This window comes from Sciurus carolinensis, chromosome 15, assembly GCF_902686445.1.
Source record: "Sciurus carolinensis chromosome 15, mSciCar1.2, whole genome shotgun sequence".
In the NCBI taxonomy this organism is placed as follows: domain Eukaryota; kingdom Metazoa; phylum Chordata; class Mammalia; order Rodentia; family Sciuridae; genus Sciurus; species Sciurus carolinensis.
The window spans coordinates 34,814,644-34,958,822 of NC_062227.1; the positions used below are offsets into that span (position 1 = coordinate 34,814,644).

Below are 144,179 nucleotides of genomic sequence, written 5' to 3' on the forward strand. Positions count from 1 at the left end.
GTTTTGAAATATAGGATATATTATTAACTATGGTCACTGTGCTGGGCAACAGATCACTAAAACTCATTCCTCTTGTCTAACTGAAACTTTATGTTTTTTGACCAACTTCTTACTCATTCCCCTATCCCACTGCCAAATCCCCACCCCGGGTCCTGGTAACACCATTCTGCTCTATTATGAGTTCAGTATTATTAGTTTCAGCATATAAATTAGTTCACATGGTATTTGTCTTTCTGTGCCTGTCTTACGTGGCTCCCTCAGTAATCCTGCACCAGTGATAGGGTTCCTACTCTATTCCATAAAAGAAAATTGGGAAGTCTTATCTTTGCAATGACTATGGGGATGTCATTCATAGTTTGAGACTGCTATTTATAGTGATTATAACTTCCACTGTTTAAACACAGCTGAAATCTTTTTCCTAAATATTTATTGTAGAGAGCTGGAAAACATGAAAGAATATGTAACAATGTGCATCCTGCAAAAAAATCAGTCACTATATATATATATATATATATATATATATATATATATATATATTTACTTTATAAAATATGAATTAAATCATAATTTTGCAGTCAGTCTGTTTTTTCAACCAATCCTCTAATATAAAGTACACATTTCTCTTTTTCCATAACATTTTTCCACTACATAATTACAGGTTTTTTTTTTTTTTTTTTTGTACCAGGGTTTGAATTCAGGGTGCTTAACCACTGAGCCACATCCCTAGTCCTTTTTTTTTTTTTTTTTTAAATATTTTATTTAGAGACAGGGTCTCTCTAAGTTGCTGAGGCTGGCTTTGACCTTGCGATCCTGATCCTCCTGCTTCAGTCTCCCGCACTGCTGGGATTACAGGCATGTGCCACTGTGCTTGGTTTACAAATAGATCTTTAAAGCATTTTTTATGAAAAACAAAAGTAGGTTCCTTTTTATTTGTATCTTTTTAGTATACTGGACAATTTGATCATAAAAATATTAAACAAATATATACTAATTAAAAAAATCCAAAACCCTAAGTCTATTTTAAAAAGGAGAAGGAAAAGGAAAAAAAAGCACCCTGAAATCTTCCTCCTCCCAGGGGTAATCATTGTCATTTCAATGTCTATCTTCAGTTTTCTGTGCATTGATGTACATGCTCATGCATGTATTCCTAGCAAGGTCATGCATCTCTTTATACACTTTCTGGTCATTTGTAATTTGTATTTCTGAAATGCTTATGTAATTTGCATTTTTTTCTGGTTGGGTTTCAAGTTTTCATATGGACTTAAAAGATCACTTTAGCATATTATGGCCATTAAACATTTTGTTTTAAATTTTAGTAATATCTCCTTCAGAATTTAATTGCTTTTAGCCTTTTTTTCTCTTAAAAACTTTAAATTTTAATGGAGTCTAATATACCAATATTATCTTTTTAGTTTCTGCCTTTAGTTTAATGTAAGAAAGGCCTTGGCCACCCCTAAACTATATTAAAAAAATATATGGCTAAGTATGGATTCCCTTCTTTGTATTTTAATTTTTAATCCATCTGGATTTCATCTGGCATGAGGAATTATGCAGTAAGGATCCAAATTTACTTTTTTTTCCCCAGAAGGCTAGCTAATTGTTCCAACATCTTTTCCCCTCTAATTAGAAATGCCAGCTTTAAGTATATATATGTAGTGATTCCATTATTTTTATTCTCTAAAATATTCTACAATTGCAGTTTTGATTTTTTCCTTTAACAGTGAAATTTGGAAAGGTCCAATCTCTCTGGAGTGGCTTCATTCCTTGTTTCTTTCTATGACATTAATTTATTTGTATCTTTTAAAAATTTTTTGTTTTGTTTTTTAACTACTGTGACCAGTGGATATTGGTCTAAACAATACTTATTAAATGGAATTTAGTGAGGTTTTTTCTGTAGTATAAGATGGTTCAGTTTTTGTAAATGCTGTATATTTGACAAGAATCAGCAATCTCTATGTAGAGTACATCTCTGGCTGTTCCTTCTCAAACCTCATTTCTATTACTGTTAAGTGTGGGTTTGAATTTTTTAAAGAGGGGTTTGAAGTTTGTAACTTGGCTTGTTGGGGAAGGAAATTTCTTTGACTTTTAGATAAAATAATAATCTGCTGGAGAATTTTGTGCAGTATTTTGGGGTCATTTTCATATAATTACAGCAAGTTCCTTTGCTCTTTTTATGATTGTTCTTTCAAGCAACCGAGTTATTTTATTTTAGGTGTACCTCTATATTCAGAACATAGGTTTTTTTTTTAATTCTTTTTATTCAGTGTGAGAGCCTTTTTGTTTTTCTTTCCATTGAAATTAATCCTTTATGTATGGTGGTTGAACTTGTTGCTGTATTGAATTTGCATTGGTGGTAGCTGGCGTTACTTGTTCTTGTTCTTTACTTCCCAACCTACCTGTACTTTACCGTGAGCAGAGTATACTTTCCATATCTGTCCTCTTGATTTTGGCCTTTGCTATGGAATTACTTTGCCAAGTGGAGTGTGGGTGAAAGGGACAATGGCCAGTTTTGAGCAGAGGCTTTAAGAGGCACCATTAGTTTGGCTTGTCTCTTGAGTATTTTGTTGCCTGGCATAGAAAGTTCCCTTCTATAGCTGCCCCTTTAGCTTGGGACACAGAATGAGAAGATGCAGGGAGGTCTACACAGCCCAGAAGAACCCAGCAGAGCTGGAACTCACCTGGAGACCTGTGAGCAAGAGATGACGTAAGCCATTGAGATTTGGGATAGTTTGTTACTGTGGTAACTGTATTTCCTTCCCTACCCATGCATTCTTTAAAACTATTTTCTTCCTTCTTTCCCTCTATCCATTCAGCATCCAAAGGCATCAGCAGGTCAGAATGAAGTAGGTAAGCTAAGCAGGAATCAGGGTTTGCATGCACGGTGAGGAGGGGCTGTGCAGATCTGAGATGGGCTCTCTCCTGGAGGAACTGAGGACCTGTAAGGAATCTCACTATGGGAAAGATGGAAATAGGGACAGCTAGAGTTGAGATTGCCAAATAAAAACTTGGGACATATTTATATGAAAAAAAATAAATAGTTGTTTATCTGAAATTCTAATCTAACTGGGCATTCTGTATTTTATCTGGTACCCTGAACTCATAGATTTGTGCTTGATGTGTGTGTGTGTGTGTGTGTGTGTGTGTGTGTTGTATGTGTGTGTTTGTGTGTGTGTTTGTGTGTGTGTGCGTGAGAGAGAGAGAGAAAGAGAGAGAGAGAAAGCTCTGTTAATTCAAAGGACTTGGGGGACAATCATACCCTAATAACTTATAAGCATGTTTAGTGACCAGATATTGTTTTCCAAATACTTTCAGGAGCCCTGTAGGTCAGCTGGTGCCTGAACTAGGACTAGGGATTAATGACAAGAAAAGAATTTATATGTTCAGTATGAACGTAATATTTAAAAAAATTCCTTCTGTATTTGGTTAAATGCAAGTGTGTGAATTCATGGATATAGAAGGCTGATTGTATTTAATTAACTGGTGCAGCTGATTAATTGATCATGCTCATTTTCTGATTGCTATAACCTTAGAGCGCCTCCTAAAATAATGCTGGAAGGTGCTGCCACTAGTGTGTAAAAAGATATTCTATTTTCCATCCTGGACTTTGTAGCAAAGTGTAAACAAGATCAAGCATTAGCAGGCAGTGGTTTGTTATAAAGTAGTGAATCCAAGGAATTCCTTCCAGTGTGAGATATTGACTGATTCTACTTTTGCCACTTTTTCCCTTCAGAGGAAATCTTACCAGGAAGCATTAAAAACAGTAACAACATTGATACGAAGCAATAAAGAGAAAAAAGCAGATAAAGATAGAAAGAGATTTGGAACTCCATCGAATGCTGATTTAGATCCGGTTCCTTAGAAACTGACTCTGAGATGGAGAGCTGGGTGCAGAGGGTTTGTTGGAGCATGCTTCTGAGGCACACCCAGAAAGAAGAGAGGAAGGCAGAGCGGGTGGAGGAGGAGGCTGACTCAGGTCATTTGCAACTGAGACCTCAGCTGGTTCTCCATGGAGTTCTGCAGGGGACCTTCTGGGTTGGAGGTGGAATGTCTTCAGAACAGTTTCAAATTGAAACAAGAGATAGCTTCTATGTTGCTACATCAGCTAGTCCTTTATTGGCTTTCGGCTGTCCCTGGCCAGGTGGGAGGGTGACCTTGGATGAGGTAGTTCTCAAGTTCTCAGTGGGATGTTGTATTGAAAACTTTGCACAGTATATTGTTTATTTCCCTCCCTTTTCTTTCTTTCTTTCTTTCTTTCTTTCTTTCTTTCTTTCTTTCTTTCTTTCTTTCTTTCTTTCTTTCTTTCTTTCTTTCCTCCCTCCCTCCCTCCCTCCCTCCCTCCCTCCCTCCTTTCTTTCTTTCTTTCTTTCTTTCTTTCTTTCTTTCTTTCTTTCTTTCTTTCTTTCTTTCTTTCTTTCTTTTTCTTTCTTTCATTCTCTTACAGTAATCTGCCCATGTATCAGTGCTGATTGCACCTGCATAGTGATGCTTTTGAAAATGTATATGATACAATAATTTTGGTTTTTATTTTGAAAGGGATGTCCTATCATGTGCCATATGACTTAACTTCTTGAAGTGCTTCATTGGCATAAGAGTTCCTGAATCTTTTTATGGTTTATCTTCCACATTTGGAGCTTATATCTCTTAAGAACTCCAAAGCAGTTGCAACTTTCTACAAATGCTGTCTGATTATCATGATGTCATTGACATTGTGGGCTAATGTGATGTTCTGTGAAATGTTTAGCATGTCTAAGTCCCATTGGACCATATTAAGACAGAGACCTGGGAGGAGTTAACAGAGAATCAACAAGCTCCTGGGGGAAGCCAGTCCTGAGAAGGAGAAACTGCTTCCTAACCTTTCTGAGACAGATGGATAGATGGAAATGAAAAGTTAGTTAGCTTAATAGTTATGGCTATGTTGAAGGTTGCTGTTTTGGTCTGTTTTGTGCTGCTAGATCAAAATACCACAGATAGGCAATTTATAAATAATAAAAATGTATTCTCTTACAGTTCTGGAGGCTGGAAAGTTTACCATCAAGGTGCCAACAGAGTCAGTTGTCTGATGAGGCTGTTCCCTCATTCCACATTGGCTACCCTATTGCTGCATCCTTTAGAAGGAAGGATACTCGCAGGCAGAAGACCAAGGACATGTCAGTCTAATGAAGCAAGAAACATTTTTTGGCCTTAAACCCATTTATGAAACAGGATCCCTCATGGCCTAATGACCTGTTAAAGGCCCCACTTCATAATTTTATCACTTTGGCAATCCCTGAAGTTTGGAGGGGACACATTCAGATCACTCTTCCTAGTAGAGATACCACATCTGAAGCTGCAATAAAGATTTCTATTTAGTTAAGTCTCTGTCTTTTGGTGTACAGAAGCAGTCCAATATTGGTCTGTGGGAGTTGATGGCCACGTTTTCAGGAGCCTTGTAAGCTGGTTGTGGAACCTATAGCAGGAGCATTATACTACAGAAATTGGCAAATGCTATAAAGCAAGTCTCCCCATCTCCTGGAGAGCCTCTTGTTAATGTTTACTAGCACACCACTGGTGGTAGTACACCGTCATTCACCATGATCAATATTTCTGTTAGGTCAGGATGGTGAATTAAATGGGGATAATACGATTGTCACCATTTGCTGCATTTGTTACAATTTTGATGATGGCACTAACTATTGACATTTCCCCTGGGCTATAGTATTGTTTTGCATTTACTATCTTGGGCTAGGGGGCAGGGGAAACATTTTAGAGGCATTCACTTGGCTTTTCTTACTACAGCTCTTATACCACAGATCAAGAATCTGATATAAGAGTTCTGCTGTTTATCATGTATGTCCATCCTGATGACAATAGGATAAATTAGGGCTCAAGGAAATGATCACTGGATGGATCCATGAACCCAGTAGACACAAAGTAAACTGAATGCTGGTCATTATTGGCCTCTGTATTCCCTTATTATGGGGGATGTGATGGTGCTTTGAGTCCCGAGGGGGTCAAAGTCAATTCTGGGTCTGACAATCTTTGCATATTTTGAGTATAGGGAAAGGATCACTGGATGGGGTCATGGACCCAGTGGAGCCATTGTGAGCTGGGTGTGGGCCACTAATGGCCCTGTAGTTCCCTATGCTAAGGGAGAGACACGACAGTGTTTTGGGAACCAAAATCAACTTAGCCCCTGGGTTCAACAATCTATGTAAGTTTTTAGTGTTCCCTTTTTTCCACAGGAAAGTTATCTGGGTACATATCTGTAGATCACTTGGGGGAAGAACTGGGAGAATTGACCCTGAATACCCTTTGCTATGGTATTGTAAGATCTTTTGTCTTAGGGACTTGACTTTTACTTTTGTCATTCTGAAATTGAAAACTGGCTTAGAAGCCTATCATGAGTTTTTATTAGTGCTGCTAATCCATACATGATTTCTTTCCATTGAATAATTGTGAAATACCTTTGATGGTTGTCCACTGATCTTGCCCCTAGGAAGCTCATATTCTGTTTCCTATCTCTATACCTCTCTGAGGGTTTCTGGTTGCCATTCTGACCTTGCCTTAAAGTGTGATAAGTACATCTACCTTTCTTTTAATGAAGTGCTGCCACAAGGTGTCTGTTATTTCAAGATTTCCATTGATTTCAGAGTTCAGTTCTGGTACAGTTTCCTGCTCTTAGTCTTGACCCACAAAGCTTGTCAACAATGCCAGTGTCCCTTTCATGAGTGTATTCTTTTCCTGCTTTATGAAATGTGTCCTTGGGGCCCTACTGTGGCACAATACTGGCTGGCAGGGTATTTCCAGACTTACCTAGTATATCCCCTTTGGTGTTCCTGCGTGTGAATCTTGAATTCCCTTTCTAGACCATTGGTTATGTCAGCATTTCTAACTCATTAGACCATTAACATGAGCCATTATATTTCCCAAGATTCTAAGAGCCATCCTTGCAGTGTATTGGTACCATCTTGGGGCTCTTGCCTAGGCTTCTATATCATGGGACAATGCTCCCATACTGATTAACAATCCTTTGCTTTGATGTCCCATGGCTCCACCTCAGTATTCATTCCCATGCTCACTTTTCCATCTCCTGCTGGAACATATCAACCAGATCTTGCTGCTGCTTTGGTGTATTGTCTCTGTCCTCTTAGCCTACCAGTAAGTTAGGGTGTGTCTGTTTCTAAGAAGGGGCATTTGGGAGAGCATTGTTTTTTAGGGAATGACATCAATCATAGTTCAAATAGGAGACAGAAATTATGCTGGTAATTTGAACAGAGAAAGTTCAATCCAAAGAAATATTAAGTACGGAAATACATTCACTATAAAAAGGGCTAAGAGAAGACACTAATGAATATAGAAATGGCACACGTTGAAAGTAGCTCCTACTACTAGGGTTGAGGGAATGTGATAGAGGAAAGGACTAAGATCTTAGGCTCTGAGACCTCCATCCCCTTCCCTTGAGGTTGAGGTCCAGGCCACCTTGGAGAAGTTGCAGTTGCCATAGGAACACACGGTGTTCTGGTGGTGAAGAAACTTACTAGAAGGCCCAGAAGGAACTGGATATAGGAATTAGCCCATTGGATGGTGGAGAACATTTCTGGAGGGTACAGGGAGGCTGGAACTTGTCCACGAGAGCTGGGGAGGTATTTCCAGCCTCCTGCATACAGATCTGTTGGCAGTCAGGTCAAAGAAAATGGCACAATGGAAATGCTAAGTGAAGTCCCTTTCTCTGACTGTGGGCTCGTAGTGTTGCTCCAGTCCCCTTTATTGATAAAGATATTGTACTATCTGAAAAGAAAGGAGTCCTTACAAGGTCTGGCATCAGGATGATAAAGCAGAGCAAAGGAAGGGTAGCTCAGACGAAGCGGCAATAGATGGATGACTGACACAAGCACCGTGGTAGTTGGCAAAATATGATACCAAATTCCTCCTGCACCTCTTTGCCATTCCTTCCATTAAGAGATAGAGTTCTTTTCTCTACCTTGTTGAACCTGGGCTGATCACTCGCTTTGACTAATAGGGGAGCATTAGAAATGTTATTGAATGACTTATGAATTGAGACCTCAAAAAGCCATGCAACTTATTTTTCTCCCTCTTGGAACCCAATGGCCATGTTATGAATTTGACCCTGTGGAGAGCCACATGAAGGAAAACTGAGGTGTCTTGGGTAATTGCTGCAGCCAACTGGTGGATACTCGAGAGAGGCTTGTGGGGACAGGCCAAGCCCAGCCAGACTTCCAACTGACTACAAGCTCAGGAAAGAACCAGTCAAATCACAGGAATACAGACAAACCATCCCAACTTAATTCAGCCCTAAATGCTAACTCACAGAATTATAAGCAAATAAATATTAGTTATGCTAAGACACTGTTGGGCAGGCCCAAAATGACTATAGTTAGGTTCCCTTATTGAGATTTCCGTCAGGCTAGGTTATGTTTTTAGTGTGTTTTAGCCAGGAGCTGTGAATTGGCTATGTTATGGTTAGTCAAGGTCAGAAACACTCTGATTCAGTGTACAGACTCAAGGTCATCAACATTAACTTGTGAGCGTGCCCCCCTTATGCAACCTGTTGGCAGTGTGCCTTCTTTGTTTGACCTGCATATAAAAAGAGCCCAAGGAAAAGACAATGGTGATATGGGCTAATAAGGACAGAATGGGGGCATAATGATGGCCAAAATGGAGTGGGCAGGGGGCTGAAACTGAAGTTGGAGCCTGGAGGCTGTGGCCACCTACTATCCTAACTGCAGCTGGCATCTTCTTCCACCTACTGAAACCTAAATCTGCTTCCTGGGTCAGAGCCTCTGCACCATAGACACTAAGTCTTTGGGTGGTTTGTTAAAAAAAAAAAAAAAAAAAAAAAAAAAAATCACTGCTGATTGTGCAGATAGGAGTTAACATGGAAGCCTGATTGCTGTCCTTTGACAGGTCTGCTTATAAGGTTGCTCTTGTGTAGCATTTGGGAACTTGGATTGGGGATTCATGGAATGGACAAGAGAGGCTCACTGTGCCAAAATTGTTTGTACAAACAATATGGCTTATGCTGAATACCCTCTTTCCTTCTGGGTTCTGAAATTTTGGCACATAACAGGCAGAGGTTTTCTACATGACCAGTCCCCAGTAATAACTCTGGTACTGTGTCTCTGGGGGACTCCCCAGGTTAGCAACATTTCACATGTTTGTCAACTTGTTGCTGGAAGAATTAGGTATGTCCTGGGTGACTCCTCTGGAAAGGACCCTGGGAAGCTTATGCTTGGTCTTCCCAGGGCTTTGCCCCCTATGCCTTTTTCCTTTGCTGATTTTGCTTTGTATCCTTGGCTGTAATAAATCACAGCCAGGAGTAGGACCATATGTTGAGTCCTGTGAGTCTTCCTAGTGAATCATCAAACTTGGGGGTGGCCTTGGGGACATCCGACACGTTAATGCAGATACCTGCTTCATCTGAGGCCTCTGAATGATCTTCAGGCAAGTTGTGGGGGGTCATTACTTCTAACAAAGGGAAGTAGTCCTTTTCTTTAGGTCCCAGGGAATCTGGAAGTAGAAATTCCTGAATTGATTGCTCAGATATCTCCATTCCAAATCTCAGGGTCCTACACTTTCTGTTAGGACCTTGATCTCAGCATAAGAACCTTTCTAGAATTTCTCTGAAGCACTGCTACTGTAGCAATTATATTGTGACCCTGCTTTTCTTCTCTGCCTGTCCACTGGCTACCAGAAAAATCAGCTTTTTCCTTAAATGTGACCTAGACTATCCTCTGACATCCATAAATTTACTTTAATTGTTGAATACTCATCCTGAGGTGGTTATAATCTTGTATCGACGAAGCAGCAGCTTTCAACATAGCTACCCAGTTCCTAGTATTCAACATACTTCTTGTTCTTCTCAAGGGACAGAGAAAGTGCACCAGCTGGTGCATCTAATTCCACCAGCAAAAATGTTAACAATTGCCCCACTACATCACACCAGGGTTGCCTTCCTCCATACCTACCACCAGTATGTGGTCCTCCTTCTCATTCAGTTGGTGAGATCCAGCCCCAGCATCCCTATCACTTATTGCTAAGATTTAATTATACATGTACAACGCTTTTTGGAGCATTCTGTGTGATTACATGTAAGATCTCCTTTATTTCTGGAACTTTCCTGAAGATAGGCATTGGAGTTGCTCTTATCTCCTTTCTTAAATAATGAAATTAAGCCGTAGAGCAACGAGCTCAAAGTCAGAATTTTTCCTAAACTGCAGTCAGAAAGTTTACCCAGATTTTTCTGACTCTGTTAATTCTGTCTTTTCTACCTCATTGTGCTGCCTGCTCAATGAAGTGGTGAGAAAACAGACTAGTTTGTGTTTCTTTTTCCAATTCTTATGATCACTTTAGTCTTGATATGGCTGGTGACAATCTTAATCAGATGCTTTTGAAGTAAAAGAATCAGAGACACAGCTGTGAGCTGTGGTACACCTGTAATCCCAATGACCAGGGAAGCTGAGGCAGGAGGATCAAGGTCAGCCTCAGAAATTTTGCAAAACTTTGTAACAAAATTAAAAAAAAAAATAAGAAGGATGGGGGATGTAGCTTGGTAGGTAGAGTGCCTCTGGGTTCACTCCCTAGTAAACTGCCCTCCTGTCCAAATATGGATTTTGTTTCTGGGAATCTGCTCTTTCTTACCAGTCTTCAGGTTGTGCTGATGCTACTTGTCTTTTGCCACATAGAGAAGCTAGGTTATTATTAGCAAAAGTCTTGAAGAATTAAAGCAAGGAAAATGTAGGAATATATATATATATATGTGTGTGTGTGTGTGTGCGTGTGTGTGTGTATGTGTATGTGTGTGTGTGTGTGTATATATATATATATATATATACATACTCATATACTCATATATACATATATATATTCTCATTTTCTAAATTTTCAATTTGGTAAAATGTAAAACATATTTCTATGTTAATTCACAAAGTAGCAAAGATAAATGCTGTGAAAATTATTAGGATTTCAGTCGTAAGACAAAAATAATTATTTCTAAGAGATTCACTCAGGCATTTAATTAATGAAGCTCATAAACAGAGAGGTAGGTATCTGAGTGTTCTGTGGAGAACAGAGTAAGTCTTTTCAGGAGATGACAAAGACTCTCTAGTTGACCAAATGCTAGGCAGGCTCTTCTGAATCCTGAATTTTGAATTTCCATATTCATACATTCATGCATTTTCCAATTTTAGTGAGAACATAGCTGCCATGGTTTAGATGTTGGTCCCCAAATAGTATTTGGATCTTGGTTCCAGGGTAGAGTTATTGGGGATGGTGTAGGCCTTTAAGAGGTGGGACCTGATGGGAGCTCCTTAGGTTATTGGGGACAATGTCCTCAGAAGGGAATGCTGGTTTCCTGCAGTGAGTTCTTGCTAGTGCAAGTTGTGATAACAGCCTGAACCTAAACTTACCCAGCTCTCTCTGGCTTCCTATTGGAGATGTGATCATTTGTTCTTGCATATACCCCTGCCCTGATATGATGGAGCTGAGAGGGTCCTCACCAGTACTGAGCCAGTGCAGCACTATGTCCTTGAACCTTTCAAACCATGAGTTAAATAAACCTCTTTTCTTCATGATTATCCTGCCTCAGGTATTTTGCTATAGTGGTGAAAAGCTGACCAATACACCTGCTAGATCAGTTTATTTTAATAGAGTCTCTCACCTTTGATAACTGATCCCCTTCATATCTGATCACATCAATACCTGATTGGGTTCTTTGTCCTTATCCTTTCCTCCATATGTAATGTCTGTTCATTCTGGCTTCCCTTTTGGGAGAATGCTGTTAGTTCAGTTTAGGAAGGATTTTCTTGTAACCTGATGTTTCCTCTGTAATTTTCCATCCATTGCTCCTTGATTATAAATTCCTACTTTTCCTTGTTGTAGTTGAAGTTGAGCCTGCTCTATCTCTATCTTACTAGAAATCTCATTTTAGTAGTCTCCCTTGAGTTGACTCTGCCTTGGTGCTCTTTAACAAATATCATGAATGATTTATTTTCTTTAATGGGGACATAATTGTACTGGGTGGTGTTTAGGAGAACCAGCTCCAAATTATAAGAAGTTTCCAAGTAGACCTCAGGGAATCTCAGGTTGTGATCAACTTCAAAAGTTTCTCAAAATGACACCCTGCTGAGTGCCTGTCCCCCACACCCTCAATTGCCTTTTAGTCAAGTTCTGCTACAACAGACTGGGGCAGGCATGGCCACCCAGAAGGTCATTCTCAAGGTCAATAATTAGGATAAAAGTCACAATTAAACTAAAGTGGTATCAACCTTGGAAACGGGGATTGGCTTCTTAATCCTGGGACATCTGGTGGCCTTAGCTCAAGTTCCACAAAGCCTCCCTATGGAGTTTTCAGGGGGGGATAAAAAAAGAGTCCAGCAGGCAATTAAATCCATCCCCACTCCTTTCACATTCTGTACCAAACCACACTGCCAGCCTGTCCTTGAGCTTTTTAAAATTTTTAACTGCCTTGTTACTTAAATGACAAAATATTAGCACTTAAAGTTTTGAGAATTTCATCTCCCTCCCCTCTTCTCATTTCAATGGAACCACAAAGGTTTGGTTAAGACATGTCTTTTGCCTTTTTAAAAATGAGGTTTTCCCTTCAAGAAGCAGCAATGATTCTGGGCTGACAATTCAATTTATTTATTTATTTGTCTACCCATCCATCCATTTATTTATTTATTTGGTGGATAAGGTAATAGCTTATGGTACTTACCCGGAGCCAGCTGTTTGCAGGATGCCGAGAGCAGGTGGTCTGGGAGGCCTCTGATGAATTGCAAAAGACACTCACCAGCTGCCGACACTGTGTGTAATGAGCAAACCTGCAAAAATCTTTATTTTCAATTGGATTGTACCTTTAAGTAAGCAAGGGAGACAGCCAGTATAACTACAAACCATGACCAACAACCCACATAAACAGTGTGCAAACACAAGTGATTAATGTACCAGTATTTCAAAACATCCAAAGCTAATGAGTCAGATTTACTAGGGTACACAGGAGAGGGGGCGAGGGATGTGGAGGAGGAGAGAACAACTTAATGGGCCTTAATGGCCTTTAGTTGAAGCCTAAGAATTCTCCTGCCTTTGGTCCACAGCGCCATCGGAGCTGGTAAACAAACCCCCTGCTGGCCCGTGAAGGCCATTTTCTTTCTGGCCATTCAAGGGGGGCGTTCCAGCTTTAGGATAGAATTAGGGGAGAAGCTGGTGACCACTGCACCCTCCAGTGATCTCTGATGATATGCGGGGATAATGGGTTACAAAGACAGACATTAATAAGGTAAGATAAGAGGGGGGAGGTTTATTAATTTTTCAAGTAAGTTAGGGTGCCCCAGGGCATGGTAAAAGTGTAAAGAATCTGGTGAGCGATGAGGGGCTCTGCTGATTAATGCAAGTCAGCTGTCCTCTGAGGGCCATAGCAATAATGATGAGATTATGGAAGAACCTACTGAAGACAAATGAGATGCATGTGGAATAAAAACGAAGTGTCCCCGTTCCTCTTTTGGAGTGCATGGTGGATTTTCATTAAGGAAGAACAGAAGTAGGAACGACAGCCTGAGGAGATGCCAGCGCAGGGAAGCCACTTGCTCTGCTCAAGTGCTTCCTGCCCTGGCCTTTCAGGAGTTCTGCGCTGCCTTGGAGAAGTGTGGAAAACAAAGACAACCCAGAAGCCCTTGCTGCATAGGCAGGTGGAGCTGGGTTTGTATCTTTCCTGGGACCTCACTGCATGATCCCTCTCCATTTGCTGTCCTGTGCAGGTCATTCCTCCTTCCTGCTGCCTCTCCTTCAGGATGTGCCAGGAGCTGGGTGTCCTAGATGGTTCAGGCTGTCCCCAACCTGTCTATCCTTTGCTGCTGTGGACTGAATAATTTGGAGCTAGAGAAAAGGGACTTTGGATTATTTTTCTTTTGCTTTTCAAAATTGCTTACCAGGTTTTCTGTTCTCTCTGGGTGTTTGCTGTCCTGCTTTCGTACTTCACTTCCTGGCAAGCCTCTTCAAGAATCTCCCTGTGGAGGCAAAGGGAGCTCAGGTAGCGTCCCCATCCAACCTGGACTCTCCACCTGCTGATGTACAGCAGTTGGGTGGCAGTGCCTCTTGAACTTTGAAGTGCAGCCTTATTTGGGAAACCCACCCAGAAGTCAGTTTCAGATCTTAGACACCTGAGCGTTCAGATTAGGCCTGAGGAATCAGCCTTTTCTAACAAGCATTTCCCAAGGGGTTCTGATGCTCATGGTTAGAATTTGCAAACACTTGAAAAGATAAGACTGGCTAAGGGTTGCCTCTGGTAGGCTCTACTGAATGTCCAGGTACCTAAAATTTTACTGTGGCTGATTAATTTCTTTACCTTGGTTGACCAAGACTTGAGGATAAGGTGTAAAGCTGCATCCCTCAAGCGGGGGTAACCCTTCAATCATTTTTGCATAGGACCACTGTAGTGTGAGCCTGTTTACCCAAGTACAGCAGGGTGGCCAGATTTTTAGGGAAAGAGTTCTCAGATCAAGTTTGAAAGGAGAAGATAAAGGAGCAATAACTGCCTAGGAAAGCAAGGCCTGTCAGAGGGGTCCCCTGGGTCTGAAAATTGAAACAGGGCCAGAGCAAGGGTGGGCCAGGGGGCACTGGGGAAACCAGGGGTTCTCAACTGTTTTACTTTTTGTCTCAAAGCATTATGTTTTTCAAATGAGAGCTAGATGGAAATTCTAATATATGAAGTCAATTAAATGATAATTTGCTAATATACATTTTATTTCAAAATTTATGACAATTCCCTTCATATCATAAATTACAAATATGAAACCATTTCAGTGAACACAAAATTCAAAATTAGGGGCTGCAGATAATGGTGCTTGCCTTACATTAGCTATTGGAATCAGCATATGGGCTCAGATAAATAGTTGGAAATAAAACAGTTCGTTGCTAGCTGACTTTGCAATATTAGGTGACTTTCTTAAACTGATTTGGACTCCTGCTTGAAGAGTAGTAGGAAATTGAAAGTTGGATCACTTATGATATTTAGTAAGTGCTCAAATTCCTTTTATTACAAAGTGATTCAGAAAGCAATCAGGACATTCAAGCAAGAGCTAAATCTAAGACTCATACATGAGACAACCTGTCTTACAATTGACCAAATCAGTTACCCTAAAAAGAGGGAGTCCCACACAGATACAGGGCCCCTTCCTTGGCCCTGAACTGAGCCCTTCAATCCTGTTCTTTTATACAATTTTGCATGAACAGTCATGCATAGGCCTGAATTTATACAAGTACCTGTATAGCCCTATAACTTTCAGTCAATAGCTTAGTTCCTAGAAACTAGAAGAACCTTTTTTTTTTTTGGTACTGGGGGATTGAACTCAGGGTCACTTGATCACTGAGCCACATCCCTAGCCCAATTTTGTATTTTATTTAGAGACAAGTTTCCACTGAGTTGCTTAGTGCCTCACTTTTGCTGAGACTGGCTTTGAACCTGCCATCCACCTGCCTCAGCCTCCCAAAATGCTGGGATCACAGGTATGCTTCACTGCATTTGGCCTAGAAGAATCTTTATTTCCAAATTCCTGCACAATGACTTCCTTTGTCGGCACAAGTTAGAACATTATAAAATTCACTATTTATATTAAAAAATAGTGTAATGCACTTTATTTACTTTACCTTTATGTACACACATATGTGTGTACATTTAAATATGTTTTTAAAATTTTTGTTAAAATGTATAATTTGGGGGGTGGGGGAGAGATATGAGGTAGGTGTTCCAAATTTGAAAATACATATTTAAATAATGAGATTAAAATATAATATACGTGGGACCTTTGGGGTCTCTCTGAGGAGCACAGGACTTGAAAATCACAGGCCTGGGCTGTGGTCACGTTGAAGACAGAATCTGTCACAGAACAGGGAGGCAGCAGGGACTGGACATTAGGAAATGTCTCAGAGCATCCTTGATAGCACTGAACTTTTCTTTCTTCTAACTACTTGTTCAAAAAGCTATAATGAGAAAAAATAGGAAGAAGGTAATGAGGGGAGGGAGGTGATATAGAAAAACAAAGGGAAGGAGAATGAGTTTGTGATAAGATAGAGATGCCTGGGTGGGTGGAGAAGCTCATCTCAGTGTACATAAAGATAGAAAGAAAAATGGAGGCTGGGAAACTTCTGGAAGGATGTAAGAGGAGAAAAAGGAAAGAGAATAGGATAGAAAGGAGAAGGGGAAACCAGAGAGGTCTTTGGAAGGGTCTGAATTAATAGGAATTAATAGGAGTTAATAGGAAAGAATCAATCCATGAAGTTTGGGTTAGCATTGGGAGCTTCCTTTTATTGTCTGGCAAGAGAGTAGGTGCTCAGAAGACTTTGTCTGGGAAATCATTTTAGTTCCCCCATATCCTGGCACTTCACAAAGCTTTAAGCCCTGTCCTTCTGCTCTCATTGTTTGCCTCTGCCTGCTCCCCAGGGTCTCTCATTTCTTCTTGCTCTCTCCTTCTTAGCCCACCAAGGCCTGGCCATCCAAGTAGAAAAGACTTGCATTTTCTTAGGTTCACACTGTGTGTGACTTACCCGCTTCCTGCCACTCTTGTGGCCCCTCTCCAGCTCCCTGTACCTCTTATCTCTATGGTAACAGAAAGACCTGGTGCTGGTGATCATCAGGATGTTGCCTCGGAGAGTCAGTCTGAACAAGCTGCTTTCCTGGGGTAACTTGTCCTTTTGCAGTTAACTGGGATGCCTGGGGAGAAGAGCTTCCCCAACAGGATGGCAGGCGCGGCCTCCAGATGCAGGCACTTGGCAAGTCTGAGCTGAATGTCTCCATGAAAATATGATGTAATTAACAGAGCCTCAGCAGCTGGAACAATTCAGCACCTCACATTGATTTTCCATGTCTCCTATTTACTTTCGTTTTTTTTTTTTTTTTTTTAAACTGTCTGCAGTGACAGGAAATCAAAGAATTATAACGGTGTGTGTGAGGGCCATGATGCTGGGTCAGCATTTCTTTACCAAATCTTGAGATTAATCAGTTTCTGATCACTCAATCATCCCTTTTCACTCCTAAATTAAAGCTGTCCTCTATTAATGCTAAGAAATAGCAATGTATTTTTGGATATTAAGAAATCAATTGTACTATTTTAAAATTTGAGAGGACTGTGAGGAAAAGAAAATCAGCCCAGAGCAGTATTGGCTAAATCTTTTTTCTCCTTCAGGTTGAATATGAGGTTGGTAAAGACATTCAGGAACAGTGGGCCACAAGGTCCATATTCACCCTTCCCCAATTTTGAGAGCTTGGAAACGTACCTGTTGGAACCAAAGAGAGAAGCTTTGTTCCAAGTTTTTTCAATCATTGAAATTAAGGAAAGTAAGTTTTCCCATGAGTGCTTATTCATAAGCTTTAATACAAGGCAGGGTTGGTTTTCTTATCGTCTGACACTGTATTTTCAACCATATCAGGTGAAGGATCTGTTACAATGCTGGATAAAATAGGCAGAAATCTGGGGTTGTGATGGGGAAATAGGCCTCTAGGTGCAGCCTGCTAGCTCCATATTTTATCTGATGACATTGGATTTGATTTGAATTGTTCTTACTGTTAATCTGAACTCACTTGCTTTGGCAGCTTCCATGTCCTTTTTTGTAAGGTCCCACTTTTCTGTTTTTTTTTTTTTTTTTTAATTGATTCAGATAATGTAATCATAAATAATTGGAAAATAGAAAAAAGAAGAAAATTGTTCATAATTCTACCACGCCAACACACAATAGCTATTATTGTCTTGGAGCATTATTTTGGGTCATTTTCAAATGATGAGTTTTGGTATGATTCTAAGCATAATGTGCAAACAAGTTTGCATTTTGCTTTTTCACTTAATCTATGTCAGGCGTATTTTCCCATGTTATTATTAGTGTCAATAAATATCATTTAATTGCTGCCTGAGCAGCTGGAACAATTCAGTCCCTCACATTGATTTTTCATGTATCCTATGGAAGTAGAGACACCCCATTATCTTTAACTGTTTCCGTATTTTGGGACAATAGATCAAAACCATTTTCACTGTAATTAATCCCATGATAAGCATCTTTATACATAAGCCTTTTCGATATATAAGATCATTTTCTTTTAACAATAAGTTCCCAGAAATTGCTGGGTCAAAGTATGTGAATAGTTTATGATGCTTGATATTTCCTGTTGATCTTCAGAACTGGTATGAGTTTATAAATCACCTAAAATGTTTGAGGATCTCATGCTTTAAAAGACTCTTTTGTCTACAAAATGTACAGTACAGAGAGAGTTTTATGCATGCAGTTTGATGATGCAGACAAATATCCCGGAGATAAACATTTTCGAATTTAAAGGTGTTCCCCTGCTCAATGTGTTTAACATACAGAAGTGACTTCATGACAGCCATTTCTTCTAAGTGTGCAATAAACAATGAAGTCTTTGCCTGGTTATAATGTTCTATCTCATCAAACCTCATAAAACTAATTAGTGTCACACCCCCTCAGTTGGGCTGTGAATTTTGAAGATGATATGAATTTCTCTTCCATGTTACATAGAATATGGTGGGTATCCCTTTGCTGGGAATAACACCTTTGGAACACAGAATAATACTGAGTGGAAAGAAAGTACATTTTCTGGGAAAAGAATAAGAACCCAGAGAGATGGAGTGCGAATGGTACCACAGAGTCCCAGCAGCAGATGTTTTGGGTGTTGAAACTCCCACCAGAACAGCTGCAGCAATGTAGAATCACATCTGGGTGTGGGACGCGGCTGCATCATTACCTACCGACAGCAAAACAGCCAGATGCTTCCAATTCATTTTAAGGACCGAGCTTCAGGTCTGAACCTGTGAACGTCCCCACTTCCCCACCAACGACTTATCAATTGCCCTGGCAGTTCATGGAGACGCAGCCTCTGGGGCACCTTAAGGACAGAGCTCGGCTGCAGCAGGTAGAGGCAGGCACAGCTGCTGCACACCCAGTTCCACGGCTCCAGACCTGCAGGCTGGCTGCTGCAGAGCAGAGTCGTCAGAGCCCTGCCACACAATGCCTGCTGCGTGGCTTGTCACCCTGCGTGGGGCTTCCCAGGGCCATTCTGCTTTATTTCCCCTCTAGTTCTTCAAATTCTCACTTTTTCTCTTATTTTCCCTCCTTCTCCCCCTCCTTTCTCTCACTCTGTATGTGTCGACCAGAGAGAGAGAAAGAATATGAATATTGAGGCTCTCCTTTTTCCTCCTCTCCCCTTCTTCCACCTGTGTGTATACTTCTTTCTAGGCCATTTGAACAAATAGCTGGGTGGTCACCATGGCAGCAAATGGCTCTCCTGACTCTTGGATGAATACTGTGACTTTCTGAGTCCATACCTATTTTCTTATATCATTTCTCTCATCTTACTCTGATGGGCAAGTCAGAGAAGTGGCTCCTGGGGACAGGCCTCCAGCCTGCAGACAGACTGATCCCGGCCCTTAGCAGTCTCCCCCTCCACCTGATTGAGTACCAAGAGGGGAGGCTCCAGGGAGAGTCCCTCAAGAGGCCCATCTTAACTCCAGCACGAGAAGGGATTCCATGTGTGCATCTAACCCTTACTGTGATCTAGGAGGGGCTTCTCTCGGGAGCAGCCTACCCACCCCCACCCTGATGGTGTAAGAAGCCAACCAGAAACTTTGATGAAAGAGAAGTTTTCCTCCTGTCTTGAGACCTAGTGTTAACAGGCACCCTAAGAAACCAGTAATGGTTTGAGATTCAAAATTTCTATAAAACAGTGCAAAGAAACTCTGATGGTTTGAAGCTGCTCACGTTCGTAAAAATACTTCATTTTACTTAATCAGCACATTCCTAGCTATTTCCTGTAGAAACCTCATATTCATTATTGTAAGTGTTTTTATTGTGCCAAAGAGGAAAAGTCCTTCACATGGAGCTTGCAAATGAGGGAGGCCAAGGAGTTGTCTCATCTGCCTAGCTAAGGCTTGGCTCTATCTCTGTGGTTGTCGTTCAGAGTCCTGAGTGGTACTCTATCATCAAGGAAGAAAACTATGATGAAATCATAAAAGAGATTAAGAGCTACCAAGTTGTTTACTTTTTTCTATTTGAGAGAACCCTGAGTGAAAGAATAGTCAAATAAGAGTTGAACCAAGGTTTAAAAGAAAAAGTAGTAAAACTATTCACTAAGATTTATTGAATACCTACTATGAGGCATACATTGTTCCATTCGTAGTTTTACAGTTATTGAGTTATGTTATCTTCATATCGGCATTATGAGATAGGTTCTCTTGTTATTCCAAGTTTGTAGAGGAGGAATGGAGGACTTCTCTGTTCGCAAGTACTGTACCAGGGTCAAACAGAAGGAAGCGAACTCCAGACCTTTGGTATTGAAGGTCATCAAATGTGGGTGACTAGGTGTGTTGGACAAAAGTGACTCTAGAGTTGAAGAAAAAGTAGGTGTTCTTCATGTGACCTGTGGTGGGTGTCTCTGGTTGAAACGTATTTTATTCAATAATAATAATGATGATGATGATGATAAGATAAAAGTCTATTTACTATGCTGTGAACCAACTGCTGGTAGAGGGACTGAGAAAGAAAGATGGACATCCTGCTTTAAAGGCACTCATGCATGACTGGGTAAGATTAGCAGAGATGGAGGAAACCCTGAGCAATGTTCAAGGTGATTGAGGAAGAACTGTAAAGTTTTCTATAGGATGTGGAATGCTAAAGGGGTCAGTGCCTTGAAATTTAATGGGCAGAATCAACCCTTCAGTCAGAGGGGTTTAGGAAAAGTAAACTAGATTGGAAAGGTGCAAAGGTCCCAGAGAGTGAAAGATAAACATTAGTGGAATTTGGAATTTTGAGAAAAGGGTTAAGATGCAAAATAAGTCATGCTTACACAACAGCCATTTTGTGTCACAATATTTGAAGCAGATCAGTCCAAAAAAGAAAACTTGGACTCAGATGGCAGAAATCTTGGTTACCCTAGTCCCTGTTGGTCAGCTGGGGCACTGCTTTTAATAAGTGGACTTCCCTAAACTGCAGACAAGACATGAACCAAAAGGATCATAGCTCAAATTTAAGGTCAACTTACACTCCCTGTGTGCTGTTTTTCACCAACTAGAACTTCCTAAGCAACCCTTGGGAAGACTCTAAGGTGCTGACTTTGCCTTGATAAAAATCTCTTTAACCACCTTCCACCTCAACTGGAACAACAAAGAGGGATTTTCCAAAGGATGCCTTGCGACCGACTGTCTTTTCCACTGAGATCCTTGTTTAGGAAGTAGAGGATAATGTTTTAACTTTTCACTATGGATTTATTAAAAAATCAGAAGGGAAAACCATAAGAGGAAATTTTACTGTGCCTGACTCGAGATTCATATTGAAAATTTGGTAGAGTGGGCTTCTGTGGTGTGAAGAGGGAGCCTTTTGAGCAGAACCTGAGATGTTGTGAAATGGCCCCCAACCCTATGAGGAAACCCATACTCTTCTAGCAGAGTGTAATCTTCATATTGCAAAGAGTCCAGAACTGGGATAGGCCATACAGTTTATTTAGCCCAACTCTTCATCTCAAGAAATATTTTGACACCTAGTTAGGCCAGAAATCAGCCTGTGTTCTCACACTTTGGTTAGGAAATGGCTGTGAGATCCCACATCAAGCCCAGCTATGTGTTGTGTTGATACTTCTACTACTTGGGGTCTTAAGAATTTCTTCTTGGGGGCTGGTAGTTCACTATCTACCTTTGAAGCAAGTTCCTTAAAGTAAGACACCAGTGTTATTTGTAAAAGCAATATATATTTTTTTTCTGCTGAATGTCTGAAGAGTTAACAGCTACAGTGATGTAAAGGCAGGTAGATACCAGGACCAAATATAATTTAAAAGAGTTGAGATACAATTTAAGAAGTAAAACTTAGGTCCTGGATCTCTACTCATAGGGCTGGTGCACACACCTGCATAACACCAGGGGGCACCGTCACCTGGATCCAATGTGAGTCGCCTCCCCTGCTGTTGAGCAATGCAGATTTGGCTTGTGACCATCTCAGGTTATTTTGCCAGACTCTCCCAGAAGCCAGTACATTTTCCTTAGTTCCAATGTTATCTTCCTCTCAGTCCAAGCCAGAATCTTTCGTATGTAATCTAAAAAGCAATTTCTTTCTGCCTGATTCCCCAATGCCCATCTTCCATTTCCAGCAAAGTAGCACCTGTGTCTGGCTCAGGCTGGGCCTCTCCTTGATGGTTTCCCGTGTCAACAGAAGGCTCCTTGTTAACTACTTAAACTCACCTTCCTGTCTTTCTCCTGTCTCTTATCTATTTTCATATGTTAATTAATCTAGAATATTTTTTATATTCATTAAAGTATATTTAGCCTTCTGTATTCCCGAGTTCCACATCCACAACAAAACCAATTGTGGGTTGAAAATACCCTCTAAAAATTTTGTCTACACTGAACATGTACACACTTTTCTCTTGTCATTATTCCCTAAATAATATAGTAAAACTGTTTACATGGCATTTATATGGTATTAGGCATTATAAGTAATATAGAGATGATTTGAAGTAAACAGGAGGATGTGTATAGGTTATATGCAAATACTATACCATTTTATTGGAGACTTGAGCATACTGGATTTGGGTATTTGCTGGGGTTCCTGGAGTCAGCCCCCCATAGATATTGAGGGATAACTAGATTTTTTTGTTTTTGTTATTTATTTTTTTCTGGGAATTGAACCCAGGGCCTTGTGCATGTGAGGCAAGCACTGTACCAATGGAGCTATATCCCCAGCCCAGAATTTATATGAACATAATTAAAAATAATACCAACAAAAGACTTAAAATCAAACTCAGAAGTATCTTTATTCTACTTTTCCCAACCTCCTATTCTCTCTCTATTGGCAACTGTGTCTTACTCCTTTACCTCTTTTTAAATAATCTGTTAATATTGCTAATTCTTGATTTGTTTTAGATATTATCTATTTACTTCCTATCACGGTAGTGATGCTTTTCCTATTTCTTCCCTTCCTTTTCACTATTCTTCCATCATATTTATGGTGCATTTTTAGTCCATAGTTAGTGTTTATTTTATTGTGGTCATGTAGAGATTGTTTACTACTGAGCCAAAGAAGTACTCGATTTACCTGTAGTTTATTGTATTATTTTTCTTCCAGAAGTTAATAATTACCTTTTTTTTTTTTTCATTTACTAGGTGTTGTGTGAACCTACCACCAATGTCCCTCAACTCCTCTGAAAGATGTGTAAAATGCCACTCATACTGTTTTCCACAGATTAGATATATCAAATAATCTAGAGTTCTCCTACCTGGATCCTACTGACAACTTGGAGACTTTTTCTTCTGGAATTTCCCAGACTCCTGTCTTCTGTATTTGTTGCTCTTCAGGCCTACTGAACAGTTTTCTGGGGATTCCTTTTCTTGGTTTGTCCTGGGATTTACTTTCCCCCACTCATTTCCTAGATTTCAATTTTGTTTAACCTTGTTAACTGGAAAGAATTTTGGAGAAGCATTAACTCCAGTTAGCTTCTTGAAAAAGGGTATATAGGAAGTATATTTCCTTAATCTTTGCTTATATGAAAAAATTCTTTACCTTCATGCTGGATTAAGAGCTTGGTTTGGTATAGACATGTAAAACAACACTTTTCCCCTCAGAATATCAGAGGCATTGCTATATTGTTATTTGGCTGCAGTGTTGCTAGTAAGAGGCCCAATGCCATTTTTTGTTCATTTTTATATTTTCGCCTGTGCAAACTTAAAATCTCTCCTATCTCTGTTATTCTGAGATTTCATGTTAGCTTTGGTGTCTTTTAAAAAAAAATTTTTTTTTTAGTACAATGTGCTTGGTACTCTCTAGAAACTCATGTCTCTCAGTTCTGGGAAATTTAACCAATTATTGAGTTATTTTCATCCCTGTATTTTCTAACTTTTCTCTTCCTGGAATTTTAGATGTTGCACACATTGGATATTTTCTTTTATTCCCTCGTGTCCATTCTTTGACTTTTCAACAAGAGTCATTCAACCTTTTCTTCCAAATGTTCCATTGAATATTTTTACCTTTTATTTCTTTAATTACTACATTCTTTTTTTGCCCTCTTATTATATTTTAAAAAGTATCCTATTCTTGTTTCTTGAATGTGATATGTTCTCAAAACTTTCTGATGATAATTATAGATTTTGTTTCTGATTCCTTTAGTACCTGTCTTCATAGCAAAGGAAAAAAGAAAAGGAAAAAGAAAAGCTTATTTGTTTTGTTCTCTATTCTCATGTTTGAGGACTTCTTCAAATGTCCAGTGATCCTTGAATGTCTGTGTTGAAGAGCTCATGGGAGACTCTGTGCATGAGATGGCTTGTCCTTTAGTAGGTATTGTCAGGAGATGAACTGGCTTATTTGATGAAGAATGTTTCAAATGGAGTCTGTGGGACTTTTCAGTAGAGCCAGTCAGTTTCTATGGAGAATCCTCCCTCTTGTCTCTTCCCTGGGAGGTGTATGTCTGAACTCTTCATGTTCAGGAAGCAGAGATCAAGGGCGTTTGTAATAGACTTTCAACTAAGTGCCTTGTTTTCAGCCTTGCACCCTGATGTTAGCTAAACTCAGAACTTCTCTGGTGCAAGTTTCTCAAGAGCACACGTTTGCTCTCTTTGAAAGGATGGATCAGGGGACAAGTTGGTGGAGGCCAATGAGAAGGGCTAGTATTTGGTGGGTTAGGGTGGGCAAGGGAAGGGACACACCCTCTTGGTATGAACAGCACACAAGCAGACTTTGCACAGTGCCTCTGCCCCAGGCCTCTGCTTCACCCCCATCTCTGGAGAGACCTGCAGTACCCAAGGGCCCAGCCTCTCCAGGATTCTGTAGGTGAATGTGGTGTTCTTAGGCTCTAGCCGTTTCTACTCTGCTCAGTTAAGTGCTATTCAACCAATACCAAAGTATTTTGACAGTCTCCTTCACTGCTGTTACCTCCTCAGTTCTTGTTGACTTCTGGGTTTCTATCTCTTTAATTCCTTCATTGCCATTTCGTCAGGTTGTAGATGGAAGATGAGACAAACATACGCATCCTATTTACCGTATTTGACCAAAATGTCTTCTTTGTATATGACTTTCAGAAATCACCCTCAGGCTCAGGGACAGAGAACACCAAAGGGTGGAGTTCCTATTCAGTCTGTAGTAAATGAGAATGTCTTCATGTCTCAGAGCTGTCCCCCCGAGAGCAGCCCTGCCCAGCAGTGGGGTCTCTGGCCTCCTCAAATCCTTCACTGTGCCAAGCTCCTGTGAGGTCAGAGGGACCTCAGAGACTTGTCTCCCCTCAAGCAGCTGCTGAACCATCAGGCACAGAAGCATGGGGACACACTTTGGGGATGGTTTTTGTGTAATTAATTGAGGTCTGGAGCAGTAATTTTCCTATTTATTTGCATTACTCATACTCACTCCAAACTGCTGGTCATGTTTATTAAAGGAAGAAATAAATGAAGATCCAAACCTGGGGTTGCACTTCTGGAAAGCTTTTCAAACAGGGATGGCTTCACAAAGGCCCCCCTTCTTTATCTGCCAATTCGACTTGCACACAGACTGTTAGCTGTTCATATTTTTCAAGTTGTCACAAGGTGTCTTATAGAGAACTGGATAGGAGCAGTGTTTGTTGTGAGGGTCCAATAGTAATCCTAGCAACTTGGAAGTCTGAGGCAGGAGGATCACAAGTTTGAGACCAGTCTTAGCAACTTAATAAGATCCAGTGTCAAAAAAGTCAAAAGGTAGCCAGGTGCCATGGCGCACACCTGTAATCCCAGGTGCTTGGGAGGCTGAGGCAGGAGGATCAAGAGTTCAAAGTCAGCTTCAGTAAAAGTGAGGTGCTAAGTAACTCAGTGAGACCCTGTCTCTCAATAGGTTGGGGATGTGGCTCAGTGGTCAAGTGGCTCTGAATTCATTCCCTGGTACCTGCCCCTCTACAACTGAATAAAAAGTCAAAAGGCCTGGGGATGTAGCTCAATGGTAGAGCATGCTTGGGTTTAATTTCCAGTGCTGCAAAAAGAAAAAAAAAAGTAATAAACAAAAATAACAAACAAAAGCCTTTAGTAATCAAGAAAGTGCCATACTGCCTTATACACTATTCTTGATAGCTAAGATATGAAATCAGCCTAGGTGTCCATCAACATATGAATGGATAAAGAAAATGTGATACACACACACACACACACACACACCCATGGGGTATCATTTTGCAAAGAAGAATGTAATTCTGTCATTTGTAGTACAATGGATGGAACCGGAAGACTTTTTTTTAAAGTGAAATAAGCCAGACACTGCAAAACAAGGCCTGCGTGTTTTCTCTCATATTTGGAAACTAAAAAGAGTCATGCTGAAAGTGGGATAATGACATGAGAGACTGGGAGGGAGGCTAGAAAAAGCCAGGCTGGATTTTAATGCATGCTATATGCTGTATGTATAGCAATGTTACAATGAACCTCATTAGTATGTATAATCAATATGTATTAATTAAAAATTAGAAAAGAAAGTGCTATGTAGAAAATACTGTAAGAGCAAAACAACCATACCAAAGGAGCCCTCTGCCTGCAAACACACAACATACCACAGATAAACCCCCACTCTTATTTTGAAGGTGGGGGCAGAAGACTTTTCTTGCTAGCAGCTGAATTTCGAAGATCCATAAGAGATTCATTAAGATTGATTTGTGACTTTATTTACTTTTTTCCCCCTTTTTAGTCACTGCACTATTCATTAAATGTCCTTGTTCAGTGATGAAAAACACAATGACGTCAACAGAGAATTAGAAACAAGGTTTCCATTTCATTTCAGGCAAACTTTGGTAAGAATTTAGATGCTATCTGAAATACAAATGTTCCAGTTTGGGATCCCCAAGTTTCTATGTTGAAATCCCAACTCCTAGTCCCTTAGGCTGTGACAATATTTGGAAATAAGGCCTTTAAAAGGGCAAGTAAGGTTAAATGAGGTCCTATTAGCAGGTCCTCAGTCAATCCAACTGGTGTCCTTAGAGGAAGAGGTAATTCTGACACACAAGGATGTACACACAGCGGAAAGACCAGGGCATGGCAAGATGGCAGCCACCTGCAAGTCAAGGAGGGAGACCACAGGAGGAAGCAAATCTGCTGACACCTGAACTAGAATTTTAGCTTTTGGATCTGTGAGAAAATAATTTTCCATTGTTTAGGTTATCTAGCCTGTGTTATTTCTAGTGGCAAATCGGTACAACTCAATTTATATTGCATTTTATTAAGAATTCGGGTATAACAAAGAAGGGCATAGGAATAGTAAGACACTCCAAAAACCAACTTTTGCTGTTGGTTGAAAGACAGTAGTTCAGTACTGAGGAACTTATCACATCTGGACCCACTTTGGCCCCATCAGCACTGAGCTGAAGATCTACAGGCGCTAAGTGGGCCTGAGGCTAGGGTTCAAGTTAGAAGTGGAGTCTCAGAATCTCCTGGAGTCCCCTTGGGTCGTGCCCTCAGTTTATCATGTCACATCTCTGTTCCTGGCAGGGGAGAGACATGAGTGCCTGGTGAACCCAGGGCAAGGCAGGCTGGATGGAAAGGGAAGATGTTAAAGGGGAAGGGAAGAGTAGATTGAGGGTGTTTCCTGGTGGTGGCTGTCCCTGATGGGAAATGAATTCAGGAGCCCTCTCTCCCCTCTCACACACCTTCCAGCCTTGAGAGCAGCAAAGCTGGTAGCTGGAGAGATGGGCTCTCACCAAGATGATCCCTAACTGGCAGAGCCACCTGACCCTGCCTGGGTGGCTTGTTTCTGTACTTCAGGCTGAGGGAAAAAGGAAGAAGTACTGCATTCATCCAACTAGAATCTGCAAGTGGTTGTACCTGGGCAAGTAAGTGGACTGAGGAAACAGTGGGGTTTTGGTCTGTTGAAGCCTCAATCCTGGAGGTTGCATGTTGTCATAATGCACCAGAAGACAATAAAGAAACCAGGACATTATGTTTAGGCTGTACTCTCCATCAGAGCACCACCCTCCCTGTCAGCTCAATACTCATGCTGTCCTGGATCCAAACAGTGAACAACAAAGAATAAAACTGAGGAATAATCACAAGGGCAGAAAGAAAAAAAAAGGAGATTCAGGAAGAAATAGTGAGAGACACAGAAAACAACACACACACACACACACACACACACACACACATACACACACCCCAAGCAGAATTAGTCACAAGCAAAATCAAAGCCAGTCACCACACTAGAGTTCAGACCCCGTAAGATCCTTACCGGTCCCATATCAGATCTGCCCTCATCTCCATCTCTGATCCTGTTTAAACCCTGTGACAGTGTCAAAATTTAAGGAAGCCTGCGGATGTTTGCAAATGTGATGTGGTTTCTAATGGATACCCTGCAAATTCACTGAGGCCGAACCGAAAGGATGTGGGAACCAAGTTAATATTTGTATGTTCATTTCAACAGGAGGTTGTACCTGAGATTCAATCAGGAGGCGGATATCTCATTCAGGCAGGAGAATCAAATCAAGAACTGAAATCAGGGAGCCGCCAAACGAGACTAGGGGCCGGGGATGTTCATTCTTCTGGAATGAGTCTTTATTGCAAGAGGGCCGCTTCTTCTCGGGTGCTTGTTAAATACTGTATTTATGCTGTGTATCTGTATACACTGGGATTAGGGGACCACACTGCATTCCTGATGACGGTTGCTTGAAGGGGTGTTTGACTAGGAGATTTACACAGTGTTCTTAATAATCTTTTTTATTTATTTATAGAATGTTATCATTCTGAACGTTCAGTGCTACCATCCCTGAGGAAAGATGCTTTCTATTTGAGGACCACCAGCTCTGCATGTTGATTTGAAGAGAGATAAAAGAGCATCTGGCCATCATAGTACAGGCTGCACATCCCCTCCCACTTCATTATGCAGAGAGCTGATGCAGTTTTTGCTTTTTTCCTATTTACACAAATAAAGACAACGATTTGGGAAATATGTCATGCTGGCATTAAATACCATCCAGCTTGCTGGGTTGAAATGTACACGTTCCATTAACAACAATTATATTGTATAATTAAGGTTTTGGTCCCCAAAGTGTGACTTGCAAGCATTCTCAAATACTGATGGTTTTATGGAAGACATGTTAAAATCACTATGCCCCTCCCATCACCTCCTTCTACTCCCCACCCTTGTCCCCCACCCCAAAGCACCCCCAGGACCTGTATCAGAGACTTGGTCTGCATTGCATGTGATATTCAAGTGCCCTCTAGTGTAGCTGGGGACGAGGTTAATACCAAAAAAGAAATGCTTTGAAAGGGGAGACACAGCAAGAGGATTCATTGGTACATTCCCAGGTATTTTACAGGGCTCCCATGTATGGAGCTCACTGGTAGAACTGGATGCAGATAGAAGATTTGGAATGCACCCTCCAGAATGAGGTTCTCCATGTAATCTTACTAGTGTGCTGATTGTTCCCCAGTTCAGATTTAGGTGGAAATTTCCTGAGGTGCATGCAAGCTTGGCTCACTGATAGGTATAAACAACACGGGGAAAGGGCTAATGAAGTTCAAGCCCTCACTCCTGGGAGCTTCTCTTGACACTTCTTTCCCTCCCCCACACATCGCTGTCTTCCAGCAGCTGGAGAGAGCTTTGACCTGTGTCCCATCAGTGAATGCTGCTGGTGGTGACAATAATAAATTTCTAAGGGCAATTAACAAAGTGACAGGGTTTATAAATTATAGATTATGACAATGCTCCCTGCAAAGAGGGTTTTTTTTTTTTTTTCTTTGATGGCCACCTGGCTATCAGTAATGGTCTCACCAGCCAAATCCTCAAATCCTACATTTCTACCTGTGGCCAAGACTAAAGTAAAACAAAAAACCTAAAAATCAGCTCACATTTTGACCAGGAGAATCATTGTTGGTCCAAGGGACTCAGGACTGAAACGAATCAGATGCAGGGGAGGAGGCAGAAAGTTCTATGAAACACCTGAATCAGCTGCACCAGCCTGGTTAGTTGAGTCAGAGGAGAGGTTTTCCTGTAGTTCTCTTTGGTAGGAATTTTTGAGCCCAGAAATCATGTGAAACGTAATAAAGTTAATCTTCATGACTTTATGAGAATACATATTCTGAAAGAAAAATTGTGGCTGGGAAATATTGGGAGGGATCATTGCTCCCTTCTTCCTGGACAGATGGTGGAGGGGTGCCTGGATGCATTTCCTTACTGAAGGGTCAAAAAAAGGTAGATTTATCTTCCAAAACTGTATGATTTTGGAGGTGTTTCCCAGGTAGTCCTACAAATAACACAAGATTCTGTGTTTAATTACTTTTCAACATTACTGAGAGAAAAATGGCTCAAGATAGAAAAGGAAAGTATATTGAAACGTTGGGTGGATTTCCTTGAAATCTGAATGCATGAGAATGAATGATGTTAAGAAGGTTGAGCAGATGTAAATAAACTCATACCAATTCTAAGGCAAGGAGGGCATGATGGGTTATTTTGGGGAAACTCTGTGGCAGAAGGTATGGATTACTTATCTCAAAGCTCCCATCCCTTTCCCAGTAGAGCTCTGAATTTGTTTAGAAATTGGGTTTATAGCAGGAAAAAGACACCTCCTATAAATGTTATCATGTGACAACTGTATGAAAGGCTTAAGGAAATGTTCCCCCTGAAATATATAAAGAGAAACATAGGAAGATGACTTCTCATTTGGATGTCATGCCTGCATGTACCATCTGGAATTGCTGCATCAACTTGCAAATATAAAGGAGGGTTCTATCAACCGACTGGGCAGAGTGAAGTGGAAAGTGACAAAGCATCCAGCTCTCAGGAACTGGCCACCTCTAGCCTTCTTGAGACATCAGGTAACACCCTTTCTCATTGTGTAAGTCTCCTTTCACTGGGTTTTCTGTTACTTGTGGCTGAAAGCATCAGGACTAATACAACCACTATTTGAACAGTGCATAGCAAGAAAGTTTTCTTTGAACAATCAGCACAATCAAAAAAACAGAAACTACCAAAGTGATTTATTAAAAAAGAATCAAAATCTATCAAAACTGCTAAATCAAAGTTTTTAAGATCCCAGTTAGTTCTGACATGCCATGGTAATCTTTGGATCTTTCTGTCTTGGAGAAAATTACAATAATACCACCAAAAGCCTATGAAAACTCTTGGACTAAACTCTTGAGCAAATTTGGGGCAGTGTGAGTGAAATGTTCTATGTGTACAAGTTATACATTGATGAAATTTGGATTTATATTTTTTACTTTGCAGAGAATGAACTAGATTGGGATCTCTGCTTAAGGAAACCAATAACCATAATTGACAAGAGGAACAGTGAGTTGTTTCCAATTGATGATTTTAAGTTATCCCATTCTATTTAAGAATATTCAACCAAATGCTGTATTGAGCCAAGCAATGAGAATATGCCAGGTGCCATAAAAATGAAGTTGATAATGTGATTTTTGGCTAGTAATAATAAATAAGTAGGGTTTTTCTGGAGAGCTTTAAGCTATACTTTCTAATGTTGGAATGTATTTTATAATATACTTGTTGGTCAGTGTCCTCTTTCATGTACTTTAATATTGACAACCTTGTTAAAGGAGAACATACAATGCAGTCTATGTATATATATACAAGAGTTGACTCTTGGAATGAAATTTAGGAAAGGCTAATCAGATACATATTTAGTTACTGATACATGTGTCACAAGTAACAAGCAATTATAATTATAGTGGAACCCTATTCCCAGATTTTCCATTTCAATATCTATTTCAATTTCAAATATTCTGTTCCATTGGGAGAACACTCTGCATTGATTTTTGGCTTGGGAAATATGATCTGCCAGAGGACACAATTTGCATGAAGTCTACCCTGCAGCAAACACTGAAGCCAAGTGTAGAAAGGAGGAGAGATTGAGGGCCAGATATAGGGGCACTGAGCTGGAGCCCCTGATTGAGAACCCAGATGGTCCTGGTCCTGCTCTTCTCCACAACACAGCAAGATCTTCTGCTCTCAAAGAGTGCTATCAATGTGTAGAAGGTTACCCTGCAACTTTCCCCAAAAAGTAGAAGGTGAAAAGTGATATTGTTGAAGCAGTTAACTTGAAGTCTAGCTCCAAGAATTGTGTTGGAATAGGTTCTCACTTCCTCCTTGGAAGAGGAGGTTGGAAGAGGGGAGACGTTTTATATGGAGAAAGTGATGGTTCATGTTAGGGAGGGGCACCCAGCGAAAGAATGGGTTTTAGAGGCAGATGGACCTAGGTTTGAATGTAGGTCTAATGTTCATTGTGTGTTATGGCTTAGATATGAGGTGTCCTCCAAAAACTCATGTGTGAAAAAAATGCATGAAAGTTTAGTTAAGTGAAACGATTGGGTTATGAAAGTATTAACCTAATTAGTGCTTGAATCCCCTGATAGGGATTAACTGGGTGGTAACTGTAGGTAGATTGTGGCTGGAGGAGGTGGATCTCTCTGGGCATGACTTTGGAGTTTATATTTTGTCCTTTGTCTTTTTCTGCTTCCTGGTGTCATAACTTCCTGAGATGCTTTCCTTCACCACACTCTTCCACCTCATCTGGGACCCAGAGCTATGGAGCCAATTGTCCATAGACTGAGACCTTTGAAACCATGAGCCCCAAGCAAACTTTTCCTCCTCTAAAATTGTTTTTGTCAGGTTGTTTGGTCACTGTGATGGGCTGACAGAACTGGCTCCATGAGAATGTTATAGGCCAGACTCTAAGGGAAAAGACTAAACAGACTCCATTTTACTCTGAGACTCCATGTTATGTAGGAAATAAGCTTCTCCCATGGGAACACCCTGCCTCTGTACCCATCATCAGTTACTTAGTGTGACATGTTTAACAATACAGAATGATAATTCCTATGTAAAGAAAAATTGTTCTCTTTTGATTCCTATTGCTTCTAAACAATGTACCATGTGAATAGTGATTGTGTGGATGTTAGCAACCATTCTTTAGTTTGTACCTAGGTAAGGGTCGTTTTGACCCACTTCCCCCTCTGTTGATGATCTCATGATGTTAGTCTGTAATTTCAAATCATAGCAACAGACACTTATGATTGATGTGATTTTTGGTATAAGAACCCCTACAACCCTGTGGTTGGGGCTGTTCTCCCAATAGCCATTTTTTGGGGCATTGTGTGAGACAGTCAGTCGGCCGACTTAATAAAGACTCTCAAATTTGGACTTCTCAGTGGTAATCGGTCTGTTCTTAAGTTGTGCCCCATTAAGTCACAATAGTGAAAAAATTGACTGAAACATTGTGTGACCTTGAAATTGAACACTGTTGAAATTGTCATGATGCCCTTGCAGAGTTGTGGTCATCAGAGTTGGAGTGGTAGCTCATGAGGAGGACCCAGCACAGTGTTTGTTTTGTGGTCAGTATCCAGTAAATACTGGAAAAGAAATCAAAGCTATGGTTCAAGGAGCTTGTTCCCTGGTGATTGTGAAGTGTTTGAAAAATGTGCCTTAAAAGAGACCTAAAGGATGAGGAAAAGCTGAGTTCTGATAAATGCAATCTGAAAACTATTGGATAATAAAATGAATTATAGAAGCACAGCAAATCCAAGAATCTAACTGTCATGCTGACAGGTGAAGCTGTTACTTCTCTGTGTGCTCTGAATTAGAATTTTCATTGATTAAGTTCTTAAGTACACGGCTTTTTGAAGCTGCATTTAGGATTTAGTAGCAACATTATTAAAGAGTTAGTGTCCTTTCCCTTTGCTGTCTTGGGGTGGGCCATGAATCTTATACTGAAAATCTCTCAAATGAAAAGCATTTTAGATGAGAAATTGGAGACCATTCTAGGCAAGTCTATCAAGTTTGTTCCAAGCAGCAATGTAGAAACCAAGCAAGGTCTCTACCCTTTCTGCAATTTTCTCTTTGGTTTAAGGTAACTTTGTGGAATTTTGGTTTTCTGTATGATTATTTCCCTGGCACTGACAAAGTTCAGGCATTTTAAAAGTCTCTTTTTCCTTTTTTTCTATGACACAAGATCATTTTAGGAAAGCAGGGTGCTTTCAGTGAATCAATAACGTTGTCTTTGGGGTTCTTTTTCTCTTATGGAACCCTAATGAATGGAGAGTTGAAAGGCAGTGTTAACACTCAAATAACATGTCATAGCAGGGAGGATGAACTTCACGTTCCAATAGCCGACAAGATCAATCCAAGTCATGAACTGTAAAGCGTCACTCTGGGCTGAAGGTGAAACTGCCTCCAAGGCACCAGTAAGACTCAGTCTGGGGCCAAAGGAGATGGACGGATTTGTCTCCACCCACCCACAGGAAGCTTATGGTTGAACCATGAATGTTTGATCTGAAATGGGAACTTTCTAGCACTCCAGCTGTTCCTGAGATGCCTTTCCTAGAGGAGGGTGGCTGTGTAGAGTCATTCTGTGGTTGGCTGTGTAGAGTCATAGGGAGTGTCTAATTTATGAGAAAGGGATTTTTTTTTTTTTTTTTTTTTTTTTTACAAAAACCAAGTGAGGTTCATCAGAATTTGACCACTAAACCAGATACTTAGGACTCACAGAGCTGCCTGTTTGGAATTTATGTCTAAACTACCTCCTGACCTTACTCACTGCTTAAGCAGTGACATTTGACTTCTGAATTTGGACCACTTGTCCTCAAATTTCCAGGGTAGTAAATAGTACAGGGGAAAATGTTTTCAAATACAAATTTTTATATAGATAATGAATATAAAGTCACAGAAGTCAATGAACACTATTATATTTTGCAAGAAACCCTCCAACTGCTCATCACAGTTTCTGCTGTTTTAAGGAATTGAACAAAACAGTCGGTCAACTTGTCCTACTGTGACTTTCAGTGACACCTTCCACTGCTCTGTTGTTGGTTATAGGCTGCAGTTGCTCCAGGACAAAGACATGCCATCCATAGGTGCCAGAGTCACTTCTCCTGGAATCACTCCTGCTTCTTAAGGTTCTTGGCATGTTTCCTCTGGGATAAGAACCAGCAGAGTCTTTCATCTGATGGTAGGACCAGGTGGGGATTGACACGTGCATGTGGGCTCAGGTACAACTAACAGAACACAGGGAGAAATAAGGGCAAGAATCTTCTCTAGACCAGACTCTTGACTCTTGGCTGAGCTATTGTCAATTTTGGTTGTCTATTTAGGCAACTACTCCACAGTAATAAATGCTAGAAACCTATTAGTGGCATTAATCCTAATGTCATTTTTAAGAGTTTTGATTCATTTCCTGCCTTCAGACTGTAACTGAAATGTCTGCTTTTATTGGGTTCTGAGCCTGCCAGCTTTTAGAGTGGAGCTAACACCATTGGCTCTTCTGGGTCTCCACACTACAGGTGTTGGGATTTCACAGTCTTTATATTTGCCTGAGCCAATTCCTTGCAATAAATTTCTGTGACTATATGTGCAAAAAAAGAGAGTTTTGATCCATTAAAAAGGAATGATTATGATACTTTTAATCTTTCATTTCTATGTGTGTTCATAATTATTTATGCCAATGGGTCCAGCATTTCTTGATACTGCTTAATGTGTCTGAAGAAAATTTTAATGTTGTAAGGATTTAGAACAAACTTCTCATTTTGTTCTTTTATAATGAAGGTAAGGTTCAGTGACTATCTGAGGTCACTTTTAATTTATTCTTTCAGTAAATATTTATGAAGCCCCACCCATGTTGTTAACATTGTGCTGGGGACTACAGATAAAAATAGGAGAATGGATGAGGCCTCCTTCACTATCAAGGAGCTCACAGTCTGGAAAGGAGGAAGATGTAGTATCAACTAATCACATTCGACTGTGGAATGTTAACAACATGGACAGGCACGAGGTAGGACACAAGGTTTTGGTCAAAGACCCTGCATCCTAGCTTAGTGTTGTGGCTGCTGCTTGGAGGAGGGCTTGTGACTTCTGAGGCAAGGGAGTGGACAACACTTTGTTGTTACTCAGACTTTACAATTTCAAAAGCTTCACCAATTCTTGGTTATTTATGCTCTTTTCAAATGTTGCTAGTTTCAAGCAAATATTAATCATCAATCTGCTTGCCAAAGTTAAAAAAATAATTTTATATTAATAAATGTTTTTTAACTTCCAATGTAGTCACATGCACTTTCTCATCAAAATCTAGTGACCATATGAGGTGAAGAGACTTGATTACCATTATTGTCATTTTGCAGATGAGAGACTGAGCCTCAGAAAGTTAAGGGAAGGGTCTTAAGGCATAGAGTTAATTCATTGGCAGATTGAAAAATGTTGAAAAATGTGAATCTAGAACTTTCTGTTTGTCTATATTATAATGCTGAGAAACTTCTTGGTCTCATTTCACACCTGGGCTTTATAGGTGGGTTGGGTTGGGGATTCTGGTTCTTTGAGAATTCAAAAACTTTCCAATCCTGCTCCTAAGTCTTAGAATGTTCAGATTAGATATTTAGCTGTAATGTAGCCAGAGAGTGAAACTTAAATGACAATTCTTATCAATTGTTCTTAAAGTAACCTCTCTGAAAACTGCCACCTGAAATTTCCTGAATGCTTAAGACTGTGATTCAAAAAATGGTTTAGTGACTTCCATATCCCTGGTATATCAGTCGTTTTCAAAAGCAACTTTAGAGATTTCAAACCATGGTGGGCTCTTAGCAAAAAGATCAGTTAACCTCTAGTAATTCTGATAATATTTTTCTTCTTTGTGAATTAATTCATATGAAAAGCTTACAATTTATAAAATCAGTTCTTAATGAAATATTTATGAATATATTCAGCTTTGCATTTATCAAATAGTCTTTAATGAAATGAATAAAGATAAGAATTGGAACCATTTTAGAAATGAACAAAAAAGTCCTTGCAAAAGAATAGATTTCCTTTAACTAGTCAACTCCTTTGATGCATTTAAAATGTGATTCACCTTCCAAAAAACTAAAGTACAGATATGTTTCAGGAACATATATTAAATGTCAAATAAACTATGCCTATCATGTAGTATAGTAATGAAGAATTCATTTGTGTTAAAGAGTGGTCTGATGGAGAGGATTTATAATCTCATCTAGGCAGACTTAGACCTTTGATGTTTAATTTATCCAAAGATTATCAACTTACAGAACAAAGTAAGTATGATGGATTAAAGATGACTACAATTTCCTTGCCTTTAATCCATTTGAAAGGTGGAGGCTATTTCTTTTCCTCTTACATCCAAGATGGCCTTATGATTGGTTTTCATTAATGGAATGTAGCAGACGTCTCTCTATGTAATGTTTGAGACTGGGCCTCCAAGAGATCTGTAGCTCCCACTTTCACCATTTGGGACATACCATCCTGGAAACCAGTATTCATGTAAGAAACATGATTGTCCTGAGACTAGCATGCTATCAAGAAGCCCAGGCCAACGACGTGTGTGTGTAGTGGTGGGTGAAAAAGAGATTAGTCACCAGGGAACACAAGGTACCAGGCATGTACATGAGTTGAGGCCTTCTGGGAACTTCTAGACCAGTTGGACCACCAGCTCAATGCCACTGAGTGACTAATCCCAATCAATGCCACATGGGACAGGACTATTCAGTCTATCCCCATCTGAGTTCCTGACTCAGAATTGTGAATGAGTGAAATAATTATTTTTTAAGCTCTTGCATTTCAGGGTACACAGCAATAGATAATCAAGACAATTGAAACAACCAGAAGAAGTAGTGTCTTGGCTTATTTTGTGCTCTATAACAGATAACCAGAGACTGAAATTTAGGAAGAACAGGGATTTATTTCTGACAGTCCTAGAGGTTGGGAAGTTCTAGTCCTAAGATAACTGTATTAGTCTATTCTTGAGGTCAGAGCCCTCATGACCTAATCACCTCTTAAAAGTCCCACTTCTCAACATTGTGGCATTGGGAATGAAGGTCCCAACACAGGAAACTAAGGGGACACATTCAGACCCTATAAGTGGAATGAGTGGAAGTCTGAGAAGCTTAGTGGTCTGTAAGGTGTGAAGTTGGGGCACATGAGAAGAATTTGGGCAGATGAGGTTGGAAAGAGCTTGTGGTTGGATTATGCAGGTCTTTGGATGTTTACTCCTTAGTGAAAGAGTTAGAAAGTTGTTCTTTTTAAATCAGTGAGCCATGGACAGTTGAGGGAAAGGCAACATCTGTATTTATAAACGATTGGTTGTGGATCTTCTTTCTCCTCTCATCACGTGTACCAGGGCCCTTTATTCAAATAATGTTGATGTTCATACACTGTTTTTTTTCATATAATGTTGTGTGGAAGGAAAAGAAAAAACAGATGGGCAATTAAAAGCATGACCTGAGAGGAAGGCAGCTTGATGACCTGAGAAGTAGCTTATAATTTTACCAATTAAAAATCAAGTGAACATACTTATGTTGGTCCAAATATTAAAAAGCTTAATATTTGCAGAAGCAAGGACATGTAACTTTGGAGAGACTTTTTCCTGGTCTCAGAGAGGAGAATAGGGACAGAGCACTCAGAAGAAAAGTTCTTCTTGTGGGGAAAAAACCCTGCAGCTTCTCTGAACCTGTATCATGGATGCCAGGGATAATGACTTTTGATACAAATTAAGCATCACTTCTTGACAAGTGTCCCTTTTTGCATGAGTTTACCTGGGTGGAATCCTCTGAGGTTGTAGTAGGTTAGATTTGTTGAAATTTTTGAAGTATGAACATTGACAAGAAGATTGTTTCCTTTGACTGTTTTGGGGTGAGAGGTGCTCAGAACTAGAAAACAAGGTTAAAATCTTAGGGTTCTGTCTTATTGAACCCTTCACCTTAGGTGCTCATTCACATGTTTACAGAGGGTCTACTGTGTACCAGGAATGAGGGGTACACTCCTGGCCAGTGAAGAGTGAAAAATGCAGGGGAGGAGAAAGACTGAGAACATGAAGGGAAGGATCCAGAGTGTGGCCTTTTCAACAGGTGAAGCTAATAGTCCTTTTGTGATATTTGAGTTTTCATATAAAGTTATGCTAACTTTGTAGAAGTGACTTGTGGAGTTTTTTTAAAAAAAATATTTTTATGCCATGAAATATTTTGCTTAAACATGGGAATTACCTCTTTCTTGACTATATGTGCACAGCTGGTGGGAATACTTGAGGGTCTGGTCTTCTTCTTGGAGATAATTTATTGACAACTATTTTTTTCTCTCTTATTTCTTTCATGGTTATTTGTCTACTTAGGGTTTTCTACTTGTTCCCCAGGGAATTTTGATAATTCATAGTTTCTTGAGAATCAGCCTTTTCTTGAAGTTGTCATAATATTCTGATATAATTGATTTCTTCGTATTTGTTACAACCTATCTTACTCTATTTAATCTGCTTTAAGATCTTTTTTCTTTAATGGGTTAGTGACATGATTTTTAATTTTATTTACTTTGACCCCCCCTTTTAAGTTTTTGAATTTATTCTTATTTAATTTTTGTTTTCATAATGTATGCATTTCCTTTCTGCTCTTCAGTATTCTTTCTTTGTCAGAATTTTCTAGTCTTTTGCGTTCTTTCTTGTTTGTTAAGGAAAACATGTCAGTGGTTTCACACACATTCTTTTTGTTCAGTATAGGTGTTTCTGATCTGTAGTGACTTTCTTCCATGCTCAAGGGACTCCTGATCTCTATCTTGTACTTCTGTCATTCCCTGGGGACTTGGTGTTGTTTGCATCCTCCTGATGGATGGGGATGACGGTGAAATAATCACTGGCTTCTTAAGGGCCTGGAAGCAGCACAGCCTCTTCTCACTTTCTATTGGCTGGATTCAGTCACATGGCCACACATCCCTGCAAGGGAGGCTGGATAATGTAGTCTTATAGTGTAAACTGCAAGAAATGGAAATGAAGATTTGGTGGACGCCAGTTTCTTCCACATTCTCAAATAATCCTTGTTATCTTACAGACTATTTTTTTTTTCTAATGTTAGCAAGGCTGTATGAATTTCTTGGGAGGTTTGCCTATAATCTCATTTTTTATTCTTCTATTTTTACTTTTTCATTTCTTCCAATTTTATGTGTGTTTCTTCTCAAAAAAATAGTTTTCAAACTGGTCACACCAATGTTTTAATTGGCAAGTTTTGCCTCCATACCTTTATCATCATGAACATTTAAATACTTGGACTTTTTTCTAACATCTTATTTTTTCTTTCTATTTTTATTGCACTTTTCATGCTTTTCCTACCTTTTGGACTTTAAATAATTTATTTAAAAGTTATTATATCCACTGCAGTGATTTGTATATACTCTAATTCTGTTCTGTTACTTGTAATTCTTGAAATTTAATTATGCCTATATAGCTTAATAAGTCTAACTGTATTAAATGTCTAAAAACTTTCCTCAGAAAACATAAGGACCTTAAAGTACCTTAATCCCAGTCATCTCTCCTTTTGAATAATGTTGATCAATAGCAACAAAAACCTTTGTAAGTATGGGACTCCAAGGCTGTCTTGTCACTTATTTCAACTGGAAGGTTATGTATGTTCTAAATGTATGGTCCTTTCTTCCTTTGATGCCACACTACTATCTGAGGAAGGGGTGTCATAGGTCAGTTTCCAGCACATTCTTTCATCTGTGCCCTACTGTACTATATTTTGCAGAAAGTTCTGTGAATGGCTTCTTTCCCACTCTCAGATCCTGATGCAGGTTTTCCCTTATCTTCATATCCCTTTTATTATGCCACCCCCATGCGATCCTTATTAGGAAAGAGCCCAGGTCTGTTACACACATTCTACCCCAGTAGACCCATGACAAAGAAGCATACGTCAATAGTGGAATGCATAAATAATATTCCTTCTTAAAATTTTGGCAAAACTGAGTAAGCACATTAAAAAAATCACTATTAAAAAAAAAAAGATGGACCAAAGATTGAGTTGTTATACCCCCTCCATTAAGTACACAGTACAGGGTTAGGAAGGAACATGTGACTGTTGAATGTATTCAATGGCATCCTGCCATAAGGAGGCTGTACTGCTTCACATATCTGAAACCTTTTGGAAAGTGTGCATTTCATGACATCAGAAGCTACAGTCTTTGAAACAGTTAGTGCTCAATATTTGTAGCACAACAATGCAACTTACTTCAGAGGACAGGGAGGCAACTCAGTCTGATAAAGAATAGGGGTTTTTAGAAAACAAGATTTTAGGGAGAATTAATATTTTAAGGCTAAATTTTAATAGGATGTTAAAGTTCAAACTCACTTTAAACCAACCAAACTCGAAATTAGCAATTGGGTCAGAATAGTTTTATGGAGAAGCTAATCTATTAAAAAACTTGGCACTGAGTACAAAGACTATCCTATTTTTGACCACAGCATAGACAGGCTCCAAGTGGGACAGAGTAAGCAAGGAGCAGCTTGGACATATCCTCTTCCTCCTGTTTCCTCTTCGTGACAGGTGGGTATCAGAGAACTGTGTTATTAACCCCTTTAAACACCATCTCAAAGTCTCATGGTGTGAGAATTGAGCATTCTATGTACATAATTTTATAGCACCAATCTCCTTAGCTGTAGTTGAACTCTGTGAACAGGAGGTGGGAGTCAGTTTCTTCTACATTTGACCAATCTAATCTTTATCATCCCTAAGACCATGCTCAGTTTCCACTAGGTGTGTCTGGACAATGACATTAAACTTCAGGATACTTTGGCTGGATATTTTTAAATGATGCAGAACTCACGAGGGAAACACAAATTTAAAATGCATAGATTTGTGGGTAGGATACAGGGTATAATCCATCATGATCTTCTGTCTAGCTGGACTTCCATGAGCCCATATTCACCGGTTTTCTGTCTACCACAACATTAGTAGAATCACTATTAAAGACAGTAGAAACATATTCTCTAGGAAGTACACAGATGTGTGGCTGAAATGTAGGCATGTTTTATCTAGAGCTATGTTTTCTACCACCACCCATAAGTTGGCCTGTGTTTGGGCCATGCCCTGGGTGGTCATGTCCATGACTGGGCATAGATGGAAGAAGAAGCAAACTCAAAGTGCTGGGGCATTTTCCAGATGACCTCATCCTCTGGGACAGGAAGCTAAAGATCCACACTAAGCACTACCCAAGGCAGAAAGAAAATTTCCACCTTAATGAGGATTCCTAAAGGCCAAGATGTCTCTCTAGTCTAAAAGAAACTTAATGATAATATAATTTGTGAGGAATAGAAATGCTGGAAGATGATTTGCTCTGTGGTAATTTGTCCAGTGTGATGCAAATTATGTGAAGATTTGCATCTAAAGCAGTTTTTATGAAAGGGGTTATGGGCATCTGTGTATTCTGGTAGGTGCTTGTTGCTCCAGGTTAAATAGCTCTCTTAAAACGACTCAGAGCAAGTTAATAGAAGATCCTAGAATTATGATGCCATGACCAGGATTGAAATCCCACTTTCTTTCTTCAATAAATCTGTGCCCATGGGCAAGTGAGTTTTAATCTTTCTGAGCCACAGATTCACCATCTCTAAAATAAAGATAATAACACCTACTCACCAGGATTGTTGCCAAGATATAAATTGATGAGATTAAATGAAAAAAGAAAGAAGGCAAGGTGTCTTGAAACTGCAAAGCACCTTGAAAATGAAAGTCATTCATGCGACAAACGTTTATTGTGAGACCATTGTGCATGTCAACTCTATTAAGGGTTACAGCAATTTACTAGGTATTTCTTTCCATGTTTCATACCTTTTAAGTCTACCAGTTGTGAAGTTTCTGTAGGAAAGCTTTTCTATGAAATAATTCTAGCCTATTTAGTGGAATTTCCTTATCTGTTTGGTGGGATTTTAGAAATAGGCCAGGATTTTAAAACATCCATGAGCATGAGGAGTTTTCAGCACTTGCTCTTTGATTATTTTTAGAGGGTGCATGCTTCAGTGAGAAATAATGAGAGAAAAGTGTTTGCAGGGCTTACTTGGTTAAGTGCAATTAAGCTAGCCTGTAATTTTTGTATTAAACTCCTGGTAGTTGGGAAGAAAATATTTGGAGCTGCTCATTAAATAAATTACCTAGATTAAGGAATTTTCCATGATTATAAACACAGGGAGGGAAGGATGTTTGTAAAACCTGTGGTTTTTTTAAAAATAAAGATTAATACAAGGTTGCTGAACAGGTAGCCCTTGTCTGTGACTACAAGGTCCATAGAAATCGTTAGCCAGGCCCCATTAGCCCCAGGAAGAATTACTGCAAGGCAGGGAATCAGGTGTTCATCCATTGGCCAGCATGTAAACTTCTTGAGTCTCAAATATCTCTACAGAGGAATCTGAACACTAATCTAGGCAGAGATATTGTGGGGGTCTGATTCATGTCACAAATTAAAAACAAAGCGGATTCAAAGAGGTTTTGCTAGTTCATCTCAAATATCAGTGTGCATAGATCATCTGGGTATTTTTGTTAAAATGCAGTTTCTAGTTCAAGAGGATCCATAGTGTTGTCCCAATTCTGTATTACTGAGAAGCCCCCAAGTGATAGTGATGCTGCTGGTCTATAGATCACACTTCGATTGGCAAAGACTTCAACAGTAAAGAAAATTTTAGCCCATTTAATTCAAAGATCCAGGAAAATTATTAACCTAGATAGGGCTTGTTCCAGCTACTCAGTAGTTATCAGTAGTACTGTTTCCTTTTGGCTTTCTTCCTGTGTTTTGTAATGTCGACTTTACCTTTGGGCTAGCTCTCCTCATGGTACCAAGATGGCTTTCTGTAATCCTGGGATTCTGTGACCATTAGAATCCCCCCACCCACACCAATATCATCAGCAAAAGTCCCAAGATTTATTCTGATTGTATAGATGAAATAAATGGGTTGGTTTAGTTAGTAAAGCTTAAGGTGGAATGAAATTTCCAGAACCAAGGAAATCTGGGCTATAAAAAGGGCAAAATGGACACTGGGAGGCAACCAAAGAATGTCCTTTGTAGAATGAAATTAAGAAAGATCTTAAACAAATTTATTTTAACATATGTCATGTGTAATTTTTCTATTGGCTCTGTAACTATTTTGTAAACAGTGCAGAGCAATATCTATGTTCATTAGTGTTGGTCATAACTGGGTATAGAACTGGTATATAGCAGGTGAAGCTGTGGATCTGGGTGTTAGCCCCTGTGAAGCCTAAGAAAATATTTTAGATGCTGTATAGTTGATAATTTAAAATTTGCCCTCAAAAAAAGTTTTATTGAAATTGAGTGTGGTTTTGAGTACCATTAAACTTGAAGTTGATGTCAAATAAGCATGGTCTTACAGACTATATTCCTTAACTTCATAGTTGGTGTCAGAAGTGGGATTCAATAGTGGGATTCAATAGCCTGACCCTGACTTACTGAACCATAACTTTGGAAGAAGTCTGAGAAGGTTATGAATGATGGACTTTTGACTTCTCATTGATCACTTTATTACTTATAGTATGAAACTACACATGGTTGTCAGTTAGTAGAGGTAAAAGTTACCAATGGAAAATAGAGATGAATTAAACCCCCAAGGAGTTAGTCTACTGGATACATAGTAAAGGGCGAATAATTAGAAATAAGATAAATACACAATTTCTTGGTTATTGTTATCTATAATAGATAAGAAGGAGATACAAGGGCATGACGGGGCAAATCATGACTCCATACCAAGTTTGGACTTTGGCTGATCTGAGCAATGGCCAAAAGTCTCAGGTTTTCTACCAAAGGAAAAAATTTTGCAGAGACAACAGGTAACACCTCTACAACCTCTTGTCATCAAGAAGGTCCCTTGTAGTGGAAGGGCAAAACCAAGGAACTGGTGAAACCTGGAGTATAGTATGAAGGATTTTTTTCATGTTGTGCATTGATATCATCAGCCTCCTGAAGAACACATACTGCAATGAGTTGTGAGTGACTGACCTAGGAGAGAGAGATCTTTGTTTTTTATTGTTCGAGGTAAAGAGCACGTTTGGGTTGATATGACTCAGCTCATGCTTGAGCAACCACAGGAGACTCTTTATCATCTAGACACACAAAATGTTGTTCCTGAGAGAATAGTTATCCCGGTGAACCGAATAAAATCAATGTAAAGTTGGTAACACAAAAAGGGTAACAAGAAAATGTGAGAAGAATCAAAGAAGTTGACCAATCAGGGTAAAACTCCTTAGATGGTTATTAAAGGGAATGTTGGGTTGAACAAAGGTCTTAATGTAGCACCACTGGAGTTTGGGTAGACCAATAGGAGCTACTATTCCTCCCCAATATTTAAAAGGCCCCAAACAAGTCTGCTCCAATTACCCTATTTTGGAGGAATTTGAAAAACTGGAAGACAAAGATGGCAATGAGGAATGTGACCTCAAATCTCCTAGGTGATTTTTTGACACTATAAGCATGATAAAAATTGACAGACGGTCCAGGAACTTCTGCCTCGATCCCTAGCTAAGGACCCAAGGCCATATTTACATGTGTAGATCTCTGGCTTGGGGGCAGGGAAGAGTTTTCTAGGGCTTCTTGACATGGTAGTTCAATGCATTGTGATTCCAAAACTTGTGGATGAAGTGTCAACAGTTAGAGTGGGAGGATATAGAGATGCAGTGTTTCATCAATTAAGGTGAAAATTTGAATTAAATGGAAATGTTTGAATTAACTTTATGTAAAGAGATTGCATTTATTTTCCTTGAACATCCCTTCTAGAAGTGGAAACTTTGGGTAAAAATAAATGATAAATGGAGAGAAGGAGAACTAGTAGCCAAGAGTTGAGGAATGAATAAATGGGCTACTACAATGACAGAAATTCAGTGTAGTCACTTGCTGTATTGCAACATTCAACCCATTGGTGGTCCCACAAGATGATAATGGAACAGAAGAATTCCTATCACCTACTGATGTTGCAGCCAATATGATGTCATAGTGCCACACTTCACTCATCTTCTGGTGATGTTGGTATAAACAGATCTCCTGCTCTCGCAGTCGAGTAAAACTATAGCAATATAATTATGAACAGTATATAATACTTGGTAATGATAATAAATGATGATGCTTTTGGTTTATGTTTACAATATTATATTTTATTGTTTTGTTGTTTCTACTTATTAAGAAAAAATTAAGGTCAAATAGTATTACATATTATGCCAGCAGTTGCCACCTATATCTTGTGTTTATTACATCTTTGGTAACATAATTTTCTCTTCTGTCTTATTTAATCTCATGACATTTTGTTCATTATGGACATAGGAGAAATAGAACATACCACACACACACACACACACATACACACACATATATGTCATATGGTTTTGATATGTAGTAGGTTATACTGACTGTGTTTGGACAATCATGCTCTATGATGTTCTCACAATGACAAAATTGTCTAAGGACACATTTCTCAAAATATATCCCCAATGGCTAAGCAGTGCATGATTGTATCTTAGTGCAATTAAACCAGATGCTCAGAGGTGAAGCTGTATGTTTGACAACACTGCCTTGCTTTTGGAATTCAAAAAAAAAAGTTGGATAGAAGCTAGAAACCTGAGTAGCACTGCTTTGGGAGACATTCTGGTCATACGAAAGATGATGAACTAACCTGATGGTCAATGAGTGAGCAGGATTCTAGTAATGTACCAATATCCTTTGACTCTTATTTTTCAGCTTTCTTTTACTACAAAGGATATGATGTGGGAAGGAATTTTTGAGCACTCCTCCCAACTGAACCTTTGGACCTTGTGGTGTACAACTCCTGGCTGATGTTTCACTGTATAAATATAAAACTGGATGATCAGATGCTTGGAAAAGTTCTTGATGATAATGGATAAAATATAGCAGTGGCATGCCTGATACACCACAAATGCAAAAACGCATATGCCTCTGACTTGTTTTCGTGAATAAAAAGTTATTAAATAGAGTTGGAAAGAACAATGAATGCCTGATACAGTTAGAACAGTAGGTACCACGTGACGGGACTGAATTCCCCTAGGAAGGAGTTCTTATGGTATATTCAGACTAAATGATGTCTGACCGTGATTCATGTTACCCTAATATGGTGGACCAACATTTTGGGTATAAAACATGCATTTTAACAGCAGTCAGGTTGTTAGTATACAATGACAGCAACATGTATGGTAGAAAACCAGTGTTGGCCTATAAGACAGGAAAGTGCTTTACACAAGATAGGCTCTGGTCTAGGTTTCATGGGACAAACTAAATCTGCTTTTATTGAGGAATGATCTTTAGAGGAAAAAGACTTTTTAACTAGAATGAGAAGATTAGAGGGCCCTGATTTCCAGCCAGACTAGAGATGTGATAGGCTTTGGTGAAGTGGGTCAGGCCAACTCATCAAATACTGCTAGGTAATACTAGGAGCCAGGGGTGGGAAGAGACCTGGACTCTGACCCAACATGATCTGGTGAGTCCTTTAATACAGATGGACTTGGGAGATGTCTCTCTATCCCAACTGTTAAGACCCAAAAGACATACCTGTGGGAATCTTATGAGTCCTCCAAACCTATGGAAGTCCCCTAGGGACACGTAATTCATGTAACTGTATTGTGACTATCCTTGCTCCTAGGATATGTCAGAAGAGACATCCTGCAGTACAGTTATCAGAAATAGGAACTATTCTGAATACCACGCATCTACTTCCTATAGGAGGGAGGTGTGTTCTACTGTATAATAGGACACAGTGGGAATGGTCTTAGTGTACAAACCTCGACACTGAGATAAAGTGAATGATCTTGTCCCCAACTAACTTGGACCCTAGAAGTAACCAAATCATGGCCAATAGTAAGGTGCCTGTCCATAGTAATATGTGGCATCAGGCAAGGGTTAATTGTGTTGTGGAGGTATAGCAAAATGCCTTTGTTGTTCTTAGTGATTTGATCTGTAATGGAACAGAATCATACCATGAAGAGACTGTAATATGGTGTTACATTGTTGAAAAGATTCAACTATCATATATAAGTAAGTCTAATAACCCTGACATTGATAATCAAATCAATGAGTTAAAACCTCCTGATAATTTATGATAGACCACAAAAGACAATCTAACACTGTGATTTCTGGTGGGAACTTTGGGCCACATGGAATCTGTTCTACTTCTGGAAGGGCTCCAGAGAGGCTGGAAGCCAAAGTATCAGCTTGATGTCTGGAAGGGCGGGAGACTAAAGGTCAGCCATAAATGCAGTTAACCATGCCCCCACAATAAAAACTCTGGACACCAGAGCTCAAGCGAGCCTCATAATCCTGGCAGTATTCCATGCTTAAGGTCACACAGGAATGCCAGGAGAGTTAGCACTGCCCACAACTTTATAAGAACACAACTGGAAACTCCACATTTGGAGACTTCTTGGTCTCTGTCCCAGATGTCTCTTTCCTTGGCTGATTTCAATCTGTATCCTTTCACTATAATAAACCACAACTAGGATTATCCCAGTATTTGTTGAGTTCTTCTAGTGAATTATTGAAACTGAGGGTGGACTTGGGAAGCCCTGAAATCTTTGATTGGTGTCTTATGCTACACCCTAACTTCCTGGGTACGATTTTTTATTTAGACCATTCTCTCCTCTTGTGAACAACACCATCCACTTCTTCAAATAGGTCTTTACAACAAACATTATCCTTTAAATGGTTCCTTAGATGCCATTCCAACTATGGTATAATCCGTAATAAAGCACCATTAAGAAGTTAATACAGATACATGTGTGAATTAAAAAGTGACTCTAAATGCATAGTAACCAATTTACTTCACATTAATAATTCAGATATTTTTATTTGTTTCTAAACAAAAAGCAAAGAGGACCCAGTCCACAGAGCAATTGTGATAGTGTGCATAATTTTTATTAAACCCAAAGAAAATTTCTTAAAGTTCTCGAATTATAAAAGTTGCCCCAAATCATTTATTCTTTTCCCATAAAATTTCTCCTTATATTTTTTTCCCCTCAAACTCAAGTTAGAAACAACCGACAGGCCCTTCCCTCCTGCCTCTCATCCTGGGTCAAATGAGATGACATCACTTGGTGCCTTTAAATACTCTTCATTTTATTAAGAAATCAAATCCATTCCTAACTAGAGTACTATTTATTCTATTCCGTCTGTTTCAAATAAATGCAGTAAAGTGATTGGAGACAAAATAAAAAGAAACGAAATGGCAAGGCATGTTACACAAATAATTTTCAAAGACCCCATAAATTGCACATTTTGAAGATCTTCATGCTTGAGAATACTGGCCATCTGTGATTCACAAGGTACTTAGAAACTAATATTCTTGGCCCTTGTTTTTTACATGATTAAAAAAAAAAAAAAGAGGTAGGGTAATAACAAAAACATTATTCAGAGATTCATGGAGGAAACCATAAAGAGTACCAGATCCAGAGCTGGTTACCCAGGCAACATTTTTTCTGTTTTTCCATTTTTGCACGCCTTGGTATTGGATTTCAGTTGTGGTTATTTAACTTAGATGTTGATGGTGTTTTCAGTTTTTGCAGTAGGTCACGGGCATTTTGCTATAGTTTTGGTTTTCTCTCTCATAACTCTCATTAATCTCACTCTGCCAGGTGTCCCGCTTCAGGAAAATCCAGTTATATGACTGTCTAAACATAGAAAGAAGACAAAACCACCTGGTGATGGTTTGAGTGGAAAAAAAAAAAAACCCTCTACTTAAAAAAGAATTCATGACATTCTATTAATCAAATTCTTTGAGGTCACCTCAAATAATTTAATAAATCTTAAAAATTTTACAAGCAAATTTGAGGACAGTTTCTATTACAAAATGCAATGTTTTCAAAGTTGGTGATTCCCATTTTTACTCAAGTGTTGTGCCAGATTACAAAAAAATTTTAAATTACAATTATAATGTGCATAATAAAATAATTAAAAGTACAAATTAAAATTGGTATAATGTTTATGCTTATAATCCTTCTAAAAACATAGAACGCAAACCAAAATTTCACATTATGAACTCTACAAAAAAATCTCCCCAAGATGAAATTGAAAATACCGTCTTACTCTTAGTGTGTCTGGTGTTTTTTTTTTTTTCTGGAAGGAAGTCCCTTTTGTAAAGCACCTGGGTGCTTCCTGCTATGGCACAAGGATTTGCATCAAGCAAGCATGTCATATAGAGTATTCTGTGACTACTCTGTTCCCTCATCATTTTCTCTGGTGGTACTTTTGAATAAACTTATCTTGCATCTGTTGGTCTTCAAATGGCAGAAACATATTATATGCTTACCCAAAGCACCTCAAGTAGGTCATCAAAAAGAATTAATTCATCAAAAAGAGTTGTTCAATGCCAATGAGATTGTGAAATCTCACAATTGTACTCAATTATAAATTGCTTACTCAAATAATACAGAACTTGCATGAATTTCTTTCTTAGATAATTATTAAAATAAAAATACAAATTAAAAAAAGAAACAGAAACAAAAACACAAGACCTAGCAGAAAAATTGAGGACTGCAAGATTGTCATATGGTCCTCTAGAATTTCTGGACCTGACTTGAGAAACATTCTTTTATAGATACACAGGCAGGTGTGTTTTGATTGAGCAGCACTTGACTTATTTAAATATTTCATTGGATTTTCTAAAATAATTAATGAAACATTGTATGTGAAAATATTTTGCAAGTTGTAAAATGTTAAGTATGTATTTTTTCTATCTCTTTCATTTTCTTCTTCCTCAAAGGCTTTGTAAGACACACCCAGAGTTTTATTGATAAATTTCCCTTTTAAAGTTTTGTTGCCTTGGTCTTTTTATTAGAGTATTGATTTTCTGTCATGCATTCTTTCCAAGACAGCTTCATCTGACTACTTACAGCATTGACAGACACTAATAGACCTGTCATGATTTCCTGGATGTTTGGCAAATGTTTGAAATAAGATTTATTCAAAAAGGGGCCTTCTTGCAAACCTCCCTTTGGAGTCCTAGATTTTCAGCCTATTCCATGGAATCTCATAAGTGCACTACCATAAAGAAAGACAGGGGCAGTACCCAGCATTTAGGATTATGTGTGGAAGACAGAAATATGTCATAACCATCTCTGCTGATGGTAATTAAAAAAGAAAGAAAGTCAACCATCAGGGTGCATTACGTTCCAGACACTTAATATTCACTATCTGTATGACTGGCATTATTTTCCCATTGTGCAGGGAAGAAACTGGGGTTCAGAAAAGTTGAGTAACTTGCCTAAAAGCACAAAAGCAGCAGGAGCAAAATCCACCCCAGGACCTGATTTCCAAGTGCGTGTGACTTTCCATATGTCTGCCTGTGGAAGAGTAAGGGAGAATACAAGGGACAGCAGAGCAGGGTTTGGGCAGAGGGAACAGAGATTCCCAGCCTGGCATTTGCCCAATGACTTGTAGCCTCACATCCAGGTTTCTGAGGCAGAATTTATATCTGCTTTCTTCCATCATCAGTACTGCCTTAAGGTCTGCCTGTTGGACAGCTGGCTTCCAAGACTTACACTGAGACTGTTTTGTCTGTTGAATTGTCCTGGAGTTGGAGACTTGAGTCCTTGAAATTGAGCACAGGAGTGGGACAGAGTTTGGCTCTCACCCACCAGTGTGGGTAACCCTCAGAGCCCAGCAATGAAGATGCAAATGCCAACATTTTCTGTGCTACCATCCTTGCATATATTCTATTTAATTCTCACAACAATCCTTTATAGTATCTACCATGAGCGCCATTTTACGGATGAGAAAATCAAGGTGCAGAAAGGTCTAGCAACTTTCCAAAGTCTCATAACTGCAATAGGGTCGCAGGAAACCATGCTCCATTGTTATTTCATCCCCAGCATTTCTGTGCCTTGCTGAGCAAATGGGCCAGTTGCTGTGGTTGTGGATTCCTAGACATGTGCTGTGTTTATCTGATTTCTTGACTCAAGGTGGCCAAGTGCCAGTCTAGGAATCAAGTGTTTGACTTTCCCTGCAGCTTCCACAGTACAGAGTGGTTCTGAGCCAACACCGAGTGCTTAATGAACAGTGTTGACTTTCACTATGTGAAACACTAATGTCCAGGTGTCCACTTAGAAAGACAAAGAGAAGCAGTGTCAGAGTATGTCAGAAGGGAATCAGTCTAACATTAATTTAGGGAACTAAACTAACATTAAGTACTGCTTTGGCTGAATTGCCAAATTGGACCAAATTTCCTAAGCTGAAGTCCTAACCTCTGCCTCAAAATGTGACTGTATTTTGTTCTCATCTTTTTAATGCTTTGAACCTCATGCATGTTTCAGTACATGTTCTACCACTGAGTGATACCCCTAAACCCCCATATATGACTATATTTGGAGACAGGATCTTTAAAAAGGTAAAACAAGATCATGAGAATGGGCCATTTTGTGATATAACTGGTGTCCTTCTATGAAATAGAGGTTAGGAGGCAGATATACACAGAAGAAAGATCACATGAAGACATAGCCAAAACCCACCTGGTTCACTCTTTGGGAAATAAATTTCTGTTATTTAAGCCACCAATCTGTGACATTATTTTATGATGACCCTAGAAAGCTGATCAGACCCCATTTGGGCATAGAGACATAGAGCCTGCCCCTGTTTGCTTATTGTGAAGGGAGTTGGGCATTTCATGGGCTGCCATTTGGGGCTTGAACACCAAGAACCACAAGTTGTGTAGAGCTGTGCTCTGCTCACAAGCCACATCCTTGCTTGGGGCAGGAAGACTACAGCCATGAAGTGGCGAGGCCTTTGGGAGGGTAGCGGGTAGGGGAAAGATTCGCAAAGCTCTTCCTGGGATTATAGAGAAGATCAAGGGAGAGCAGCCTCAGGGCCTTAGAATCAGACCACAGCACATCTGCACAGCCAGATCTGGGCACTACATGCATGATGAGAAAGATGGGACATTATATACAAAGGTCTTGGTCCTTCCCGGATTTTCTGTATCCATTTCTTTTTTTTTTTTTTTTTTTTAGTCCTTGTAATCCAGTCTTTTCACCTCTGAACACTGAAGCACTGACACCTGAGCTTTGGGGGACAGTGTAAATCCAAACCATACCATTTATAAAAATATAACTAAGCGAAGGAAATTCTGAAAATGTAGTTTTAAGCAAAACATTCCCAATTTTGTCAGTAAAGTGCAATCTAGAAAATAAAAGATTATTAAATTGATAAGCGCCTGCTCAGTGAAAGCCCTGGTCCAGTGCATATAAATACAAGAAACACACTGAATGAAAATGAAAACTGGGTGTGGTGGTCATGTCTGTCAATGCAAAAACATGGAAACATGGAAGGCTGAGGCAGGAGGATCAGCCTAAGTAAGTAGTGAGACCTCATCTTAAAAATAAATAAGATAAAATAAAATAAAAAGAATTAGGCATATAGAGCATATGTGTCAATGTTCAATCACTACTACTCACCACCAAGAAAAAAAGAAAGAAAAAGATAATGCAAACTACACTTTAAGCAAAGGACTGCTATCTTGAATGGGTAAGGTATTCTCAAAGACAATATTAAACAAAAACAAACAATCCTTAAAGAAACTGGAAAAAGACTTGAGGGGATTTTCAATTCCCGATTACACTGAGACACAGAAAGTCCCAATAGTGACCACTAATGGGTGTTTGCCTGCCCTGAGACACTGGGTCACAGAGATTTGTTTTGATTTAGGAAAATTAAAGCATGGGATTTTTTTTTTTTTTTTTGCATTGCATCACACATTCAACTGGTTTCAAGTATTTTGTTGTTCACAAAAATTAAAAAAGGAAAAGAAGAAACAGTTTGTAAAAATCAGAAAATAGAGAAAACATTTTAAAATTGATCTGTAAACTCGCCGTTTGGAAATAACCACCCCTCTTTAACATTTTTTTTTGAGTTTGTAGTATGTATGCATTAAAAATAAATAGTTACATGAATGAGATGATACTCTAAATAGTCTTTATCCTATTTCCATTCAACACCATTGGGTATTTTCCCATGTAATAAAATACAATCCTTCACAAGGACCATGTGAACGTTGCATGCTACTCTATTTAAAGGAAGTGACTTAGATGTTTTAACTAATCCTTTATTATTGAAAATTTAGGTTGTTTCCAGTTTTTTTTTTCCTTTTAAAGTAACATTATGATTATCCTGATATCTTTGTGTTTGTCTCATTTCCTGAGGAAGTTTTCCCAGAAGCTGTTCTGGCTCTTAATTCTAGTGCAATATTTCATTCCATTTTTATGAAGTTGTATTTTCTTAAACCCACTCCAAATCCAAAAATATTTCTTCAAAGAGCCTTTATTTCTTCATGACATTTTCTCCGCACCAATCATCCCCAAAGAGCCTCATTGTGAGACTGTTGAGAACTGTCGAGGCAGCCAATTAATAAGATCAGAAACACTCCCATTCAGTCTTTGAAATTAAAGGGTTTCCTTAGCCACAGCCAAACTGACACTCCTGAAATTCATCCATCAGTGAGGTTAGGTCAATTATTTCCTTGTTTCCTTCCACATTTGGTCATACTCTACCCTTGCTGCCTTCACAGGGCCTATGTTTTGTTCAAAACTTCCTTCAGCAAAAGGAGCAAGAAAGTGAGACCTGGAAGAAGAGTGAAGGGGTACATTGTAATGGGCTAACTGGGTGTTACTTTTTTCTCTTTCCTGGAGGAGTGTGTGTCTGGGGGGACACTGCTGCAAAAGAGCTTCCTCTGAGCATTTTAGTCATTCAGGGTCCCCAAATATCTGGGGGAGCATCAGAGAATGCTTTAAAGCATAGTACATCCTCCCAACCTAACTGGCATCTAAACGTCCTACCCCAGAGTTCTCTCCTTGTCTGCCATTTCATTCTGAGTGCTCAGGTTCAGATTTTTCTGACAACAGCAAATTCAATTAACGATGAGTTAGGAAATACAACTCAATGGTATAATAGCCATCACAAAGAAAAGTCCTTCTTGCTGGCTCGTGGTAGAAATGTTGGCTTGTCAGGGGCAATCATTCATGGAAGACCTCTGTGTCTATCCCTGTCCAGCTCAGCTCACTTGGACAGACCATGCCCTGTTTTCCAGAGTCAGAGTCAAAAAGTCAAAGGTGCATTTTCCTCCTCACTTCTGATGAAAAGTAACAGGGCTTTCAGTTTTAGGGATCAGATTGAGAGTGAGTCTCTTTGAAGCTTTCACAAAAGCAGGCAAGGATTTCATACCATTCTAAGTGCTGCAGGTGAAGAATTTAACAGTTGGTGGGAGTGCAAATTAGAGCCAATTATAATTTGATTGACCTGCCTTGACAATAAAACTGTCTTCCCTAATTTAAAATGCCTAGCAGGATCCTCTCTGTCCTGGTAAGGTGGTGATTTCAAACGAAGAACAGCTCAAACTGACAGTAATAAAGATTTATTTATATAGTACTTTTTTTTTTTCCTCTTGGAGTTAAATGATTAGGTTCGAATTGAGGAATAGTACAGTACACACAGGAATGGAAAGGTCTGGGTTTGGCAGAGATGTGTGTCTCAAGGAGGCAGCAAGAGTAGAAAATGCATGAGTGTTTGGGGAAGTTATGAAGAAACGGGAAAGGGTCTCAGTGTCAACATGTGCTGCCAGGTGTCACAATATTTATAAAGAAACTAAGTACAGAATCAAAACAATTTATTCTTTGAAATTGTTTTACCATGGTGTAATAAGCCAGCACTTTTTATTCTTGTGTTTGATTTTAGGAGCTAATTCATCCTGTCACCTTAAACAGGTCAGACAAGGTCCACTCCTGCTGCAGGTCAGACACAACCTTCTCCTTCCCTACTTCGTGTTCACATTAGCTTGGGTCCATTTTGATATTTACAATTTATAAAGAAAGGAGTTAGTGAGCCCTCATTTCCTGCTCTGCTTTGTGTCTAATCTCCCGGTCATTTGATCTTTCGAATTTTGGTGCAGGTGACCTGCGACTCTTAGAAGCAGTACTCGGAGAGTTGATCATTACCAAGAAGCGACTGGGGACTCCTCTCTGATGACATCTCTTGCACTTAGCATGGACTTTACCTTGAACACCCTGTCCTCTTTGAGTTTCTGTATTTTTCTTTTTTTTTTTTTTTTTTCATCTGAAAAATGAAACAATAAGACCTATCTTGTGGAATATGGTGGTAACTTTGGATACACTATATATACAGAATAGCTTGGCTCAGTATTTGGCCTAGACTAGCTCTTAGGAAATGGTGAGGTCCTGTTTCTCCTTCTCCATCACTGAGTTTGTTTAGCCTTCTTTCTTTTTCTCTTGGTGCTCCAGCGAAACTTTCTGCAATGCCCTGCGGGAGACTCGGGGAGAGGAGATGGGGAGGAGAAAGAGTTCTATGCTTGCCTCCACCATATGGTACAGAAGTTCCCCTTAGCTAGGGTTTCACTTACTTTAGTTTCATTTAGATATAGTCCACTGTGGTCTGAAAATATTAAATGGAAAATTCCAGAAAAAATAATTCATGAGTTTTAAATAACTTTCATTATAGTATACTATTATACTTCTACTATTTTATTATTAGTTATTGTTACTCTCTTCGTATCTAATTTATAAATTAAACTTTATCAGGTAGACATATATAGGAAAAAACATGGCTCAGTACTGTCTGCAGTTTCAGGCATCCACTGGGGTCTTGGAATGTATCTCCTTTGGATAAAGCAGGAATATAGTATGAGAATGGAATTCTGTGTCTCTAACAATGCTCTATCTGTTGATGATGTTCTATAATACTAATATTATTTTGACACATTTTATGTTAAACATGGCTTGGAAACAGTCTTTTTTATCATATAGTTTACATAAAAGTGAGCAGGGAAGGTTAGGAAAATAGCTGTGACGAATACTATGAACTGTATTCATAGGAAAGATGTGAATACTTTTAGTTTTGGAAATACTGTGTAGACATGGATTCAGCCAGAGTTTTACTGCTTTAAATTTTTTAAAGTATTTTTTTCAGTTGTTGATGGACACCATTCCTTTATTTTATTTATTTATTTTTATGTGGTGCTGAGGATTGAATCCAGTGCCTCATACATGTGAGGCAAGTGCTCCACCACTGAGCTTTAAATTTTATGAGAAGTGAAGTTCCCAGTGGAAACAGAAGACTGTGTTCCAAACAATTAATTTAATACACAAACTTTGGGATCATAGCATTATGAATGATATATCACATATAACTGAACTTCATGTTAATGACTTCAAATCATCAGGAATTATCTATTTAAGGAGGCAAAATAAAGTGCATGAGTTTCCAGGAGATCAGTTATAATATATTGAGAACTTTATTATTAATGTGGTTTCTAGGGTCACTTCCTATAAAAAATGACCACTAATAAAGATCAGGGAGGCGATGTTTGCATGCATCCTTGTATACATCCTTGAAACTGAAATTTCTTATGGGTAACACATCTGGGGTTTAGAAAGAATTACCTATAGGAATAGTAAACAGTGAGCAAGGACCCTTGTAACCAAGTCCTGGAGTGTGGCCAACCTGGAGCAGTGAAATGATTTCTGCAACCAGGCTTGATTGGGTTGGATCTGGGCAGATGATGGAGGGGGCAGAATGTGCAGGCAGCTGCTGGCTGGTGAACTGAAACGGGGCATGCACAAGGTGGGCAGACAGATGCCATAATGACCCACTAAAGAATAACCACATGCAATACAACATAGCGGTGAAACGTGGGGGAAACAATGGCAGCAGATGGACAAAAACCTGGCGCACAGCAAGCAGGGAGAGGCAGCTCATTTATTGCAAAAGCCCTGCATGACTCAGGGAGGGACCGGCGTTCAGACCCATAGACAGCAACAGGCCTGGTAAGCAGCCTTCATCCTTTCCTAGTATTGATTGACTTCTTGTTATGCATAACCCACTTGGCTAGGTGCTCTGCCATTGTAGGGATGAAGACAGGTTCAGTGACTTCCAGGAGTTTGGAGTCTCATGGGTACAAAGTGGATTTCTGCTTGATACCATTTGGGAGTTATACTGAAGTTACTGATATCACTGGCATTTAACTTTCTGCAAAATCTGATTCTTCTTTTCCTAGTTCTTGGATGGTATGACTTCAAAAACAAAGGCAATAGAATTTCAGAGGAGCAGAAGACCACAGGCAAAATGTGATGAGTCACAGCTCTTTGCTCTGAGATTGTCCCCAAGCTAAGACTGTTGAATGAACACAAACACAGGGTTATTTCATGATGTGTCCACTGTGGAAGACCAGCCCTTACTTGAATTTTTGCTTTATCTTAAAAGATATTTGTAGAAGAGGTATCATAGTTTGCATATTCACAGGACAACCCCATTCTGTGTGTGTGTGCGTGCCGCACACATACACACAAGCTTTTGGGATTGTATCTTATATTCTTTGGTTCCTGAGTAAACATCCTTCATCACCATCATAGTTACCATCATTACTTTTTTTCCAACTAAAAACTAAACAAAAAAACAAAAATGAAAATGAAAACAAAACACTCCTATGTGTTGAATACTTTTAGTAACCTGGACATTGTTTATAAGGTACATTAAAGAGAAAAGGGGAATTGAAATCCAATGTGAGGCTTTTATGAATGCAGACGTCTTGGATTGTAGCATAGTTTGTAAGGGGATGAGAAGCTGCCATGGAATCATTCCCCTGCCCCTGGGTTTTTTCCACATTAGAACATACTGACATAATTTGAATTAGTTTGGCTTTAACCTATAGGCAATAGAATGAGACGAGCACCTACAAATCAATTATTAAAACCGGTGCACTTTGGCATGTTCTAGTTTGGCAGATTCATCTTGCCTGTAATATCACATCATCACCGGTTTGATTATCCTCAGAAAATACAAAAATAAAGATGTAGGTGACTCATGAAGGTCAATTACAAAATTGTTTCAGAACTAAGCCATTTTCTAAAATGTAAGTGAGCAGTCTGCATTTAACAGTGTCTAGCTCTATAGATGTTCAGTCTGTGTAAACCTAAGAGATGAATTTGTGATCAAGAGTACTTTCTAATTATAAAAAGTTTCAATAAAAAATAAAGGAATGTGCCTAATTTCTTCACTATAGACAAAGAAGTCAGAGACAACCAAAAGGAATGACTGTTTTTACCCTTATCATGGGAATAAGTTTGCCAATCTCAAGTGTTGGAGAGAGAGCATTGGGAATCTGCTATAGTTGGGAGGAATGTACAACCATTTTGGAGAACAATTTGGAACATTCTAGTGAAAGCTGAAGTTTAACTTACAATTACAATTTATAACTTTTAAAAAGTCAATTGATAGAATAACATTTGCATACCCAAGGATACATGTGTGAGTATTTTTAGAGTAGCATTATATGTAATAGCCCAAATTGGAAATAACCTAGTCATGTGTTTTTATAAAGGATTACTAAACTATGATGAAAGCAAACAAACTATAACTACATGTTATCTACACTGGTGCATTTTATAGGCCTAAAGCTGCTTTCAAAAAATAAGTTGTGATTCCTCAGAAAGCTTGGAATGGAACCAACATTTGACCCAGCTATCCCACTCCTTGGTCTATACACAAAGGACTTAAAATCAGCATACTACAGAGATACAGTCACATCAATGTTCATAGCTGCTCAATTCACAATAGCCAGATTGTGGAACCAACTTAGATGTCCTTCAATTGATGAATGGATAAAGAAACTGTGTTATATATATATACAATGGAATATTACTCAACCACAAAGAATGATAAAATTATGGCATTTGCAGGCAAATGGATGAAACTGGAGAATATCATGCTAAGTGAGATAAGCCAATCTCAAAAAACCAAAGGACGAATGATCTTGCTGATAAGCGGATGACGACACATAATGGGGGGGTGGGAGGGGTTAGTGTTAGGGTTAGGGTTAGGTTTAGGGTTAGGGAGGGTGAAAAGAATGGAGGAAGGAAGGACTGTATAGAGGGAAAAGAGGGGTGGGAGGGGTGGGGGGAAGGGAAAAAAACAACAGAATGAATCAAACAACATTACCCTATGTAAATTTATGATTACACAAATGGTATGCCTTTATGCCATGTACAAACAGAGAAACAACATGTATCCCATTTGTTTACAATAATAAAAAAAAAAAAAGTTGTGCAGCCGGGTGTGGCGGCACAGGCCTATAATCCCAGTGATTCAGGAGGCTGAGGCAGGAGGATCATAGTTCAAAGCCAACCTCAGCAACTTAGTGAGGCCCTCAGCAACTTAGTGAGAGTCTGTCTCAAAATTAAAAATAAATAAATAAATAAAAAGGGCTGGGGATGTAGCTCAGTGATTCAATCCCCAGTACCAAAAATATAAAAAAAGAATGTTGTAGAATGCTGTATACGTTATGATATAATTTATGTAATTAACAAAAAGCATGCAACACTATATACTTAAACACTGAACTAGGCAAGTGTTTTTCCACTGAGCTACATCGGCAGCCCTTACATTAAGACTTGGAATGAGTCAGTGTCAGCGTAAATCCTAACAAGTTTGTATATTTGTTTTCAAAATTGTCTTGGTTATTTAAGGTACTTTGTATTTTTTCCATATTAATTTTATACTAGCTTATCAATTTCTATAAGATAAATTTGATAGGATTTTGATAGGAATTGTGGTTGAATCTAAAGACCAATTTGGAGAAAATTGCCATCTTTGATAATCTTTTAGTACACGAATATAGTATAGTTCTCCATCATTTAGGCCTCCTTTTACTTAAGTTTTATACTTCTTACATCAAATTTATTTCTAAGTGTTTTATTGTTCCTGATGCTCTGTGAGTGAAATTATTTTCTTCAGTGAATTTTTGAATTGATCAGTGCCAGCATACAAAAATGCCATTCATTCAGCTTGGTGTGTTGGTCTTCTAACCTGTGATAAAATCTGGTCAGGAATTCTAGTAGCTTTTTTTGCAGATCCCTTAGACTTCTCCTACATACAAGGTTACATCTGTATATACACATAGTTTGGCTTTTTCCTCTGTATACTCCTTCTGTTTTGTCTCATTCCATTCCATAGTATTAGATAGAAGTGATAAGAATACACGCTCTCTTTTGATGCTGCTCTTGAGATAGCTTTGTCTTTAACCATTAACTATGATGTTAGCTGCAACTTTATTTATATGTCCTTTATCAAGTTGAGGAGTTCTCATTGATTCCTTAAATTGTGAGAATTTGTACCATAAATATTTTATCAAATGATTTTTCTGTATCTACTGAGATGATTAATATGTTTTTATCTTTATTCTGTTAACTTATATTTGATATTAATTGATTTGGGAATGTCAAAATAACCTTCCCTTCTGGGGTAAACCTTGTTTGGCTATTGTGTATGATGCTATTTATGTGCTTCTAGATTTCTTAAGATTTTGTACATCTATAGCCATAAGGATTATTAGTCCATAGTGTCTTCTTATTCCCATTCTTTTGGGTACGAGGAATTTAACCCAGGAGTACTTAACCACTGAGCCACATCCCCAGCCCTTTTTATGTTTTATTTTGAGAGAGGGTCTTGCTAAGTTGTTTAGGGCCTCACTAAGTTTCTGAGGTTGGCTTTGAATATGCAATCCTCCTGCCTTAGCCTCCCCAGATGTGGGATTATACATGTGTGCCACTGCACCCAGCCATAGTGTCTCTTTATTGTAATACCTTCTGGCCTTAGAATTGGGATAATACTGGTTTTATATAATTCATCTGAGAGGACCCCTCTCTGACTATTTTCTTCAAGAATTGTAGGATTGGTATTATTTCTTTCTTAAATGTTTGATAGGATTTAGCAATGATGCCATCTGTTCTTGGACTTTTGGGGAGAGATTTCAAATTATTAATTAAATTTCTTTTCTTGGTAAAGGTATATTGAAAATTCTGTGTATTCTTGAGCCAATTTTGGTAATTTGTCTTTCTAGAAATTTGTTTATTTCATCTAAGCTGTCAAATTTGTGGCATAGGGCTGGGGTTGTGGCTCAGTGGTAGAGCACTTGCCTAGCATGTGTGAGGCACTGGGTTTGATCCTCAGCACCACATAAAAATAAATAAATAAAATAAAGGTATTGTGTCCACCTACAACTAAAAATATTTTAAAAAATGTATTGGCATAAAGTTACTGATAATCTTCTCTTATAATCTTTTTAATTTTTCTAATGTCTGTATTCATGTTCCCTTTTTCTTTCCCAATTTTGGTAAATATTGTCTGTTTCTTGGTCAGTCTAGTTAAAGGTCTTTCAATTTTGTTGATCATATGAATGGATAAACTTTTGGTTTCACTGATTTTCTTCTGTTTCTTTTTTCTACTTTTGATTTTATTGATTTCTGTTCTTGATTTTTATTATTTATTACTTGCATTTAATCACTTTTCAATTTCTCAAGATGGAAATGTACACTCCTGATTTGAAGATTTTTCTCTCCTTTCAAATACAAGCATATAGAGCTACGAATTTCTCTTTAAGTTGTGTTTTGCTATAACACATAGATTTTGATATACTGTGTGCTATGGTTTGGATAAGTATTCTGCAAAGGCCCATGTGTTAAAGACTGGGTCACCAGCCTGTGGCACTATTGAGAAATGGTGGAACCTTTAGAAGGTGGGACCCAGATGGAGGAAGTTAGGTCACTGGGGGGCATGCTCTTGAAGGGGAATTGGGACACCAGACTCTTCCTCTCTCTCTTTTTCTTCCTGGCCCCTATGAGGTAAGGAGATTTGCTCTACCATAGACTCATTAGCACAATATACTGCTTTGCCACAGGTCCAAAACAAGAGGAGCAGGTGATCATGGATTATAACCTCTGAAACTGTAAGCCAAATAAACCTTTACTCTTTTAAAATTGATTATCTCAGGTATTTTGTCACCCATTGTGCTTACATTCAGTTTATGATATTTTCTATTTCCCTTGTAATTTATTCTTTGACCTATGGGATATTCAGAAGTGTTCTGTATTATTTTGAAATATTTGGGGATTTCTATTTGCTATTGAAAGGAATGCATATTCTGTTATTTTGGGGTTTAGTGCTCTCTGGATTGATCAGGATGTTCAAGACTTGTATATTCTAATAGATTTTTTGTTACTATCTACCAATTACTGAGAAAGGAATATCAAATTCTTCATATATAATTATTGAATTATCTATTTCTCCTTTCAATTTCATCTGTTTCATGTCATTTTTTTGGCTCTGATAATAGGTACATGCACATTTTATAGGATATATTCCATATATATCAAAACTTTAATTGTTATGAGGTGTCTCTCTTTGTCTCTAGTAGTATATCTTCTTAAAAATTTAATTGTCTGATATTAGTATAGCCTTTCCCATTCTCTCATAATTATATTTGTGGGGCATCTTTTTCATCCTTTTCAATATATATGAATCTAATTTTTTCTCCTATAGACTGAATACAAATTAGATCTTACTTTTTTATGGTTTGATGGTTTTTGCTTTTTGATTGGAGCATTGAGTTTATTCATATCATTAGATATATATTTTCCATTTTGTGATTTGTTTCCTATAATACTCTTGTCTTATTTTTCTCATTTCTCTATTCATGCATTACTGACTCTCATTTTGTTAAAGAAATATTTTTTAGCCTACCATTTTAACTCCTTTGTTGATTTTTAGTTATACCTTTTGGAAACTTTTTGAAGTGTGGTTACTTTAGGGATTACAAGATTCATCTTTAGGTTATCACAGTCTCAGATTAATACTGATTTAAGTAAAATATAACAACAAATATAGCTCCATTTTCTTGTTTTTTCTTAGTGCTATTATTGTATATGTATCAGTATATATTATAAATCTAAGAAAATGGTATTACAATTATTACTTTAAATAATCTTATGTTTATAAAGAAATTAATAGCAGAAGATAGAGAAATAATCTTAAATCTTTGGCATTTATCCATTTCTAATTCTCCTCATTTCTTTCCATGGATCCTCGTTATCATCTGATATCATTTCCCTTTATCCTATAGGACTTAAAATTTAATATTTCTTATAGCATAGGTTGCTATCAAAGAATTTTTAAATTTTTCATTCACCTGGAAGAATCATTATTTTATTTTTGAACAATAGCTTTATTGGATTTGGAATTCCTGGTGGCCTTTTTATTTATTTAACTCTTCAGTGCTTTGAGTATAGTTCCCCAATGCTTTTTGGATTACCTTGCTGGATATGATTACATTGCTAATCGTATCATTATTCTTTTGTATATGGTGAAATCATTTTCTCTTGCTGATTTCAAGATTTTCCGTTTTTGACTTTCAGCAGTGAGACAATGCTGTATCTCTGTGTGGTTCTCTTTGTGCTTATTTTATTTGGTGATTGCTGAGAACTTTGGATCTTAAACTTGTGATTTTCATCAACTTTGGAGAGATTTCAGCCATAATTCTTCTATTATTGATCTCTACTTTCTCCTCTTCTTCTGCTGGGATTCCCATTACACATATGTTGGAATGCTTAACTTTAGCTGGCAAGCCTCTGAGGGTCTGCTCATTTCTTTTCATTTATTTCTTCCTGGTCTTCAGATTGAACAATTTCTATTAATCTGTCTGGAAATTCCCTCATCTTTTTTTTTTTTTTTTTTTTTTTTTTGCTATTTGTATTTTTGCTATTTCAAATTTGCAGTTGACCTTATTTAGTAAAATTTTCATTTCAGTTATACTCTTCAATTCTAGAATTTCCATTAGATTCTTTCATACAGTTTCAATTTCTTTGTGGGGACATATTACTTGTTGACTCTTTAGCATATTGCCCTTTAACCCTTTGAATAAAGTTTTCCTTAGTTTTTTGAATATGTTTACAAAAGCTGTCTGAAGTTTTGTCTGCTAAGTCCAATATGTAGTATCAGCCAGCTTATAATGATTGCTTCCGCCCCACCACCCTAGTATGGTTTATGCCTTCCTGGCTTTTGTTTGTTTGTTTTCATTTCTTACATGTCTAGTTATTTACATTGTGGAATTCATCTCGCTCACAGGGTGCAACAGCTAATGTCTGCCCATCAGTTTTTCCTGCATCTATTTTCTAACCTAGCTCTCTAGGAGCCATTCCTCTGTCTGTATATTTTAGGGGTCGACTAATTACTGGGGCCCAAGGTTTGTTCAAACACCTTGAAACCATTAGACATACATCCTGTTCCACCTTAGTTGTGTATCTTTGGGGAACACATTCAAAGCTGCAGTCAGTTCTCCAGTCTCCCTTGGTTTCCTGAGGGTCCTTTGGAACTCCCCTGTAGGTGCATAGTTTAACAGTGGGCCAGCAACGTGTGGAGAGCTTATCTCAGCCCTTTTATGATGCTCTAAATTCCAACACCGCCCCATTAAACTTCTGGTTAGTCTGGCCTCTCATCTCAAATAGGCAAACACGGTCTTTGTCTAGGAAAGCTGAGGTTTTTACAGTCCATTCCAAACCCAATCTGCCATGTTTAGCTGTAAATGCCATAGATGTTTGCCCTCCTCCATCCCTCCTGGCAAGTCTTCCTTCTCCGGCAGCAAAATCCTTTTTTAAATTGCAGCCAGTCCAAGTTGGTGCAGGTATAATTCTTGCCAACTGAGCTGGGGGAGGGGAGCCTAGGAACAGCCCAGGCAGGAGGCTACACAGCCTTCCATCATTCTTACCCAAGCTCTATCGGTTTTGTACTCCAGAATAAATACTTCTTAATTTATTTTCTGCCTTTGGCATGTAGCTGCATGTTGAAACAATTTTTTTATACAGAAAATTTTGTCCAGTTTTTGATGATTTTCTCTAACAACCACTTCCTGTTACCATTACCAAAAGATCAACTCCAACGCTTTTACAATAGATTTGTTAGAGAATAGCATTTAATTAACATATGTTGAATATGGCATATTGAAAAACAGATTCTGTGCTGAAAAACCTTCAAAGAGTGATAAAGACTGCATTTCAGGATGCCAGGTTATTCTAGGAGTTCCATAAATGTTTGTTGAGTGAACACATGCTTCTACAGCACCAGGCGACTTTGCTGTTTTGTTTGTTTGTTTAAGAGAGAGAAACTAGGGAGTAACCTAGAAATTCTTTTGAAGCTTTGTTTTTCTTTTAGAATTTTTATTTATCTTTTTAGTTATACATGACAGTCAAGTGTATTTTGACATATTATATATACATGGAATATAACTGCCCATTCTTGTGGTTGTACATGAGGTGGAGTTACACGGTCATGTATTCACATACGAACATAGGAAAGTTCTGTCTGATTCATTCCACTGTCTTTCCTATTCCTATCCCCCCTCCCTTCCCTTCACTCCCCCTTGTCTAATCCAATAAACTTCTATTCCTTCCTCCCTACTTGTTGTGCATTAACATTCACATATCAGAAAGAACATGAATCTTTGTTTTGATAATAAACTTATTGATTTATTTGAGTCCTGTATTCTGCTATGATAATAAAAATTTTTTCTATATCTCAAAAAGTCTCCCACAGAGATGCAAGACCACTTATTTTTCATCTAACAAGTAAGCAGAGAGGCTGCAATGTAGGTAATCTTTCCCTGAAACGGTTCTCCCTCCATTCTAGTTCAGACTTTTGCACAAGCTTGTTTAAAGTTTTGAGGATATTCAGACAGCATGCTGATAGGATGGTTCTGTTTCCATTTAGGGATTAAGAAATATTGGCTATAAAGAAAGTATCTTCATAAAGCCATATAGTTCTGAACTGTTTTTTAGGTTGGGTTTATTACTCTTTCTGAAAAGTGTAAACTACACGTCAGATTAAGAGCCTGAACCCAGCCCATGAACATGTACTATTTGACCCAAACAGTATTCTAACCAAACCTCTTGTTACCATTTAAAAACTCAGAGAATTTATGCAGTAGTACAGATTACCCACTTCCAAGACCTCACAACAGAGTCTTGCTCTCCGGAGGCAGCAATTGACTGTGGTCCTTTTATAAAGAACTTGAGCTGTGGTCTCCACTTTGCCTCAGTCCTGGTCTCACCCAGCCTGGCTCACTCTTTATAGGTCTACTCTAGTCCTGTAGACGTTTGATTTCCTGAATTTGGGGAGCATGAATTCCTCTGCTGCTAGGGGAACATGTTGGTACTCAGTAAACGATCAAGCCACATGTATTTACCATAAAAGAACCTGGATCAAGTAAAAAGCATTTGAGCCCAGGATAGAGAAGAACTATTTGTAGCTAGAGTTTATATCAATGCCATCAATTAAAATATAATTGCAATAATATAAATAGAAATAATTCATTCATTTACTGCTTATTTATTCAGCCTATTCATAGATTGAGCAGATCTGGTTCACTATCATCTCTCTCCAACACCTGAGCTTCCTGGTATATAATAAAAATAATATAAGTGTTCTATACATAATAAAATAGGTGTTTCATACATAGTCTGGGAGTAAATGAACAAATGAATGAACCCAAGAAAATAATTTGCTTCCTCAAGCTCCCCCTTCTTAGCTACCCTCTGATTTATATGTTAATTGATTTAAATGTGGTAACTAATGGTCTTAATAAAGATTTTCACACTTTGCGATTGAAAAAAAAAAAAAGGACTTTAAAAAAAATAGAGTCCTTAAACGTCTTGAGGCATTTGACCTGTAATTGGGGCTGAGCAACCTACTTCTTATATGGCAGAAACATCCAAATTAGTGGGTGAACCCTTTGCTTGAGAAGCAGGTTAATCCTTTAGTAATTGGGACAAAAGAGTATGCAAAATGCAAACCAATCTAAAATTGACTAAAACATACACCAGGTTTACAAGTCCAACACATAAGACCTGTGAATTGCAAAGAAAACACAGATTTTAAATTGCAGGTCAGATCCTTCCTCCAATCTTAGTTTATACATATTGTGGTCTGAAGTTGGTATTATGTCTGTGCCTCTGTGCTCTGATAACTCCACTCTGGGAGGCCAGGTTCTCATGGGGGCAGGGGGAAAAAGGATTGGGAGCACTTCAGAAGAAAGATCTGAGAGGACAGTCTGGGACTCTGCCACCCATCTCTTGGCCCCAGGAGGAGCCGTGGCAGATATTTGGAAGAAGGTAGTTCACTGGCCCCTCAGCAGCGTACTGATAAAGTCAGCTCTGGTAAATAATAGTCTTGATACTTGACGTTTTGCCAGGAGATAGAATATTGCTTTTCTTTCACATCTATACATGCTGCTTAGAAACCACTGGGTTTCTTGATGTTTCTATTTGGAGTTACAGATATCCCAGTAACAATTTTCAAGCACCACGGAACATGCACTGTCTATTCAGGCACACGCAGATATTTGAACTTAAGAATACAGTGGAGTGTCATGAAAAAAATCATTGCATCAGGAATCAGGAAACCCAGGGGCTAATTGTCTCTCTGCCTCTGTGTGATGGGAGCCAGGGCTGAGCTGTGTAGAAACACTAGCTTCTCTTCATGACAGGCCACCCCCACCATTGCTGCTAGCTCCACAAATCCCAGAAGAGAATGATACCCAGCCTATTTCAGAGCTGCAAGACTCACAATCTCCTGGCCAGGATTGAAGGCTCCAATCCATGTAAGAGATTCTAGTTTTGAGTAGAAATAGACATGTTCTCAACCAGGGTATGCTGTTCTAGAATTTGTACAACTAAATTGGAAAGTCATTGGTAATTTGTAGTGAGAAAAAAAGTCTGTAAAATGGATAAAAGTACACCAGTACAAATTGAACAAGAATGCCTATTGCTGACTATGAATATCTGAACACAGTGCTACTTTCTAATTGCTCTACTTGCTACAGAGAGAAATAAAATTGTAAGAGTGTGAAATGTATAAAGGATTCTACCGCTCTCCTGGGGCTCTGAGACCCACAGATCGGAGAAAGTAAGTGAGTGCCTTTCTGACCATTGAATTCCTCACTCTTACTGCAAGTTAGAAAGCTCTAAGGAGGATTTTAACAAAACCAGTCTTGGCATTTCTAAATGAGAACTAAAACAGCCTTGGAGACAGCGCCACCTAGTGCCCACATAAAATTTCCCTGGCACTCCTCGGCGGTAATTGGCCTCAGTAACTTCTATGAAGTAGGGCAAAGAAAATAAATCCATCAAAGCTGACTGAGTAACAGAGAAAAATGCCAGCTGAAAGCATTTTTTGACTCTTGATGACTTCAAAAGCCAGGAAACTTAATCCTTGCCTTATGTTTCTTTCTCCGTGCCCAAAAGGCAGCTGAGCTCGTCACTAGACCAAGGGAGGTGAAGCAGGTCACTAAGTTTATAATGTAGTTGGTAACTGGTTTTCATTTTTTCTCTGCATCCTGGCAGCAGGAGATAGGCAGCTTGTTATAACTTAGAGGGGGCTCCTGGAAAGCCTGCTTGCTGGGTGTATTTCTGTAGGCATGGGCTCGCTGGGAATATTATTACCTCATGGAGTCATGGATTTAATAGCATTTCTTCCACTTCATTCAGCACAGCACTAAGTTACAGTGACTCTGGCTTCAGCACATTGCAGATGTACATTGCTCCCCTCAGCATCACGTCCTCACCGTCCCGAGTGGGTCCCAACCACACTGCCTGTTCTTGCACACAAGCAGTGTTCCCAAGCTTGCAGGTTCCCTGGCCAGGTGTTCTCCACCTCCGCACCCTCCCACCTGGTTCATACCTCCCACCCCCTCTTCCTGTCCCCTCTTCTCCTCCCTCCTCCCTTCCCTCCCTTTTGTTCTTCTCCATCATAATAACTATCATTTTGGAGCACCTACCATGTTCCAGGCACCGTGCCAGATGCTTTGTGCATAATTTGCCATTTGAGATGGTTCTCTGTGTGTCTGTGGGTTAGGAGACCGTGGCTCCGTGTGGAGCACAATCAGGGGAGTGCAGTGCCTCTCTCTCCCCCGCGGCTTTCGGTCTTCAGATGTTGCTATCACTTGATGGGAGTTTCACTAGCAATAGCATTCCTGGCTCCTCTCTGTCTGCTGTCCCTTTAGCTCCTCCCAGAGGACCAGAAGAGTGGTTCAATCCATTGGTGAGTTCTAGGGAGATCTGTGTTTGTGCAGGTCAGGTCCTTCTCTTCCTCCCCTCACCGTCTGCCTGCAGGGAGCATGTATTCTGGTCTGCCTCGCATTCTGCACATTTCCCGGGTCAGGAAAATGCCCCAGTGCTGCCCATAGCAGGGCAGGGAAGTTCAATCTTGAGGCTGAGGGGTAGGACAGTCCACTGACCCACAGATAGAAACCACAACTTCCATGATCCACTCTGTCAGTAACGAAAACGATCTTTTCATCTCTCACCTCTCCTTCGTTGTGTTCTGGATCAGGCACCTGGAACTCCAAATACTTCGGAAGGCATTGCACTGATAAATAAATACAGTACAGAAGATTGGGGTTATTTGATCTCCAACCTCAGTTGATTAAAAAAAAAGAGTTGATTTTTTTTCTTTTAAGTTCAGGACCAACTTGCTGTGGTTTGCAGATGTTCTGTTATAGATCAGAAGGTATCTCTATCCCAGGATTGGAGTCTTCCAGTTTTGCCACGTTGAGTAAGAAACAGCTCTTGGCTTTCATTTCTATATCTTGGCTTCTGTGATCGCAAGGTCAAGGGACCCCAGTCTGGAGACACTGTGAAGGGCAATGCTCACTTTTGTGGAAGGAAGCAGCCTTTCATCCATTTGCGATGAGCTACCACTTAACTCTCCCTTCTTGGAAAAGCCCATTTTTTTTCCAGAGGCAGCAAATTCATGAAGCATTTGCCTGGGATCCCTGTGCACACATTTCTTTGCCTCCACTATAGCTAGCAGCCTAGGATCTGTTTTATTTATTGTTATACACACTGCACACCAGGCAGCCAATGAGTTAGACTTTTTAAAAATTTTGAGCCAGAAGTTGGTACTCATGGGTTGATAAATTATTTTTTCTTCTTTATTTGTGAATTTGTTCCAGTGTGACTTACCTTGAGTCACATTTAGGTATACATTGACTAATTTGGCTTAATGCACAGGAATGACATCATGTGGATTGTGGAGCTTCCAGTCACCTTCAGGTGACTTTATAGGGGGCAGCAGGTACCTGTCCTGCATCCTGAAAGACAAGAATAGGAGATGGGAAGAGGGACAAAATTTGGCCTTTTCCTTCCACAGCCTTGCCCTCCACTAGACTTTTGCCTTAGGTTTAGGACACTTTGGCACCATCATAGTTTGTCATTTCTCTTGAAATAGTTGCTTGTTGCTCCAGATTTTGATACACTGAGTCCCACTCACACAGATCCAATCTACACTCTGAATGACCACCACCGTACCTTCATTCCAAGTTCAAGTTCATCTTTCTCTGCTGTCAAAGAGAGTCAGATGAGTTTTTTCTTGGATTTAAAGGGAAGAAAAGAGTTGGGATGGAATATAATTAATAGGATGCATGTGGGTATTGATTCAATTCTAGAAGCTTGATAAATACAGTCTCTTTTGTGTGTTCTTCATTTTCTTGGTTAGTTCATCCCACCAATAGCTTTAGATGTCATCTATGTGCTCTTAATGCCCAAACTGGTATCTCCAGTGTGGACCTCTCCCCGAAGTTGCAGACTGATGTCTGTCTGTCTGTTCATGTATGCAACATTGCCTCCTCTTCAGGAGGAAGAAGCACCTGGAGCCCGACGGCATCTCACAGTTAGCTTGTCCTAAACTGAATGGCAGATCTTTTTTGCTGGGATTGCTCTTTTCTGTTCTTTTCCGTCTAGTAAGTGACATCTTCCCAGGAGCTTGGGTCAAACCCTGGAGTCATCTTTAACTCTTCTTTGCTCCAATTTCATCTCTGATCTGTCTGCAAATACATCATCTTTACCTTCAAATAGTGTACTTTCCCCCCTGTTCACTGCTACTATCCTGAGTCCAGCTGTCCTCACCTCCTGCCTGGACCTCAGCAATAGCAGTAGCCCCTGGTTGATCTTCCTTCCTCCCTCTTGCTCCCTCCAGTCTCTTCTCAGCCCAGCAGCCCACCTGATCTTGTTAAAATGTGCCAGTTTGTGGTACTCTGCTTCCGACCTTCCAGTGATATGATTCAGAATAAAATCCATCCTGGCTGCTCCTTGCTGCATGGCTTCCTCCTGCTCTCATCTTCTTCTCATTCTGTTCCTGCCACATGGGTCTGTGCTTTCCCTTGACATTTAAGGCATGCACTCACCCTTGAATCTCTGTAGTTACTGCATCCCCGCTTCCCCAGGACTCCCTCCCACCTGCTGTCAGTCTTTGTTCAAATGTGAGACCCCTCCAGTTACTCTCTTGACATTGCATTTCTCTCCACCAATGCATCCTGGTCACTGCCTCTGCTTTATGTCCCTTAGAGCTTAATCCTATTGAATGCTGTCTATGCTACTTATCTATACTGTCTCCTCCATGAGAACCTAAGCTCTATTAGGACAGGAACTTCTATCTATTTTGTTCTCAGTTCTCTTCCCCAGCAATCAGAGTCAGATGCTCAATAAATATTCACTAAATGAATAAATGAAAATGATGAGGGGGAAATGGATGATGGAAGTGTTTCCTCTCATGTGAGCATCAAGGACATTGAGCAGGCAATCAAACACTTAAAAAAAAAACACAGAGTTGTTGGTGCATGCTTATAATCCCAATAACTAGGGAGGTTGTGGCAGGGGGATTGCAAATTTGAGAGCAGCCTCAGCATCTTAGTGAGACCCTAAGTCACTTAGTGAGGCCCTGTCTCAAAGTGAAAAAATAAAAATGACTACGAATGTAGCTCAGTGGTAAAGCACCCCTGGGCTCAATCCCAATACCAAACCAAACCAAACCAAACCAAATAACAACAAAACCCCCCCAAACCCTGTAATCCCAGTGCTTAGAAGGTTGCAGTAGGAGACTTGCAAGTTCAAAGAAGTCAGTCTGGGTAACTTAGACCCTATCTCAAAATAAGGTTCAAAAGGCCCTGGGGGTGTAGTTCTGGGGTAGAGTGATTGCTTAGCATATCAGAAACCCTGGGTTCCGTCCCTGTCTCTAGTACCTCCAAATCAATCAAACAAAAGGAGACAGCAGCATGGGGGCCTTTGGTGGTGGCTGCTGAGGTAGATAAGATGCTCACTGGGGCATCCTGCTCCAACAGGAGTTACCTCGAGCAGGGAGGGCTCTGTTCTGATGCTGCAGATCATATTACTAGAGGTTTATTTTTCCTAGAGTTATTATTTAACCTTGTTTGATTGAACATTTACTGAGTAGCTGCCTTGCCATGGTGCTGGGGACTGGAGGTACAGATATGGTCTATGTTCTTCTGTAGAGTAAGGCTTAGGAGACAAACTAACCTATAAAAAGATTGCTTCTATATAGAGGCATAAGATCGATGCTCAAGCCTGCTGTCTGGGAAAAACAATTGAGAACTCTTCAGTCATTTTTACGTTAGAATCTTTTACCAGATCCTGTGTGAGAGTGTATTTTGATTGACAAAGCTCAAGAAGCACATCATAAATAAGAACCTTCAGAAAAAGGTAATTGAAGACAGTTGTCAAACATAATTTGATGGCCTGCCTGCCCCCTTTAAGGACTTGTTGCATACCTTAAATAAATCTTATGATCTTTTGGTGCCTCGTAATGTCTCTCTGCAAAGGGTGGTTGATAAAAATCTTCCATCCCTGAGAGGACTAGTGCAGAGTTGAGAGGACACACCCTTGGTCCAGCAGCTGCTCATCCTGATTGGTCTGCTATGGTGCCATCTTAAGGTGTGACTGGTCATGTGTCCACTCTGGCCTTCACAAACCACAAGTCTTCCTAACAATTTTCCCCTCACACAGTTTAGATCAAGGACCCCTCTTCTGTGTCTTGATAGCATCCCAAGTCTTCTTTATTATATCCTATTCACAGGATATAAATTTCATAGTCTGAGCACAGTCCTCCAGATGCCAAGTCTGTCCAAGTCTTCTGATACCAGCCACAGGTTTGGGGGACCCCAGTGATCCCCTCAATTCAGACCAGCTGGGTACAAACTTATGTCTCCCCATAGCCTCCCTCAGGTGTGCTCACCCACTAGAAAGATTCATAGAAAGCACTACACTTAACCAGACAGAGGAAGAGGTGCAGAGGGAGAAGTTAGGGAGATTTCCAAGCTCTGAGCACTGAACAGACTCGGGGATATATTATCCTCTAGCACATCAATGTGTGACAGTTGCCAAGTATTGCCAATCAGGGAAAATCACCTCAGTTCAATGTCCAGAATCTTAAAGGAGGCTTCATTACATAGGCATGAGTGATTGAATTATTGGCATGTGGTTGAACTTGGTCCCAGGGCCCTTCCTCTCTCTGCAGGTCAGACTGATAGCTCAAGTTCAAGCACCAACCTTCTAATAATACAGTGGTCTTTCTGGTGTGACTTGCTCCCATTCTGATTCATCTTATTTACAAATACCATCATGTGATCTGAGGAGCCCACCAAAAACAAGAAACATTCCAATCACTTGGAAACTCCAGAGATTTAGAGGTTAGCTCCCAGAAACCCAGGGCAGAGGCCAGCGATATTCTCTATTACACACCAGTCCCACAGCACCAGTATAGCTGCATATTTATCTGCCTCTCAAATTAACTGCTCAAAGGCAGGGAATGTGCTACCTTGTTCATCATTGTCTTTGCATTTAATATAAAGTAGGTACTCCCAAAATATTTGCCAAGTGTATAAAAAAATAAACTGTAATGATTAGACAGGTTCTATTCTGGCGTTCATTCTAAAGCATGGCCATTAGGTAATTGCTCAAATCCTAAGGCAAGTTGTCCCAGTCTGGATTTCTCTTTGTGCATTTCTTGCTTTCTTTTAGCCTGCTGATTTTCTCTTATGTCTTGCATGGGTCCACTCATCACACTGATCCAAGCCAGTTCAGGTAAGGGTAACTGCTCTGTTCTACTGAGCTTGGGATGTAGACAGGCATCCATGTGGAGATTACCAGAGTCCCCATTAACTATGTTTCTGTAGCTCTAGCTCTTAGCTACTGCACAGATCCTTGCTGAGGCTGAAACAAGTCTCCTTTCTTAAATCCTTGCTCTGCCAGAGACTGCCTGCTTTGCTTGTCTTAGTTCTTCCTGCTGCACTGGCATGGGTAATGTGGGAAGATCTACGTAGAGGGGTTTCTACTGCCATGACTGATTGAAATGAATGTACTTTCAGACTAAGTTATGAAGTAGTCACTTTTCGAAGGCAGAAGATTTTCCCCTACTTTAGGACTCAAAATACCTCTTTATGACTCAAAGTATCTTTATTTTGTGCATTGTTAAATGTCTCTCTAAATATACTCAAAATACTCCTTTCCATTTTGTACCAGTGATTGTGTAGAATATACGCTGAGGATAATGGTTAGCAATGGCAGGGGGATTGGACTATGGAGAAGCCAGGGATCGAGAACCATCCCTCTGAGGGGCTCTAACAAGGAAGGCAGAAGAACTGGCAGCCGTGAATAGAAGGTGATTCTCCTGCTTCAGTGGTGGCTGCTGGCATGTTCCCTGATGAGAGCTCCAATATGCCAACTTGGAAGTGGTATTAGCTTGCCAGCTGCAGAACGCGCATTCCTGCTGGACTTGGGCTTGCCCGCGAGTCTAGGAGGCAACTGAGGAGTTGGGGGTGGGCAGAGGCAGGTGCTTTGTTGGGCTAAAGGGAAAGCATTTAACCAGAGTTGGCTTCATCTCCAGCTGGCATACAAAGCAGCATCCCTCCAAAGAAGTAAGGTTAAGAATTGCTTAAATAGTCCCTATCCTTTTCAGACATTGTAGAAAATAAAGATAAGCAAAAGATGTTCTTATCCTTATGTAACACTATAAAATATATGAAAAGGACATTGGTTTTATCCAAGGTCATAAAATGTTCAAAGTCCAACTCATGGAGAACCTGAGATGTGAGAGACCACGCTGATCCTTTTCTTCTTTTCACTTCTCTTTCTCTTCCTGTTCCTCTTTGATACAGAACAATACGAATATTGAGACAATGGGTCAGGCTATATGGCTTTTATAGGGCACACGCTGCTGGCTTGTGGCATGCCACCCGAAGGGGATGTCAGTTCTGTGAGAGGCAAGCCGAGGGGAGTCCAGGTCCCCGCCAGAACCAACCGCTGCCGGAAACGCTCCCTGTCTATTGTGTGTGTGGAGTAACAGTGACATCCTGTGGCCACTCTGGTTGATCTAAGTGGCTCCTTTATAGATAAAGAGGACCGTTTTGTCTGCAAGCCAAGGTGAGCCTGCATTGACTCCTCCTTTGACAATACACAAAGGAAAGGGGTGCAGGACACCCCGCCAGCTTTCTGCAGCTCTGTTTCAGCAGCTGTCTTTGAGTTGGGTAGGGGAGAATCTTGGGACAGAGACTATGTCTGTTTTTATGCTTGATCAATTTAAATACTGCCATTTGAGTGTTGCGTGAACCCTAATGATAACCATGAGGACAGTGTGGGAAAATAGCAACAGCAAAGAGGCACTTCACCTGTTTTTTGGACTTCCCTGTGGATTAATGCAGAATATAATCTGTTCGTGAAAAATGCCTACAGTGCTTGACATTAACATTTAGCACTTTTTTTTTGACAGTTTTGGATGGAATAACTTCATTTTGACCTTAAAAATACATTTTGACTTAAAACAAAGGAGAGAGGGACTGGGGAAGAAAACAGCTCTGATCTTAAGTTATTTGAACATTCTCACATGATCTGATTTGATTTCGCAAGTCAGGGGTTTGTTTGTGTTCATCTGGGGCCTGGGAATTTTGAGATTCCCAATCATTCATGCCTAACCTACTGTAGTAGTGTACAGTGGAGGTGGGGCCCTGCTGGTCCCTGACTTGGAGATGATGAATGAACTCTGGTCCATGTTCCATGGAGATCCATGATGTATAACAGGGGTGGAGCAGTGGGGGTGAGAGAAGAATGGAGGAACTTAGATTACATAGAGGGAAATGAGAGGCAGGGGGCAGGGTTATGAAAGGTGGTGGAATGAGACAGACACCATTACCCCATGTACACGTATGATTACACGAATGGTATGGATTTACATCATGGATAACCACAGAAACGAAATGATGCACCCCATTTGTGCACAATGAATCAAAATGCAGTCTGTAAAAATAAAAGAAATTAAAAAATTACAAATGCACAAATATTTTGACCTACGGAGTGTCCTTCTAGGAATTTATCTGATAGATATGTCAATGAGTGAGACAAGTGGAAAATGCACAAAGACATTACTTGCAGCATTATTTGTAATTGCAAAAGTTTGTAAACCCCTGACAATAGAAAACTGGTTAAATAAATTATAATTTATCCAAAGAAAGGGTGCTGTTGCCCTGAGATACTCTCCAATCTCAGTTCTTTCCTAGGTGTCCCCAGGGTCACTGCTCCAGGAGTAAAGAGAAGCAAAGACAGCTTGGAAGTTAGTTGGTGCTCAGATGTTCCACCGAACTGAGATCTGATTCCACCTCATCACGGATTGGCCTAGTGATGTCGGGAAGATTTTTTAACTGCTCGGAGTTTCACTTTTCTCAGTTGCAGGAATTTGCTTCTTGGAGAGCTGGAATGAATTCTGAATACACACAACAGGGTCAAGGAATCCCTGCTGCATGTGGCCGGGAACCCAACAAGAACTCAGGCAGGTGAGCTCTCAGGGACAGGCTTGTGCCCAGGGTTGAAGGTTTTCTGCCCTTATTTCATCAAGAATCAACAATAAAATCTCTGTGGTGGACTGAAGCCAATTTGGGTTGAGGGCAAAAGAGAAGCCAGAAGGGTGTGTGTGTGTGTGTGTGTGTGTTCATTGACCCATTCTTGCTGAAGCTCAGCATAAGCAGTTTGCCACAGGAGGGTCAGATGTAAGGGCTGCCCAGAGGTGATCTACGACGCTCAAGACAGGAAAAGAAAAAATAAAAGAGAAAGAAGGAATGAGAGGGAGATAGCCAAGAAAATGCCAATAAAGGAAGGAAATGTAGGGGATTAGTGGAAAGTAAGACTTTCAACATTGAGTATTCTCTTAGGCCATTTTAAAATTCTCCAAAATCATGATAACATAATTCCTGTGTTAATAAAGGTTTCACAGACTTTCTGTCTAGTGGCGGGGGGGGGCGGGGAAGAAGGACGAGGCAAAGATTCCTTCCATGGGGGAAATGATTGCATTTTTAGTCCTCAGGTGACTAAGGGTGAGGATTAAAGGTTCAGTTTGGAGATGTCCCAGTCTCTTTCTAGCTGATCAGCCATTTGTGTGGAAAGATGTGCTGATTTCTGGGTACTCCCATAGGACCCCATGGTGGATTTCCCAAGCTTCTCCCTTCTCTTCCTCCCATCGCTCCCTCTTCCTCTCTTTTTTCAGTGTCTCTCATTTTTTGGAATGACTCTTGGCTCACACAGATGACCTTTACTGACCTTGTCGCAAAACCCTCTTGCCTTCCATTTTCCCGCCAGTTTCTTCCAGCCTCACAGAATCCGTTTTCTAGGTTCTACTCCAGTTTCTACTTGCCCTAAGTGACAGATGGATTTCCCACGTTCCTGGATGTAAAAGACAACGAATTAGTTGAAGATTAAGTTCACTGAGGTGTCAATAATCACAACAGAAAGCAATGTAATAGGATAGTATCTTTTGGAGACTGAGTGTGAAATTATGACATTTGTGATCACAAGGAAAAAATTTGGGCGTCAAAATCCTTAAAAGGTGTTTGCGAGACATCTTGGCTTGGTGACTTGACTGTGATGACTGGGGAAAGCTGAGGAATAAAGCAAACCAAGTGATTTACCTGGTTGGGTGGAGGTTTGCTAATACTGATCCTGTGACATTTGAGCCAGTAGTTCCAATGGTTTTGAGAGCTGCTCTGCACTTGGGCCGGGAAGCTATTAAAATGGGCTGGTTCATTCATATGACATGTGTGGGACAATGCCTGACGTTTCTGATTATAGGAATAATGAAACTGATCATGCTTCAAATTGTGTCTGAAAGCACAAGAAACTGGTTTCACACACTAATACTGCCACTGGTAAGCATGGGTCCCGCAGTGAAGGGGCTCCAGGGTGCGCTCTCTGCTACCAGCCAGAGCCCTTGTGGAAAGCTCCAGAGCAGCCCTGGGTGATGCTGGCACATTCCTGCTGGCACCTTTGCTCCGTATCCTGTCTCCTGCCTTCTCCTTTCTTGCTCCATTCCCACTCGACTGCTTCCCGATTTAATAAAGAGAGAGGTTGGAGTGACACTCAGGGGATGGTCCCTGTGACTTTCCATTCTTTCCTCTTTGCCTTTCCATCTCTTCAAAGGGGATGAATGTATGTCCCTCTCCTATTAGGCTCAAATAGGTAGCGTTCTAACTTGTCTCCTGAATGTCAGGAACAAGAATGTTCATTGGATCTGGTAGGTAGATAGGGATGTTTTTAGTTCCAAGAGGCAGGAAACCCACGTCCACTGGGTTAAGTAATAAAGGAATTTCTTTTTTCTTTTTCTTTTTTACTCTAGGATTGCACAGTGCATAAGTAGGGAGTCTTCAGGGTGTCTCCAGTGGTCCAATGCTATAAACCAGACTTCATCTCTTTCCTTTTCTCTGTTCTATATTCTACATTGTCAGCTTCATCTTAAAACTAACTTCTCTCATAGTCACAAAATAGCTGCCAATGCCTTTAAGGTGGTTATATCATTCCTGAGAGAGAGAGAGAGAGAGAGATAGAGAGAGAGAGAGGGAGAGAGAAAGATTTTTTTCCCCTCTGGAAAGAAAAGGGAAGACTCTTCTTCCATTGATGTCAAGATCTGTCAAGACCCCAGGCAGCTTTCTGATTATATAAATTGCTGAATACTGTATCTAAGGGATGCCAGGTTCCAGATGTTTTATGCCAACAGGACCCATCTATAGAGCCAGGGGAGTATGAAGGTGAAGAGAGAATGTGAGGTGACTCTCTTGACATGCTGCTACTCAACAGGGAAGAGATATTTCTACCCCTTGTTATTTTTTTTTTTTTAAGAAACTCTACTTAATCTGCATCACCATACACGAGAACCCATTTGTCTGTAAAGTACTTAGGTTTGGCATGTGGGGTCTATGCAATCAGCTGCCCATATTGGGGGTTATTCGAATTGTGCCCACAGAGTCTCCACGACACATTCAGGATGGGTTTGCTTGGCACTTCCGCTGCCACCGTCTGAAGTATAGCCTTAGTAACTTGGTGTGTGAAGGATCAAAGATAGTGCTTTTGTTGGCTGCCTATCTAGGGCAGCTTCTTCCTGGAACAGAATTGTTACCTGACAGTGAAGTTCATTGGATCTGGTAGGTGGATAGAGTCACACATGCCAGGTGTTGGGAGCTTGAGCTAAATGAACTCATCCCCTTCTGGAATAATCTGCTTGCAATCTGAACCACTGGCAGAGCAAAGTGCCTCTAGACAGTGTGCTTCTCCAGGTTGAAATGGATATTTCATCATCTCTCGCTCTCTTCTTCCTCCTTCCATTGGTTTTTTCCGTATCAGAGAGGAGAAGGAAATGAATCCACTATCATATCTGTGCTGGAACAGGCTTAGCTATGAAACTTGCCAGCTAACCAGGGACTGTATCTGCTTCCTGTTGGGAAGAATGGGAATTCTAAGACCAAAGCAAAAACAGAGTACAAATTCTTATGATCAGATTACTTATACCAGTGTACTAAGGAAGCAAGTAAATAACCAGGTCACGTCTTGCCATCTTTGGGGTTGATGGTAGGGGTTCTGTAGGTAGGAAGGGACAAGTGCCTGCCAGAGGCTAATGATGTTAACTTCTTGTAAGTGGAAAGGTGAACACAAAGTCTACCTGCTGCTTTAAGATGCTCACATTTGCTAGTAGAGGAAGTTTTTGAAATGACTACCATTGAACTCTGACCATTGTTTTCTATTTTTTTCCACTAGTGAAAATTGAGATGAAAAGCCAGACTTTTCCACCTGCCCTTGGGGAGAGCAGTGGTCACCATAACTGAAGTTCAGTTCTAAGTCTGCATCATCATAGTGGAAACTTCTGGAAACCTCAGGGTTCATGACCTTGTGCAGAAAGGTGATCAGGTACAAGTTGCTGGATGGCTGGACAGGAGTCAGACTTCCTCATATTTTGCAAGTGAGTAATTAGATTGCATATTCTCCTTAAAGGAACAGGCAAAGTTGGGTTCGGGTCTCTTAGTTTTTAACGTACTCACTTGTTCTCATGAATACTTGGTTTCCTTGCTCAGTTGACTTGACTCTCCTAGATTCTCTGGTGAAACATCCTCATTTGCTTTAGCACTCTTACTGTAGTATAGTAATGTTTTTAGTCACTTGGGCTGGCTTGATACAATTCTGTTTCTTTGAGATGAGTTTGCCTATCTCTGTTTTAATGGGTGACAGATTGTAATTACTGTTGAGCTATCAGAAGTCAATTTTCTAAGTTCTCTGTAGAGAACATATGATTTTTGACCTTCCTATCTGCCCTTGACCACTGCTGTTTTCCTCTCTGGTTTCCATTGCTTTACTTCCTCTTGGCTGTCTTGAAATATTCTCCATCAGCTTAATCTCTGTGACCCACGTATTGAGTCATGCGACTGAATGTCCCCCACCACCCATCTGGTGCGTGCTTCCAGCCCTTGCCATGTCAGATGGGGCTGATATCATTTGGGAAATTCCTCCTTTAAAAACCTTCCCTAAGATCAGTAGAGCAGAGCAAACTGATCAGGGGAGGGATGAGGGGAGGGAAAGGGAAGGTACTGGGAAGTGAGATTGATCAAATTATGTCATGTGTGTGAACGAATATGACCTAATGAATCCCACGATTATGTATAGTTATAATGCACCAATAAAGAACAAAATAAAAACTTCCCTGGAGCACCCTTACAGGTGAAAGAGAAGACCGGCCCAGCCTCTCACCCAGGTGGTTTGACGTTTGTCCCTTGCACTGGGGTCCCTCAGCAGGGACTCCCCCACCATCAGCATCTTGGCATTTACTTCTGCCCCTGACTGTGCCTCCCTCTGCTTGGCAGTGAGTGTGCCTCTGCAGACACCAGTACCTTCTCCTCAGAGCTCTCCCTGGGCAACAATCTGACTCTGTTGGTGATTTGGGGGTGGAAGATTCCAGAACATGACACCTAAAGAACATGCAACTTTGGCTTAAGGATTATTTGGATTCAAACACAGTTGAGAACACACAGACCCAGGAAAAGCTCTTTACCTCTTCCAAACTGTATACAAATAGAGTACAAATTCTCTCCCCTCTATTAAAGGAAATGTTCATTTGTCAAGGAAATTCCATTCATATACGTCTCCATACGAAGAAGAGAGTCATTCTCAGGGAGAGTTTTTATAGGCCCAACATGATGATCCTGATTTACTATGAATTTCCTCTTCTCTCCTTTCTATAACTTGCCTCCCTGCCCGGAAGCCCCAGCCTAAGATGGTATATAAGTGTCAATCTTCTGCTGCCTCCTTGTCTCATTTTTTAAAATGAAAAATTCTGTGCTTGCTTGCTTATGTACTTGATTAAGCTGTTTTTTCCCTTGTTAATCCAGCTTTTATAGGTTTGATTCTTGGACCCCACTGACACTAGGAGGGTAGAAGGAAAACGATTTCTTTTGTGCAGTGACTATGGCAATTCTTTCTGAGCTAGCATCCTGAAGATATCAAACTTAGATATATATTATAAAAATTTTTATCTCTGGTCTTCTTTTAAAACATTTATTTCATGTGTATGGACCAAGATACCCATCCTTGAGATTGGTCCATGTTTCCATTAAGACCATGTTCCTGCCATCTCCAGCCTTCTTCCACAGTGTCTCTATGTTGGATGGAGTCACTTGGAATATGACTTTGCCAGGACTCAAGCTCCTGTGCATGACAGATCCCACTGCCTCTGGGTTGGTAGCTTCCTCTCAGCCTATCAATCACTTTCTTCTCCGTTGTCAAAAGGAAGGTGAGTAAGAAAACTAAATGTATTCATCAGTCTTTCCTTTCCTACTTAAGTCAGTCTCTATTCCTGCTTGGGAAAAGTAGAAGTGGAAATGTAAAGATGGTCTCCAACTGCACACTGGTTGAATTTATGATTTATGATGGTACGAAAGGGACCAAGTATTCTATAGAAACTGTACTTTGATTTTTGAATTTAGATCTTTTCTTGGGCTAGCAAAGTGCATCCTGATCTTCTCTCAGGTCGCCAGGCAGCTACAGCTCCCAGTCAGCACCACCATCACCAGGAGAAGCGATCAGTACTGCAGAGTGCTGTGCGGATCAGCTAGGATGCTTAGCAGGAAGATCAGTCCTTGCGGGTATCCCACGCATTTTCTACTTAAGGTATTTTCTGCTTCTTGTGAGGTTTTGGGGAGATAGCCCCATCACAAATCGAGGAGTATCTGTATTAGGAGATCTGAGACATAATTCTGTTAAGCTGGAGGAATCCTGACTGAGTTGTAGCAAGAAAACAGCTTGTTAAACACCAGCCGAGGCAGAAGGTTTCGTCTCATTGGAACTCTACTTATTCGATGCTTGAACAGCTCTTGGAACAGCAGGACCCAGGGAGTGTCTCTGTGTACAAAAGGCAGGCATGGTAGATGCTAAGCTGGCATTCATTTATTGGAATCCATTTTGGGTACTTTCCTTATTTCTCTCCTGGGAAGGCATTGTGGGGGGCATCTTTGAGTTAGATGCAGTCATATTTCAGATACTTACATCTCTTGTTTAGTGGGAAGATAAGCCAGACTTGAAAATAGACTTGATATTCCTGTCATAGCACTAACAAAAGATAGTCTTGCCAAAAAAAAAAAAAAAAGTTTTTTTTTTTTTTTTTTTTTTTCTTCTTGGTTTTTGTTTTTAGACTAAGGAAAACATGTCACGTGTATTTGATCCGTATTTCAAAGACTGGAGTGAAACCATCGGATGTATATAGCAGTCACTGGAAGATTGTTGCAGTCAACAAATTAATACAGCCCATGTCTCCCTCCTCTCCATTTTGTTCTTCTTCTTGTGCATGCTATTGATTGATATACCTCGGGGAGGAGATTCTTCTGACTCAGACACTAAGCAAGTTCCTAAAGAAAATATCAGCTTTAAAAGGGAATAGAGGAAATAGCAGCAGCAGCAGCAGCAAAAAATCGCTAATCTTTCATTTATAAGAGCTACTGAACATCTGGAGAGCATGCAGTTCCTTTAACCCCCGGAGTGCAGGAACAAATGAGCACCAAAGGGCAGCCCATGCTAATGTGGTACCATTAATTTGAATACAATGGAGGACCCTGAAGAAGCACCTCCAGAGCCCTCTGGGTGTTCCTATCTTTCTTGCGCTGGGGCATTGGAGCCCAGCTTGATGGTAGAGGAAGCTCTTTGGAGATTGAGTAACAGTGAAGCTATCTTTAAAAAGCAACACTAAGTTTAAAAAAGAAAGTGTAATAATCAAAATTTTAAAAAATCAAGCAATTCATAGGAAAAATTTTTTTCAAACTATTCTTGGGCTGTTGACCGAGATTTATGTCTCTATCTCTCTGAGCATCAAGAACATTTTAAACCAAATGTCCACGTGTTCGTGAAAAAAATAGAAGAAACAATGTCAGGAATAGATTAATGGGAGGTTCACATTTGGGTGGAGAGAATAGGCCTTGCATTGAGTTGACATTGATTGAAATTTTTCCCTTGCCTTTTGATGGGGGCACATCATTGGATGACTCTGTAATTAGATTTTAGAAATATAGAAACAGAGATTGTAATACTTGTTCTCTTCTCCTCCTCTCAGTGGTCCCATGGGAGAATGTAAACATGCCAGGGTGTAGCTTTGTAGAGAAACCTAGGTGTAAGAATGGATATTGTCACGCAGCAGTTGCAGCAGCAGCTCTGAGTTTAGAGGTAGGGAAATATTCTAAATGTGCCCTTTCCTTCCACCCAGAGGAGAGCTCCCCATACCTCCCTAAAGCAGAGATTGCACACTGGCAGTCAGGGGCCAGATCTGGCTGAGGACTGGGCCTATTGGCATGCATGAGGTTTCTAAAAAAAACTTTTTGAAGTAGTTTCCAACATTAACAGGAATGTCCAGATTTTTGATTTCTCTTTAAAAAATGGAGAAAATCTGGCCGTGATGGTGCCCTGGAGAAGTCAGAAGTCAGTTGCAGCAGCTCCAAGTCTTGGCTCCCACTTTCCTCTAAGTTTGTATATAGTTAATTGTGAGTTTGCAACACTTATCTACAGGAAGCCACTGAAGGTGTTTTTCAAAAACTTTGAGTAGCATACTGTATTAGTCAGGGTTCTCCAGGGGAAATTGAATATATTTATGTATATATTGGTCGGATTTCCATCACTGTTATGAAAAAATACCTGGCACGGGCTGCTTATGAAGTAAAGAGATTATTTTGGCTCCTAGTTGTGGAGTTTCAGGTCATGACTGCTGGGCGGTGTGTGTGGGGGTGGCATTGTTTTGGGCCTCTGGCAAGGGCAGCATTTTGTGGAGGGAGGGAGACAGGGGCAAAGGAAAGATGAGGGCTGATCATCAAAGAAAAGGAAATGGGTTACTAACACCTCTGAGCACCCCGCCCCCATCAGGTTGCTAACATCTCTGGCACTTTCCAACACAACCCCCTGGGCTGCTTCTTCCTGCCCTTAGGCACTTAAGCAGGGAAGAAAGTGAAGGTGAGGAGGGAGAGGAATCTGGGAATTATAAAAAAGCAAGACACACCCCACTCCCACGGGCACCCAGTTCTGAGTCCAACTTCTCTCCAGAGAGATCTGCTATCTCTGTTCTTTTTCTTAAATAAAACTTGCTTTCTACACTTGTCTCAGTGTTTCCAGTATTTAATCTTCAACACTTTTGGGGCATGAGGACCTGATCCTGATTTCTAAGACGGGTATCAGGAGTATTTGTCAAAGTGAGTATTCCCATCATGAGTCAGGAATTGGGGATGGGACAGGGAAGACAGGTGGGGTCCCACAGTCACTTCTGAGGAAGTGCCTCTGATGACTAAGGACCTCCCACAAGACCCATTTCCCAAAGGTTTCATCGCCTCCCTAAAGTGCCACACCAGGGACCAAGGTTTTCTATATGAACTTTTGGGAATGCTCATCCAAATCATAGCTGCATGCATTATATATATATATATATATATATATATATATATATATATATATATATGAATGAATTTCCTCAGAAGATGATGGAGGTTGAGATGTGCAGACCTGGGAGAACCATCAATATAGTTCCAATCCAAGTCTGAAGGCCTGAGACCCAGGAGAGTCAATGGTATAAGTTTTCTTCAAATCTGAAGGCAGGAGATGGTCAATGTCCCAGCTCAAATATAGTCTAACTGACAAAAAGTTTTTTCTTATTCAACCTTTCCTTTTATTCAGGTTTTTAATGGGTTGGATAAGGCCTGCCCACAATGGAGAGGGCAATCTACTTTACTCAGTCTACTAATTTTAAATAGGAATCTGGACTAGGAGCACCCTTACAGACATACCCAGAATAATATTTAGTCAAATATCTGGGCACTCTGTGGTCCAATCAAGTTGACATCATATACACCTAAAAACCTTTTAGTTTGGCTAAGTAGAGGGTGTATTTCCTATGTGGCATTTATATAAAACTCTCTGAGACCCATAGGTTAGGGACAGAACTGGAGAAAAAGTTTTGAACAACAGGAAATGTCCCAGAAAGAGTAGACAACTATTAATTTCTTTCTCAAAGTTTTCTATGCACCTTCACTTTTGAAGTCATAAGGAGCTACCAAATAGTTCTGAGAGCTTACATTTGCCTGTGAAATTAGTATGTCACACAGAGAAGATGGTTGCTGCAGAGCTATGTAATACTCTTCTGACTAGAACTCTGGATAATTAATCAACTGGGCATGGGAGCCCTGTCCAGATCTAGGTATGGGTCCCAGAGGTAGCACTATCCAAAACTTTCCATGGAGAGTCTGCCCCTTTGTGACACATCATTATCCACACTGGCTAAAGCTTCTTGGGTATGGTGTTTAAGTGAGGATGAGAAAGAACAAAGCTGAGCAACAGGTCCATGAAAACCAGCCAAGAGCCACAGTCAGAATATTTGTCCTGCCCTCTTTAAGATTTTCACTCAAATGCAAACTTAAGGGCACAGGTAATAACTCCAGTCTTCATTCACTGTGAATGAGCATAGAGTCTGTCTGTCAGCTAAAATAATTGTTTTTTATCAAAAGCCTTGAAAAGGAGCAAACACAAAATGCTGCCTACCCCATGAAACACCAGAATATTGTATATTAATTTAGTTCTCTTTTCTGGATTATGGTAAACAATATAATGTAATCAATGACCATTTCTTTTTCTTCCTTTTATTAAAATCATTTGAGATGAATGACCACTTGGTGGCTGATTTCTATCAGCATTATTCTCTTTCAATGCAGATCTGGAAATCTCTGTCCCATTTGCTGTTGCCGAGTGTTCCTGCCTGCCCAGCCCCCTCCTGGGCTGTGGGCATTTTTTGCGGTGCTGAGAGAACCAGAACAGCCATTCCATGTCTCTCAATGAGAACTCCCTCTCCAGAGCCCTTACCTACCCCCTGCCCTTCAAAAGGGAACGTCAACCTGTCCAGTGGGCGTGAGTGGTCGTGATTTAAGCAGAGCCAAGTGCTCAGCTCTCCACTGGGAGCAGAGTTCTCTGCCTTGTAGCATTCCTGACCATCTGGGCTGGGAGATAGAGACCACCATGGCACCAGAATAACCTTGGCCAGTTCTTTTGCAACTTATGCTTCAAGAATTGCCATGCCCAACACTGTGGCATGTGATACCGGGAGCACGGACGCCATGTGACCTGGAGAGGCACTATCTATTCTCTTGCCTCCAGTGCTCCTCAATTACTTAACATTCTATTCCATAAGCTGATGGGCTCACTTTCTTACTAGGATGTAACTGGACTGAGCACCTGCACACACACACACACACACACACACACACATACACACACACACACGCAGACACACACTCTGAATGCTTATCATCTTCATAGGAACAAAAGGGTTCTTTGAAACGGCAAGATGAGGCTCACATGACCAGCACAGAGCAAGGATCAGTAAGGCTAGGGAGAGGGTTTGATAGAGTCTCGGGTCGGAAATGCTCTTGGGTTTATTCTGTTGACCCTGGAACTTTTGTGGCATCTGTTCTCAGTTGTCAATTTTCTCTTTGTTTTCGTGAGCAAGTTTCCTTGTTTCACCTCTGGTTGGTTTGAATCTGGAATGTCTCACAAAAGGTCTTGTATTGGAGGCTTGGTTGTCAATGCAGCAATGCCCAGAGGTGGGATATCTTGGAAATGATCAGAGCAAGTGGGTTCTGATCTCATCCATGGACAAACTCAGTGATGGTTTCCTAATTGAATGGAGTATTGGGGCCTGCTTAGAGGAAGTAGGTCCCTGGGGGCATGCCCTGGGAGGAATATATTTTCCCCAGTACTCTCCCCACTCTGCTTCTGGCTGTCATGAGGGGAGCAGTTTTCTTTGGCCATGTCTTTCCTACATGCTGTTTCTGTCTTGCTACTGGCCTAAAAGCAATGGAGTCAGCTGACCAGGGTCTGAAACCTCTGAAACTTTGAGTCAAGAAAAAAATCTTTTCTACTTCAAAGTTACTATTCTCAGCTATTTTGTCATAGCAACAGAAAGCTAACACATTCTTTATCAATACTAGTAAAGACTTTAATCATCATGTGATGTGCTGTCTTTTTCAGTTAACATGGAACTTGATGACCTGTCATGTTTAGCTGATAACCTGTCATGATCTTTCAAGTTGAATAGATCCTTAAAGAGTAACTAAGCCAAAAGACTGTGTGTAAGGTGAGGGGATACATGTTTTATCTCTCCTGCTGAAGTGCATGCTATTTCTCACTGGGATGTGCTATAGCCTTCTACCTTACCTCCCAGTTTTGACTTCATGATTTTGTTCAATCTATTCTCCACATAGCCATCCAAGTGATCTTTTAGAAAATGCAAATTGTTTTTCTCTCATCAATTAACTGAACAAATTTTACTGAGCACCTACTATCTGCCAGGTACTATTATTGGTGTTAGGAATATTAAGGTGAATGAGACAGATGAAGAGGCCACTATTTTCATGGGTCTTATATTTTAATATCTCCCACAGCTTGAGAGCAAAGCCAGCAGCCTTAAAACAATTGAAGACAAGGCTATGCCTGATATGACCTCTGCTCAAATACTCAGTTTCATCTGGCACATTCTTTCCCAGCCCTCTTGTCCTTCTTGGGACTTTTGCACAGGCTCTTCCCCACCTTGTCACTTCCATGTCTTTCTGTCTCAGCTCACTCTCCCTTCCTCATTAATGTCTTTTATGATCCCCTTTATAAACAAGAGTCCTTTATTCTTTATTCTGCATCCTGCCCTTGTCTTTCATGACACTTATCACAGGACGTGTTCCATAATCCCAAAAGTGTCTGACTGGTTTCTGTCTTCCCTACTAGACTGTGAGCCCTGGCAGGTAGGAATATGATCTGCTTTGCATTCTGTTATAACATATTTTAAGTAGGTAGTGTTGAATAAACATTTGAAGAACCAACGAATTAATGAAGGAAATTAAAAAGTAGAAAAGGCAGGTAAACCAAAAACAGCTTTGTAGCTATATCTTAGAAACATTTAGATTTTTAAAGAATTCCTCAATTTGAATGTCTTTTTCTTTTTTTGAGAGAGAAAAGTTTATCTAAAATCATATTTCATAACTGTCAGGAACTGGGAAGAATCTGAATTTTTACTTACTTACAAGCTAACACGTTAGTCTACCAAAGTTTCATGAATGCTGACAGAAGACATGAGACTCTTGGGTCAGAGACAATAGACCTTATTATTCATAGCACAGCAAGCAGCATGATAAACAGTATATTTACATAAGTTCTCCTTGCTCCCAAGTTCCTTAGGACTTGGGCTTGGTACAGATGAATATGCTGCAGAAGAGTATTCCTGATGCTAGTAAACCTGAAACTTCTACAATGGACAGTAAACATGCCTGCCATTTGTGTTAGAAAAAGGTACCATCTTTATCTTCTAAGACTATAAATCAATGTATCCTTTGTTCTAGATGGAGTCCCTACCTCTGTCTTCTAACCCTGTTTGCTTTACAAATAAACCTAAAAAGCAGTCTGTGAGGAAGGCAATTAGTGTACCACTCAACAGATGTACAGAAACATTAGAGAACCATGGAAAAATTTCCCCCCGAAATATCAACCCCATATCTGGCTTCTGGTTAGTTTACCGTGAGTATGCTGATCCTTCAACCCCTCTAATTAGCCTGATTGATAGAAGCTAGGACAAAATAGCATCAATTTGTCTCACAGAGCATTTAATTAAGTCCAGTATCAACAGGAAAACTCCAAACAGCAGAATGAGGGTAGCCTGTGGTATGACCTCACATGGCCACAGGATTCCAGATCTTACCAGCTGAGCAAACCCTGTAAACCTAAAGGATTTAACTTAGGTGGCTTTCTCCTTTATTTTCAGAACTGATTTTTCTACTTAGCTTGAGGAATTGACTCAGGTATAGGAGAATGCATTAGTGATTGCTCAGACTGGGCCTTGAGGAAGAAGGTTAGCTCAGCACTCTGATCAGCAACTCCTCACTGGTTAGTTGAGAGTGGTTTCAGTGCCTTCAAGACATGAAGAGTTGTTATCAATTTCTTGGGTTAAGGTCAGGGAGAAATTTTATACTCATTTTCTAATTGGATGACCCCCCCCCCCCCAACTGAAGAAAGTTGTCCTTAGGGAATGCACAAGCCTGTTGTCCTTCAGGGAAGCTCTCCCAAATAACCAAGGGTAGCCTTGTTCTGGAGAGATCTCTACTGTCATCTAAGAGCTACATAATTCAGTAGGGATGTTTGCTTAAACATCTCACTTGAAGTCTCTTATTTAAATTTAACTGAATTCTGTGCCTCCATTCTTCATCAAACAGCTCTAAAAAGCCCAGAAAAACAGGAAGGGATTGCTCAACTTGCTACCTGTCCTATGCAAAGTACTTTCCACATTTTCTGATCTCCTATGATTTTTATAGTGGTCACTATTTCCATATCTGACTTCAACATTAGAAGTACAGTTCCAGGAGCATCCATGACCCCCCATCCTTAAAAGGAAGTATGGTTTACAGTTGATACTTCCTTGCCTCCTCACTCAGGTGGAGCCTATGTCAGGTGGAAGACACCAGCTGACGTTGACTCAGTTGATTTCCCACTTGGTTGGTTGATCTTAAGATTCCCAGTTCAGTTTACATGTCCTTGTTTTGGGACTAAGGACAGTCCACACTGCCAGATTAGAGGCAGTCTTCTGATTCATGGAATGGAAGTAGTGGTGGAGGAAAAAGTCCAGAGGCATTGGCAGGTGTTTTGCATGGGACGTATCCTCTACTATTTTGAGAAACTTGTCAGTGCCATCTTGGGAAGAATGACATACAGAAAGACCAGTTAAATTTAAGGTGCTTGGATCCATTTAGAAGAGTGGCACCAGGGTATTTTCTTTCATGAACAATGGTCCAGCAGAGCTTCAAAAAGACAACTATCAGTGTCTGTCCTCCTTCTTCCTTCTTGGGTCCTGAGGTGTTCCCTTCTGAAGTTCCAAGGTTGTTCATAAGTGTGTTATAAAATTCACAGAGGCCCATTACTATCCTCTACCTTGGCACATGTGGACCTTTGTAGGGAGACATTGTGTGTAGCAGTCGTCATCCTTACACCTGTCATCATGTCAGTCAAACCCGAGAATCCAGGCAGCTAAACTAGAGTTAAATTTGAGTCTTCAAGGCCTCCTATTGGCTGTGTTTCCACCCAGAGAGTAGCCCAACCAGGATGGCCTGGGGGTTACTATTAGAGGAAAAAGAAAGAGATAAAGAAGAGAGAGAGAGAGAAGAGAGAGAATGAATATCATACCAAGGCACGGTCAGGTAGAATTCAGAATTTTCAAAATAGCTTTATGTAATCCTCCATCCCTTTCATCCTACTTAATTGTCCAGTAGGTGCCCAAGAGAAAACAGTCCTTTTCTGGGGACAGCCACATTCAGTGTGAAATTGCACTATGAAACGCATATGTCTTTGGAGGAGGTGATGGAGGTAAAGTCAGAAATATGAGGCTTTTCCAACTCTCAACAATACCATATACCTGTGGATAGAGAGAGCACGGAGGGTCTAATGAATATCTTGACTGTTCTTCTATACTCAGGTGAATACCTTGACCATTCTCCTATACTCAGGTAGTTTTTATGATGAAAGTTTTGCCACTGTTTGACTGCAAGAGTCCAAAAAGTCAAAAACATGACAGCTTCGCCTCATAGGTTACAAGATGGTCTTTCTCACTGTGAGATAAACAGATGAATTGTGGGTAGGAATCAAAAGTCTGACACGCAGACTTGTGTATCAGAAACATAGAGCCCTATGTTCACAGTCCACAGTGGTGCTAGGGCTGGGAAAATAAATGATGTAGACAGCAATGGTAGCAATCTGGACACTGCAGATCCTGTCACAAGCTTGATTCCAGCAGGTCCCATCAGAGCACAGGCTCTTAACTATGGGCATCTATGAGAGTGACCCAGATGGTTTGATTAGCAGCCATGATAAGTTTCCACATTTCACGGCCCCAAAGCAGGATGTCTTTAATCTGCCAGTCCATAGTTTTCCAAATGGCAGACAAAATAACTAAGCCACTGGCAACAGTTCAAGAATCAGAAAAAAAATATAACATGGTTCATCAAAGAGAGCATTGGCCAGAGTTGTGAGGATGGTTTTGAGTTTTGCCCACTGAGTTGTGCCACCACATCCCAGTTCTGTAGGGAAGATGGACAATCAGTGAGACCAGTAGACACCATTGGGTTTTAGACACCATCGGGTTTTAGAGTAGCCAAACCCCCACTCAGGTATTTTGGGGAAACTCTATGATGTAAGTGCCTCACTGAACCAGTGGCAGAATGGGAGATAATGTTTTTCCCAAGGATGCCTACTACTTTTTAACATAAAAAAAGCCAAGATGTTGCTGGGGTCAGGCTAGCTTCCGTCTTCCTTGATTGACAAGCAGGGTTTGTTGGGGTCTTCTCACATTATTAGTCATTAAATTCCAGTTGATCCATTCCAAAAAAGAAACATGAGTGTCACAAGTCCCCCTTAGATTAGGTGATCCATTTGTACAAGACCCCAGTAGCAAGTTGATAGCTTCTTTTCAAAATGGATATACCTGTGTGTCAGTCAGCTTTCCAGAACTAAACAAAATACCCGACAAGAACAACTTGGAGAAGATTTTAATTTGGGCTCATACTTTCAGAGGCTCCACAGTTGGCTGGTTTCATCACTCTGGGCTTGAAGTGAAACAAAACATCAAGGTGGAAGGGTGTGGTGGAAGAAAACGGCTCAGTTCACGGTGTTCAAGAAGCAGAGGAAGGGAAAGAGAACACCAGGGACAAAATACAACCCACAAAGTCACATCCCCAGTGACCTACTTCCACCAGACACACCCCACCTGCCTACAGTTACCACCCAGTATTCCATTCAAATTACTAATCTATCAAATGGATTAATCCACTGATGTGGTTACAGTGGATTATAGTGTAACAGTGGTTACAGTGGTTAGATAAAGCATAATCAATTATCTCCACATGGCTCTTCCTGAATGGGAGATGCTTATGGGGCCAGGGAGAATAAATACTTAACACATCAATCACTATTGTGCAATCAGAAGTAGAAGTAAAACAGTAATTTGAATCTGCCCAAACACTATGCTCTTAAAGTCTTCTTAGCTTCTCTTGTCCGCTGTGAACCTCACTCAAATTCCATCAGTTGAACTTGGGTATTCCCTTCTTCCATGGCACCATGTGTAATAGTGACTTGGGTGCCATATGAATAGTGTCATGTTTTATCCCTTCTCCTCCCATGTAGGAGTTTTGATTTCTCTAGGGGATAGAGAGACTTTGGCTCCACCTGCAGTCATCTTCTTTCTTAAAGCTGCTGAGGCCAAAGGTAGGAGAGAGAGCAGCATCAGGGGTGTGTGCGGAGACAGTGACTTTGGATCACTGAGCAAGGCTTTGTATTAATTTTCACTTTCAAGCAACCATTTGCTTCCGGCTCAACTCAGTAAACTTGTAATGTTTTTGGTCTACCTGAACCTCTACATGCTTGCTGCTGACACCATTTGCTTTAGGTTTAGGTGTTTAATAAATGACAGTCTTCTTTCTTTTTTCCTCTCTTTGGTTGCTTAATTAAACCTGAAAAGAAAAAAAATCCAACCTCTTGGAATCTTCTTTAAAAATGGCGATTCTTATTTCATGAAGTAAAAGTGGAAAAATGTGTTTCCTCCACAACCAAAGAGGATAAAGTCTGAACAGTGGGTACAGTGTGGTGACGGGTATTAGCATGAAAGAATGGAACCAGGCCTCTCCAGGGGAAGGAGGAAGAGCCACCCACATGGTTCCTGGACCCCCAAGTGTCTGAAGAGGCTGTAGAACAGCAGATCAGGGACCCAGAGTAGGCCTTCCTTCATTAACTCCAGATGAGCCAGCCCACCGAGAGCAGTCTGCAAGGCTGCCTGAGAGACCCACAGAGGACTGAGCAGGGGGCCTCTAACGCAGAGCAGCTTAGGACTAGGGCATCTCTCTGAGCTCTCTTCCGGGTGCTGCAGTTGTGGTCATCTGAGCTCCCTGCTATCATCACCATGTACAAGAGTCCCAGCCTGGATTCCATTTTATCTCCCAAAAAGAAGAAAAAAAAAAAAATCTTGTGGTTTGCAAAGTCATTTGGCCCAAAATGTAACATTTAAAAACATGTGCATTCAGTGAATATATAACAGCTAAATTTGAAGCATATTTCATGGACATGTATGTATATGCCATTAATTCTCTTGGAAGCTAATTTATGTATCCCTGCCTCACGTTGGCATTCAACGGGTATTGACGTCACACTGCTTAGAATCATTTCAAACAGACACCTGGGAAAGATAAATAAAATGACATTTGATGGATTTCATGATCCAATTGTTCACTCCCAAGGTATGTGTTTTCTTTATAATTACATGCTTTTCAGACAAATATGAAAGATTTTTGGTGTGGATTCAGTAATCTAAAAATTCTCATTGCTTTTAGTTGGCAATGGCCCCCACTGGGACAAAGGTACTTTATTATATGTAAGTGCTGTTAACCAAGCTGGAGTGAAAATTAGATAAAGAAGAGGCAAGGTACACTCTTCCCATAATGCTCTCGATTTATGGGTGCTGGGAAGCCCTAATCCCCAATTAGAGATAATGACTAGAAGATTCTATTGTCCTTGATACTACCTAAAAGAGTTAGAGTCAGTCAAAGCCTGAGGACTCAGGATGAGGTTGTACTCTGGCACTTTGTACTGACCACAGTTCCGCACCTTTTTGTGTTTTATTTCTCTGCCTACACACATCCCCTTTTAGTCAATTGGTTCCTCAAGTTCCATGACTGTATTTAAGTCATCTTTGCATTCTAGCACTAGAACAGATGAGAATAGGCTCTTTCAGTTCTAGCTGCCTTCTTCCCTTCACCATATGCATTACTTTTACGAAAGGTCCACAAGGTGAGTCACATGGTCCTGTGGCTACACACTAATCTAAGAGAGAGACTTCTTAAAATCTCCTAGTTTCAAAAAAATGTACACTTATACATTGCTGGTGGGACTGCAAATTGGTGCAACCACTATGGAGAGCAGTATGAAGATTCCTCAGAAAACTTGGAATGGAACCATCATTTGACCCAGCTATCCCACTTCTTGGTTTATACCCAAAGGACTTCAAATCAGTATATTACAGTGATGCAGCCACTTCAATGTTTATAGCAGCTCAATTCACAACAGCCAACCTATGGAACCAACTTGGTGTCTTTCAACAGATGAATGGATAAAGAAACTGTGGTATATATACACAATGGAGATTACTCAACCTTAAAGAAAAATGAAATAATGGCATTTGCCTGTATATGGATGGAACTGGAAAATATCATGCTAAGTGAGATAAGTCAATCCCAAAGAACCAAAAGCTTTTGTATGTGGATGCTGATTCACAATAAGAGGGGCTAGGGAAGAACAGAGGTACTTTGGATTAGGCAGAAAGGAATGGAGAGAGGGGAGGAGGTATGGGGTTAAGGATAGTAGAATGAATCAGACATTATTACCCTATATGCATATGTGATTACACAACTTGTTAACTCTACATTATGTACAACCAGAAGAATGAGAAGTTATACTCCATTTATGTATGATGTGTCAAAACACATTCTACTGTCATATGTAACTAATTAGAACACATTTTAAAAAATGGCTAATAAAAAAAAAAATCTCCCAGTTTCCATTTCTATTGGCACGCATTTGCTTTCTAAAGACTTGGTTTCCCATCTATTAGGCTATACATAGAGAAAATACTGAGAACCTTACAATAAGCATGTGATTCATATATTGGCACTACGCAATGTATCTCATGTGACATATCAATCTCTCTGGAGGTTGGTTAATGTACTCTTATGATGTATCTGCATGTCTTATCTGATCTACCTACGTATTTCTCTATCTCAGACTTTGGAAGCTTGATTAATGAGAGTGTGCTCCGGAGCCTTCTATCTACTCCAGGCATTAACAGTTCTGATAACTAAATGGTGGATCTTGGTGAATTCTCTGCTCTTTGGTGAATGGTCTGGATGAGTAGCTGTCCTTCTGTCTGTCCCAGCCCTCTAACTGCAGTGTGTGTGCATTTTTTTCTAATGTATCTACAATAGTAACTATCTAATGAACAGAAAGGGAGAAATATACATATATATATAAAATACATATAATGTCATATATATGTATAATATATATGTGTGTATATATATTATTCTATATTGATATGTATATATTATATACACAATATATAGATATATATTGAAGTAGAATTAAAAAATCTGCAGAAGGAATGTCCATCTGGTTTTTTGTTTTGTTTTGTGTTTGTAATTGGTTAGAGGTTAGTCTAACATTGTGGAGTACTTTTCGAAATTGAATTGCTAAATGGTTGGTAAATGTCAATAGATATGTTATAGGTTGTTAACATCTTTTCACAGGTAATTCTGAACCAGCAATGTATAGGTGACACAAATCTCCAATGAGGATACCATGTTGTCTTTTCCAGACTCTTGGAACTCTCACCTGGAATCTCTGAGCATGTTGGGAATATGGACGGACTAAATAATGGAAAGGGAGGGGATTTGGTGAGGCAGGTTTACATGGAACTATTGGTGGACTCTGCATCTCTGTCGTGACTCCTCCAAGGGGTGGTGGGTGTAACCACCTTGTGACCCCAAGAAATGTGAGGAGACTTCAGTGGAATCTCACAGAGAGAATGGAATGGTTTCCTGGAGTTGGCTGACCCAAAGGGTGGGAATCTGTCTTATTGCTGAGGATGCTGAAGAGGGTAGGTCAGCAGGAGAGAGGCTGCCCCTGGGAGTCACCACCTTCTCTTCCTGACAGCAAGTGTAAAGACTGGGTTTGTCCTGTGCCTCCCCAGTGTGTTGGGGCACAGCTCTATGTTCCCCATTATTAGCCTCATGAGAGTCATTTGAGGAGTTTGCCTGGGATTTCTTTTGTTGCTGTTGGTTGTTTGCTTTTTTTTTTTTCTTTATACACTTTCTGTTTTAGTCAGCTTTTTCGCTGCTGTGACTAAATGCCCAGACCAGCACAACTATAAAGGAGGAAAAGTTTATTTGAGGGCTCACAGTTTCAGAGGTCAAAGTCCAGAGAGGCAGGTTCCATTCCTTGGGGCTCAAAGTGAGGCTGAACATCATGGCGGGAGAGGGTGGTGGAGGGTAGCAGCTTATATCATGATGATCAGGAAGCAGAGAGAGTCTCCACTCAACAGATACAAATATGTATCTCAAAGCCACACCCCAATTCCAATCTCCTCTAGCCATACCCTACCACTTCAATCGATCCCATCAGGAATTAATTCACTGATTGGGTTAAGACTCTTAAAACCCAATCATTTCTCCTCTGAACCTTCCTGCATTGTCTCACACTTGAACTTTTGGGGGACACTCAGATCCAAACCATAATACTTTATTGAAGACTAAGACACATATATTCACACATACGTAGAATAAAACATGCATATGTTTGAACTTATTAAGCATGAAAAAAGTAACAGACATAAAATTAATTTTGTAAATACATACAGTTCCATGTGTTATTGTGTAATCACCACTACAGTCTGAACACAGAACACTTTACCCACCCAAAAAGTTTTTTTCCCCATCCCTATAGTTTTGCTTCTTCCAGAATCTCATATAAATGAAATGGCACAGCTATTGTGTAAACTTTTAAGTCTGGTTTCTTTTTCTTATCCTAATGCCTTTGAGGTTCATGTGTGTTTTTGTTGTATCAAGAGTCACCCTTTTTACTGTTGAGTAGTGTTCCATTGAATCAACAATCACAGTTTATTCAGTCACCCATGAAGAACTTTGGGCCTGTTCCTGGAGTATGACGATTATGAATAGAGTTTATAAATTTCTGTGCAAATGTAATTTTTATTTATCCTGGGCAAAGACATAGGTGTGGGATTGTTGGGTCAGATGGTTAGTGTATTTCATAAGAAGCTGCCACATTGTTTTCCACAGTGGATGTTATGGTTGGATATGAGGTGTCGCCCAAAACCTCACGTGTGAGACAATGTGAGAAAGTTCAGAGGAGAAATGATTTGGTTGTAAAACTCTTAACCCAGTCAGTAATTTAATCCCCTGATAAGGATTAACTTAGTGGTAACTGAAGTTGTAGGGTGTGGCTGGAGAAGACTGGAATTGAGGCGTGGCTTTGGGGTATATAGTTTGTATTGGGAGTGTGGAGACTCTCTGCTTCCTGATGATGTGAGCTGCTTCCCTCTGCCACACTCTTCTGCCATGATGTTCTGCCTCACCTTGAGGCCTAAGGAATGGAGCCGGCCTTCATTGAACTAAGACCTCTGAAACCGTGAGCCCTCAAATAAACCTTTTCTCCTGTACAATTGTGCTGCTCAGATTCTTTTAGTCACAGAAGTGAAAAAGCTGACTAAAACAGTGGAGGTACCATTTTGCATTTCACTTGCAGTGAATGAAAGTTCCAGTTCCTCTACTTCCTCACTTGTACTTGGGGTTGTCTTTTGTGTCTGTTTTTAAATTTTAATCATTTCTCATAGGTGTGCAGTGTTTTCCTATTGTGGTTTTTATTTGAATTTCTTGAATAGCTGAGCATATTTTCATGTGTACCACCATCCACGTAACTTCTCTTATGAAGGGCCTGTCTTGCCCATTTGTGAGCATCTGTGGTGGTGGAGTTTCTTTCCTATTGTTGAATTTTGAGAGTTCTTTATATATGTTGGATACATGTTTGTAGGATATCTGACTTTGAAATATTCCCAGACTGTAGCTTGTCTTGAAATTTTTTTAACAGTGTTTTTGTCAAAGCAGACATTTTTTATATTTGCTGAAGTCAAATGTGTTTATCTTTCTTTTTTGGGTTGTGCTTTTGGTGTCCAATCTAATAATGCTGCAGAACTCAAGGTTTACTAAGGATTTCTATGTATTTTCTTTTGGCAGTTTCATAATTACACATTTTACATCTAGATATATGGTTTAAACAAAAATTTAGATCATGATTATTTATTATTAATTATTTAAATACAGGTATAGTTGAAATTTATTTTCTAGCGCATGGATTCCAATTGTTTCAACATTGTTTATTGAAAAGATTATGTTTTCTTCAATGAATTATCTTTGCATGTTTGTCAAAAATCAATTTTTTGTCAGTGCTAGGGAAGTAGTTCCGTGGTACAGCACTTACCTAACATGTGAAAAATCCTGAGTTCTATCCCCAGCACTGCAAAATGAAAACAAAAACAACAAAAAAAACAAAAACAAAAACAACACAAAAAACAAAAAACAAAAACAAAACAAAACCAAAACCAAAAACAGAAAACAACAACAACAACAGAAACAACCAACAGTAAAACACTTAGCCATATTTTATGTGTGTCTGTTTCTGAACTTTTTATTCTTTTCCAATTATTTATGTCTGTTCCTTCACCAGTACCATGTCTTGATGATTATCATTTTAAAGTCTTCAAACAAGGTCACATTAGTACTGTTTCCATCTTCTTCTTCAAAATTATTTAGGCTTTTCTAGTTTCTTTGAGTTTTTATATAAATACACAGGCCATAGGTGCATAATTTGTTGAACTTTAAGAAAAGTGAACAATCTCATGTAAATATAATTCAGATCAATGCTGTCATCAGCATCCCAAAAGTCCCTGATCACTATTCCCCTTCTTCAGTAGAAAGCATTAGTTATGACTCCTGCTACCAGAGACTAATTTTTTGTTTTATAAATTTATATAAATAAAATTTTATAATATGTACTCTTGAATGTCTGTGAGATATGTCTCTGAGATTCTTCCTAGTTATTGAATGTAGCAGTAATTTGCTTTTTGCATTGCTGACAATATTAATTTTTAATAACCTACCTTGATCTATCTTATCTATCTATCTATCTATCTATCTATCTATCTATCTATCTATCTATCGTTGTTTTAGTAAGAAATTTGGTTAGTTTCCAGTCTTGGACTTTTAGAATTTGCTGCCAGAACATAGTTTTATGCATCTGGGAGAATATGTGCATACATTTCTGTTATATTACCTGGGAGTAAAATTGCTGGGTCATAGAGCATGCTTATGCCTAACCTCAAGTCATTTTTTTTCTCTTTCACTTTTGTCATTCTGAAGACTATGGCTATGTCATCATGACTTTAATTTGTAGTTCATGGTGGCTGATGAAGTTGCGTACTATTCAAATATCCATGGTCCATTTTGATATTCTCTTTCTCAAAGGGCCTATTCAAATCTTTTGCCCACTTAAAGCATTGGAAAGTCTGTCTTTTTTGTTTTTTATTTATGCTAGTCACTTATTAGATATATGCCTTACTATATACTCCTGCATTGTGCTCTATTTGTGGTGCTTTTTGATAAGCAAAAGTTTTATACTAGTCCACTCCAATGCAACAATTATTTCCTGTGTACTTATTGTTTTTCCATGTCTAGTTAAAAAAATTTTTGCTTACCCCTTAGTCCATGTTTTGCCGTTATTCTCTTGTGTTAGAAGTTTATTGCTTTTTCTTTTGCACTTTAGGTATATCATCCATCTGCAATTGATTTTTGGATTTGGTTTGAGTCATGGACCAAGGTTCATCTTATTCTTATGTGAAAATTCAATTATCCTAGAACCATTTATTGAATAGAACATTTCTTCCCCACTGGATCGAAGTGGGTATTTGTCATAAATCATGTGACTATATAAGTACGGGTCTGTTTCTGGATTTTTATTCTGTCTGTTTGTTCTCATTGTTTATTCTGGCACTGATACTATGTTTTAATTATGGCAGCTTTATAATAAAACTCAATATCTGTTAAGGTAAGCCCTTCAAGTTTGTTCTTCAAAGTTGTTCATTGAAGTTCATATTAATTTAATTTATGAAGAAATTGATGGAATTTTTATTATAATTCCATTGAAATTATAACGCTGGAGAAATTTGGGTGGTGCTTTCTAGGGCTAGAGCTACTCCAAAGACAGGTAAGCAAAGAACCGTGGATTCGGAATCCAAACTGAAAGCTTTCCCCTGGAGGGCTAGCAGACCATGGGTTGCACAGAGGAAATTGGGAGTAGGAAACCCTCTATTGGAATGTCTGTAGGCTGAGACTGGAGGCAAGAAATGTGGGCCAGGAGTAACCAGCTGGGAGGTGAGTGACAGTGCCCCTTTGTGTTCTGCCTGCTGCTGGCTATGTGCATGATAGGAGCAAGCTAAGAAGAGCACTCTGGAACCAGGAAGAAAGGGTGTGTCCCTCTCTAGTGCCCTTTTAGCCTCTTCTACTGACAAAGTTTAGCCTTGCACCAATATGCAAGGAAGAATTGATTCCGGTATCACAAGTGGAGCAGTGAAAAGTAGATTTGGTGCTGAGAGATGGGCTGGCCAGTCTTACCCTAGAGATCCTTGGAGGGATAGGTTCTAGAAATAAAGACAAACCTAAAATAGTAAGCCCTGATGTTGAGTCTGTAACCCAAGTCCAGTGGACTTGGCATCTTTTAGGAAGTATAGAACTATTTGGATTTTCTAAATCTTATGTCAGCTTTGATAATTTGTGTTTTTCTGTGGAATTTCTCCATTGCATCTAAATTTTCTAATTTCTGATCATAAATTTGCTTATAATAACTTCTCATTATCTTTTAAGTGTCTTTAGAATCTGTAGTGTTAACCTTTTTATTATTTTTAGTATTAGCATTGTATTCCTCATTCTCCTTTTTCTTGATTACTCTTGCTACATATTTATTCCTTTCATATAATTTCTGAAGATTCATTTTGCTTCCTTGATTTCCTCCATTGAATGGTTCTTTTTCACTTCAAAAATTTCTGCTTTCATCTTTATTTTTCTCCCTCCTATCTTCTTCCTTCTTTTGGTTTAATTTGCATTTCTTTCACTAACTTCCTGATGTGGATGTTCACACTATGGGTTTTAAGACTTTTTCTTTCTAGTTTATGCATTTAAGGGTACACACTTCCTTCTGACTTACCTTCACTTGCAATCACGTTTCCATTTGAGCATCTGGGATCATTTTCTTCTGTGTTAGAGTACCACCCTGCGCCCCCCCCCCCCCCGTTCTTTTCTGCTGGTTACAATATCTTTAAGTATATGTTTATTTGAAAGTGTTTCTATTTAGACTATTTTTGAAAGTTATTTTCCTCATGCACACAATTTTAGATTGGTATTAATTTTCTTTTAGTTCTTGGAAGACAATATTCTATTGTTTTTTAGCATCATAATTTCAATCGAAAAGTCAGTCATAATTCTGTCATTGCTCCTCTGTTTATGAAATACCCATTTCAGCTTCTTGGGTTAGTTTTATTTCTATTTATTCATCTTTGAATTAATATAGTTTCTTCTATTTGTTAATATTGTCTATTTGTTTTGGGAAATTCTTAAATTATCTCTTTTGTTTACCTTTCCTCTTTCCTTTTTAGATTCCAATTACACTTTTGAAAGTTATTTTCATCATGTCCCATACATCTGCCAAACTCTTTTCCCTGTGTTTTCTATTCTCTTTATTTCTCTGAGGAACTATCAGTTGGATTATTTTCTGCTAATTTTTATTTCAGATCACTAATATTCTCTTCTGCTATGTCTAATCTGCTTTTAAACTCAACTATTGTATTTTTAATTTCAGTGAAATATTATTGAGCTTTATGTTTTTTAATTGATTTTTTTGTAGATTAAAGTAGTCTGATGAAATATTCATTTTCCTATTTTATTATTTAAAATTATTTAAAATGTCATATTTAACAAGTCAAAGATTTAAATTTGAGTCCGTTTCCAAATCTGAATTTTTCAAAATTTACTAGTTTTTGATCATTTGATCCAGTTCTCTAGTATGCTTGATACATTTGACCTAATGCAGACATTAGGTATGAAAAATTGTAGATGCTATGAATGACATCTCCCTGTAGAGAGAATTTAATTTTGTTCTGACAGGAAGAGAGACCACAGGAAGATTATCTTTATCCATTGGACTTGGGTTACAGACTCAACATCAGGGCTTACTATTTTAGGTTTGTCTTTATTTCTAGAACCTATCCCTCCAAGGATCTCTAGGGTAAGACTGGTATGTTTATTAGGGATCCTCTTTCTTGGCAGGCTCTGAACTTCAATTTTTGTCTTCCTTATACCATAAGACAACTGAAATGTCTGCTTAGCTTTTCAGTTCCTTAGCAGCTGCTTTTTGCTTGTTTTCTTGGCAACATGCCTCACACGTGTGCAGCTAGAAGTTGGAAAATACCTCAAGGAAAAATTGCACACATAATACCCACTTCACATCTCTGCAGTTGGCTTTTCTTTCAGATCATGACTCCTCAAGCCAGAGTGAACTTGATAGCCCTGTACACCAATTTTCAAATCCCCTGCCAGCGAGACTCTTATAAGCTCTTGGCTGCTGATCTTTGTTCAGCATCTACGTTCCATGAAGCAAACTGGCAAATGCCCTTGAGGGGGACAAGTAGCAACCAGTATAGTGCTCACTTTTATCTGTTTTCCTTCTTTTCAGCATTCTGGTCCTTTAAGACTTAGGGATACTTGGAGGGTACAATGGTACTCTCAGGAACCATTTCTGTAAGTAGACTGCAGGAAAACCAGGGGATTGTGGTGAGTGGAGGAGTGGGAATTAGAAGAAAAATTTCGAGCATCACAGAAGTTGTTAGCTAGATGAAATCCAACAAGGGGACCTTAGGTGAACCCATAAAAATGTCCATGAGAGTGAAAGAATTAGCTGCAAACGTCTTTTGGTCCCAAAGAGCAAGACACCAGCTTAGGCGATAGCAGTTTGAGTAAGGGAATCCAGGAATTCTCTGGATTTTGCAATCTCATTTCCAATGGATGAACACCTGTGTCAGTGAACTTTGGGTTCTGCAGTATTCTATGGGGATTTTCAGCTTAAAGGACAGAATGGGTTTGAAAACTGAAAGCCCTCACCCCACAAGAAGAAACCAGAAGAGCAGAATTAAGCCCAATGTACTGATATCTTTTTCCTGCCTTCTAGACTTTTCCATTCCAGGCATATTAATGCTATCTCTTCTAAACATGAAATAAATATAGCACTGAAAAAGGTGTGTCCCAGTGACAAATATAGTCTGTGTAGTTGTTAAACAGGAAATTCCAGAAGCCTCCTGTGGCCTTGCCTGCTATTAGGCAGGAAGAAGCTTTTCCCCAAAGACAGAGTTGACGAGATCCTCATGTCCCCAGAGGGACTCACTGGAAACAGGTCTTTGGAAATTTTAGCATAAACATACTCCCACCCACCTGGCTCCTGTACAGACCGTGAACAACTTGGCTCTTCTTCCGATCAGAGCAGTTTTCTGTATGAGTCACTTCTGTCTCTTTACTTTGGACTTTCTGCCTCAGGGTACCTTGAGGATCCATCTAATACTGCACTGAAAATGCTTAGCACTCAACAAACAATGGACAATAGAAAACCTGCCAAAAAGGCACATTCCCATCCCTGGTGTTCATGGTAACCTGGGCCTAGTACCCAGTTCATGCAAAGCAAGAGCCTAGGCCAAAATTGCACACTGCTGCAAACACACAAGATAATATGCCAGAAGATGATGCTCTGGTTTTCTGAGTAAACATATTGATCCGTTCAGGTTTGGAAAACAGAGCATCCCAGTACCTGGGGGTCTTAGGACATCCTCTAGGGAGAAGTCATAATCCTTAAACCTGACATTCGGTTCTGAAACTGCTGACAGAGGAGTTCTGCCTGTTCTGTTAAGGATGGGCCCACAGCAAAGAGTCATCACCTGAGAAGAGAAGGCTCAGGAAAGACACAAGAGAGCTCAGGGTGTGCAGAATGGGATGCTCAGGCAATGAATAGCCTTTCCTACACACATCCCTGGCTTGGTCCCTGTGTCCTTAATGGGTGTTCCAAAGTTTTGTCCCGATGGATTTGCAGTATCACAAACTATTTGGCTCCCTGCCTGATTTTTATATCACCATCTCAGAGGCAGCACACTGGGCAAGCCAAGTGTAGTAAATGAGTTTTATACTTGTGGAGTATTTTTAATATTGTGGAATGCAAAAGGCCTTGCCTTTTCTAGCTTCCTTTTCTGGCTAGGCAAACCATTATGAACATCTTGGGGCCCCTGGAAATATCCAAGGTCCCTACTGATGCTTCCTTGAAGATGGACTCACTAACATTTATCTGTCTGAAGTGAAAGGTATCCCTAATGATCCCAGCTGACATTTATTCAGTGCTTTTCACTCCGCGATCCCAAAGAGCTCTACGAGCTGATTTACGGGCTGTCCACCGAGTGGAAGTGAATGGTAATGAGCGCAGTGATGAAGATGGTGATGGATGGCCCAGGTTCTGGTATTTGATATGTCATGTTGTTTCTGGGGCGTTTCCAATTTTCTTGAGCTTCCTGGTGATTAGAAGCATAAGGGAAAGAGAGCGCTCCGTCCATTTCACCCTGCATTTCTCAGTGGAGATGACTCTGATTGGGGTCTGGGGACATCTTCATTCTCTGTCTCCCTCACACAAATTTGAGTAATGAGCAGAGAGCGGACATTTCCAAAGACTGCAGAGGGGGCGATCTTGCTCCTCCTCTTGGTGCATGTGGGGACACCTCCTCATCTCCCTTCTCATGTCCTCAACCACCTGCAGTTCTTGGGCTTTTCTGCTCCAAGGGAAAAGGGAGGAAGTAGAAGCTAGGATAAACCCTGTCAGTTCTAGAGGGTTCATGGTAACATAATCGGACACAGGGTTTTCTGATTTGTTTGTTCTTTTTTCAGTCATGAGAAGTCATCCTCTTTCTTTTCTTTTCAAACCAAATCCTACAGGGAATCAATAAATTAAGCAGATAAAAGTGAACTGTTCTGCTTCTGCCCCTTCCTCCCTGAGGAAGCTGACACGTGGTGACCCCTGAGATCTAGACTGAAAACCACTGACTTCTTTGGGTGCTGGGGAGATCTGTGCTCAGGAGACCTAAATTTCTTTCTGGGATCCCCCACTGACTTTTTTGTTTGTTTTTGGTGGTGCTGGGGATTGAACCCAGGGCATTGTGCATGCTAGGCAAGCACTCTACCAACTGAGCTACATCCTCCTCCCTCACTGGCTTTTGAGTAAATGATTGAATATCTATGTGCTCCCTTTGTTTCATCTCTAAAATAGAGACTAAGTGCTCTTCATTAAATATTATAATTATGGCTTTTAAAATTAGGATGATAGTGTGCTAGAACTATAATAATAGGGATAATATAGTTCTAGGCATTGTTATAAATGCTGTCTTTTGCAACTTCACTTAATTCTTACGACTTTCCTATGGGGAAGGTAATGGTATTATTCCCACTTCATGTGGAAGAAATTGAAGCACAGAGAGGTTATGCAAATTTCCCATGGTCACTCAGTTTAAAAGTAGTATAGGAACAAGTCACTACCAGGCAGCCTGATTCCAGATTCGTTTAACCTGAACTCCTCACGATTTTCAGACTGGGTTGCATATTAGAATTGCTTAAGGATTTTTTTTGTTTTGTTTTTTTCTTTCTTTCTTTCTTTCTTTCTTTCTTTCTTTCTTTCTTTCTTTCTTTCTTTCTTTCTCTCTCTCTCTCTCTCTCTCTCTCTCTCTCTCTCTCTCTCTCTCTCTCCCTCCCTCCCTCCCTCCCTCCTTCCTTCCTTCCTTCCTTCCTTCCTTCCTTCTTTCTTTCTTTCAACCAGTCTGTGCCTTAGGTAAATTAAATGTCTCTAGGTATGAGATATTAGTGGCAGTGTTTTTAAATCTCTTTTTGTGGGTTGAATTGTGTCCTTTAAAAAAAAAATTGTGAGGCCTTGACCCTTGTTCCTTCAGAATCTGACTGTATTTGGAAACGGGTTTCTAGCACAATGTAATCACTTCAGTTAAAATGAAGTCTTATTAGAGCAGGATGTACCTTTAATCCAGTATGACTGGTTTTCTTGGAAGAAGATGGCCAGGTGGATACAGAGAAACACAGGGAGCAGGCCTCGTGACCCTGCAAGAAGAGACTGCCATCATTCAGTGGCAAGATAAGGAACGTACATGATTGCCGGCAAACCATCGGAAGCCAGAGGAGACACGGAAGGATTCTCCTCTCCTGTTCCAGAAGGAGCGTGGCATTGCCAATGACACTATTTCAGACTTTTAACCTTTAGGACTGTGAGACAATACATTTCTGTCATTCTAGGAGATCCACTTTGTATTGCTCAGCTATGGCAGCCTTGAAAACTAATTCAGCTCCCCAGGTGACTTCAATGTGTAGAGAGATCTGAGAGCCACTGGTCTCCCTGAATCACTTTCCATGAAAACCGACCCTATGGATGTGGGGGATAAGCCCTATTAGGTAACGTAGCCTTGGTTGGGTATGGTTTGGGACCGTTGTCAACCTGTGCTAACACGGGCTGGGTCGCCTTCTAGGGTGTGGATCAGTGTGGATCAGGTGTACTTGGGAAGAAAGAAGGTTGGTGTGAGGGGACGTTTAGAGTTACCCTCAGTGTCATGAGGACATACTAACGGTGGGTGTGAGTATTGGCGTAGAGTAAGAGGTGCCCAGGAGAAGAGGGTAAGGGGAGGAAGGAACACATGTTTTCCCTGCAGACACTGCCGTACAAGACCGTAAAATCATCAAGAGAGCAGAAGCCGGGTTAGTAACCTCGAGATGCTGGCCCAGGAGAACAGAGCCCTGTGGGAGACGGCAGGGGTCTCTGGAAGAAGGGGATATTTGAATGCTTCACAGAGAAGGGGATCTTTTTAACCTAAGAACCATGTTAAATTGGCGACAAGAGGGAAAGCTATTCCAGCCGTGTGGAACACCTTAAGCAAAGGTGTGGATTGGAGAAGAGGTTGCACTGGTGGTATTAGTGAGAAGTGAGTGGACTCTATGACTAGATGTGTTAGTCAGTTTTTGAGCACTGTGATCAAAAGAACTGTCAAGAACAACTTAGAAGAGGAATTGCTTATTTTGGGCTCACAGTTTCAGAGGTTTATTCCACGGTTAGCTGACTCCATCGCTCTGGTTCTGAGATGAGGCAGAACATCAGGGCAGTAGGGAATGGTGGAGGAAAGCCACTTCATTCATGCAGCCAGAAAGAAGAGAGAGAGCAGGAGGAGCTGGGGACAAAATATATAATTCCCAGGACACATCCCCAGTGAGCCACTTCCTCCAGTCTTGCTCCACCTGCCTAAAGTTACTACCTAGTAATTCATTCAAATTATTAATCCCTAAATGGGTTAATCCACTTATTATGTTCAGGCTTTAATAATCTAATCTTTTTGCCTCCTGTTTTAAGATGGAAGTTTTGGATACCTCATACCTAAACCATAACACTAGAGTGTCTTGTAGCAAGGGTAAAGAGCTTGGAGACAAGGAAAGAAGTCTAGAAAGGTAGATGAAGGTGATTTTCTGTTGGGATTTGAGTCCCAGGATGAGAATTCCCTAAACTTCATTTTGTGAGCCATGTGGAGTCAACAGAGGCTTTTGATCAAGAGAGAAACGCCATCATTAGCTGTGATGATGTTGATAACATTTCGTAGGGTCCTTAATTGTTCCTGAAGCTGAAACATCACATTTAACTTTCCCAATTCCCTTATGAGAGAGGTGCCATCATGTTCCTGATTTAATAGATTTAGGAACTGAAACTAAAGGAATTTCAGTTACTCCCTAAGTCTCATAACTAGTAAAGGTGGAAAGCTGGATTTGAACCATGGATGAGCCTCAGTTTTTTCAACTGAAAAATGGGGATAGTAATGGTGTCTATTTAACAGTAGGACATGGAGGATGAAATGAAGCATTCAGAACACTTGGCACAAGGGAGATGCTTAAAAAACAAGTGTTACATTTGTCTTTACCCAGACAGCCTCCCCTTGACAATGCATCTCACTCTTCATCTCTCCTCACCTAAGACTTTTCTGTGTCCACATTAGGACTTATCATTCCTGTTTAATCTTTCTACTTAGCTGCTTCCTTTTCTTTCAAGGTCAATTCATCCACTAATCCAAGGGCATCTTTCAATGTTTCCTGCTTTCCTCTGATCTCAGTGTGGAAGGGATTTTTCTCCTGGTGTAGCCACCTTACTTCATGGAGTTTTGCATGCTCTGGAACAAGGAGGGGGCCAGGCAGCCACACTGTCCAGTTCCTCTTGCTATGATTGACAGTCCAGGTCCTGCGTTCATCTCTCCAGCTGCCTCTGAGTTCCTGTGTGCCCCGGGGGCAATACCTGGTACCTTACCAGGGTTCAAGACACAGACAAGATAAACAGCTGCTCTTCCTAGGTGGCTGAGTGGAGTCAGGTAACAATAGGAGAAGCCTGTGATTAGTTGCCTCGTCTTTTATTTCCAGAAAAAGGTGTCTATAACAAAAAGAGAGAGGTGTGGAGGAAATGACTCACTATGATCATTTCTATTTCTTCGTGTTCAGAAAAAGGGACTTTTTACTCTAGAGGAAATAAAGGCTATGCTGTGTGGGTGAGATCATTTGTTGCTTTGGGACATGGTAGTTAGAAAATAGTTTGAAAGAATGGTTGTGTGGATTGTTATGATAGCCTCACAACTGATATTCTGCCTGTGGTTACTCTTTCTTCCAGTCTATCCTAAACATTGGCTTGATTTATCTTTCTTAGCAGTGTGGTTTTATCAAGTCATCCTCCGGCTAAAGATATTTTTAATGACTTTCCTTTGCCTGAAGGAGTGAGTCTCAAAGCCTTATGATGGCCGTTGAAGTCCTCTAGCCAGTCCCTTCGCTCTCTCCAATTGTCCCTTCTCAAACACACAGCACCTCAGAGATCTTTGGGGTTCCTCAATTCCACCTCTGTGTGTGGCCTTTGTCCTTTTGTTTCACATAAATATCCTGCAGAGTCCAAGTCAGCAGTCCTTGGTTCTCTCCTATACTTTGTCCCTACAATAGCCTAATCACCTGTCCCCCCAACCCCCTTCTTTTCTCAGACCAACAGCTTGTCTGCTTCCTACTCTACCTGCATACTCAAGTTAACACTTAGGTTATTTGCTAAAGATCAATACGCAACTAATTAAATACATGTAATTGAAAAGGGAGCGTGGTTGGCAATGTTAAACTGTGGCTTGAGAGTGAAGACAGTGGCCTTTGATCTTTGATTTGGCTTGGACAGCCTAGACTGTGAGAGCTACAGTCTTCTCAGAGAGCCAAGACTAAGGCACCTGGTATGTAAAGGGCTTTAGAGAAGAGAAGGTGTGGAGGATATGCAAATGACCCAAGAGAGAGAGCAGGGCTAACTTGTTAACAGGAAGGAATTTAAGAGAATCTGGTCCAGTAATTATCTGTGGTCTCACTGACTGCCTATCTGAGTCATTCTATCCACCAGTCAATTGGAATTTACCAGATTTCTTTGATCCTGATTGAGTTGGCTCATCAACGATAGTGAGTTTCTTCTTGGACTCCGTGCTCCATGGAATTAATCAAACTTTGGGTTTGTCTACTGTAATCAGTTCAATAGTTGCTCTCTGCTCATGGATGACTCCTGGCCTTTGTTACATCTGAAGCCTCAGCTTTTTGTCAGTACACAGCACTTCAATCAATACCAGCAGCTCGGCTGTCTCCTAAGTGGGGCTGTCAAGCCAACCTTGATAACCAATGGTTACTAAATACTTGATGATCTGCTTTGTGTGTCACAGTGCCCTCATCACATTTCAGTCCAGAGGCTTGAACTTACCTTAAAAATATTCTGTTCTAAAATTTACACTGTTCTTTTCCATCTTTATGTTTCTTAACATTTTATAACACATCTGCAAAATGACTTAAGACACACGAATGGGACCCAGAAGATAGCAGAGCTGAGAATCATATCTCCATGACCCCTCTCTCCCACAGAGAGTAGCATTTCTTTAGTAGGGTGCTGATGAATGCTGTTGGCCAAATGTTCCTGTCTCTCCGCATCCCAGGTACTCCATGTGATTATGTTTCCTGAGTCCCTTGTTGATGAAGGCATGTGACTAGTTCTAGTCAATGAATTGAAAGCAAAAGCAATGTGTGTCACTACTTTGCCAGAACACTAATGTCAATGTGAAACCCTCAGGGCTCCATTTTCCCTTTGCTACTATATTAGTCTGAGTTCTCCAGAGAAATAGAAACAGACTATATATACATAATTCCTTATAAAAATGAACCAATTCCTTGTAACATGTACTCTAAGGTACTGATTCATTTGGTAAGCTGGAGACCCAAGGGCAACAACGGTACAACTCCAGACTGAGTCTAAGGTTCAAGTAGAAGACCAATGTCCCAAGTCACAGATAAGTAGAGAGAGAAAGAGCAAATTTTCCTGTACTCAGACTTTTGCTTTATTTAACCTCCAACAGATTGGATGAGGCTGTCCACACTGAGGAGGGCAATCCTTTTTACTCAGTCTACCAATTCAAATATCACTCTCATTTAGAAACACTCTCACAGACATAACCAGAATAACATTTAACTAAATATCTTGTCTACCCAAGGTTCAGTCAAGCTGACACATAATATTAATTATCACAAGCCCAAACCTTGTCAACTTGGCATCCATAGGCATTTCCTTAAACCATGTTTAATCTCCAAATAAAGACAATAACAAGATCATAATTTTGCCTAACATGACAAGACTATCTTGCATGCAAAGAGAAACACAATCACCCCTTTCCCCAGAAGAGAAAGTAAAGATCTTGGGAGACATTTACTCTTCTTGATATTTCATAAACTAAATACTACAATATAAAGTGAATAAAGCTTATATGTTATTGTTACAATATAAAGTCAAAACATCTTATTTACATAAGGGAACAGAGAGGAAAGAAAATCAAGATGTGCCTAGTACGCTCACAAATATATTTACAACAAAAGAAGGAAGACATACTCATAAAAAATAAGACTGTGACTGGTTATGTGGTTGTGGCTGGTGAGCATAGCTACCTCCTTCCAATACCCATTCTATATCCCCTTTGCATTCAGCAAGCATCTTAACCTGGTTGTGGTACTTCTCCTGGAGGGGTGACCCAATCCCTCATTTCTGAAGGGTGTGTGCCATTGTAGTCCTTCCCTGAATTGTGTTGGCATGATTTTCTTCTGACCTTAATCCTAGGGTTTGGAAATCCCAAGGACTTCCCTAAGGTCTCCTGTGTTCCAGACATACTTTTACTTGCTTCCAACTGTTTATTAGAAGTCCCATTTTCCTCGTTAGTTATTCAGGATGAGCTACCTTAGCACAGTAACTCTCTTACTTACCTGTTGATTTAGAGGTGTGAGAACTTTACAGTGACCAGGTGACAGGTTTAGCCCTCATTTCAATGAAATTGTTTTTTAATCTTCTGGTGGGAGTGTTCTTCTCTTTGGAACTAAGACCTCCAGGCTTGGATGCTGATTCAGGTTATACACATTCTTCTGGAGAACCTCACCCCGGCCTTTCTAGCTATTGCCACTCAGCTAGCACTACAACTGAGTCTTAAAAAGTTATTCCACTTATTCTGTGATTCAATTAAACCAGGTACTTACAGATAGCAGAAAATATGATAAGGCAGGAAGGCAGACAACATGGTAAGGCCAGTGCATTGCTTGAACAGGGGCCCATTGCTGCACTTCATTTGCTGTGAAGTGAATTCTTTGTTCTGAGCCATGCTATGGGGAATACTATGATGGATGGTAGTTTTGGCAGAAGCATTGTGTGCAGGGAAGGTAAATCCATATCCAGAATGTCTATTCCACTAAGAACAAATTATAGAAATAATCCATGTAATCAACCAAGCAGCTGGCTGATCACACCTGGGAATGGCATCACATTGGGGACTCAGTGTGGGTCTCTGCTGCTGGCAGATAGGGCACTTGGTGGAGGCTATAGCACAATTGGCCTCGGTGTGTGGAAGTCTGTTGCCGAGCCTATGCATGGCCTCCATCCCTGCCTCCTTGGCTGCTTTGTTCAGGAGTCCATTGGGTAATGACAGGGGTGTCTGAGGAAGGAGAATGACTGGAATCTACAGAATGGTCACCCCGTCTACTTGATTATTAAAATCTTCCTCTGCTGAGGTCTCTCTATAGTGAGTACTTACATGGAACACAAATATCTTTACATTTTTTTTTTTTTGCCCACCGAGAGAGGTCCATTCATATACCTCTTCCTCAAACATCTCGTCATCAATTTTCCAATTATGGTTTCCTTCCAAGTCTCTGATTATGTAGTCAAACTATTAGTGATAGACAGTGAATCAGAATAAAATCACCTGTCTGGCCATTTCTCCTTCCAAGCAAAGTGTACAACCAGATGCACTGCCTGAAGTTCTGCCCATGGGGGTGGGGGCAAGATTAACCTCCACCAGTGTCTATTAGGGGTGTCACAGAAAGGGACAGAAGTGCTACAGCTGTCCACTTTCAGGGGATGTCTGTGTGTCATGCATAAGAAGATGTAACAGGCCTGAGTTGAATCTCCTCTTTGTCTGTCAACTGGTAGAAGGAATCTCCCTGTGAGATCATAGGTTCAGGTTAGAGAGAAAAGGCAATGAATGTATCAGGAAAGGGGACCATGGACATTTGGAAAAGTTCTTTATGTAACCTACTTTGCCTTCAGGCCTGCTCAGGGCTGCTCATGTCCATACTATTTCCATTTGATGATGAAGAGCTGTCATATACATCTAACTTTGTAATTTGGTGAATCAATTAATACTTAGTTCATAGATGGCTCAGGTTACATGATAATTTGGTGCCCCATATTTAAGCATTTAGTTTCTACTAAGACCCAATAATAGGTCAAGAGTCAATTTTCAAAAGTTGAGTACTTCTCTGCAGAGGATGGTAGGGCTTTGCTCCATAATCGTAAGGTTCTACACTGTGATTCATCTGCCAAAGTCTCCTAATGCCACCTCCATTTGCTAATGATACTTCAAGTACAACTGGGTCTTCTGGATCATATGGCTCAAGAATCAGATTTCACACAGCTGTCTGTCTAGTATGATAATGCTAAATGATAGCACAGGTCTGCAGATGGTCCAGGTTTGAGAAATATTCACAAGTTCATATCAGACATGATTTTAAAGGACCTTTGAGACCTCTATGTGGGTAAGTCAAGTAGGACAGTTAGACATGGAATGTGAACCCAGAGAAGCAGCATGAGTTAGGAATGTAAATTTGAGAGTCTTCTGATCTTCTATAGTATATGTAAGATGGCAATAATGTCTCCCTTACACATCACATGGGTTTTTTATTATCTTTCAAGTTGACTATCTCATGGAGGATAATTATGCTACAGAAACAAAAACATGAAACTATTAATGGCTAAAAGTGGCAAAGATTATTTCTTACTTATGTCTATAATAGGCTGGCTGGAAGCTCTACTTCATCTCTATTTGTTATCATCACTAAGACCTAAACTGACAGAGCTGTCAAGTCTAAAAAGCTGTCACTTACACTAGCTGTGATGGTTAATTTGATATGTAACTGGAATGGGACAAAGAGGTGCCCAGATCTTTGTTTAAACATTATTTTAGGTGTGTCCATGAGGGTACTACCAGAAGGAATTAGCATCTGAATTGGTAGACTGAGTAAAGCTGGTTGCCCTCCTTCATGAAGTTCACTGAAGGCCTGGGTAGAACAAAGTCTGAATAAAGGAAAATCCTTGCTTTCTCTCGTTCATTGTTTTTGAGCATGGACATCAATCTTCTCCGACCTTCAGCCTGTGACTCAGAGTGGAACCTACACTCTCAGCTTTCTTGGTTCTCAGGTTTAGACTCAAACCAGAACTGTACCATCAGCTCTCCTGGGTCTCTAGTCTGTCATCTGCAGATCTTTGAACTTCTCAGTCTCCATAATTGCATGAGTGATACCTTGTAATAAATATAGACATAGATATAGATACACAGACAACCTTAGGTTTTCCTAAGGTTAACCTTAGTTAATACCACACCCCATTCAGCTCACCTATTTGACTTGTGCCAAAGGCAGATGTTTCTTGGAGAATGACAGTGGATTATTATAAGTGTAACCAGGTGGTGGCTCCAATTGCTGCTGCTGTACCAGATGTGGTGTCCTTGCTTGAGCAAATTAACATATCCCCTGGTACCTGGTAAACAGTTATTGATCTGGCAAATGCCTTTTTTCCATGCCTGTCCATAAGGCCCACCAGAAGAAGTTTGCTTTCAGCGAACAAGGCCAATAATACACCTGTCCTATCACAGGCAAGCCTTGACTCTCCAGCCCTGCGTCATAATTTAGTTCACAAATATCTTGATTGCATTTCCTTTCCACGCTGCTCCATTACATTAAGGACATTATGCTGATTAGACCTAGTGAGAAAGAAGTAGCATCTACTCTTTGATAAGACATTTGTGTGTCAGAGGATAGGAAATAAATATGATGAAAATTCAGGAATCTTCTGTCTTAGGTAGATTCTTGAAAATCCAAGAGTTATGTGTATAAAAAAGAGAGTATGTGAATCTAGGCAGAAATTAAAAAAAAAAAAAAGAATATGTGTCTCTTATTTTCCAATTGTTCCTTTGTATTTCTTTAAGAATATTTATCATGCTCTGCTCATGTCTAATGAATTTTTAAAATTTTAAAAATTTGTTCTAATTAGTTATACATAACAGTGGAATGCATTTTGACACATCATATATTGTTGGAATGTAACTTCTCATTCTTCTGGTTGTCCATGATGTAGAATCACATGGGTCGTGTAATCTTATATGCATATAGGGTAATAATGTCCGATTCAATGTACTATTTAATTAAATTTTAATGCATGTATAGTTGTTCTCTCCCCTGGAATAAAAGCTTCAAGAGGACAAGAATCTTGTCAAGCTTGTCATCATGACAATCCTGGAGGTCCCTGTACTGAGAGTAATAGAATGCTTTCAAAAGTGAATGAACGATGCATCTTTACTTCAACAAGAAGCTAAGATGGCAAAGGCACATGACTGGCTGGAAGTACGTGGATAGTGAGTGAGTGGCAGGATTCTGTGGCTGGTCATATTTTTCTGCAGTTTGTGCTTTGATTCCACATAATATAGACTTCCATGTTGCCACCTAAAAGCAGAAAATATAGACTTCCATGTTGCCACCTAAAAGCAGAAAAAGGTAATTTTCCTGGAATTCTTTTTTTGCCAGAATCCCATGGACTCTTTCCCTTCCCCTCACCACTGAAACTGTGGCTTTGTGGCACCAGCAACCCAGCTACTTTCCTCATTTTTCATTATAAAATGTTATTAAACTGCACCACACAGATAAGTACTAGAAAAATCACCAGGTTATTTTCCTAACATAAAATTAGCCAATTTGCCTGTGTATGGGATTGGAAAGCCTGCAAAGCATCCCATTCAAGTGATTAACCTCTTAGTTAATAAAAGCAACAATTTCATGTGTATAAATAATATAATAAAAGGAACATTTATATCAAAGTTATGTAGCACTCCCCTTCCTCTACTCATCTCCTTAATTGGTAAATAATTCATCAAACTCTGAAATGAATTGTGCTCCCACCTACAATTTCTTCTCCCAATTATTTTGAAATAGGAACGCAGGCATTCTCTCCCTTTGGAAAGCAGAAGATAATGCAACCGTTCACGGTCTCCCTGAGCCTGTGCTGGGCTAGATAGGGAACCCAGCAGACCTGGGCTTTGTCGGGCAACTGAGCAATGATTCTTCAGGTTATTAAGAACTGAGCTTGTCCTTTCCGTTTGACCTCTTGTACCCAAAGTTCACGTATTTGTCTTTCCACGAGGGTGTCCATAAATATTACCTGTTGTGAGTGTGACTTTCGCCAGGAGGAATGGGCTGGGCGAAAACAGCCAGCTGGCTGAAGATTTGAACATGACTTTTACATCAAATGAGTTGCACAGATCCCTTTTTACAATGCTGATGAGCCACAATTCCTGGACACAGAAATGTCCTTTTATGTTGTAAATTATGTAAGATTATTGCCGAAAGTTTCTTGTGGGAGCTATAATTTTGTCCCCTTTGGACTTCTTCATGTGTGGAAAAAACCCTACATTAGATATAAATTAATATACTCTTGGGCTGATGACCTTTGGTTTTTTGCCTTTTACCTTTAAATTGAGGTAGAATAATGCCCAACATAGTATAATTTGCCTTTGCAAAACTCTTATATGTATGTCACTATAATTCCCAAGGATGATCTTGCTAATAAATCCCATTAAAAAAAAAAAAACCCTTTTTAGATCATTTTGGTTCCTCCTGTGAGTTCTGTTTAGAATTTTACCATTCTCTATACTCAACAGCCTTAATTTTGTTGTAGATGGATCACAGAGGTTGTGTACTGAACTGACAATAGCAGTGTTTATACCTGGGGTTTCTTTATTTTCCCTCCAATGCATTAGAGTTTTATGGAGAAAGATAAAACAGTTATGACCTCCTTTACCACCGCTTTTTGAATAGCCTCTTCAGCTTGAAGTTTATGGATGCCAAAAAATCATCTTAATTTGCAGATTGTACAAGTGCTGTTTTCTGGGCCTTAGTACTACAGTCAAGCAAAGGGAGAAATGGAGATATCAGCAGAGTATTTATGGCTGACTCAGTGGGGAAAATTTCCTTCAGAGTCAAGATGGAGTGAATTGCCCAAGTGAGCTGGCAAAACGTTGTGAATGAGACTCAGCCGCGAGCTCTCATTCTTCTTCATTGCGTCTCTGGCCAATTGAAACACTTAGCTCTACCTTTTGTACCATTTGAAGCTGTAGCATATGCCTTCTGTTTAAAAATGATAGCTTGAAGACTAGACAACTTAATTCCTCCCTAAAAATTCCTCTTTCTTTCTCTTTCTCTTTTTCCAATAAGTAAGCTATTCTTCACCATTACTTGAGAAAGAGTGCTAGGAAATTCTGGTTCTTTCTGCTACTATGGCTGCTCCACAGAGACAAAGAAATTTCTGTGGAAGTGAACAATAAGAAAATAAGAAAATCCTGAATTGGATTGACCAGACTTGCTAAACCAAATATGTCTTAATCTTAATTAACCAGCTTTTGACATCTGGATGTGGGAATTGCCCGCTCTGCCACATGAGGACTTTATAATCAGGGTCCTCTGGGTGACTACCCTGAGAATTTTTCTCTGAGAAATTCTATCAGACGTTGTACTGCAATATCCTAATCCACAGCAGTAAAACTTTGATCAAGGTCAGAACAAATGGACTTGAAGGAAGTTCTTGTTGAGAAGGGCAACTATTTCTCTACAACCAGCTGGAGAGCTACTTTTCTTTCTCTGAGAAGAGCTCACGTTTCAGAGTGGGGTGAAGATTTGGAGGTGTCTGTCTAAGACATACTAAGCAGGAAGGGGTGCCTATCTAACCAGCCTGATTGGTAGAAACAGCCTCACCTTCTCCAACTGGTCCCCAATCTGATGATCAACAGTGTTTGACTAAAAATTAGAGAAGAAACATTCTCCTGAAAACAGGCCTGTTTCTAAGCAAGATTATGGAACAGACAACATTTGTAACATTTATTTTGGTGGCCCTCTTTCTGACCCCAATTTCCTTCCTCCTGTCAATTCTCCATTTCTCTGGGTTTCTTTCCTTCCTTTGGTCTTGCCTTCAAAATCTAACAACCCATTGTCCCAGTTCCAATCTCAGCCACCTTTATAGTAGAAAGGAACAAGGACATGATATTTGATTATCTATGGCAATCAGTCCTTGTTAAGAACATATAGACATATTTTGCATTTGAGTCTTATTTATGCATTTGAATTATCTCCATTTTACAGATGAGGACACTGGGTTGCTAGAGACCAGGTGGTTTGCCTAGTAGATCATGGCAAGTAAGGATTAAGGTCAGAATTACAATTTAAGTGTGTCTGACTTCAAGGAGCTTTCTAGTGTAATTTCCTCAAGGTTACATAATTTCTTAAACTCAATTAAAATCCCCTAATTCACATATAACCCTTTAGAGGGTCAAGTTTTCAGTCTGAGATAGGTTTACAGGGGAGATATTTTTAATCAGAACAAATTCAGACTTAGAAGAGGGTCCCCCAATTCTTTCCCCACTGTGGGCTGCCTCCTGTGTCCTTACTCATAGATTCAGTTTGGACTGGAACAAGATCAGGATCACTCAAATGCAGCTGTTTTCATATAATTCTTCTGTTCCGTTAGGTGATGTTTGTGTGTCTACTGTTCTCCATCTCTGCTCTCAGTGAGCTTGGGGCTTAGTGTTGATTTACACATTTGCCTTCTAACCCTGGCCCTATTTATCAACCCCAGAAATTACTTGGACTGTTCCATTCTGGTACAGCAGAGGTCCTCACCAATAATCTCACGAAGTGCTATGATGGTGTGTGGTTCATGTACAATTGTGTTTCCATTTCTTCACTGTTACAATCTTCTGAAATTATGCCTGGTCTTCTTTCCAGTCTGTTATTCTTCTCTTGGCCCATGGCCCTTGTGCTATTGTTTATGTCCTTCTTCCTGTATTTCTTCCATATTGACACATGCTAGTTTATATTCTAATGCAACACGATGTTGAGTGGAAATATTCCTGTGGTCTCAGAGATAGAACCTAAAGGTTAAATATGTAGTCATTAATTATCTTCATTTTACTTTTTTTTACACTGGGGATTGAACCCAGGGGTACTTCACTATTGAGTAACATTTCCAGTACTTTTTTTTTTTTATTTTGAAACAGGGTCTCACTAAGTTCCTTAGGGACTTGATAAGTTCCTGAGGCTGGCTTTGAACTTGCAATCCCCCTGCCTCAGCCTCCAGAGTGGTTGGGATTATAGGTGTAGACCACCACACCTGGCAATTATCTTCTTCTTTTAAAGGGAACTGTGTTAGTCTGCTTGAACTGCCATAATAAAATACCACAACTAGGTGACTTAAACAACTGAAATTTATTTCCTCACAATTTGGGCAGCTGGAAGTCCAGGATGAAGGGATCAACAGTGTTGGTTTTTTCTGAAACCTCTCTGCTTGGTTGATAGATGGCCATCTCTTCCCGGTGGGTTACATGGTCTTCCCTCTGTGTGAGTCTGGGTTCTGATCTCTTTTTACGACACAAGTCATATTGGAGATTGTTAATCTTCTTAAAGACCCTATCTCTGAGTACATCACATTCTGTGGTACTAGGGTTAGGACTTCAACATATGAATTCAAGGGAGATACAATTTAGCCCATAATAGGATATGATCTAACCTGGGGCTTCTTAGGAAGTAGTTATGTCTTCTCAAATACCTTCACAGTCACTTGACCCCACAAATGTGTATGAAGGAATCACTGTGTAGATAAGTGAGAGGGACAGGAAAATTGTCAGCTGGAGTGTGATATTTATGGTAAAAAGAGTCTTGCCTCCTTCCCTATGGGTAGAGAGAGTATGAGTGCTTATCTCTTATTATAGTTTGTATATAAGGTGTTCCCTCAAAGATCCTGTGTTAATGCGGAAATATTCTGAGGTGGAATTACTGGATTATGAGAGCTGAGACCTAATCAGTCCATCCTAGTTTGAATGAATTGACTGGGTGGTAACTGTAGGCAGGCAGGGTGGCTGGAGGAGGTGGGTCACTGGGGGAGTGTCCTGGAAGTGTTCATCTTTCCTGTGGCCTTTCTCTGCTCTCTTTCTGTTTCCTGGCTACCATAATGGAGCAGTGCTCCTCCACCCTGCCTTTCCACCATGATGTTCTGCCTCACCTCTGATCCAGAGCAATGGGATTGACCCACCATTGAACTAAAATATCTCTGAAACTGTGAGTCAAAATATACTTTACCTCTTTTAAGTTGTTCTTGTCAGGTATTTTGGTAACAGCTACACAAAGCTGTCTAACATACCTTCTTTACCTAGAAGACACATGATGGAACTACCAAAAGAATCACTGGCAAGGACTGGATATGCCAGTAAGGAGTGGTGTCTGGTCATCCCAACCCTGGCTGGGTACTTATAGAGTCTTCTCTGGTGCTTCCCAGTGGAAAAGAGTCAAGCACGGGCAAAAAGTTCTCAAGAGAATTTGCTGTTTCTCTTGAAGTTTGGAGGTATCTATGACTCTAGTGAGAAAAGTTTCTTTAATCTCCAAAGAGAGGAGGCTTGCTAACTGGGTCATTGAGTCATGGGTAAATTTTAGGAAGAGATTGTGGGAAGAAAATGGGGTGCCAATTCCCAGAAGCTTTTGGAGGACATGGAGAATCCTCATTGGTTTCAGGACTTCATGTAAAGAACCATGGGGATTTAAAGAGAGGCATGAACATATAATTGGGCAATTAACAAGAGCTTACCTCTCCCTCCTGCCCAAAGAGGAGCTTTGTGGGACATGAGATGGTGGTAGCAGCCAAAAAAGACTGATTCTCCTTATCTAAAGGGACCTCAGTATATTGGAGGTTGTTCCAAGAATACCTCTTACACTGGGGAGCATCGTTAGAAGATGGTCACCCTGGAAGTTGGCCAACTGTAGGAGTCAACACCTGCCATCTCTTCTATCCTTGCTCTCTGCTTAAGCATACTGAAGGAGCTAGCACTCTAGAAAGAAAAGGAGTTTGAGATGTCCCAAGACAGACTGTGCCCCCAGTCAGCTCTAAGTTTGGGAACTTAGAGTTTGATCAACTCTAAGTTTGGGAAAGAAGAAAAGTGATAAGACAAGAAACTCTTCCCTTTGACTGAAGTCTAGTTAACCCAAGTAAGTGGAAAACTTAAATACCAAATTGGAAAAGAGTTGACAATGTTGGGTTCTACTGAGAAGTTTGTAGCTGAAAATTCCTGGAAAGCTGTGGACGTTGCTGGGATACAAGGACTAGAAATGAAAATTTGACATCAAGATGAAGGCAGCAATCAGAGAACAATAAAACTCTTGTATCTAAATACAGTTCAGACTGTTTGATCATAAATTGCATTTGACTGATGTTGAAAAGTCATTGCGGGTGTTATTAACATTTGGCAAAGATATCTCCCTTGGTCATTTGATTTCAGTTGCAATGAGATGAAAACAAACAATTGGGAAACATATTTTCTCTTGCTTCAGATTGGATTTATTTGATTCACAATGTCAGTTGCAAGAGATTAGATTGGAAAATCAGAGACTAGATTGAAACAGATTAGATTGGAAAGTTAATTCTTTATTTTAGTTTGCCCTCTCTCAGGTGGGGTGATGGAGTGGAGCTCAGAATTCAGAGCTCAGAATGTCTGGGTCCTACTGTTGGTTCCATCCATGGCCAACCACCTATATCAAAGCGTCACATCTTTGGAACTTACAGTGTCTTGATTTCTTCCAGTTGTTACCCCTATTCAAAAGCATTTACCAAGTCTCTTGTGAGGATGGCGGGCTTCAGAATTAGACCACATAGGTAAGAATCCAGGTGCTAGTGCTTGCTGGGTGTGTGATCCTGGTTAAACTACGCATCTTTCCCGAGGCACTGTCTTCTCACCTTAAAATGTGGATGTCCGCAATTGAACTTGGCCACAAAGAATCAATCAGTTGAATCTTTTCTGTAAAATGGAGTATGTGAACTATGTGATATTTAAAACTTCTTCAGTTCTAAAAGTCTGTTCTATATAACCCCACAGGGAAGAGAATGGATTTCAACAGAACCATGTGGCTTCAGATTATAAAGAAAGAGTTTCCAGGTTAGACACCAGATATAGTACTTGAAGAGGTTCTGGATTTATACTCTTAATTTAAAAACAAACAATCAAACTAGCAACTACTTGCCTGCTTGGGTGGTTTTGCTAAGTTTCCTGAAAGCTAAAGATGAAGAAAATCAGTGTTTTGAAATGTAAGTCCAGGAATGGGCAGCAGTAAATCAAGCTGAGGAGATTTTGACAGTTTTATTCTAATCTCTATCTTTACTGATTTCTTATCTATTCCCCCACCTCTTTTGTCAATAACTGAGTATTAGAATATCTAACTCTAATTATGAATTTGTTTCTTTCTCATTTCTGACAGTTTTTGCTTCAAGTAGTTTGGAGCTCTTATTAGGTACATACAAAGCACATTTAGATTTTTTTTCTTTTTTGGTACCAGCGATTGAACTCAGGGGCACTTGACCACTGAGCCACAACCACAGTCCTATTTTGAATTTTATTTAGAGAAGTTTATCACTGAGTTGTTCAGTACCTTGCTTTTGCTGAGACTGGTTTTGAACTTGTGATTCTCCTGCCTCAGCTTCCCAAGCCACTGGGATTATAGGCTTGGGCCACCTCACCCAGCCACATTTAGAATTTTTAATGAAATACCTCCATTTGCCCCTGTCTCATCTTGAACTACACTTTGTCTGATTCCTCTGTGATCACTCCAGATTTCTCATGATTTGTGTTTGCATAATACATTCTACCCTATTCTCTAACTTTTAGCTGACATATATCTTTTTATTTAAAACTTCATCTCTTTAAACAGTATGGATTTGTGCCTTTCCATGTAGTCTGATATTCTCTTTCAATTGCAGTAATAATACATTTAGATATAATGCAATTACTAATGTCGTTAGGTTTGCTTACTAACTTGCTATTTGCTTTCTCTTTTCTCCATCTGTTCTATTCTCCTTCCTCCTTTTCTACCTCCTTATGGATTATTTTTGGTATTACAATTTATCTTTACTATTGGCATATTAGCTATATATCATTTTTATTTTTTAAGTTACTGCTCTGGATTACAATAGGTATCCCTAATTTATCACAGCTTACTTTAAATTCCTATTACACCACTTCACATGTAAGAAACCTGCAGTATACTTTCATTTGCCCACATTATAGTCACACTTTCTCTTTTGTATGTTACAAATTCTAAAATGTGTTAATATTGTTGCTAATAAAGAAATTAAAAATGGGCAAAGTTTATTTTATTTACCCATATATTTACTGTTTCTAGCACTTTCCATTTTATCATGAGGGGCTGGATTCTAGTATAATTTCTCCTAAGTATGGAGAAATTCCTTTAATAATTATTTTAGTACAAGCCTGTGGTTGATAAATTTTCCCAGCTTTAGTTTATGTAAAAGTGTCTGTTTATTTCATTGTTGAAGAGTAATTTTAGCTGGACATAGAATTCTGGGCTCATAGATATTTTTCTTCTAGTGCTTTAAAGAAGTCACTTCATTGCCTTGTGTTGTTTCAGCAGAGAAATTACCTTCCATTCTTGTTATTATTAACCTGAATGTAGTATGTCCTTCTTCTCTGGCTATTAAAAAAATTTTCTCATTATAATGATATTCAATAAATATGTCTAAGTGGTATATTCTCCTGTTTGGGATCTCTTAAGATTTCTTGTGTCTGTGGGCTGATACCAAACTTGGAATACATTTGTTTATTATTTCAGAAAATATGACTTTTCTGCCCCAGTGTCTCCCTGATGTGCTTCAATCTCTCTCCTATTCTAGTAGCCCCATTTGATATTGGTTATTAGGTTACTGAGTTTCTGTTCATTTTTTCCCAGCCTTTTTCTTTAATATTTCAGTTTGGAGGGTCTCTGCTCACCTGTCTTAGTGTGCTGACCATCTGTTTTGCAGTTTCTAATGTTGTCAATTTCATTTATGGAATTTCTAATTGCAGATATTGTACTAATTCTAGAGTCTCTTTTTGGTTCTTCATAGTTCCTACTTCTGAGGGTCCCTATCTGTTTACTCATATGTCTATCTTTTCCATGAAATTATTGAGCATTTTTATAATAACTGTTTTAAAATAAATTTTCAGATAATTTCAATAATTATCTCTGAATCTGTTTATATTGATAAATATTCTCTTGGTTCTGAGTCACATTTTCCTGCTTTTTTGCATGTCTAGTCATTTTTTATTATGTGTTAGACATTGGGATATTGCATTGTTGAAAATATGGAGTTTTCATCTTCCGTGAAGAATGTTGAATTTGGTATTGCCAAAAAACTGAATTTGTGGCTAATCAGCTTGATCCTGTTGTGGCTTAGTTTCAGGGGGTACTATAGGAATCTAAGATAACCCTAAAATTAAGGTGTGGCCTTTCCGGAGTCTTAGTAGAATGCCTGGAGTTTTCAGATGATTATTTTCTTTCTGGTTAATCAGAACTTGAACATTTCCTGGTCCTGGGTAACTTCAAAATTTCAATTCTTTTTACAACTTCACAGTAGCTGTTCACTACTAGGTCTCAGAGTCAAATGCTGTCACTGTACAGATCACATTCGTCCAAAGACTTAAGTGAACCCTATGCAGATTTCTTGGGGGGGTGGTCTTTCTCTGTGCAGTCATCTCCTTCCTATTATTCACCCCACAAATTCCAGTTGTTTCTGCACCTTTGAATTCTAATTGAACTTAGAAATAAAAGATACCCTAAATAAAAGATAATATGGCAATTAAAACAAAATGAGTTATATTTCTATCTTTAGCCAAATTCAATTATTATTTCTGTCTCTTTAATAGTAGTTTCCCTGCAAAATGGCAGTATTCTTTTTGAGAAAATTATTATTTTGCAGATAAATTCTAATGATAACTATAATTGGAAGTCTTAGTATAGGTTGACGCTGTGTTAACTTCTTTGCATGAATTATCTCATGCAAATACACTCTTCCCAATAAGTCCTTTGATTGGGCTCGATTTTTCTGTGCTAGTTTATAAGTTGTTTCTAGGTAGGGCTAAGGTGACAATGGATACTATTGTTTTTCTCATTCTTTGAATGCTGTACAATACCTAAAAATGGTTGCTTTGTGTGTACTGTACAGATATATAGTTGACTATGGTGGATAGGTAAGTATAATGCCTGTTACTTCCTTGTTGGAATCATAAGGAATTTTTTGACTTTATAGATTCCAACATTCTACCAAAACCTACTGAAGTAGAGTCTCCAAGGTGATCTTAGAAAACGTCTGTTTGTATTCTGATGTGCAATCAGGATTTGGACCCAGTAATGCTTATGACCTTTCCAGGTAACATCAGGCCCTGATTGCTGTGTCCTTAATGTATTCTGAAGAGCCTCATTTGAGTCTCAACTGAGATATCTTTTATTATATCCCTCTGTGAGATTAATCATGACCTAGCCAGCCTTCTCCATCATGAAGGATTCCTCAATTTCCAGATTTTCTTTTTTTCTAATAATTTGCCCTCACATATTTTAGTAAATAATTTCTTATATTCTTAGTGTTCACACCTTCAAAATTTAGTAGACAGCTATCATGTCCCCTGTCAGTCATCATACAACCATAAAATTAAATAATAATCAATCTCTGAATTCCCCAATCATTCTGACCATAATATCTTGTCTCCTCTCTAGATAGGAATAAAGAAGTCCAGAAGGAGAGACATCTTTCTTCAAGCTATGTTTTCCTGAGAAAAAGGATTGATGCCCTATCTTCTCTAGTTATTGCCATTTGATTCCAAATATTTACTTTATAAACTTCCATACTTTTTGTTATAATCAGTTCTATTTTAATTATACAGCAAATAATTTTTAAGTTCTTAATCTCTCTTCTTTTGCTGCATTACAGTATTTAAGATTTAATTTTTAATTAAAAATGTAAAGCACTCGTACATTCTTCAAGTGGAATGAATCCATTAAAAATCCGGTGTGTGTAATTAAACAATCTGAGTGTCCTTAGATTTCTCTGTCATTTCTGGCACCTGGCATTTCTTCCTTGGAGGTTTTTGACTGTGGACTGTAATACTTTCTGAATAATGAGAATTCAGATTCCACAAATCACCCAAAGCCAAACATCAGTTTCTTTGGCCAGTAAAGCATGCCCAGTTAGCTGATGGCTTTCAGAGGGGCTGACAAAAAGCCTTAGATAATGCACTGAGTATGGTAGTGTTTAAGGCCATCACAGTGTGCTGTAATTATTGTGGCAGGCTCCTTCCTGTCTAGAATATCTCCCCGAACAGTCGGTAGTGTGTCTTGGGGTTGACAGGTGGCTAGATTCCCCTCTGTGTTAGCGAGGACGTTAGATGTTGCCAGGAGAATTTAAAGCAACATACTCAGTGTCTTAGCACTTGAATTGTTCCGTTTTCCCTCTCAGCTCTGTGCAATGTGCGTTTCTGAGGCACATGCAAGAGAAAAGCCTCCTTCTCCCCTATTTCCTGAGCTCCCCTCCTTGCCAAGCAAGGCACTTCCTCCAATTTGCTGGCTGCCCCCAGGAGTCATCCCCACACTGTCCCCCACAGCTTTAGGTCCATGTTTTATGCAAAGATGTGAGCAGCTGGCCATCAAACCCCCAAGAGCCTGGGGCTTTTGTGTTCTGAAGCCTCTTCTAGGCCTTATTCCCCCTCCCCTCCTGGCTTCTAGGCCCTGTGACCACCCTGTGGTCCTTTCCTCGCCCCTCCCATGTCAGTATTCATGGGTATGCTCAGTGCTTTTCCATGCCAGGCCTCCATGCTGAGGAATGCTCTGCTTTCCTAAAAAGTGGTTGATAAACACAGGGACTGGTGTCACGGAATGTCTGATATTTCATAGGTCCTCCTGACCGAGCCTTTGTTCAAGCCTTCTAAAGAAGTACCACATTACCAGGCAGAAAATCTGAAGAGGTGACTCTAGCACGATGGTTGGAAACCAGATGTCGGAGGCCAGACTCTGTTATGAGGCTTAGATCAGATAAGGTATGTAAAATTCTCAAATAGTGAGAGCTTATTTGATGAATCTGGCCCTGGAATCAGATGGCTCAATTGCTTAGGCTGTAAGTGTAAGGGAAATTCCACAGAACCACACTGGACACGGGAAATCACATAAGGGAGTTTATTAAGCAAACAGAGTGTCTCCCTGCAGGGTAAGAGAGAAAATGAGAGGAAAAGAGAAAGGAAAAGAAAGGGCGCGCTCTAGAGAGAGTGGAAAGCCAGGAGGATAGAGAAAAGTGAGGAGGACAGACAGAAGAATGGAAAAAGATGGCGGGGAAGCTATGGTAAACAGTTGAATTCCACCGGGCTAATAGGGGACCAATATTGGAGAAGGATACTTGCAAGCGGACTGATGAACCAATAGCTAGCTAGGATGTTCACAGATTGGCAAGCGGTTGGGAGGCGGGAAAAATGGCTGCACCGGAAAGGTCAGGCAGAGTAGCTTTATACATTACAGTAAGCTCAGTTCTACTCTTACTATCTTTGTGACCTTCACCAAGGACACTTTACCCTCAGTCCTTTCATCAGAAAAATAGAGATAATAAGAGTTCCCACACCAGGATTGTGAGGAGGATTCAATGGGTTCATAGATGTAAAGCTCTTTAAAAATTGCTTGGCATGTAATAAATGCCTAATGGATGCTCAATAAATAGTAGTTAAAATAGTAGTAAGGATAGCTATGCTTATTAAGGGGCATTTTGACAATTTATCGGCTTATACAGGTATGAAGATAGTAAATACTTCAGTGATCTTAGGAAAGCTCTTAAAGTTGTAGGTATAGAAAGTGAACTACAAGTTTCAGTCTAAGTTCTAGGTCTCATTGCGGCACAGTAGCTGGTGGGAGGAGTCCGTGTTGTGGCTGGGCATGCCATTGGACAAAGATGCCAAGAATTTCCAAGAGAGCAATATACTAGAACTCAAGATACAGAGTGTGACTAGTATGAGACATGGAGGTCTCCTTTCTGCTCTGATAATAGTGAAAATAAAACCATAAGACAGACAGGCTTGCTGGCGAGTTGCATCCTGGGAGAAAGAGGAAAACCTACAGTCATCCCAATATGTTCTTATTCTGAGCAAGTTCAGGAAAAATGAAGGTCTCTCTGAGAGCCAGAAGTCCAGTCTTCAAAGACAAAGTAGGGCTCATTTGGTAGGAAATCGGCCTTCTGGAGATATCACACAATAGTAGGTAAAACTCCAAAATTTGACAATGAGGTTGGAAGAAGTTGGGTGTGGAGCAGTGTTTCTAGAAGTCTATCTGGACCATAGAGGTTTCCCTCCCACACCTCACACAGGGAGGCCTGCAGCCAACTTTTAGCCTGAACCCCTCTTTACTGTGTGCCCATTTGGGGAACTGTACCCTTTACTGTTACAAGAACTGCTCCCACTATTTAGGTGGATAAACACACAGAAGGCCTGAATCCTGCACAAAGCCAGGGTGGGCAGAGTCAAAATTAGTGTTCTTCTTGAAAGAGGTGGGGCTGTGTACGGTGGAGCACGCCTGTAATCCCAGCGGCTCTGGAGGCTGAGGCAGGAGGATCTCAAGTTAGAAGCCAGCCACAGCAAAAACGAGGTGCTAAGCAACTCAGTGAGACCCTGTCTCTAAATAAAATACAAAATAAGGTTGGGAATGTGGCTCAGTGGTCGAGTGCCCCTGAGTTCAATTCCTGGTACCAAATTAAAAAAAAAAAAAAAAGAAAAGAAAAGAGAGGTGGATTGCTCATCAGAATGAAATCTGCCTCAAAGAAAAGTTTGTGTGGCTCTGTCCAAGGGCTGGTTGAGGTTCTAGCTGCTTCTGATTTCATTTGACCCTGAGAGAGAAGATAGAGATGCACTACCATCTCCTATTTATCATTCTCAATGGGAACTGTGTGGGCAGCTTCCATTACGCCAGGCCAAATTTAGACGAATGAAAAGGTCGACTAAGTAATTATTGATTTTATATGTGTGCATAAATTAGAGCATGGAGTCCTTTAGTCACTGCTAAAAATAAGCCTTCTATGGATTGGGTTTGGGAGGCAGAGGGCTGGCGTAACGAGGATAAAGCAGTAACTGTGGTGGTAAATCTGTACATTGGATAACCATTTCCTTATGGATGTTGTGGTAGTTCAGGACTTATATAAAAAAATCAACCAATGGAGTAGTTTGGTTATCTGTAAGAGGATTGGACAAGGAGACATTCTTTCTTTTTAATCATAAAAATGATACTGGCCATAATCCTTTTAGCAACAAGCTTCTCATGCAGCAGTGACTTATGGATGCTATTCTGAAGAGAACTAGTCAATATATTAGTTTTCTTTTAATTATGCAGCTGCAGCAGAGAGTCATGCATGAGTTTTATGGAGCTTTGTGAATTTGCCATCGGTTCTGGGAAGTGGAGAATTTATTCGTATACTATGGAGCAATTTGCTCTGGTTAGAAGGGAGAAAGCATCCCCTTCTATCTTACAAATGAAGAGCTCGTATTAGAGTGGGAAATTCGAAGAATCTAATAATCAAATCAGCCAAAGCTGTTAATTAAAATTGATGAGTACTAAGCATTTATGTAACACTCACTCTGCAATGCTGCACTGCTGGAAAATTACCAATTGCCTGAAGTTTGCAACTGTTAACATGCTTACAAGGGAGAAGATTATGGGAATAAGAGAAGAAAATATTTTATTTATCAAAGGTGGTATACTTGGGGTGAACATGGCCTTTGTAATTGGTAGGGGTAAGTCCAGCTAAACTATACCACTATCTTAACTCTCTTTAGATTTGAGTGGTTCAATGTCCACCCGTGCATTACGTGTGCATCTTTAATTCTAGATTACAGTAATTGTATCTCATCTTGGTTAGTAGTTCCTGTAAGGCTGAGAAGCAGAATGTCTTGTTCAAGTTTAACTTGGTATTCCTCAGAAACAGCCTCAAGGGGGAGTAGATTGCTACATTCTGCTGATCTAATGGGCCACAACAGTTCCCAAATTGAAGAAATGAGGATTGGCATGGCAGGGAAGAGAGGTAGCCGGAAGAAGGTGCTGGTCCAAAAGAGGAAATATTAACCTCTGGACCCCCAGGATCCCAGTTCTGTTCCAGGCTCCAGGCCCAGTCCTGATCTTAGACCAGGAGGGTGTTGCAGCTCTGCATTGGAGGATCAGCATTAAATCAATCTTGCCACCCTTTCGGCTGCAACTGTGCAGTTTTCATAAAGAGGCGTCTCCCTTGTGTAGAAAATCCAGTCTCCACAACCTAGTAGCCAGGTCTTGTCCTGCTCCTTGTGGGCTCTTAATCTAATACCCTTGTCCTTTTAGAATTGTCCTCCACTGCCAGTTCCTTACCCCAAGCAAGTCCAGACATCTGCATCCATCCCTATCACTTAACTTCTGCTGGACGGTGTGTCTCCTGCTTAGATTCTTTGTCATCCTTTGAATGGATGTTGGGACACCCTCTGCTCCTTTGGGTTGGCCATCTGCTTTCTCTCCTTGCTTTATGCCAATAAAATAGACATTTATTGTTTTTGCTGGGACAAACAGATATTTATTGTTGTGTACTTTCCAAACTGCATATTCAATGCCATTCAGAGTGTTCAATAAATATTTGGCAAAATGAATCAATCTATTCTACTTGCCAGCCAACACTGCCTTCCAGTACTTACTGTCAAAGTTCATCTTCTCAGAGGTCTCTGGCTGTCAGCTTGGCCCAGTTTGCCCAGGCTGCCCAGATCCTACCATGAACTGGAACCTAGCACCCAGCCATGAAGCATCTTAAGTAAGTTACCATCTTTGGCAAGAGGTGGAGTCAATGCTTCATTTTTCCCCCAAGCTTTTTTGTTAGCCCGCTCTAGTTGTATTTTCTCCCCTACCTCCTAGAACTCCTCCAGAAACTTCAGGGAAAATATTATTTGATGAAATTAATTCATATTGAAGTGCCAGTGACTAACAATTTGGGGAAGTTAGCCAGTAAACTTCAAGGTATAGCCTTGGGTCATATCTAGTGAGCCAAGAGGAAGTTCAATCTTAAGTATTGCAGGAATGTTTATGGAAACTCGGGATATTGGCGTAAAGGAGAATCATCTTAGGGAGGTCACAGCAGCTATTTTCAAACACGCACACACGCACACGCGCACACACACACACACACACACACACACACACACACACACCCCTGATGTGTAAAAGACTGAATGTATCTGTTTATGGTAAACAAGAGTTGATGGTCTGCCTTGAGAGGACTAAATGCACTGCTGGTGGGGTTCCTAGAAGCTGAACCCTCACTTTCCTCCAAACCCAGCTGGAGAGAGCCTGGTTGTGGTTGACGGCATGTGATAACAACGTGGAGGTGCCCCAGGTCTTTTTATTTATTTATTAATTTTTTAAAAATTGTAAACAAATGGAGTACAACTTGTTTCTCTGGTTGTACATGAATTTGACCCTCTGGCCTCAAGGAGTATAACCCCAGGGAGAATCTCACCAAGAGCATTTGTCCTGCTGGGCCCCCTTCTCACAATCCTGCTTCTATTTCCCATTTCAGCTTTTCAGGGGCATTTCTCAGGCTAGGCTTCTATGGCCAATGGAATGTCATGAACATTGTGATGTTGTGATGTCCTTCCTTATCCAGTCATGATAAACACGTTCCTCTGATCAAGAGTTGATTTTCAAAGTTGTTTGTCACAAGTCTGTCCCATGCATTGGAAGGAAAGTTCTCTGTGGTCGTTTCTTCTAGGAAAGGAAGACAAAATCTACATCATTGCCTTGGCAGTCGTTACCAGGTTGTAATGCCTGAAGTTCAGAAATAATCTTTCCCTGGCCAGCATTGAAGCCAGAACCAGGATACTCATATACTCAGGATGAGATTCTGGAAGTGCCTTTGACTCTTGAAAATGATGAAAGGAAGAAAACCTATGGTAAGAATCAAGTACAACTTTCAAATTAGATTCGTTCTGACTATACTGTGACTGGTCAGATGTATGTTTTCTGAGAAGACACTATCATTGTCTTTGCTCCACCCTCATAGGAAAACTTTGTAACTCATCTCGAAATTGGTACCAGAGCTGTAATATGTTTATCCAGGAGTTTCTTCTTCATCAGTATTTAGGTTAAAATAAAATTGAGTCACATGATGCACCAAATACACAGCAACCCTTCATGAAGATACAGGTGCATGCTCAGCATGGGCCACACATGGCCACGACTGGTTGATTTTTCTCCAATACAGAGTCGGGGCTCAAGAGAGTGGCTGGCTCCCCTCCACCAAAAAAAAAAAAAAAAAAAAAAAAAAAAAAAAAAAAATCCTGGGGAAAGAAAGACACTTTTGAACATTTTAAATCAGGTAATCAAATGTGACAAAGTCTCTGCTGAGGCTGACTTCTAAGAATGTGGAATGTCAATGAGATGATGAATTTGAAAGTGTCTTGCAAATGATAATGTGCTGAACACGTGGAAAGCATCATTGTTGGAAGTGTCAGGGAGAGATGAAATTCTAGGCTGGTTGTAGGATAGCAAAAACAGTTGTGGTTTAAGGAAGGGCTCTAGAATCATGTCTGTTCTAGCTGATGACTTGGAGAAGGACTAATGGGGACTAATGGGGTTTCCGTTTTGACAAGAGAATCAGATTCTTTATCTGAATTCGCAAAGAGCTACCAGGAATGTGGGTGGCTCAGCTCCGGCATCAGGAATGGGCTGAAGTCATTGGCTGCTGGAACATCTTTATACACAGCTCACAGTCCCATTGCATCTTGTCACAGCTCATACGGTATAATGCAATGTGACTAATGTAATCAGATGTGAAGTGCACTACAGCAACATGTCAAGCTGGAAAATTTGAAAAGAGAAATAGACTTCTCTCTAAATCAGAGTTGAGTTCTTTCTCTCAACTGGAGGCTTCCGTTTTCAGAATAGAGACTTTTCTGTGTTGACCTCTGGCCAAGGGCATATGTTAGGAGGGCGAGTCTTTCCCAAAGGTGGTGACCCTGGGCACATAAGCTGGAACCTTATGAACTTGCCCCTGCCTGCTTTTCAAATCAGCATTCCCACAACAAAGCCTTCACTCTGAGGTGTGTGCTACAAAGCTCTGATTGCTCAGAAAGTGAAAGGTAGTCTGTCAATTTCCCAAAGGTTCAGAAAAGGTATGCTTGGAAATGGATCAGGATCCAAGGGAGGAATTTTTTCCAAGAACCCAGAGTGACTGAACAAAAGCAATGTCATTCAAGTATGTGCAGTTTTCCAAGATGATAACTAATGAGGATGCATGATTTTTGGTATATTTGTTTAATGATCTGTCAACTTTCCTTATAAGCTTCCTGTATATGGCAGGGTGGGTGATCTTCATGACCCTGTCTCATTAACAAGTATGCATTACGGGAAAGGACTCTCTGTGGCTTGGTTTAGTGGAGACGTCCAGTCTCTTCTGCCCCAGGTGGGCCATAGTGCTTGTGCTGACTCTCTCTTCCTCTCTTCATTCACCCCACTCCTCCCTCTACTTCTTTCCTTCCCACACATTTAAGTTTCTCAGATGAATATCAGGGCTCCAGAGTGAGAGAAGTTCTGAGGCACTGGTTCAGTGAATTCCAACAATATCACCATCTTGATCAGTGGTCTGCAGAACCTCATCCGGGAACAGATAAAAATGGAGCTGCTCTGTATGAGGCAGGTGCAGGCAGGGATGGTGGCAGGCCCCACTGGTGTCCTCTGGACCCCAGTTTGCAAGCCACTGTCCTGGAATATAGAATCAGAGACTACAGTAATTTAATGGTGAAAGATCCTTTATACCTGTCTCACAGGATAGTGGGCCCAGAGAAGACAAGAAGGGTTCTAAGATCTCCTGGTTGAGCCAGGAATGGAACTTTATGACCCCATCTCCCTATTCAGAACTATTTTCACCCTGTCTCTGTCCCTTTTCTAGTGGTTGTGCTTTTGGTAGGCTCAGGTGTTTAAAACATGAAGACCATTCCCTGCAGAAACCCACTCTCCCCTTCCCCCTTAGAATTGCCCTGATGGAAGCAGAAGGAACATGGGGTAAAGAGCTGCCTTTGTGGCCTTCTACAGAATTGCCAAACAAAGGAGGTCCATCAGTCACTTCAAACTCCCATTTGGCCTCATTTTTTTCCTCATTCCATCCTCCCTCCTCTGCTTGCCTCCCACAAGTTCTTTCCACCATAACCTGCACCCTACTCTGTGTGCAGTCATTTCAGATCTTATTCCTTCCCTGACCTTACAGTGGCATCCTCCTCCTCTCCATTAAATTCTGCTTCTCCTGTGTCCTATTTTACTGGGCCCTGCCCTTTGCTCAGTGATAGTGGTTAATATGAGAAACTAATCTGTTTTAATGTGTTACCACTCGCTAGCCACTGCTAGCGACTTAATGAGATTTTGAGTTTTACTTGTCTCATCACAGGCCCTCTATTCAATTATAAACTCGGTGAGGGGGAAGCCGCCACCACTTGCCATTTCTTCTTTAACTCCTATACCAGTGGCACAGTGCTAGACTGGGTGTCCTCCATACTGATGTTGTCGAATGGATTAAAGGAAGGGGGAAGTATGTGCCAGACGTGAATAAAGAGAAGGTAAACAAATCCTAGGACAAAGTTATTTTTCAGATTGGCAAGAGAACCTGCCAAGTCTTTCCTAAAAAGAAGTTTAAAAGAACCAGAGAGGGTAAATGAACTCAACCACACTTTCAGTAAAGCCTGCTTTAACTAAAACAGCAGCAACAACCCAAACAAAACTACTACAAATCAAGCATGTGAATGAAAAGGGGTTTTGAAATCAAAGGTTTCTGTTGGGCATCCCACCATCTTCTGGGAAGAAGTATGCCTTTAAAACTGCAAAGTAAATAAATGCTGACAAAATACACGTGTCATTAAAGCCCTTGGGTGCTTCAGAAACACATTAGCTATGGGCTGGGTAAATTTCTTGCAAACTGAAATACAGGAAAGAGTCTTGCTTGCCACTGAACAGTTAGAACTTTGGGTGCTGGAAGTGTTTCTATCCCTGTCCTGTTCAGGACAGTAGCCACTAGCTATGTGTGACTCCCAAGCACCTGATATGAGGCTAGGGTGACTGAGGAACTGAAACATTCTACCTTCATTTAATTTTATTTCATAAACAACTTCATATTTACATTTAAAGAGTCTCATGTTTTTAAGTAGCCCTCTTTCTTGAAGAGTTTATAAAGGTTGTAGTAAATATGCAATTGAGAAATGAAAAGGATTTGATGACTCTATACATCACAGATACAAAAAACTGGGATCACAGATACAAAAAACTGGGATAGCGGGCTTGCTGGTGTAGTTAGTGGTAGAGCACTTGCCTAGCATGTCAGTCAACGTTATGTCACTGTGACCAAAATACTTACCCAGAATAACTTAAAGAAGGGAAAGTTTATTTTGGCTCACAGTTTCAGAGGTTCAGTCCATGGCCAGTCAATTCCATCACTCTAGGTCTGAGGTGAGATAGAACATCATGGTGGAATGGTGTAGTGAAGGGAAGCTGAGCATCTGATGGTAGACCAGAAGGAGAGAGAGAGAGAGAGAAAGAAAGAGAGAGAGAGAGAGAGAGAGAGAGAGAGAGAGAGAGAGAGAGAGAGAGAGAGAGAGAGAGAATGACAAGGAAGGGCCAAGATAAAATCCCCAAGAGCATGCCCCCAGTGACCTACTTCCCCTAGCCACACCCTACCTGCCTACAGTTACCACCCACAGCAGTAGTTCTCTCAAATTATTAACCCATCAAAATATTGGGGAATGATATTGACCACATCAGATTGTTATCTCATGAGCATATACACATATGTAACAACAAGTTCTACCATTATGTAAATTATAATGTACCAAAAATAGGGAAAAAAAACAACAAAAAATTATTAATCCACCAAATGTGTTAATCTGCTGAACAGATTGTGACTCTTATAATGATAATTTTGTTTCTGAACATTCCTTCGTATGGGAAGTCCTGGGTTCTGTCCCCAGCACTGCAAAAACAAAATAAAACAACAACAAAAAAAATCCAAAAAACAAATAACAATTGAGATGATGATAATGTTATTTTAAATACTAATTAATTTATTATTTTAAATAACTTTATTATAATAGAACAATAATTTCTGTTAGAAATGCAGAATCTCAGGAGCCACCCATAACCTACTGAATCTGCATTTTAATAAGATTCCTGAGGTGATTCTCTTCCAAGAGAAAGTTTGAGAGGTCCTTCTCCAGATTAGTGGGTTTCACCCTATTAGAATCACCTGAAGGATCAGAATCACATGGATGGTTTTAAAACAATTCTTTTCCCTGGATCCCACCGTGGGCCAATTAAATCAGAAACTCTGATTTCTGATAGAGGCATCAGAATCAGCTTGGCCGCCTACCAGCCTGAGAAAGGAGTCCTTGTTAGAATTTATTTAAGAAATTTATGGGGCTTGGGATATGGCTCAGTGGTAGTATACTTGTGTGAGGTCCTGTACTTCCATGAAGCCCAGCAGCACACACACATAAAAAAGTTTATAAAGGTTGTAGTAAATATGCAATTGAGAAATGAAAAGGATTTGATGACTATATACATACACACACACACACACACACACACATATATATATATATATACACATATATATACATGTATAGGTATATACAACTATACAAAGAACCAAATGTGTGTATACTGGCCTCAACATACTAAGAGAAGAACACAGTTCTTGCATTCATCTGTCAGTCAAAATCTGAAATAGTCTCAAAGCATGAGAAGTGATTAGTCTCTTAACTTGGGAGACTTGCCTTGTTTCGGGGAAGGGGAGGCTCTAATTTGAACTTAAGTGGTACCCAGGCAGACAAGGAATGTTACTAGTTGCAGGAAGCCAGGATTGCTTGGTCCTTATGAAGTTGAACACATTGAGCTTGATACCTGTTAAAACAGGAAAGAGGGATTTTAAACAATTGTAGGTATAGGGATGACTCCAAGGAAGTAATTCATGTGACTCTAGGAGAAATGAATTTCCATGCAAACTATGTGTTAGGACATATAATCCAAAATCAATTATGAATTCCTGAGACCCCAAAGACAGTAAGTAAGTGCTAAGTCTAGGCAGGAAGGAGCAGGAAAATCCTCTTTTTTGGTGGACTGAAGATTCTGATGGGAAAGGTTGTCAATGGGCTGAACCATTTTTTTTCTGACAGGATTTGGATTTGAAAACTTTCTCACTTCTTTCCATCTATCACCATTCAGGCTCAGCCAGCTTTGGGAATTGTTCAAGGAATGTTCTGGGCCCTTCTCCTGATGGGCCATATTTGGAAAGATGGGAAGGCACTAAAATGGGTTGAGTATGATTATCTTTCTAATTTTTACCTTTTCAGCTAAGGAGAGTGTTTCTTTACAATTCTTGCTGTAATTATTTACCTTTTTACTTTAGCCAAGTTTCTAAAAAGAGGATTGAGTAAATGAAGGTTGACGAGGTTGTTTTCAAAGGAACCTGAAATTGGCAGAAAATGGGAAGGCGCTGGCGATGCCAGGTAGGAAGGAGTAGGAATAAACAAACTAGATAGGGGAAGTCCAAAGGGATACTCATCCTGAGATGGGCTAAATTTAACAATGAATTTTTATTGATATTTGTAGGATCCAGACACTATCCAAGTATTGGAGAGCAAAAGAGAAATTCTATGATCTCTTGTGTTTGACTTACAGACTTTTCAAGGGACACAGTTTTTAAATATACAGATAAATAAATATATATTATAATGAATAGCTACAAACTGTGATAAGGACTTTAACAAAGAGTATAGAAAAGAGAATACTGGAAGTCTGGTTAATTTAGATTTTGTCAGAAAGGATTAGGAAATAGGACAGTGGGTCTCACCAGGTTGAAACCAATAGAAAGGACGACAAGCCAAAAACTGTGAGCAGTGGTCAGTTGAAGGTGAAGAAGGAAGCACATTTAAGGGTTGAGAATAAGAACAGCATTATGCTGAGCGGCCTGCCCTAATACAAGCAGAATGCAATGCTCTTGGTCAGAGACTACGGAGAAGAGTGAAGCTGAGAAAACTGTCCTAAGGCAGGGATTGAAATTACTTGCTGGTACACAGTGAAGTTCAAGTCCAAGCAAAAACCATGGGAACAAATGCAAACATGGTGCATCGTGGAGGCAAACCTTAGGGAAGGTTTAAGAGATAGGATCTCTTCCCTTCTATAGCAGTTCCCCAATGGACAATGTGCTTCCCCAAGCCCTGAAAAATTCTGCTAGGGAATAAAACTATAGAACCATACAGTATTGCAATGCAGGAACTATAGAATGTACCTATTTCAACTCCCCACCTGATTTCATGACAAACTCTATGGAGGTCAAAGAAAACTTCACACTGTCTTGGCTCTGATTAGGTGTGTCAATGTCCCTGGTCCTTAAAATCCAACCCTCATCCTTGACTCATTTGTTTCTGACTGGTTCTGTTAACTTGAAGCATACACATAGCTCAGTGTGGAAGTTGCTCCACCCACACGTCCTAGGAGCATCAGAGACTGATTGGTGTTGTATGCCCTCTACCTCCCTATCAAGCTCTTTCTTCCATAAAATTCCCTACTTTAGGCAAATAGATCTATTCCTAATCTGGAAGTGCCTCATAAGCATTCTCAGTTTTTCATTTTTGCTTAAGAGTTTTTCTGTTTCTCTGGGGGAAGGAGACACCCAGCAGAGGTCCAGGAGGGCAACTGTGCTGCTGTAAGGTGGCATAGAGAGTCCCAGGGCTTAGTGATATTTCAGGATGGCTTTTCTCTCATGGGATATTTCTGGATGCTTTTTAGATGTGCCCCCAGTTTCCTTATTGTAAGGAACACATCTCTGGGGTTCCTTACAGTTCTTTCCATAAGCCCCAGAAATCCCTTAGTTTCCACTCTTGTTTATGTCACTGTCACCTTCCAGGTAGCCCTGTTGGACAGTTTTTGATGATCTCATGCTGGCAGAGTACCAGTCTGCCAATCTCTGGTCTTTAGATTTTTTAGACATCAGTTGAATCATGACCTCACCAAAAGATTTTCATTTGATTGATTAATCCACTGATAATTGAATGAACTATTGGAAGGTGGGACTTAGTTGAGGAAGTGGGTGACTGGGGGCAAAGAATTTATCTTCTCAGTCCCTTCTTTTCTCTCTCTCTCTCTCTCTTTCTCTGCTTCCTGGATGCCATGAACTGAGCAGCTTTCCTCTACCATGCCCTTCCACTATGATCCTTCTGCCTTAAAGTCATCTAACCATGGGCTGAATCCTCTGAAATTGTGAGCCAGAATAAATCCTCTAGACTGTTCTTGCTAGGTATTTTGGTAACAGTGACACAAAGTTGACTAACACAGAGGTAGTGATAAGTACCCAGCTGACTGCTATATATGGCTTCTCTGATCTTCTGTGGCAATTACTGTCTCTGCCACTCATTGAGCACTTAGCGCATTTTGCTTTGAGTTGTTATTTATTTTAGTTAATATTCAATTACAAAGTGATACACCAATAGATCATCCAAAAAAGCACTTAAAATATTGCATGAACTATGGGACCAATTTATACCCTCTAGCAATATATGTACATTCATTCTTTTTGTATCAATATTTGTTTTAACATTTTTTATTCATACCTTTTTCATGTCTACCTAGTGTTCCATTCCCTCAGGCTCACCAATTACAATTATTGTGAATACTGAATAATTATAGCACATAGTAGATCTTAGTAGGCTTGATGACTGATTGATAAGGAAGAATATGTGCTTTCCAGGTATATAAAACCTTATAATTAAGTAGATGTAAGAGTGGAAATTATACTTTACTGCAATCATATCACTGAATCCTCATATGTGTGAAAGTGTGGATATAAAACATGTAAAGCATTTCTTACTCCAATGTTGGTCCTACAGTTACTTGCTTCTTAGGCTGCAATTAGGCAGCACTAGTACTTCAGTCTGGTCTGCATCATTAAAGAAAAGATAAACTTTGAGACTAACTTCAGAATGTATTTAAAACTTTCATTTTAGTTGATCTTACATATATTCACCAAAGCATTTTGTTATTTCTATTTGAAGTTCTAATTTATAAAGTGCTTGGAAATTGTCACTCTCATCCTTACAAGAAAACACTGGACAAATGGAAACCAGCAACATTTCTTGTACTCATCAGAAAACTGAGGTTGTCATCCTCCCTTCTACCCTGGAATCACAGTTGAACTCTGCTTACCTAGAGCAGAAGCTGCTGAAGCTATGAACAGGTAAGAACACTCAAATGGTATTTCTGAATAACTGAGGAGATGAGTGTGGACCAGTCTGACAGTTATAAACTCCTGGGAACTGCATTCTTGAGGGGCCCAACACTTTCATGGACTTTCTTTCCAGGGATCCTATTAGGTTTTCACAGTTACAATCTAAGAAAGAGTCCCTCATGTCTCTGGCAGAAAAAGAAAAGTAATCATTTGAAATATTCCAAGAGACTTCCCCATGACAAAGGTCTGATCTCCATAGGAAAATACTACCAGAGCCTTATTCACATTGAGGGAAGGCATCCTTCCCATTCCAGTGACCTCTAGCCATTCTTTCTCAGCTGAGGGGCTGAGAGAATGAGAAGCATAGTGAACAGAGGTCAGGTTTTCAAGGCAAGACATTGTAGACATTGCATACAGGGCAAGGAGTAGAGTTCTGGTGGGCAGAAGGCTATACCACTGGAGAAATACTTGTGGATTAATGGTCCTAAGACATGAGCCCCCTAAAACATTGAGATTGAATTGGAAGAACATAGAACATTCCATCTCCCACACTTTATCACTATATCAACAAGCTCTAGAGTAGTAAACAACAGAGACAGTTGGAAATGCTGCAGGACAGACTCTGCAGAGGAAAACCTAGGGAAGTCCAAAGTCAGGAAGAAAGACAAAGTCAAGGACACTAGGGGAATTTGAATTTCTGGCACTTATAGCTACTAAAAACATAAACCATAGTACAACTCCCAGCCACTAAAGCCTATTGATCTCAGTTCATATAATACCTAATATGCCATATCCTGCTTTCAACAACAACAACAACAACAACAGCAACAGCAGTAACAAATCACAAATCATGCCACAAGCAAATGAAAACACAATCCAAAGAGACAAAGTGCTCATTAGAAACAGATTCAGAGAAGACACAGTTGTTGGAATTATCTAACAAGTAATTTAGATAGCTATGATGAAGATGTTAAGGGTTCAAATGGAAAATGTAAACAATGTGTAAGAAAAGATAAATAAAAGGATTCCTTCAATGGACTTACCAGTGGACATAGCACAGACTCAATACTGAATCAGTGAGCTTGAAATTAATGAAATGCAAACAGAAAAAGGAATGAAAATAAGCAAAACAGATCAAGTTTAAAAAGTATAGCATACTAAGGAGAAGAATGCGAAAATACAGTAGAAAAATATTTGAAGTAATAATGACTGAGGACTTTCCAAAATAATTGACAGACACCAAACCACAGATCCAGGAAGCTCACAGAACATCAATCAGGATATTTACTACAACACTTCAGACCAAGAGATATCATATCCTAACTGCAGAAAAGCAAACGCAAACAGAAACTCTTGAAAGAAGCAAGAAGGGGAAAAATAACTATAGAAAAAAGAAGAAATACAAAGAACTTTTCATTGGAAACCATAAAAGCAAAAAAAGTAAGAGATGGAATATCTAAGATGTTGAAAGAAATGAAACTACCAACCTAGAATTCTACATCCAGCAAAATTATCCTTCAAAAGTGAAGAAGAAATATGAAAACTTCGTGGACAAATAAAAACCAAGGGAATTTATCACCAGCAGGCCTGCCCTACAATAAGTGTTAAAAGTTCCTTAGGAGAAGGAATATAATTAGGTCAGAAGCATGGAACTATAAAAAGAAAAGAGTGTTGGAGAAGGAATAAATGATGCACCTGTCCCCAAATGAACAGATCACATCTGTCTCCTCTTGGCATAATGAGTACATATTCATATTTGTGAGTGATGATTCTATTTTTTAAGGAAATAGTATAGACTCTCACACTCTTATGGTTGGGTAAAAAAAGTGTACATGAATTTTGATTCTTATAGGTTTCTAAACAGTGAGTAGAAAATTTAGAATTGATACAAGATACTGAGTTTGCAATTTAGGAAATCTTTGAATTCTACCTATATGTATGTTGATTGCACATGAAAATGCATGAATTGTTCTGGTCATGCAAGACACGTACATGTAAAGTACTTACTTGGTGGAAGGTATAATTTAAAAGAGAAAATGCTTTAGTAAACTTTTCAATTAGAAAAAGAAAAGCTTTGTTAAATAATATTGCCAAGCACACAAGCATTATAATTAAACACTTTACATAGGAAACTTGTTTTTAATACATAGTTTCTGATATGTTTTTAAAACACAGTTTTTGCAGTCCTACCAAGTGAAATACCAAGATGATTAATTCTGGTAGGGAGGAGAAGTTAATTTATGGATGTGCCACTTGGTATGTGACAGAGTAACTTTTAGTGGTTTTGGCTCTAACTTAATCTACTCCCTCTCAAATTACTAGAACATATTAAATTAGATGCTTCTTGATTACAAGGCTAAATTATCTAGATAGCTCCACTCTTGGCACAATGTCTAACACATAATAGGTGCATAGTAAGTATTTGTCAAATGGAAGCTTTCAGTCTTGGCAAATTACTACCTACAGGACAAATATGGCATATAGGCCAAATCCAGTCTGAAACCTATTTTGGTAGTGCTCTCAATATGAGAGTATTTTATACATTTCAAGGGACTGAACATGTACACACACACACAATACACACACACACAAGACTACATGACAAAGACCACATGTGGTCACAAAACCTCAAGTATTTCTTATCCTGCCCTTTTTGTGTATACTTCTTTTCACTCTTTCAGAACTTCTTGAAATAATGTTTCTCTTACCACCCTTTGGCACCAAAGATTTGCCAAAGTGATCTTCCATAGCTGCCAGTGGTTTGCCTCCATCTCTGCAATAAACAGCTACCATACCCAGCTTGAGCTGTGGGCCACTTTACACCATCCCCTTAGCTTGCCAGCTTCATTTGACACCTGAATCAACAAAAAGTTTGTGCCATTCTCTTTGGCTTCCAGGCAACTCCTTTGCTCTAAGATCAGAGGAAAAAGACGAAGAGCTAGTCACATGTGATACCAACATCCCTCATGAGGCTCCTGCTCATTTAGAATATTACCTGACTGCTTTCTCATCTTGTCACTTTTTGTTTATATGTTGTTGTTTTCTTCTTCACAGGGCACATCCTTGTTCCCTCCCATCAGATATTCAACCAGAATGTTCCTATTAGCAACAATATCTTGCTGGTCATAGTTACAAATGACTTCAGCTGGAGACATTCACAAACTGCCTCAGAAAAAGCCTATAGGTCCAACAGCATGTACAATAAACAAAACATTTTAAGAGTTTGATGAAAAGTAAAAACAACACATACAACATGTATGTAATTTCCTGTGGATATGTGTTTGAACTAAACTAGAGGACCCTTGAAGGCAGAGATTTTTTCTTTGTTTCTCATTTCTAATTTTGCCACATCTTCAATAAAATTGATTAAATTAGGATAAATTAGAATTTGCTAGAACTTTGAGTTCTTGAAATATATGGCACCATTAA

At 39.9% G+C, this 144,179-nt stretch overlaps 1 non-coding gene across 1 annotated transcript; it reads right to left on the minus strand.

Moving 5' to 3' along the window:
* Positions 1-106,112: 106,112 nt before the first annotated feature.
* Positions 106,113-106,183, minus strand: Trnaa-agc (transfer RNA alanine (anticodon AGC)). Its single transcript has one exon. It is a non-coding gene; the product is annotated as a tRNA-Ala (tRNA).
* Between the last annotated feature and the right edge of the window lie 37,996 nt (positions 106,184-144,179).